Here is a 144,179-nt window from a genome sequence, read left to right as displayed (position 1 = left end):
TTTTACTGGTTAAATTAAAATTATGTTTAATTCTTTGAAATCATGTTCTGTTGAACAACAATTGATTAAAAGCTTAACAAAAATACATTTTTTAGGGCTCTATGAAATCCATTTTATTTTTTCCCAAATTCTGTTTTATCTTTGTGTGTTCTGTTTTTTATGGATTCCATTTTAATGGTTTAATTACATTTTAATAATCAAAAAGCATGTCTAATGAATTGCATTCATAAACTTTAAAAATTAAAAAAAAAAAAATTATTATTATTATTATTTTACAATAATAGGGACCTATGAAATCCGTTTTATTTTTTCCCAAGTTCCGTTTGATATTTTCACTGTGTTTTCCATTTAGATTTTTCTGGATTCTGTTTTAATGGTTTAAGTAAGCAATAAGGTACGAGAGGCTGTGCTGTATCATGAATAAGTCATGGCTGAAGAGCGTTGTTAGGCACGATGCGAAGCGGATGCCTTCAACCCCTTCGGCGGTGACTTATTCACGATAAAGCACTAACCTCGAGTACCTTATTGCTTTTATAAAACGGTTACCACACAATACAAATATTAAAGCCAAGAATATGTAATAATGCAACTTTCATGAAGTAAACTCTTACTAAAAGCCTTCCTTCCGCCAGAAAAAATAGTCCCTGACCATGAACAGCAACAGAAGTTACATTATTACACCATTAGATGGCGACAAAGACTGTCTATATGAGTGTGTCAGTCAGTAGTGAAGACTTTTACATTGAAAATGCTGAATTGTTGTGAAAACGGAACAAGACGCAACTGACAAATGCTTTGACTAGCGCTGTCAGTCACGGGAAAACCCCTTTAACTGTTAAAAGGACAGGATAATGCATCGGACATTTAAACAGATTTTTTCATTATTATAGGACTGACCTGAAGGAAAATGCTAAATCTGAATGCAGGTAATAAACTCACTCACTCAATCTCTTTCTCACAATACTCTTCTGCATAATACAGTAAGCTTCAATGAACAATATCAATGGAGAACAAACAGTTTACGTTGCTAAGAGTGTTGTGTAGTGATGCACAGAATCGTTGACTGAAGCGGTCATAGCCGTGTTTTATCGTGAATAAAACACAGCTATTGACCAATCAGAATCAAGGACAGGAACTAACCATTTTATAAATACATTTTAATAATCAAAAAGCATATCTAATGAATTGCATTCATAAAACTTTAAGAATTCAATAATTTATTTATATATATATTTTTTACAATAATAGGGCCCTATGAAATGTTATTTTTCATGCAGAACATGCAGACTTTATATTTCAATAGTAGTCTTTTTGAGCTTAATAATTCAATGACACTAATCCATACTGTGATTTGATTAAGTGTACAGTCCTACTTTTGATTTATTCATGCAAAATTTGCCAAATTCCATGACATTATACAGTAAATTTCATTTTTTATGACTGAATTGCGTTATTCTATCCACATTTTCCTAAGAGAGGGGTGGGAAAGGAATTGACATACAAACAATCATTCTCTGTAAGAGATTAGTTCTGTTCTGTTCGGTATAGTTCAGTTCTTTCCACTCTCCAAGCCAGATCCCTGCCGGTGGAAGGTGGGCTTTTTCCGTGTGGGAAGTATGTTTATGTTTTAAAAAGCTGCATGAACACAATGGCTACTGTTCGGTCTCTCCGTCCTGTGGGAATCTGCCTCCTTGGGCTCTTGTCTTCAGTATAATGCTGACAGGAAGTGATTTTGTGCATACAGGAAGCCTAAGACAACACAGGTTACATTTGGAATGGAATTCATGCATACTGCTTAATGCATACTGCACAGTATACTGTTTTTTTAAAAGTAGTATGTGAAACATTTCAGTACAATAGTGTGCTACATTCATTGCTGTCACATGATCTTGATCTTAATTGTGTGTAGTTATGATCTCAAAAATAAATGCATTTCTTTTGCATTTATAATTAATTTTGTATAATCCTAATTAAGCTTAAAGACAGATTTCGGAAGAAATTAGCACTTTTATTCAACAAGGACACATCAAAAGTGACAATATATTCTTTTTTGTTCCCAAAAAATACATTTTTGTGTGCATAAATGATAACACAATTTTCATTTGTGGGTAAAAATGAAGAAACACTTTTCCAGAGTTCCTGTATCTTTTCAGGTTCTGAATAGCACTTTCTCTTGTCTCCGCTAAAAGCGTGCTCTTCTCAAGCTGTCATGTTGTTCCAGCGAGACTATCAGCCCGTGTGAAACTAAAGCCGGTTCTTGTTTTCTCAGAGCGCTCTTTGCGTGTATCTGCCTGATATGCTCGCGTCTGAAAGCGGTGTTGTCTCGCGGTGACACGTCCCTGATGTTTCTCCAGCTCTGCTTTTGAGTTTCCCAGCAGCTCTTAAGAGGCTTAAACTGACACTGTCAGCAGTGAAGGGCTTTGAGAGGCGAGGATGGCACTCGCATCCTGACGGCGTTCAATAAACGCTGATGTCAGAGGGGACTGCCTTGAATTTACCCAAAAGCCACCATTCTTACAGTGCAAAACATCATATGCATGTTTTTGATGCACTGGCAGGATTTTAGGAGTAGTGGTTGGTTTATGTAGGCTGTCTGCTTTGAAGTCAACATAAAAAAATGATGCTGTTTTTTTCTTAATACACATTTACTTGTGCCTGTTAATTATTATATTTATGAAAATGCTATATGTATTTTTATTTTATTTTTTTCAAAGGGGGTGAGACCATGTTGGGCTGCTTTAGAGAAGAGGAAGAGTTGTTGTAGTAGAGTGTTGTTGTCATGTTGTCAAATGAGGGTCAATTCAACAAAAAAAGATGAACATGACGGCACATGCTAGTGGATGAGTTGAATCAACTCCACAGCAACTACATCAATTTATCCACTAACCATTCAGAAACGTCCAGTTGCATTCTAAAAGTTCCTGAGTCTCTCCATCAGTGTCGACTCCGGTTTGAACAATGTAAGGCTGAACACCGTTACTGACAATCCTCATTTTGGCTGCGTGAGATTCTCCAGCTTTGTTGTTGTTGAGCTGTTAAAGCTCCACCCTCTTCTGGAAAGGGGGCGGGAGCAGCAGCTCATTTGCATTTAAAGGGACACACAAAAACGGCGTGTTTTTGCTCACACCCAAATAGGAGCAAATTTAACAAGCTATGATAAATGATCTGTGGGTATTTTGAGCTGAAACTTCACAGACACATTCTGGGGACACCAGAGACTTATATTACATCTTGTGAAAGGGGCATTATAGGGACCTTTAAGAGTACACTAGCATAGATGACCTCAAAGCTATCAGATAAGGGCTAAAAGCCACAAAACCTATTTTAAATGAACACGCTTTCATTTGATCTGCTTGCTCAACACACTGTTATACTAATAGAATAAAATGCAAATCACCACATCTGTATCTGAACCTCTCAATGCCACAGTGATTCATTATCCTTTTTCTGAAATTGTTTAAAAATATTTCCATCCCTGTTTGCCTTCCTCTTCTATGGTGTGAATGACAGGGTTTTATTTCGCCTGTCTCTCAGTGAGTGTCTTGATTGTAAAAGTCTCTTTTCCAAGCCATTGGCGGGGAAACCTTTGCTCCGGCGTCCTCGTCCGACCGTCTGTGAAATTACAGCAGGTGTTTTTGGAGATAAGGAGTATTCCTCTGTCTGCATGACTCTGTCCTTCATTTATGATTCCTCTTTATTCACTCATCTGTTCTTTATTTGCTGTCCTGCACTTTCATGTATAAAGTGAAGATCTTCTGACTCTTGGTCTTCAAGCTGTTTGGTTTCTTTCAGTATATTGAGTAATATAGTAATAAAGTAACCACTACACCCCTGATATTAGGGGCCCTATAATACACCCGGCGCAATGCAATGCAAGGCGCAGCGCAAGTGTGTTTGCGTTTTCCCGTTCAGCGCCACGTCCTTAAATTAGTAAATGCATTTGCGCCAGTTAGCGCGCCCATGGGCGTGCTGGTCTAAAAAAGAGGCGTGTTCAGGCGCATTGCTATTTTAAAGAGCAAAAAATAGACTGCGCCATAGACCGACTCAAACCTGGTCTAAAGTCAATGGCGCAATATTTTTTTGTTAGAGCGCGTTGGTAGAAACTGCGCCTCTGGGCGCGTCCACAGTGCGTGTTGACTTTGCTTATTACACACAGGGATGCGCATCACACAAACATGCCAAATATTAAAAACAAAAGGATTACAGTGTAAAAGAATATTATTGTGTAGGCTACATAACTATAAAAATGTAATGATAAATAGTCATTGCGTGTATTAGAATTAGGCTACCTATTTTCAATTCAGCCTATTACTACTTATAATGATGAACGAAATTGGCTAATTAATTGAACAATCGTGCCAATACACACACATATATATTAACTGACTCATCGCGCCGAGTTATTTGAAAGCCTGCATTTGCAAGCCCGCTTTAACTTCGCGCACGAGCAGATCGGTTTCTTTGCTTGAAAAGCGTTCAGCTTTTCTGCCAACAAATTCCGCCATGTAAATAGCAATCCGCCATGGCGCGAGCGCATCTCGCTCTTAAAGGGAATGGGAGATGACACTCTGATTGGTTTATTGAACGTTACGCCCATTACTCATTAAGAGAATAGGGACAACCCATTTCAAAAATGCGCCCCGGCGCACGGACCGTTTTTCGTCGTTAAAAAAGCAAAAGTGGATTTGGACACCCCGAGTGCACCTGCGCCGTGCGCTTCACAGTTTGCGTTTAGATCGTTAAAATAGGGCCCTAGGGGTGTAACGGTACACAAACATGACGGTTCGGTACATACGTACGTCTTTAACTTCTAAATCTAATTATTACTCCAATTGACTTTTGAAATATACTTATTTACACAGTTACTGTCATAACTTGTTTTCCTGACATATTTATTTAAACATATTAAATAATTGAAGCAAAGACAAAGCAGAGCAAAGTAAACACAATGAATATATAAGCTAATGTAGTGCATATATTTAGTGAAATGCTCCACTCTGGAGTTAATTTCTCTAGTGAACTAACATGCTGTGGACACTGAATGATTTGCCTGAGGTAAATGTAATGCTACGTGAGATATTATTCTCAAGCTGTTTTATTGATGTTTTTCCGTGGTTGAAACACTGGTTGAGAGATTACACGCATATCTAGATCGTCTCTTCTTCTTCAGTGCTTTTTCCTGTTGTGGCGGTTTGCGAACAGTGCTGAATTACCCCTCGCGCCCCCTTCTGGATTGGAGTGTGGATCACCTGTGACTGACTGTATTTGTCGCCTGACTGTATGCACCGAACCGTGACGTCCGTACTGTACAGTTTGGGATGAATACATGCATGAATACATTTATTGGTTATTTTCTGAATTTATTTATTATATATAATTCATCTTCAACACCAAAGCAGTTTGAAAGTCAGGTGAAATACATGCTGTGATCTCTTGATGTCATATTTGGGCTGCTTTGATTTTCCCCAGCAGGATTTGGCTCCTGTTTGGATTCTCCTGCTTGGAGCTGTTGCCTTTTCTAGCTCTTATCCAATCATATCAGTTTCTCTGAGTGTTTGCTTGTGTCTAGCAGTGAGTTTGTGGTTATGTTTGTTTGTTTAACCTGTTGTAGTTATAAACTAGCTGAAGTATTAGCCATGCTCCTTTTTAGCTGGTGGTTACGTCTTCTCACAATGGAGGGAAATGACCTCATAGTTTATCACTGTGTCCTCAGGGCTTCGACTGGGGTGGTTGGACACAAACACACATACACACACACACACACACACAGAAGTGACATCACTCCCCATCCACCCATGTCCTCGGGAAGATTGTGTCCTCAAAATGCACCTCTGACAGAAAGAGACAGACATGTCTGAAATGATTGATGCTATGCTTTTGAGATTTTGACATTGTAAAATGTCCTTTTACATCAGTCCAAACCTCAAAACTGTGACCTACACATGTGAATGTTTATCTGGCCTCATTTCATGCATTTTCACCATTTCCTATAAGCTAGTTACTACCCTGTATATCTATAGTAACACTTTCTTGCGTCTTTCTCTGAGCTGAAATGACTTCCAGGGTCAGTCTTGTGAACCTTGACCTCCTGCCCACCCACTCTCTGCTCATCTTCTGACCCGGGGCTGAACGGCGAGGGCATGTAATGGCCTGTAATTTGGTTACAATAGTGTGAAGTGTGAGTCACAGAGAGAAAGAAAGAGAAGTGGATAAAACGCACTGCAAGATGGACTATGGCGAACAACGTCATGCATTGTGTGCAGAAATGTGACGCTGCTTTACTGCTCTGTAATGGCAGAGAGGAAGGTTTGGTGTCAAGTCCTGAATGCTGGAGTCGTTTATTATCAGAATGACACACATTTGAGTCACAGGCTGCAAACGTCCGTCTGTAAATACAGCACAGATACAGTAATTATAGCCTCTTTAGCAGCTCACAGGGACTCGTTCCAGTTGGCAAGATCACATCACATATGTACAGAAACATGGCTAGTTGTGCTCTGACTGAAGCGTCATACACTGTGTTACATGTCTACATTGTATTTTTAGTATTTTTGGCATGTTTGTCAAAGTTTTTTGTCTACTAATTTTTGCTTCATTTAGTACTCAAAGGGGCACTAGTTTTTTTTTTTTTTTCTCAAATATCTGTGTTGTAATATGTTATCATTCAGGTATGTTTCATTTCCTAAGTCAAGTTAGTTAGTTAGAGTATGTCTATATAGTATAGGGATGCAAAATATAGCGATTAACATATCGGTTATTTTTTAAAGACCTTTTCTCTGTATCAGTCTGTATTGAAATTTTATTATTTTTAAATATAGATTATTTTTACCATTCATATTTTATGTTTGCCATTATTTTTATGTTCAGTTTTATGTTCATTTTCTCGTTAAATCATAAATATATATTTGATTTTGCCAGGAAACTCAGTCTGGAAACCCGTACATTCATTTCTACTGCATCTGTTACACTTTTGCGGGAACCAATCACAGACTGGCTTATCCACCTTGCTCTCTATTGGCGGGTATAACACGGTGACGATAGAGAAGCGATGGCAAGCACGACCGTCAATCCAATTCCTTTTAACCTCTCGACGATGCTGAATGACTTCTTTGTGGGTGTAAATATCACTCACTTTCATGAGTTTTTTTTGCACAACCTCTGCAAAAATCGCTCAATGTCATTGTTGCTTCTGCAAACCGCTGATCAATGCTACAAACCAATAGAGGGTATGCACGTGACGTCACCGTCGACCATTTCAACTGCGGTCACACCCGCTAAATGACACAAAGACTGAGTGGCAGCATTGGTTTTCAGCGTGAATGCTGCGAAAAACACACAAAACACATCCAAAACGGGAAAGAGCTTTGTGATTGACTGAACAAATAGCTTTGACACAAAACCTGAGGTATATATTTAAAGATTGCCGAAAATTTGGCAGCAAATGTATAGCTGCAATTCACAGAAACAACTCGACTCCAGCAGAGAAACATTATCATATTAACAGTAATCATTTTGTGTCAAATTGTTGGATTTTGAGGTAAAATCATTCCATATATATTGTATTGTTATATATTATGTTGACAAATCATAAATTAAATATTTTCCATCTTATATTCTGCATCATTGGGTGTTTTTAAATAAACACTGACAAAAACTATACTATAAAACTATATATTTTAGGGCTGGACGATATATATAACATTGATATAAGTGATTACTCGGATTTAAACCTACCTATATTGTAGTTATATAAAATATTCACAATCAGATTTGCTTTATGTATTTCCCCAGCATCGTCAGGAAACACGACTCCAGGCTGCATGTCAATATCCATGGATTAGGTTTATTTGACAAGCTGTAAGAAACACTTTCGAGTCCAACCTTTAGTGTAATTCATTACATTTTACTCGCGTTTTCGCAGTTTCCCCTATTAAATCCAGTCACACAGCAGGTTCTTTTGCCACTCAGTCCAGCTGAGGGAGCGCGTTCCGATGGGAAAGTAATGTCGATGCATACCCTCAATACAAACTAAACCTGTCTGGAGTTTTTGCATCGCTCTGCAAAGTACGTCACCCGGATCGTTGATCTGATTGGTTGAAGGACTATCCAATTGCGTGAATAATGCTCGTTGATCATGCCTCTTGTGCAGTAGAAAATACATACAGACTCCCCAGACCAATGTTCAATTTTAAATTGAGCTTGGTCTGGTGATAGCCAGACAATAGATTACATTTTTTAAACCATATAGAAGAATTGATTTAAAAATGTTTAGTATATTATTTTTTTTTTATTTGATCTTTTTAATTAAATAAATCATTAATGTTCGGGATCGGGAAAGGTCCACGAGCTGGGACTCGAACTTGAGAGGCTCGAAGCGCAACTGCGCTATATGTTGGTGCGCTGCCCACTAGGCTATTGGCGCTGATGAGTGTATAATTTTAATATTTTGTTTAATTATTATTCTCCAGAATCACCAGAGTGAATTATTTGGCTGCTCTTCTTACTGTAGTGTGTCCGATCAGACACAGAAGGAACCGTCTGACCCCCCATAAACATTATTACCTCCACCACTAGTGGGCGCTGAAGGCCAGTGGATAACTGTCACGTGACAGGACTGACGCCATCAGAGATGTGTCGCTCACAAGGACAGTTAGGCTGCTTTCCCTAAACAAATAAGCTTCTTCTGCCTCTCTCACTCGTTTTCATGCATCTGGAGTCGTCTATCTTGAAGTGAAGGAGCTGATAGGAGGTTGAAAGTGTATGTCAGGAAGGTTAAGAATGAAAGAAGCCGTGTGTGTGTGTCAGTCAGTTAAGCGGCTTTGGGTCAGGAATTCTCAGCTCATTGCAGGTTTCATGAAAGAAATTCTGAGCTGTTTTGACGTTACATGAAAGAGGAGACGCTCGTACGACCTTGAGTACGTGAATCAGTCTTGTCTGTCTCACAAGACCTACCAAGGCCAAATCAGATAAATGACTGTCTGTGCCTGTCTGGGGTCTAAGAGAGAATCGAGGGAAACACGGCTCATTATAGTCATGCAGGCTAATGTTAATGAACAAGACATTATAGTGATGATAAAGCAGGTGAGGAATGTAGTTGTCCATCTTTTCCAAAGCCAAAATGAGTATTTCTTCTGTTTCTTTTCACCAAGTCCGTCTGATTCTACCATTACAACTGAATAATATTCTGAATCAGTTTCAAGAGCACCACAAATACAACCTATAAAAATAAGATCCATGAGTTTGGTTCCCTCTCCTGCAGGTTGTAGCAGCACATGGATTGAAAACAAATGTAAAACATCAGTACGCTCCCATTTCCCCCTCTTTCTCTCCGTCTGGGTGTCTTTTGATATTCTGACATCTGTCATCAAGATGAGCCTTTACTCAGATTAGATCCACTCACTGAAGACTCATCAAAACCATGTCGTACGAAAGTCATCAGGAGCAGAAACTGTGTTTCACAGCTGCTACGGGTGCTTTATCAGCTCCACAGGAAACTACTACATTCACGGCTCTGAACATCCTGCCTGCACTTTCGTTGTGAAGCAATTTAATCATCCGCTACCCTCGCCAACACAATTTGATCAGAATCTTTCAATCCACTGCAGAATGATTGATGTACAAGTACAACATATCAGCATTATCCAGCATTACTCATCCACGATAACAAGATAAAATATCATCTGACAGATTATGATATACTGTAATATGTCCAAATAGTTAATAACAGTCACCCCAGGGGCGACTGAAGAGATTTTCTGAAAATCATAAAGCAGATTGTGTTTTATCAAACTTTAACTGAAGACACTGTATGAACAAATAACATTAAACATACACTTATTTTTCTTTTAATTGTCATTTATTTTTCGCTGGAAATGTACTGCAAAAATGTATTTTTTATTATATATATTTTAAATAGACATGCAAAAATTATTATGCTTATCCAGTGAAATACATATTTTACATATTTAAAATTGTTTTATTTCAATTTAAAATTTAAAAAATTCATAAATTCCAGTAAAATTGAAATAAAAAAACAGTAAAAATTCATAATTTTATTTTGTATATATGTGACCCGTCACGGAAACCAGGGACACAAGTCGGCAGCACAACTTTCGAGCAAAATGAGAAAGAAGCATTTTTTTCAAAATTGGTGATTTTCGTTTTTTTGCAGAATCTGTTAGTTGAGATCATGAAGAAGCCTTTCCGTGTTTGAGATAGCAGTATTGGTATATTTAAAAGCGTACATTTTGAGGTTGAAATCGGCTTGTTTTTCAGAGATTCTAACACGCAGTAGGGGCGTGTCATGTCTGTGTGTATTTCCATACTGGGAAGCGTGGCTACTTATTATGCAGCGCTCTGGCCGGCTCTACCTGATATCAAAATTCAATGAAGAACCGTGGCCGTTACACCGAAAATGTTTTGAAGTACTTCTTCGACATGCCGGATGCTTATGAACAAGCGCTCACTGATTCTGAAGACGATCTGAGCGACGATGAAAGCGGCATAATAAGACATTACCTCTCTGGAGTCGGGTAACGCGCCGGCGCATTTTGCAGGATTTTTTTCACATTGCAGCAAAACAGACTTAAAATACTCCGTCATTTTTGGTCATAGAGACATAAGTAATATATCAATTGAAACTATAGAATGTCTTCTTTTATTTGTGTACACTCAGAGTAAAAACAAAATGTTGTGCTTTTTGTAAAATAAAGAAAACGAACATGATGCGTGATCTCTCGTCTCCCTCTGAACGAAGTCCAATCTGATAGTTCTCAGAAAATGAACCGAAACTTAGTGAATACTAATCATAAAAAAATTATACTTGTGTCTGAAAAAACGTTGAAATGTCAGGTTTAAAATCGTGTAAGTCAAATCGAAAACAAACATTCTGTGTTTATGTAATCTGTATGAAAAAGAGCCATGTCAGAAGTCTGTGATTCAGCTCATTATCCGCTAATGCGGCCACGCCCACGGAGGGAGCGCTATTCAGACGCAAATTCAGTCAATACATGCATTCATCGTCTCAATCGTGTATTTATTGTCTTGAAAAGTGTTTTGAATAGCCATAGTTAGCGATCTCTGGCCTCTGTTAGTCCAGTTAGTTCCTGGATTGCCTATTCTTCTTTAACAGGCTTCTCAGGTGAGAAAATTTCATTTCATGATTATAGTGACCAAAATGATCACGGTTATCACAGAATCCTGTTCAAAAAGTAAATTCACCAAGTTTCATGTGGAAAACCAGCAAATAACAAATAAAATTAGCATCAATATGTACTTTTTCTTTACATAAACATTAAAATAATAACATTAAAAATGATGGGCAGATTTTAAAGGAGTGTCTTACAACAATCTACAATGCACAAGTTCAAATAGAGTTTTGACAAAAAAGTCACATATTTCAGCCTCTAAATCATTTTTATAAAAGTCAAAAAAGATAAATTACTGACATTTATAATGCACATTAACCTTTACTATTAATAGTATGCGGTCCATGCAGCTTTACAGGGGGTATGGTTTATCTAAATGAGATGTAAATGAGCCCCATTGTCACTCCCAGCAGGTGAGAACAGGTGAGAACTGCAACTTTAGAGGCATTTTTCTCCCTATAGAGCTTTCTTGAGTGCCTACCTTCAAATGGCCACAACTTCTCCAAACATTATCAGATTTCCATGTGTCACACATCGTTGGAAAGCTTGGAGACTACACTTTCAGAATCTGTGAATGCCCCAGAACCGACTTGTGTCCCTACTTTCCGTGACTGGTCACATATGTGTCAACGTTAATGCGTTAACACATGCATTTAATTCAAAATTTGACGCATTTAACGCGAAAAAATAATTACTGAAGCATGAGAAATTGCATCATGCCGATTAAATTTGCATCACGCAGTTTGATGATCTTAAAGTCCATGCTGATTATATCAGAGATGGCAGAGAGAATTATTCATTCCAGTGTCTGTTTCACTATAAAACACAAACTCTCTGTCATATTGTGTCATTGTATCAGAAGAGCGCGCGCCCTCCCGCATCGTGCTGCTCCTGTCTGAATGGAACGTCGAAACATCCCACCGCTGTATGGCCAGATGATGTTTCTTGGCTGGATAAAGCAAACCAGCTTCTTGCTATGAAAGTTTTTATGGATGAGGATTGCAATCAAAGAAAAAGACGATTGCGGTGACATACAGAAGCATGCATGAATCTGTTATATTGATGTGCAAACAAATCATGTATGAACGGTCACGACGCACTGATCGCACATTGTATTTATGCACAGACACGTTTCAGTACATTCACGTTTTTTTCACACACATTCAGGATAATGTTTGGCTTTGTCCTGTGTATGTTGCTGTGTACTCAGGTCAAGGCGGTTGGTTTAGATTTTTTTGGCATCTCCATGTGGTCCTGTTCAGTATCGCAACTTGACTTGTCTAAAATGTAAACAAGCTCTTTGCTGTTGCACATATATACACTGTGAATTCTGAAATGTTTTTTTAAATTTTTTTTTTTATGTGATTTTTTAAAAAAAAATAAAAATTATGGGTGCTTTGGTGTAGCCTGCATAAATGTATGATTTATATGAAGTCATATCTTTTGGTTATTTGGTGTCCTTTTTTGGAAATACATCTAAATTTACCTTGAAAAAAGCTGAAAAATATATATATATTTTTTGAAAATCCCACTTCAATCTGATAGTTTACTTTGCTGGATATAGGCAATAATGGCAAAATGGACATGTTAAACAAGATAAATGGTGTATGCTTAATTTTCACAATAAGCCCACATATATATATATAAAATTAAATTTCATAATTTTTTGGGATAATTTAAAATGTAAAAAAAATCATAAATTCCAGTAAAATTAAAATTAGAAAAAACAGTTATATATCTTATTTATATACAATTATATATATATGATTTTTTAAATTATTTATTTTAGTGGAAATTTTTATGAATTCCAGTAAAATGTGTGTGTGTGTGTGTGTATATATATATATATATATATATATATATATATATATATATATATATATAATTACTAAATTATAATTTTTTTACTGATGTCAGTGACATTTAACCTGGTGCATGTAAAGATGCTGTTTTTGAACTAAACCCAAGTGCAAAATGTGTCTGTAAGGGTGTTTTTTTTTTTTAGTATTTTTTTGTCCTTTTTGAAGCTTGACTATTCAAATTCACCTGCTTTTGTTGGATTTCATTTTGGGTTTCAAGAAAGACGTACAATATGCAGAAAATCATGACAGATTTTTTGAGTCAACTGTCCCTTTAATGAACGAGCTTCAGAAAGTTCATGAAGCCCCCTGCGTTTGTGTGTGTGAAAGCGGAGAAAATTCACCACAGCGTTTCATCTGTAGCTGCAGTCTGCTTTGCTTTACTCTTTTTTTTTTTTTTTTTTTCTCCGTTGTCTCAGGGGATGGAGGGGGGTGGAGATGTGCTGATCTCACCGTTACCGTCGGTTACCAGATCTACGTTCCTCTCTCTCTCTCTTTCCCTCCCCCTCCAGCTCTCTCCTCTCATCTTTTCTCTTGAGCTCAGAGTGAGAGACAAAGACCCCCCCGCCCCCTCGGAGGCCGTCCGTACTGCACACGCTCAGACCGGCAACGCTCCTCTGCATGCACCATTGAGTTTTTCTTGCAGTGCTACTATGACTGTGTGCCGGACCACTGCATTTTTTACCTAGCGCGTATGTGTGTGTGTGTGTGTGTGTGTGTGAAAGTATATTTTACGGATACTACAAAACGCTGGTGGTGGATTAGGATTCCTCGTCTTTAATGGAAGGATTGTACCACGGTAAGAGATTTTCCTGCTGTTCAGTGCAGCCACATCTGAATGTGTGTGTGTGTGTGTGTGTGTGTGCAGGAGTGACAGAGAGAGAGGCTTCCGTTTCCACACACTGTAACGAGTTCTGCTCGTGCTTCAATGGGAAAATTGAATTTACAAAGATTTGTGTTTGAATATTTGCAGCAGAAGGAAAACAGTGCATGTTTAGACTGCAGTGTTACAATACTTTTACTAAAATACACACAGAGTTGATCATTTGAGCTCATCATGATGTACAGAATAGTGATAGAAACATGATGAGAAGTGCATATATGATATTTATGGTTATTAAACAGAAGTGCCATCTTATATGAATAGCCAATATTCATTTGCAATAAAAATGTTTTACTCAAAATGGCCTAATCAAACTGAAAGTGTCAAATTCATATTTCAGCCAATAATAATATGGGCACATGATGTATATTGTGGATCTCTAGTTGCTTTTGCTTATTTTGGGATGCACCGATATAGAAATGTTTCCTGGTGCAGATTATTGACCAATACCAATAACTAGTTTTTATTTATTTATTTATTTATTTATTTATTTATTTATTTATTTATTTTAATGGCTGATAACTGATGTGATTGCCAATATTATAAATCTATGCACTCTTGCATATTTGTATGTATTTATTTACTTAATTATTTACTTGGTGTTTAATTATTCTCACCTAAATCTGTTTTAAAATGATAAACACTTAAAGTTGACATTGAAACAATAAAATTTAAAGATGGATAATAATTTTGTAATCTAGCATAGAAAAAGAGTTTACTGTTTGAATTTGAAAAAAATATTATTTGCTTCTGATATCGGCCTTATTAAACTGGTACTGATGTGATCACTGATATATTATGCATCACTTATTATTGTCTGACTTTGATCATAAGCGTAAATTTAACTGTATGTAATGCAGAACCGCTAAGAGTTCTGCATGTCTGTATGTCATAGAAGAATAATATTACATTACATAAACAGCTCGATTATTAAAGCTAGTTGACATTTAACACTGGTTTAGGTATTTGCACCCTTCTGAAGTATTAATTCTTCTGTAAAATGATCTGTTGCGGTGTTATTTTACATCAGGAAGCCTGCATGAATGCACATGTTTGGGAACTGTAACAGCAAAATATAGGTTGGATATGCATATAATTAATGATAAGTATCTTTTGTAACTGTCTGGAGTTGTTGTGGTTGTTGGCATAGTGATATTAAGGTCAAATGCAGATTGATATTTGTGTGGCTATTGCTTTTATTCATGTGTGTTTGTACATGCGCTGAACTCCATGACCTGATATTTGGATTACTTTTGACTGAGTGCTTTCCTGTGCTTGGAAGTGTGCCGCGTGTGTGTGTGTGTGAGGTCATGAATGCTGGCCTGAGTGTGTTTGGCAGGTGTTACAGCCTGTAGGGTGTGTGTGTGTGTGTGTGTGTGCACACTTGTTTTGCCCTGGGCCCTTAAATGAGGCGTGTTCCTCTCACCCCTCACAGTGACCACACAATCACAGCGAGTTACAGGGAGGAAAGAGCTGTGTGTGTGTGTGTGTGTGTGTCCATCATTTGCAAACTCAGTTGAGTTAAGTTCACTCATGTGCAACAGTGAGACGCCACTATTATCTGTCCTTTTGTGTCCATCTGCAACTATGAAAGTCATAATACTGCTGAATTTACTATCATTTTACATCATTTAAGCTCTTTTCCGAAACCCAGTGAGCTGCCTTACTAGACAGCCTTATGAGCCATCATACATTCACTCTCGTTCCAAAAGGTTTCATAACCTCATTTAGCTCATTTTTATTAAGCAACACATGAATGCACTGAACAGTGACAAATTCCACTGAAACGATTTCAAGATGAGAGAAATGCTGATTCATAAAAAAAATTTCATTTAAAACATTGAAAAGTATGAATTTCAAATTAAATTAATAAAGAAAAACAAAAAACTATTTTCCAAATATTTCCCTGCATGTGCTAGTTTGTATTTATATATATATATATATTATTATTTCTTGATTATGTACGTCTCATTCTTTTTAGCACATTTCATGTAGTGTGATCCATTTTAGGATGAATGAGATGATACAATCCTTTTGACAGACTTGATTTTGGGAAATTAGTTGCCTGGAGTAAAATAATTATTATTTTAAATTATTTTTTGTACTTTTTTGATTTTGTTTTAATGTATTATTATTGTATTATTATTTTATTACTATTTTGTTTTTAATTATTTTTATTTAATTAATTAATTAATTTATTTAACATTTTTGTACTTTTCAATTTCATTAGTTTTATTTTTTGCCTGTGCAAAACCCACCACCACAGTTGATGTTAAATAATATATATATATATATATATATATATTATACTTTTTATTGTATTGTTATATAACTTTATTTTTTTATTTTATTTTATATTTTTATTTATTTGTTTATACATTTTACAAAACTCACCACCACAATTTGTGGTTATATAGATTGCATCAAATGTTGATTATTGTTATATATTGTTAAGAACATCATTAATAATAGTGTTCTTAATATTAATAAATAATTAATTATAACCCCCCCCCCCCCCCCCAGTACTATTAAAAAAATCCAATATTAAACTCCTGAAAAAAGTTAGGCAATTTTTCTGAAGTTTCTGCTCTGTCTCACTCTCTCTCCTTGACCTTGTATGATTTCTGCTGCATCAGCTCCTGGCTGCTCTCTGTCACGCTGAGGAGTATGGGAAAGCAACCCCCACTGGTGCCACAGTGCATTATGGGTAGAAAGAGCAGAGCTGGTTGGATGTCTGACCCTCAGAGCCCTTCACAGATATCATCTTAGATATGGTGCTTCAGTGCTTCCCACAGGTTTGAAATATACTTGCGGTTGTAGCCGGGTGAAAAATCCTCCTATTACCCACGCCACAAAAATGGTCTACTACATTTGACAAACAAATAATGTGTGATTTTTTTTTTTTTTTTTTTTTTTTTTTTACAGTATTTTTATTTACTGAAATTGTTTAATTACATAGCATACTATTACATTTATTTACATACTAATATTATGCATTATTATGCATTGTAAATTATGCAAAATTACAGCATTAAAATGGTTTTCCTTTTTCCTATGTTCTCCTTGTTGTCATATAGTGTCTCTCTCAGTGAATGGGACACAGATTTTACTAGTAAAATGTATAAAATGAATAATATATGTGTCAAATAATGTTCTTAGTCCTTTCTTCCTGTGGAGGAGACTACAATAATTTACTATGAATTAAATGGAAATCAAATTAAATACAATTTGCTTGTAGAACGCGGCACAGCGCCGCCTTGTGACTTTGCAAAATGCAGCGCCCGTGGGAATGTCAGCGGGAGTAAACAGTTTTGACACACACATAACGAGCGGGTACGAAACAACTAGTTAATCGATTGCGTATGGTTTCATTATCTTGCGTGGATATAAAAGTATAAGAGGATAAAAATAATAAAAGCAAAAATGTGTCTCCAAATATACTTGGGCGGTCGTTATTATACGTGGGCGGCCCGCCCAAGTAAAGTCTATGTGTGGGAAGCACTGTGCTTCATTTGAAGGATCATCTTCAAAGCTGAATGCATGTCCACCTAATGCTGAAGGACTTCGAGGTGATCTGTAATACAGGAAAGAGTAAATCAGGTGATTGTGAGTGAAATGAACCTAAAGCTTTCAGACAGTCGGGCGTCTTCAGGATTATTAGGGATTCAGAGTCCATCCACAACATTCACTGACCGTCAAGCTTGTTGCAGCAACATTAAATGAGCAGATTTTTGATAGTTATCGGTGGATTGTTGTGCATGTAAACTGATATGTCACCCAACATTTTGTCCTTGGTCAGCATACGTGCTCTGACCGCTTGGATACAGTACAGAGAGACGCACAGGTTTACTTTCACATTGCCGTGGATGACATCCTTCATCCTTCCATCTTCACTCCGTCATTCTGTCGCTCAGTAATTACGGCTGTGAGACAATGCCGTCGTCTGTCCTCTGTAGCAGAACCTCTCGCTGCGGTCGGGTTTGAAGGTAAATAAATCACAGCTGGGGCGGTTTCGCTATGTTAGGATACAGATGGTTGGGTATTATTTATAGATCCTCAAGGGTAAGTGCAGTTTAATAAGGTTCTACTGAGATTTGAATGCAGGATCTCATGTTTATTAGCCAGGTGCTTTTTCTAGTTTTTAAGTTTTGTGCTTATAATAAGTGAAAAGTACTTTTGATAAACCTCTTTAAAATGGTTTTGACCTAGAAAAGGCGTTTTATTCTGTGGAAATCAGTTATTTGTACATTGACGTTCAAAAGTTTGCAGTCGGCAAGATTTTTTAAAGGGGTCTTTGATTATGATTTCACTTTTTGAATTGTAGTTAGTGTGTAATGTTGCTGTTTGAGCATAAACAACATCTGTAAAGTTACAACGCTCAAAGTTCAATGCAAAGGAGATATTTTCTTTTACAGAAATCACTACAATAAGGACTACAACAAACAGCTGGTAGGGACTACAACAAGCTTCTTCCTGAGTTGGTGACATCACTAACCCTAAAATTTGCATAGACCCCGCCACCGAGAACACTCAACAAAGGGGGCGGGGCCATGTTGGGCTGCTTTAGAGAAGAGGAAGAGTTGTTGTAGTAGAGTGTTGTTGACATGCCGTCATTTTACTCCAGACTGCTTCACAAACGAGGGTCAATTCAACACAAAGATGAACATGACGGCACATGCTAGTGGATGAGTTGAATCAACTCCACAGCAACTACATCAATTTATCCACTAACCATTCAGAAACGTCTAAAAGTTGTAACTTCTTCCTGAGTCTCTCCATCAGTGTCGACTCCGGTTTGAACAATGTAAGGCTGAACACCGTTACTGACAATCCTCATTTTGGCTGCGTGAGATTCTCCAGCTTTGTTGTTGTTGAGCTGTTAAAGCTCCGCCCTCTTCTGGAAAGGGGGCGGGGAGCAGCAGCTCATTTGCATTTGAAGGGACACACACAAAAATGGCGTGTTTTTGCTCACACCCAAATAGGGGCAAATTTAACAAGCTATAATAAATGATCTGTGGGGGATTTTGAGCTGAAACTTCACAGACACATTCTGGAGACACCAGAGACTTATATTACTTCTTGTGAAAGGGGCACAATAGGACCCCTTTATTGTTTTTGTCTCTTATGCTCATCAAAAATAGTAAAAACAGTGACATATTATTACAATTTAAAATAATGTAATGTAAAATGTAATTTATTTCTGTGATCAAAGCTAAATTTTCCAGTCCTCAGTGTCACATGATCCTTCAGAAATCATTCTAATATGATGATTTCCTGCTCAAGAAACATTTCTGATACTTTAATGAATGGAAAATTCAAAAGAACTGCATTTATTTGAAATAGAAATCTTTTGTTTCATTATAAATGTCTTTAATGCTACTTTTGATCAATTTAATGCATCCTTGCTGAATAAAAGTATTCATTTCTGAATACTGACCCCAACCTTTTCAATGATAGTTTATGTTCAAATCAGATGCTAATCATCATTTGGTGCCATTTTGGCCAGGACTTTTGCGGTCACTGGAGCATTTTGCCAGCGGACAAGCATCGTTTAATGAAGTTCTGATCCGAATCGGACTGTGATAACGCTGCGGTTGGTTCAGTTTGTGCGTTGTCAGTGCAACTGAGCTGAAACACAGAGCCATTTGTGTTCACTCCTTTCTCACATAACCAGCCGAGCTCAAAGGCTAACAGCTTGATAAGCAGGTGTTTGGGTTTGCGTAGTCTTGCACGTCTTCATTAAGTTGACCTTTACATTGCGTCTTGGTTCGTAATGTGTGACATATGGAGCTGACAGCATCAAAACTTGTGCGTATGAAAGTGTGAACCGTCTATTAAAAATTGCCGGCTGTCTGACCAATGTATATGAAGTGTGGCAGAAGTGTGTTAAAATCACACAAATCCTTTCATCTCTGGACACACGGTCAATAGAGCAGCTACGGGATGCCATTCACATGTAGATTTGATTATCCACTAACAATATTGATTATTTGGAGTGTGTGTATAATTGCTGTCCGCAGAGAGTCATAGAGAAAGGACGCGAGGGAATCCACGAGGTTTGGCGTTTCCGTAGATGAGTCTGTCATCCATTAGGGTCCGATGTCAGAGCTAATAAAGGAGCGTGGAGGCCTGTTCTTGGTTGTTATAGTTCATCCACATCAAAGAAACCCCATAACGGTGGAGTTATTACTGCCAGGGTTTATGGGAGATGTTCAAGGAGCCCATCTGTGAATCTGGTGCCGTGACCCGGATCTCATTCTGGGCCAGCGTACAGCTGATGCCTGTCTCTCTGTCTCTCGTTTCCCTCCATCTGTTCACCTCATTCACACTCTTCATCAACAGCATCGTGACGACAACTTTACACTGAGAGTGTGTGACATCTCTGATGAGTGTAAGTGAGGGAAGGGATTCTCTGACACGTATAGTGGAAAAAAGGATCTGATGGTGTCTAATTAAGCCGTCATAATGAGGAAGTCTGATTGGGCTAATTAATGGGATTAAATTTATATATATATATATATATATATATATATATATATATATATATATATATATATATATATATATATATATACAGCTATGGAAAAAATTAAGAGTATAATATATAATAATGAGTATAATGTACAAGAGTATAATGTATAATATATATATACAGCTATGGAAAAAATTAAGACCACTTAGCATTGAGTTCTGACCTTGGAGTAGTCTCTTAATTTTTTCCATAGCTGTGTGTGTGTATATATATATATATATAATATATATATTATATGTGAAATGCATAAGTAAAATGATTTAAATTACATTATATAATAATAATAATAATATTGTGTGTGTGTGTAATATATATATATATATATATATATATATATATATATATATATATATATATATATATATATATATATATATATATATATATATATATATATATATAATGAGAGAGAGATTATCTCTAATCATACAAGATGTTTATTTTTAAATAAACATGCCTCTAATGCCTCTAAGTCTGTGTAGTTGTATTTTTGTTTGCTCTGTGTTTGATGTTGCGGTTTCTTTCCGCTCTGTGATTTCTCTCTCTCTCTCTCTCTCTCTCTCTCTCTCTGTGTGTGTGTGTGTGTGTGTGTGTGTCGGGTCTGTCCAGTCACACGAGTCAATTCACATGTGTGGTTGTTTGCGTGCGTCTCCAACAGATGTAAACGGTTATCAACTAATGTGGACAAACAGCCTTGTCTTGTGTTACGCTCTGGGAAAAAATGACCCAGTTTTGATGAACCCCCTATGCATCTTTGATTCTGAATCATTTACAGTACTTTTTTTAAGTTGTGCATTTCCTGCTCACTCATTCTATCAATATTTGTTTCATAATTCTTTTAGGGGAAATAAATGCAGAAAAATAACCCTGTTCCGATTCAGTTATATTGGTGTATTGCTATTATTTTTCTTAAAATATTGCATTAATACTTTTGATCCTCCTTACATCTTTTTAAAATGGATTTAAAATAGATCTTGTAGTATGTATTGTATTGAAATGTGACATTTTGCTGACGATGTGAATTAGTGCAGCACTAAAGCAGAACCTTTAACGCAAGATCAGAATTACAAAAAACATGTTGAGTTTATTACTCAGTGTTTATGAGAAACTAGTCATCTGGATGCAATATCTTTAAACAGCCACGGCCCACCACACACACACACACACGCACACACAAATCAGGAGGTGGTGAATCATCTCTGCTTATTGATCTGTTCATGCAGCTGACAGTTGATAAAGCCTTTCCTTGTAACTGAACTCCAGTAAATGGGTCGTTTCCTTCCTGCTCGTGTGTCTCGCTTCAATCTCAGCAGCTTCAGATGTCCTGTCTGTCCTCATGTCCTCACCATTCATCAGACACGTCCTCTTTTAGACATGCTTGTCTTGTATGCAATCAGTTTTATTGCCCCCCAGAAATCTCTTCAATATCTCAGTTATCAGTGTGATCGCATTGACAAATCTTCTGCTTCTCAAATGTTTCTCCTGAGAAAAAAGAACATTAATCTCGCATGTGACTCCTCTAGATTTGACACCAAAGATCTCAGTGTGAACTGATCGAATGATCTGAGCTGTTCCACATCTCTATACTCTTACGATATATTTTATCTCTCCTGAGGATCTTTAATAGAAACATCTGAGACAAAGTTGATTCATAAAGCAACAGAATTAAAAACCAGCTGAGCACATTTAGATTTTGTTTTCTCTCTTCATATTCTCAATGTGTTATGAATATGTGCTGGTTTCTCATGCATGTGTCTCATTTTGCTGGGGGTCTTGGCTGCAGTTTTGTCCCAGATAAGCAGTGTTCTGCACCGCAGACAGGTGGCGCTGTGGATCCTCTGTCCGTCCCCAGAGATTACAGCTGACCTATAAAACCACATGCTCTTCTCAATGTGCTGAGATGACAAAATGAAGTGACCTGACCTGATCTTCCTTCTCTCTTTCTTTCTTTCCACAGACATTTCCAGAATTTCATTTTACACAGGTGAGTGAATTATAATAAACTCTCTCTACATACTTTATTTCAAGCCAAGTAACACAGACTGAATCCTCTGAGATGCGTGAAGTCTACACCATGTGTCTTCAGATGAGGAGACGAGGGCGTTTTGTCTGTTCTGTTGAGCTCATTGTGGTTCATTGAGTCAGAAGAGTTCAAAAACATAATGAAATTAATGGCTATGAATATCTCTTACTGGCATTTTTTAAAATTAAATTTGTGTTGTTCACTGTAAATAATACTTTTCTGTTAACACTTTAACTTGTTAATGCACCACATTTTTATTAACTAACAATAACCTAAATTAATAAATGCTGCAAAATGTATTGCTCATTGTTACTCATCAAGTTACTCATTTTCTTTATCAGTATTTTATTTATTTCTATTTATTTTTTTGTAATTTATACAAATTATAAATATCTAAAAATCCTTAAAACATGATGGCTTCTCTTGACAAGCAAAATTGAATTTAATTTAATTTAACTTTTTTTTTATTATTAAATTTGAATTCAATTTTTTTGTTATACATGTTTATTTTTTACTCTATTGGGAATTAAGCATGATTTTTTTATTTGTTTTCTATAATATATATTTATTGTATTTATTTATTTATTTATGTGCTTTTTTAATGCATGTGAGTGTGTGTATGCGCCCATTGGCATGCACTTGTCTGTGTGTTTCATATTTGGTGTGGCGTTGAGGTTTGGATTCATTAGTTTGGGGTCTCGCTGAGGTTCGTTTGACGTGGTAACGAGAGGAAATGAACCGATGAGTCATTAACGCTTCCTCAGTGTCTCAGCAGCCGGCCGACATTAATATTCATCACTGCGTTCTTCACTGTCCTGCGGGCGCCGTGCGGGACAGACCCGGCCGTCTGGGGCTCTCGGTCTCCGCTGCCATAGAAACGGCAGATTCACATTCACATCACTGACGGAGGCCAGTTCATGCTGCGTCCCCAAATGAACAGTCTCTGTTGTTTTTGACAGTGTTTCACTGCGGGAATCTACTGGATATGGAATATAATTGACGCATGAAGCAGAATGTGTTTAATATGAGGGGCGTAATTGAGTTAAGAGGTCTGGCCTGAGATATTATGTGAGGAATGTTCAGGCTCATATGAAATCTGTTCTCTTGGAAAGTCAAAGCATGTTTTTGGTTAATTTTACTGCATTTTAATCAAGCTTTACTACACTTTACATTTCAAAATCCATTCTGCAGATTTTCAGATGTCAGAGATGAGCATTATTAATTTAGCAGACGTTATGAATACTACAGCACAAGCGATTAATCATAAGCGATCAAAAGTGTTAGACGTGCTGTAATACAGACAGAGTTTGAGAGTTGGCCAGAAAGGATCAATCCAGTACAGAACTGCAAGATTAAATGGTATAGAATTAACGATTGATTTTTGTTGAAGCGAGAGTCTCTGTTAGCATGGCAGAAATGCAGAAGAAGTTTTGTGCTGCTGCAGTATTGATGACGTACAGCACCTGATTTACCAGCAGGTGTCACATTAAAGATGCAATTGTTACAGCCGTTCCTCATTTATGAACATGCTGCGTTTAATTACTCCACAGATGTGCTTTAACGCGTCTGTAGTCTACACAGTGTCTGTGTTGGGAATGCAGTACTAGTGTACTGTTTACTGCATACTGCACACTACTATTATATTTTATTAAAATTTATATTTATTTATTTTTATTTTACACACACACACACACACACACACACACACATGTTTGTTTTTGTGAATTGTGGGGACTTTCCATAGACTTCAATGCATTTTACACTGAACAAACTGTACATTCTATCCCCCTACCCTGCCCCTACCCCTAAACCTAACCCTCACAGGAAACTGTGCAAACTTTTACTTTTTCACAAAAACTCATTCTATATGATTTATAAACCCATTTACATTGTGGGGACCGCTGGCTGGTCCCCACGATGTAGGTGAACTCAGGTTTATATTACATCATGGGGACATTTGGTCCCCACAATGTAATATAAACAAAAGCACACACACACACACACACACACACACACACACACACACACACACGTAATATAAATATATTATGAATTTATTCAATTTTTAGATAACATTTTATATATTTTTTCTAAATTATATATTAGTATAAAATATTTAAATTGTATTTGTTATTTTTTTAATTTAATTGTATTATATTTTATGTAATTAATATATTTATGTATTTTTTATTTTTTCTCTATACATTATATTTTATATAAATTAAATATTAATATAAAAGTAAATAAATATTAATATAAATATATTATAATTTATTTTAGATTTTATATATTATATTTAATATAAACTAAATATATTCATTTAAATATTGCCATTTATTTTTATGTAAATTATATATATATATATATATATATATATATATATATATATATATATATATATATATATATATATATATATATATATATATATATGCAATATATTAAGACTATTTTATATATATATATAATTTTTTAATTTTATTTTTATAAATATATTATATATTATAGTTTTTGTTTATTTTAATTTTTTTTGTTTAATTGTATTATGTAATTGATATATTTATGTATTTTTATTTTATATATATATATATATATATATATATTTATATATATATATATAATATTTTATATAAATTAACTAATATAAATTAAATATTAATATAAATATATTATAATTGTATTTTAGATTTTATGTTTTATATAAATTATATATTAATATAAACATTGTCTAATATATATATATATATATATATATATATAATTTTTATGTAAATTATATATATATATAAAATACAATATATGAAGACTATTTATTTTTTATATAACATTTTAAATTTTTATATATAATGAATTATATATTAGTATAAAATATTTAAATTATATTTGTTTATTTTTCTTATTGTATTATATATATATATACACACACACACACACACACAATTAATTTTCTTATGTTTTATTTATTTATTTATTTATTTAATATAAATTATTAAAATAATATATAGTTAGTATAGTAGTATATATTATTTTTTATTTTTATCATAACAGATGGGAATACCATGGTACTTTTTTCTAAGTGGTGCATCTATACTCTGATGTTTTGTAATCTCTCTTGATAATATATTGTCTGCTTAAGTTTGATTTCTTTGGGATTTTCAGTCACAAAGGAAACACTCAGTGTCCTTTTGTCCCGACCCCTCCTCAGTCCCATACCGGGCATCACACACATATTTCTGCGCTGTGGTCATGTGTGAGTGAAGCGTGCGTCCGAGCGTGGAGTGTGTCTCAGTGCGGCGCTGCGTCCTGCTGGGGGAGTCAGAGCCGGTTTGTAAAGGCTTTTGTCAGGAGCAGCGGGCCGGATGTGAAGGGTTTGTATAGGAAGAGCACCGCACCCCCTCCCTTCCCAGCAGCCCCTTTGTCTAACTCTCTCTCTATTTGGGTTTTTTAAGTAGGGGGTGTAGATCCACAGCACATGTTAGTGCCTGCATGAACGACCGTCACTGGATCAGATTGTGTGTCTTGTCACGGTTAGTGCTGGGTCATTGAACCACCCGTGTGTCTTTTTTGATGTGACATCCAGTTATCATCTTTGAATGACAACACTTCTTTTGCCTTTTTAATCTAGTTTTGTTTAAAAAAATGTCTGAAAATGTTCAGATGTTTTTAGGAAAACTGGATTAAAAGTGGCAGTCGGATTAAATAATGATTGAAATAAGATTGTGGCCGGGATATATGATATGCTTTGTATATACTGCACATTTTAACTTTACTGAGCTTTATAGTTATATTTATACTATTCTTAGTGTACAAACTACAGATGATTGATTGATTAATATAAAATATATAATAGTTTATGTATTTGTTTTTATTTTATTTTTTATAATATATGAATGGTTTATATATATATATATATATATATATATATATATATATATATATATATATATATATATATATATATATATATATATATATATATATATATATATATATAATTAAATATTAATATATACATATAATTAAATATTAATATATTTGTAATAATTTTAATATTTTTATTTTAGATTTTATATATAATATTTTATATGAATATAAAAATATTGTCATTTTATTTTTATGTATAAAATGACAATATATGTATATTAATATTTTTTATTTATGTAAATTATATATAATATACAGTATATTATGACTTTATTTTTTATTCTATATATATTTTATGAATAATATATTAGTATAAAATATTTAAATTTTATTATTTTGTTTAGGTTTTATTTAATTTTATTATATTTTATGTAATATATTTGTGTATGTATTAGTATATTTATGTATTATATAATGTTATTTAATAATATATTATGAATTATATTTTAAATACATTTTAATATAATTAGAAATATATTATAATTTTACTTATTCATGTTTATATTTTAAATTACATTTTATAGATTATCATTAGTATTTAAATACTATTTACTATTCATTTACTGCATACTATTCATAGTGTACATACTACAGAAATAGTGAAGTAGTATGGTAGTAACCAAGGAAAAGGGAACTTATTTTCAAATGTAAACCTTGTCAGATGTCCCGTTTCTAGACACTCCAGTGTGTTTGTTTTAATAACAGTTGTTCTAAGTGGATTCTGGACTGTGAATGCAATCATCCTGGTATTTCCTCTCGTAGCGGACCGCTCCTGTCAGATCCTCAGAGATCTTCTGTTCATGCCCAGGACAATCTGACTTTCAGGGATTTGGGTTGAAAAAGCTGTTTGGGTCCATCTGTGAGGATCCTGATTGACCGAGAGTTTGAGAGATCTCCTGCTGATAAAGACAATGATTGGCTTAACACACCCACACACACACGCACGCACACACACACACACACACACCTATACACACACACACACACACCTCTATCTATCTTATCTATCTATCTATCTATCTATCTATCTATCTATCTATCTATCTATCTATCTATCTATCTATCTATCTATCTATCTATCTATCTATCTATCTATCTATCTATCTATCTATCTATCTATCTATCTATCTAATCACCTCTAGTTGGCTGTTAGTGTGGGTATTGTGGCTCTGTGCTGCTGGTAATTGATTGATTTTGCCCGACTGCCTCAGGCTGAGGTAACAGAAGTGTTTAACTGCCTCTGTTCCTTCATTGTGCCTCTGAGGAGCAGCAGTAGCTGCAGGGCATCACTTCTCTACAGAGACCCGAGACATCAGATCTGCTCCAAAACCTAGTGAGCTGCCTACACATAGACGACATCTTTATATATAAGTGCGTTCATGAAGGCTGCTCCAAAAGGCAAGATATTTGGTTTGGATCAAAGACTAAGACAGCATCCAGCTTATAAAATCAATCCCAGAATGCATTGCAATAAGCTCAGATGGTGGATGAAGTAATAAAAATGTTGCTTATAATTGTATTTTATTCAATAGCAAATAGTATTGATTGTAGTAATATCAATATGTTTAATATCAATGGTAATATTATTAATATTAATGTTATTAATAGCATTAATATCAGTACTCATTTAATTATTATTATTATTAATATAAATATTATTTTAGCTGCAACCAATGCTATCATTTTAAATGTACCTTTTCAATATTTTATTCCCTTTTTGTATTAGTCTATTAATCAGATTGTCCTGGAGTTTTAAAAAGGTGCTATATAAATAATAATAATAATAATAATACTGTATATTTGTATATTAATTTTAAAATTAATTTAGCATTTTATTATTATTATTATTCCCAAAGGTATTTTTTATAATAAATAAATAAATAATACTTATAATAATAATAATAATAATTATTATTATTATTATTATTATTATTATAAATGCAAATTAATGTTATTATTATTATAAGTATTATTTATTTATTCGGTAACACTTTATTTTACAGTGTCCTTATTACATATGTTACATGTACTTACCATAGTAAATATGCATAATTACATGTAAATAACCCTCAACCAAACCCTAATCCTACCCTAACCCTATAGTAAGTACATGTTGTTAATGAATATTACTCAATACTTAAATATATTATTACACTGTAACAATGACACCTTAAAATAAAGTGTAACCATTTATTCTTATAATAAAAGCAACTCTCTGTGTAATAATAAAAATACGGTGCAGTAGAAAACAAGAACTGTGTGAACGGCCCCTTAGAAGGCAGCTGCCTATGTAGGCAGTAAACAGCAGGGCAGCTCACTAGGTTTTGTTACAGAGCTATAATGTAAAGAAAACAATGAGTGTGCATGCTGGGAAACAAAAATGGGCGTTTTGGCAGAGGCGACGCAGGTCAGCAATGATTTGCAGTCGTGGTTGACTTGGTAAACAGCCACTGTCGAAGGAAATGAGTCTTGGATTTGCATATTAATTAGGTTGCAGTGGCTCCTCCCCCTCTAGCCTCTGCACTGGCCTTTCCGGACTCAATCGGCTCAGTCGCCTCGGTGAGGCAGAGCGACACAGGCACCATCTGTCTCCTCCCAGATAACTTCAGCCTTTTCCTGTGAACCGCCAGCATCAGGACGGGATTTGTATTCCCATTGAGGGCGTCTTCTGACCTCTGTGTGGAGTGGATTGATCCGAACGGATCTGTGTGTCAGGACGTGGATTATCCAGTGCATACGGTCGTGTCGTGTGTCTTGAAGGAGGCCGGTGTCTGGGTGTGTGGCAGGACGTTGCGCAGGTTCCCATGAGGGTGTTTGAGAGCGGTGGGTGCTGGCTGACCCTCACCACGGGCTCGGACAGACAGTCAGCCGCTTACATGGAGAAAAGACGCTGCAGTCCTTTCCCCTTATGCTGGGCCGCAGGTACATGTCCGTCTGTTTACTGATGTCTAATGCTTGATAGTGTTGGTCAGTGTTGGTGTTTGTTTGGTTGATTGTGCGGATAAGATTGTAGTGCCATGGAACCAGTCATGCTTTGGTAGTTGAAAGCATTTTGACATAGGCATTAGTGTTTATTTAATTTAATTTAATTTAATTTTTTTTACATAATTTTATTGTATTTTATTTTTTGTTTGAACTTATTTTATTATTTTTATCATTTTATTTTATATCTTATTGTTTTGTTTTATTTTATTTTTATTTTATTCTTTGTTTTATCTTATTTTATTATTTTATTTAATTTTATTTTATTTTTTACATGCCATACATGACACTGTGATGTAAATGCACACTAAAAATGCATTCTTAAAAACATAAAACATTAATTTTACATTAATGTTTATCCAATGCTTTTCTTGTTTTGCAAAAAAAGGATTCATACAGAATTAATAATTAATCATAAAGCAATTCATTATGATTTTTTTCATTTTTTTGTTGTTGTTTATTTTCTCTCTCTCTCTCTCTCTCTCTCTCTCTCTCTCTCTCTCTCTCTCTCTCTCTCTCTATCTCATTCTTTCTCTCTGTGTGTGTGTGTGTGTGTGTGTGTTCAGCACCTGCTCTTGATGCTGTCCATCAGTCAAACTCATTCAGTCTTAATCTTATTGACTCTTGTGTGACTGACGGGACAAACCGTCTCAATGACTGCGTGTGTGTGTCTTCAGTGTTTCAGTGTGTGTGTTCATCCAAGTAATCATAAAGAGAGAAAATTTGATTTGAAAATGAAAAATATGCCACTTAATTTGAATTGGTTGATTGAATTTACCTGCTTCAGTTCCTGGTTAAATTAATTGTAAGCCAACATTTCATCACTCAGTGTTGATTCTTCTGCCGCGCCTCATTGCAGCGAACAGATCAAATGATCCTGTAGCAGATATGCTCATTATGTTCAAACTATTCATTCATTTTGAGTTTATTCATGCTTCAGTTCTCTGTTTCAGAGACAACTTAAAAGAGAAAGCTTAGTATCGGGGCATCAGAGGCCAAGGGGAAATATTGCTGAGTTGATACTAAGTGCCTCAAACACACACAAAAACGTCCTTGTCAGCTCCAGTGACGAGTTCTTCCTCAGAAGTGTTGTTGTAAACAATGTTTTAAACACTGAAATCAGATCAGCATGCTGTTTTGAGAGAGATCTTTCAGTTTTTGTGTGCAGTACGCATCAGACTGTCAGTCAGCCATGCTTTAGTAAGATTAAACCAGCAGTTTCTGGGAAATATATCCATAGATGGACTAGCATGAAATCTAGAATGCACAAAAACACACATTGTAGCTCAAACATACGGATAATCTGTGACCCTTGAAGAGCAGGTTACGTGCTTCAGACACACTAATGGCAGATCTAATGCTGGAGTCACCGAGGGTTCAGCAGATATAGTGTGGTTTAATGTGTTTGGCTCATGTTGTGTTTCTCTGGATGGATGTTGTGTTTTCAGACTGATTTGTGTTCCTGCTGTATCTTCAGTCCTGTAACAGGAGACGTTCTGAGCTGGTGTTGGTCTGATCTCTTCCACTCAATTTAAATACATTTGCATGTGCGATGCATGTTAACATGCGGGTGATGAGAGCAGCTGTGTTCAGAGGTCATGTGGACACTCCCCTTCTTCTCGTCTTGTCTCTTCCTGTCTCTTCACTTCTTGCTTCTTCTTGTCTCATCTTTTCTCTTCTTGTCTCCTATCTTCTCATCTCATCTCTTCTCGTCTCTTATCTTCTTGTCTCATATCTTCTTTTCTAGTCTAATTTCTTCTCATCTCTTCTTGTATAGTCTCTTCTCATATCTTCCTGTCTTGTCTCATCTTGTCTCTTCCTGTCTCGTCTTTTCTTGTCTCTTCTCTTCTTGCTTCTTCTTGTCTCTTCTCCTCTCTTCTCGTCTCGTCTCTTTTCGTCTCATCTCTTCTCGTCTCATCTCTTCTCATCTCTTATCTTCTTGTCTCATATCTTCTTTTCTAGTCTAATTTCTTCTCATCTCTTCTTGTATAGTCTCTTCTCATATCTTCCTGTCTTGTCTCATCTTGTCTCTTCCTGTCTCGTCTTTTCTTGTCTCTTCTCTTCTTGCTTCTTCTTGTCTCTTCTCCTCTCTTCTCGTCTCGTCTCTTTTCGTCTCATCTCTTCTCGTCTCATCTCTTCTCATCTCTTATCTTCTTGTCTCATATTTTCTTTTCTAGTCTCGTTTCTTTTCATCTCTTCTTGTCTCGTCTCTTCCCTTCTCATCTCTTCTTGTGTAGTCTCTCCTCGTATCTTCCTGTCCTGTCTTGTCTCGTCTCTTCTTGTCTCGTACCTTCTCTTTTTGTTTTCCTCCTGTCTCGTCTCTTCCTGTCTCGTCTCTCTTCTTGTCTCGTACCTTCTCTTTTTGTTCTCCTCCTGTCTCGTCTCTTCTTGTCTAGTCTCTTCTCATATCTTCCTGTCTTGTCTCGTCTTGTCTCTTCCTGTCTCGCCTCTTCTCGTCTCTTCCTGTCTTGTCACCTCTCTTCTTGTCTCTTCTCTACTCGCTTCTTCTGGTCTAGTCTCGTTTCTTCTCATCTCTTCTGGTCTCTTATCTTCTTGTCTAGTCTCATTTCTTCTCATCTCCTCTTGTCTCGTTTTTTCTTGTCTAGTCTCTTCTTGTATCTTCCTGTCTTGTCTCGTCTCTTCTTGTCTCTTCTCCTCTCGCTTCTTCTGGTCTAGTCTCGTTTCTTCTCATCTCTTCTTGTCTAGTCATGTCTCGTCTCTTCCTGTCTCGCCTCTTCTCGTATCTTCCTGTCTTGTCTCGCCTCTTCTCGTATCTTCCTGTCTTGTCTCGCCTCTTCTCGTCTCTTCCTGTCTCGCTTCTTCTCATCTCTTCCTGTCTCGCCTCTTCTCGTATCTTCCTGTCTTGTCTCGTCTCTTCTCGTTTCTTCCTGTCTCGCCTCTTCTCGTATCTTCCTGTCTTGTCTCGTCTCTTCTCGTTTCTTCCTGTCTCGCCTCTTCTCGTATCTTCCTGTCTTGTCTCGCCTCTTCTCGTCTCTTCCTGTCTCGTCTCTTCCCTTCTCATCTCTTCTTGTGTAGTCTCTTCTCGTATCTTCCTGTCCTGTCTTTTCTCATCTCTTCTTGTCTCGTACCTTCTCATTTTGTTCTCCTCCTGTCTCTTCTCTACTTGCTTCTTCCTGTCTCATCTCTTCTCCTCTTGTCTTGTCTCTTCATGTCTTCTTGTCTTGTCTTTTCTTGTCTCGTCTCTTCCTGTCTCTTCTTGTCTCGTCTCTTCTTCTCTAGTCTCATCTCATCTCTTCTAGTCTCTTCTTTTACCGTCTATTCTCTTCTCTTGTCTCATCTCTTCTTTTCTCTTCTCTTCTCGTCTCATCTCTTCTTAACTTGTCTCGTTTCTTCTCATCTCTTCTCATCTCTTCTTCTCTAGTCTCATCTACTCTCATCTAGTCTTATCTCTTCTATTCTCTTCTTTTCTCACTTCTTGTCTTGTTTCTTCTCTCTTATTTTTTCTTTTGCTGTGTTTTTTTGCTCTCAACTCTTCCAGTCCTGAGTCTTTTGTTCTGCTCTCATCTCTTTTCTTCTTCATTGCCTTCATCTCTTCTTTGTTGTCTTGCAGTCTAGTCTCATCTCGTCTCCTTTGCGCTCATCACACCTCCTGTACTCTCTTCTCTTGCTGTCATCTGGTCTCTCCTCTCCTCAATTTTGAGTCACTGTGTCCCTGAACATGAAGTCAACTCCATTGGTGTTCACTGCGGGTGCATGCTGGGATATCTGTGGGTCATTATGAGTGACAGCATGACGTGATCCTATCATCTCTGTTCCGCTGGATGGTTTCTGCTTGTTAACGGACAGTTCCTCATGTTGTCCTACTGCAAACTCAGCATTTTCTTCTGCTCAGACTGGTCTCATGCTGTCAGGAATGACTCATTACTCGTAGATGATGGAAATTCAGTGAAATCTTCATGCAATCGCCTGAAATGACTCATTTTCACAGGACAGACAGTGTTGATGTGGTCTTTGGCTGCAGAGACGAACCATGACATTTAACATTGTGAAGTCATTAGAGATGCTATATTCAGATTCGGCTGCGGTTACTGCAGTCAGATTTGCTCGCAATGTGAAGAGATTTCCTTCAGCGTTGCCCATTTTATTCACAATGACATGGCTATTTCTGTGCTGCCTTTTATTTTATTATTTTTATTATGGGAAATTAGTCCATACTTGCTCTGCAGCAGCAGGGTAGCAGATCTAGTATTTTTTATTTTTTTTTTTAGCATTTTGTGCAATACTAGGGGTGTGACAAGACCGACGAGATACGCGTTCGCGTTTTACTTTCGCTTTCGCGGATCACACATACTCTTGTGAATTGGGGCTGGCAGTGCTGAGCACGAATTTTACAAGATAAGACATTTGTCAGACACTTAGGCTCTGTTGTGCAACGAATCTTCTGCCATGGTCTTGTCAGTGGTCTGTTGTTGCCTATGTAGAGCGTTCCAAATCACGCAGAAGGTTCCATTCCAAGAGGCTAAGAAGGGAGCTGCAGATGTAGACAGTATGCAACAAGCCGTGCACTAGGTTTTGAAGCAGAGCTTGTACAGCATGTCTCTTTGTCCTGAATGAGCCATTCAGTATTAGTGTTCATTGTTTAAATGGATGTAGGTGTGTCCCCATCTCAAGCCACGCCCCGGCACACCTGGATCCAGGTGAGTGTGAGGGAAATGAGACATCAGTGGTGAACAGGTAAACATGACTCACACGCGTCCGTGACGGGAGCCATGACGCTGTATGTGAGAGGAAAGAGGCTTGCCCCATGTGTGTGTGGCGGTAGAGCGTGTCGTGTCAGATACTCAACGCAGCCGTTACAGGCACAGACGTGTGCCGGGGATTTCTGTACACCACAAGACTCCCCTCATGTTCCCCGACAGAGATGGATGTTTGTCGCATGACTTTGCTGTACCGTGTGTTTGTTGGCCGTTTCTACTCGCAGGTAGGATTGTCATGTCTATGACCGCTTTGTAATTTGTCTTTAGCGAGATGTCTGTTTTCACTTCCTTCAAAAACATTCAAAATCTTAGTTTTGAAACCTATATAAATGTCTATAGTGTATATATGTTTTTTATATTAAATTAGGTTTGCTGTAAGTCAGTCATTTGTTCGTTTGACTACTGTACGGAAGAGGATTAGGGCCAAGCAATAATAAAAAAAAAATAACAACGATTAAACTCGTTAAATTTCGAGAAAAAAGTCGAGATAAAAATTGAGAACAAACTCGTAAAATTAAGAGAAAAAACTCGTTAAATGTCAAGAAAAAGGTCGAAATAAAATGTTGAGAATAAACTTGTTAAATTATGAGAAAAAACTTAAAAAAAAGTTGAGATAAAATGTTGAGAATAGTCATTAAATTTCGAGAAAAAAGTTGAGATAAAATGTTGAATAGTCGTTAAATTACGAGAAAAAACGTGTTAAATTTCATGAACAAATTTGTTAAATTATGAGAAAAATGTCGTTAAATTTCGAGAAAAAAGTCGAGATAAAATGTTGAATAAAGTAATTAAATTATGAGAAAAAACTTGTTAAATTTCGAGAAAAAAGTCAAGATAAAATGTTGAGAATAGTCGTTAAATTATGAGAAAAAACTTGTTAAATTTCGAGAAAAATTACGAGAAAAATTACGAGATAAAATGTTGAGAATAAAGTAATTAAATTATGAGAAAAAAGTCGTTAAATTACGAGAACAAATTCGTTAAATTATGACTTTTTTCTCGTAATTTAATGACTTTATTCTCAACATTTTATCTCAACTTTTTTCTCGAAATTTAACGAGTTTTTTCTTGAAATTTAACAACTTTAATCTCGAGATGGTTTTATTTTTTTATTATTGCTTGGCCCTAATCCTCTTCCGTACTACTGAGTCTAACACTGTGACATTTTTAATACATTGATCTATCGGTTTCAACTTGTAGTAAGAGTTTAGTAAATTACTTTGGCTTCTAAACGTATCTTCTGAATGTGTGTGATGTTTTGGTGTTTGTTGATGATGTATGAAGCAGACAGTCTGCGTGTTTTTGAATGTGTCAGTGTCTGCAGCTGTGTGTGTGTGTGTGTGTGTGTGTGTGTGTGTGTGTGTGTGTGTGTGTGTGTGTGTGTGTGTGTGTGTGTGTGTGTGTGTGTTTCAGATCTCTGTGCCATACGTGACTCTGAGGGTGTAACTGCTCATTCACTGACACTTTGATGTGTGTGTGTGTGTGTGTGTGTGTGTGTGTGTGTGTGTGTGTGCCTTCCAAGAACATGTCTGGCTCATATTTCACTCCAAAACTAAAAGAAACCCATGGTATTAAGGAAATAAAGCCAATAATAGGAGCCTCCTTTCATCAGCAGAGTGAATCTCATGACAGCCGTTATGATTTTATTGCATTGTGACGTTATTTTCATGACAGTTCTCATTACTGTAATGTGTCCAGATGGTTTGTGATTCTTGTTAGTTTCTCACTGATGCTTGTCATTAGTTTATCATTAAATAAATCACACAGTGTTTGTTCATCTAGGTCAGAGGAGAACTGAGCCTGGTTTCTCTATAGAATAGAATATAACTGTAGACATAATGGTGACCAGACTTGACTACTGATCATCATCTTGTTCAGCCATAAGGAATTTTTTTTTGTAAAAATCAGCTTAAAAATATAAATGCATTTCCAAATGATATCCGTAATGCTCTGTTTACGTGGAACAGGAATTACATCTATAACAGACGGTTTAGGCCCTTTAAAAGCACGTTTTACTCAATAATTCAAGGCTTTGGCAACATTTGTGCTCTTAAACCATCCTGTTTGCTCACTTCCATTGTAAATGCTTTACTGTAAATGTGTTTGAAGAACTGAAGGATGAATATGTATTATTTCCTATGGTAAATTACAGCAATTACCAGTATTAGAAGGTTTACCTGCAGGACTTGGAGTTTATCAGTTTTTGTTATTACTTTTCATGTTCAGCTAATGACACACATCGTCTTGCGTAACTGTCCCGATGTGTGTGTATTTGTTCTTGCACGTTTGTTTATCTTTATCGTGGGTGTGTGTTTCATATTTGTAATGGTGATAAGCGGCAGATAAGCGGACGTCTGGGACTGTTGGAATGCTGCTGTTGGGAATGTGCTGTGATCTACTGAAATATCATATCAGTCCTTCCCAGCATCCCTCTGTCTTGCCTGTGTCATTGAGTTTAATGTATGGATAGATTTTCAGCAGCTTTAACCAGCTAGAAAGATGTTTATTCCTTAGCCTGATGTGTGAAAGCATGAATGAGCTTCGTCTGTTAACCCTGATGTAACCATGAGTAGATAAATGGAAAGTGATTTGCTCTCCATCTGCGAGGTGTCTGGCGATTCATCTGCTCCTGTATTACGCCTCTTCATTTCATGAGTAATTTTATCATGTAGTTCACGCTTCACCGTATTTCGCTGTCTGGCTTTCTAAATCTGTTTCACACACAGAGATAGGATGAGAAACGTCCTCGGATTAAATTAGTGGTGTGAGGAACGATGAGATGCTGTTAGAAAGTTCGACTCTAGTGTGTTTTATCACGAAAACTATGTCCGTTTTCATTGTCTGTGTAATTAGTAGAAGGACAAAGTAGTATTGTGATTTAAAATGCATTTTTTTTCAGGTTTGCGGTGCTTTTTTGTAACAGTGTTAAGCTATTATTAAGATACTTTTATATATAATATATATATACATATATATGTTTTTGTTTTATTTTAATATGTCCATATAGTTGTTATTAATTTTTATTTCATTTTTAGATGTAGTTTTAGTGCATCGAGTTGAACTAAATGAAAATAAGAAAATGAAAATTGAAAATGTTACTTGAAGCGTTGATTTTAGTTTTACTTAACTATAATAAACCCTGGTTTGTAGGGCAGCTCAGTTTGGCTAAAATTGTGTGATAAGATAAAATAAAATATTATCATTACATATAAATATTAAAAACTAAAAAATATATCTAACATTGCCAATATTCAATAATAATAAGTATTTCAGAAAAAAAGCCTTGTGATTTGATAATCACACTAAGCCAAGATGCATTTTTGAGTTGATTTTAATGACAAAATGACCCTAACCGGTTCTTCCTCCCTCTTGTTTCTGTACAGAATATGACAGACACTTAGCGCACAGCAAAGGCATGGCGACGGCATACCTGGAGCCCAACCTGAACTACACCCTGGGCGGCGTGGCCAAGGCCCGTCTGAGTGCGGGGACGGAGCGGGCCCCTGGGGCCCCTGACAGGGTCTTGAAGGTCTTCCATCACTTTGAGAACAACAGCGAGCACAGCACCTGGTCCAGCAACATTCGACATGGAGACGCTACTGACGTCAGGGTAAGAAAAAGGTCACAAGGTCACACAAGTTCTGTTTAGTGTCTTGCTTTTGTCTATCAGTATCTATAGATTTTAGAACCAGTTTCTGAGGGTTCACATGGTTTCTAGGTGGTCCAGGCTGGCCATCTGGTCTGAGCAGGTCTAGATAGTTGTTTGGCTGATTCTCATTTATGATTTTAGTTACTTTCTCATTACTGTAACAATGCAATAAGAATCACTTATTTTTCAGAATTGCAAAATTTACATTCAAAATTGTGAGTTATAAAGTCAGAATTGCAAGATATAAACTCACAATTCTGACTCTTTTTTTTTCTCAGAATTGTTTATATCTCACAACTTTATAATTCACAATTCTGACTTTATATCTCATAATTCTGACTTTATAACTCACAATTCTTACTTTATATCTCACAATTCTGACTTTATATCTCATAATTCTGACTTTATATCACTCAATTCTGACTTTATATCTCACAATTCTGACTTTATATCATGCAATTCTGACTTTATAATTCACAATTCTGACTTTATAACTCACAATTCTTACTGTTTACCTCCCAATTCTGACTTTATATCATCCAATTCTGACTTTATATCATGCAATTCTGACTTTATAACTCGCAATTCTGACTTTATATCACTCAATTCTGACTTTATATCTCACAATTCTGACTTTATATCATGCAATTTTGACTTTATAATTCACAATTCTGACTATAACTCACAATTCTGACTTTATAACTCACAATTCTTACTGTATACCTCCCAATTCTGACTTTATATCACCCAATTCTGACTTTAATTTAACTAAAAATTTTGACTTTATAACTCGCAATTCTATTTTATATTATATAATATTATTATAATTTTGGTAGCTGTAAAAACCTCTATAGCTGTTAGAATCTGTTTTTCATACTAACAAATCCAGATAAAACTGGTTCCTGTGGTTTCCAGATGGTTTGAGTTGGTCATTTTAGTCATTAGCTGGTCTGAGCAGGTCTTGATGATTGTTTGGTTGAACTTTTGTTTGGTTTTAATCAGTTTGATCAGCTCGGTCAAGGATTTTAGAGCAAGTAGGCCACCTCAAACCAGCAACAAACTTGCTACCATGTGATTTTTTTTATTTTATTTATAAGTGCAGGATGGGTTTGGTGACAAACAAAAGAAGCTTCAAAGTTTACAAATGTCAGACTTCCATCACCATGCGTCTCCTCAGGAAATATACAAGCCCTTCTGAAGCTCAGCTTTCACTGAAAGGCTTAATTTCCCTCCTGTAACTGAATTAATTACTGACTCAGAGGGAAAACAGTCGAGACGGACGGCTCTGTTAGAGATGCAGCAGTTGTATTGATCAGTGTCTGTGTTAAGCGGATATTTGTGTTCAAATCCACAGGAAGATTAAACATGCTGGTCCTCTTGATTGGATGGTCTCTGGTGACCTCTCATGTTTCTCACTGACCCGCTCTGTCTGGTCACAAACTGAATGTTTGAGCATTTAAAGTCAACAAGAAGACAATAACATCAGTGCATACTACAGACAAAACTGGTAATACAAAACATTTGTCTTGATGTACTGTAATTAATCAACTGGGCAAGTTTTTTTACTGTGCATCTGTGATGTCTTGCCTTAATCTGAAGAACAAAGTGTTTGTCTTCTGATCACTGAGAGCATGTGGAGGTCTGGCCGAGGTCCAGATTAAACAAGCCTGAAGCTGAGAAACTCTTTCTGTGGTTTAATCAGGCATTTCTAACGCAGGGCTCTTACAGGCTCCGGGTCAGTTGTGTCTCTTATCTTTTCAAGCTTTACCACAGATGTTCAGATTTCCAGCAGCAGGGATTTTATTTCTCCTGAGGAATATTTTGTGGCACGAGGAAAGCGGTTAATTCAAATGACAGTGGAAGAACTATTTAATAAAAATTGTGCAAACATGTAATTTCTGCTGAAAATGACTTGTTTATTTCAGAGAAGGAAAACTTTTTGCATGTTTTGTATTAGCATTCATTATTTGTCAGTCGCTTTGGGCATCTGCTTAATAAATAAATGAATATGTAAATTGAATGCATTGGTATTCACACCTAAATATAAAATAACAAAGCAGAATCTGAATGGCAACTTCTAATTGACAATTTACATGCAAATTATTTGTGATGCTAATGATTCAGAGCAACAAATGACATTTTAAACCATTGCTAATAACTGAAATTAAATGAAGAAATTTGTTTTATAAATGAATAGAATGTCATTTTAGAGAACATTTTTTGCATATACAGATATCGCAGATGTTTTTTGGCAATGTTTATGATTTATAATGCATGTGAATTCATTCAATTATTTCATAATTGTTTTAATTATGCTAAGAAATACAATGCAGTGTTTTAAAATCTTTTATTTCAGCTGAAATGCTGAATTCAGATGGATTTATCCATTTTATAATTAATGTTTAAGTCAGTTTTTAGCTGTAAAGCATGTTTGCATATCATATAGTTGAACTTTTACAGGTTAATTTGAGATGCAGTGATTATCTCATTAAACTCTTCTAAATGAAACACTTTAATTATTCTAATGATAGATTTGCTGTTGTTTCACTCTTGGATTAACCAGCCCATAGCAACAAGCTTGTCCTCCATTTTACTCACGTCTTTTATATATTCGAGGGGTCAACTAGTCAATTACAAAATGGATGTTTGTTTATAATTCACGTGCATTGTTTTTGAGATATGCGATATGCATTAATAAATAGTTTGATGCTACATTTTCAAATTGTATTTTGATATTTTTTTACCATTAGCAATTAGATCTGAGATTTTTTTTTTGGGTTGATGAGTCTGTTTTCCTGGTACATGGTTTATTTTAAAGGCTAAGATGTTACAGAAAGTGCATGTTAAAGCCGGAAAAGCACTCCCAGTGCCAGTATGCAGTGGGAAATCCAGCTCTGTTATTCCCGCACACACAGCACAGGTCTGCCAAACCCACAGTCGTAATGTGAAGGCCACGTGTAGACGGCCGTTCCAGCTGGCCTGTGCGCTGTTTATATGCTGGTCAAACCCAGCAATCTCTCCTTCCTATCAGGCCTGAATCTGGGTCACCTGAGCGTGCCATCATAAATATGCAGTGTTTTGCCTGGAGTGTCAGCAGGAGTTTTTAGGCCTGATGAAACACATGAAGAGCTTTGTAGTGTCTTTACTGTATGTCTGTCAGATCACCGTCTGATGCAGAGAGAGATGTGAGACGCCGTCTGGGTGCCTTACTGTTTCGTCTGGCTTTTTTTTTTTTTTAAGGTTATTTAGTCTGTGTAGAGACACCAGAAGTTGAAATTAAATTTAAATACACACACACACATATATATATATATACAGTATATAATATGACTCAAGATTGGGCATTTATTTAGAATTAATCTGATGTCACAAGTCTGTGTATATTGGTCAAAGCTGTGCATTTTATCATTTTAGTTTTACTTATCTTTCGACTATAATGCTGTGACATTTTAATTTATTTTGCCACCATCCAAGTTCTAAATGATAATTAAAAACAAATAATCAAATGAGATTTAAATTTTTAGATTAAAAGTTTATTTTGTGAAGTATTTCAATTATTTAAGTATTAATTATATACGATTATAGTATTTATTAATGTTTTGAAATATCTTGTCCTTTTTTATATTTTCAGATTTTATTTTAATTTTAGTTTGTTTTTAAAATGTATTTTGTAAAGTATTTCAATTATTTTAGTAATATATATGATTATAGTACTTATTCATGTTTTGAAATAGCTTTTTTTATACTTTCAGATTTTATTTTAATTTTAGTTTGTTTTAAAAAATTATTTTGTAAAGTATTTCAATTATTTTAGTATTAATTATATACGATTATAGTATTAATTCATATTTTGAAATAGCTTTTTTTATATTTTCAGATTTTATTTTAATTTTAGTAATTTTGTGCTTTTATTAGTGTTTTTTTTTTTTTTTCAATTCTATAGCTTAAATTTATTTTTCTTTATTTTTAGTTTTAGTAATATGAAATTTCAGTAATTCAGCTTTAACTTTTTTTTTCCAGTTAGTTTCTAAGGCAACGATTCAAATTTTCCCCAATTTTTTTGTGTGTTTTTTATGTTAAATTTGTATTTGTACTACATGATTCCCTTCATCATTATTTCAGTTACCGACAACTATTTTAGTTTCAGTGAACAGTAACAACACTGATTTCAGTCATTTGGTTATTGAAAATTTTACATTTTCAATAAAATTCAATTTAATTTTCAGTTACATTTATTTATATTTTATTTATTGTATTTATTAATTTATTTTTGTATACATTTATAGTAAATAAAAAATAACTATACCATTACCATATAAAATTAAAAGAATATTATCATGAAATTTTCTGTGAAAATTACTCATAACCAATATGAGAGTTGTTATAGTTGGAGAAGAGTTGTTGTGTTGTACATTAGGCTGCTATTAGATCTTATTTATTTAACTGCATTGCATCTGATTTTATCATTAATTTAGCATCAGCAGTAAAACACCTCCCAGAATCAGTACATTATTCTGCTCTTCTGTGATTATGTAATCCATTAAGTGTGTAACCTGAATGAGTCACAGAAACACAGTGTGTGTGTGTGTCCTCAGAGCCCTTGGCAGCTTCGTAATCCAATCACAGAGGACCACGACGGTGCCATGGCAACCTCCCAGCTTCCGTGACAACCGTATCACTTTCACATCCTGTTTATTAGATTATGGCCGCATTACCCCAGCGGCAGTGATGTCATCTGGGCCCATGTCATGTGTGGGACAGTGATGCTTGATTTTACTTTATTCAAAAATACATTAAATATGCATTTCCTCTATGATGAAAACTGATAATCTCTTTTTTGTTCTGATATATTTGTGGGGTACAAAATAAAAAATATGAGCAGTTCTGATTTAAATATTAGTATATGCTTGTCAATAAAATCAAGTCATGTGACAGGAATACAAGAGGTTACATCATTAAAAATCAAATGCCGCGCTGCAGTTATAGTGTGTGACGGGAATATTTGGTCTCATGAAGGTTGAGGTGGATTTACACATCAGGATCGGGGTCGGCTCCATTATGCTCTCTAATCATCTAATAACAGCCGCAGGATTTTTACGCTTCCATAAATCAGTTTATGTATCGCAGTATGCCGTGTATTATGGGATTTTTATGACCGTGAACCGTGTGTTTTGTGTCTGCAGGGAATCATACAGAAGATCGTGGACAACCATAAAGTCAAACACGTGGCTTGTTTCGGGCTGCGGCTCACTCACGTCCCGTCGGGCGACATCCACTGGCTCCACCCCGATATGGGCGTGTCCCACGTGAGGGAGAAGTACGAACAGAACCGCCCACAGGACGAATGGAGGTAAACATTAAGAGATCTTTATTAGTATTACATCGATTTCAGCTTTGATCCCCGCTGAAAAAACATTATAGATGGATCTGAGCTGGTTTGCTGGTCATCAAGCCTGGTCAGGTTGATCTAATTTTAATCGGGTTTTGGGGACTTTTCAGCTGTTCAGGTTGTTAAAACAGCTAAGGAACCAGATTGTTTACATCTACCATTGTTTTTGAGTGTGTTTATCAGGCTGTTTTTTGAGGCGTGTGTGTGTGTGGTTTGAGGGCCGGTCTTTGCCATGGTGATGCTCATGTGATTGTCATTGCGGCAGGAGGAGTGTTTGAATTCATCGACCTCTAAATTTGTGTGCCTGCTGCTGCACTTTTCTTTCTTTGTGTCCGTGTGTGTCTGTTTTATTTTATCAGGGGCTTTGAGATGTGAGTTATTCCCTCACAGATGGTATTTTTATGTCACCTCGTCTCTACCCACAATGCAGCAGTGGACCCGTCAGGCTCTTGTGCCCCATGAAGCAGCTGCGTCGTCCATTCACCGGCCTCTAATTCACTCCGACCTGCTTTTGTTCTGTCACTCAGCAGAGAAAAGAGTGTCGGTGATTTAAAATCCCGCCTTTCTCCTGCCCCGTATGCAAGCTGCTGTTTGTGGAGGTTGTTATTGTCGTTTTTACGTTTGAAACGCTTGATTATGTCAACTGTTATAGGTTTTGAGGGATCTGAGCAGCTTATGGAAGAGATTGTTTGTGCTTTTGATGGTGATCTAGACTACTGTAAAACCTGCTTAATGAATTCAGTCCAGGTCTTGACAGATATAGACTACCCTTACCCTTATAGACTAAAAAGAAGATTATTCAAGTGTGCTATTAGTATAATTCTTTTAAACTAAAAATAAGAAAGTATTCTTTTTATGTACTTCTCAGAAATATACTTAAAATTGCACTTAAGTATATTTGACTTATTGACAGAAAAGTCTGTTTGGACTATACTTGTACTCAATCTTTTGATCGAGATATACTTAAAAGTATAAATAAGTATTCTAAGTATACTTGTAGTTGTAGTGTTTAGTCTTTTGATTGAGTTGCCTATTAAATATACTTTTGTCACATAGTTTTATGTGACATTCATAGATATATGTTCACTTTACAAGTATACTTGCAGTAGTTTACTGAGAGTACACTTGTAGTACATTGTACTTTCACAAACTAAAAAATGTACTACTAGAATTAAAATAATAAACTACTAATATACTTATAAGTTCACTTGTAGTACAAATGCAGTGAAAATATACTTCTATATACTAAAAAGTGGGCTAATTTAGTCCCAAGCAGTATTGAAATAGTACACTTACAAGTTCACTATTAGTACATTTATATTAGTATATACTTGAACATGACTTAAGTATAAAGTATACTTATTTTTTCGTAAGGGTAGTCTCATATATGAAATCTGGTTTACTTTGCAGCTTGTTCTGGTCAAGATCGACTCAATGTGAAAAATGAAAGGTTTAGGGTCAGGTTCATGTAAAACCAGTTTCTGCAAACTTTTGTACAACAACAATTTGCATAAAGTATGTGAAAATTTCAGAGATTTCTCTAATATTTCACAATTTTGCTGTTTTTACTGTATTTTTGATCAAATAAATGCAGAATTGGGCTGGATTAGCAGATAAGAGACTTCTTTCAAAAACAATTAAAAAAATCTTCAATCCTGAATAATCAAATTTTCTACTTACACTAATTTCTTCCCTCAGTATCTTTATTTTCTCTTTTCAGAGCCTGTATGAATGGGTGGGAAATCCCAGGCAGATTCCGTATTGCATTCCTTTCCAACAATTTACTCCCATTTTGACATGTTACAGAGAGTTATGTCTGTTCTTGATCCTCTGATGTGAGTGTGGTCTTCATATGTCACTCCCAGACTGACTTCTGTGCGTTTTTGTAAATCTCAGAAGCTGTAATCAGATAAGGGAGATGATGCTGTCACACGGTGCTCTGGATGAAGCGTCAGGCAGCGCTGATGTCATCCTGCGCCTACACGGCTGTCAGTGTTGTTTTGATGTTACGGGGGTGGTGACGGATCTCTCGGTCATCGTTTGCGCTGTGAGGCAGATGAGCTCATGTTAGGATGGAGCTGGAAGAGGATCTAGTTCTTTGGCTCTGGGCAGACGACTCTCAACGCTTTGATTTCCTCAACAGAGTAACACGAGCGATCACGTACTCGGCTACAACCAATCATCTGCACACAAAATGACCTCATTATTAGGCCCGCGGAAAGCCTCGCAGGATTGGAATACCCATCATTCCCAAAGTGCTACACATTTCGTATACAGTAAAATATATATATAATTATTATTAAAAAATGTGTGTGTGTGTATATATAATTACTTTTTTTAGATATATTTTTACAAATATTTTAAAATGTGTGTATACATATATACAGCTCTGGGAAAAAATTAAGAGACCACTCCAAGTTCAGAAATCAATGTTAAGTGGTCTCTTCATTTTTTTCCAGAGCTGTATATATATATGTATGTGTGTGTGTGTGTGTATCTCATATAGATGTTAAAATTCAGTTTTGGCATATAATTTCATCTTAAAAAATGGTATATATAATATTTAAATTAACATATTATAAAAATATAAATATGTGTGTATAGGTAAATTTCCTAATATATTAATATAATATATTATATTATTAATATACATTAAAATGTATATTATATTATTATTTTTTATTAGTTATTTATTAGTTATTTGTTTATATCATCTAAAATAAATTTTGCATGGATTTTAAGATTGAAAATGTGTTTTCTTGCTCCTTGATGTACATTTTCTAATATAATGTGGTTTAATTTGAGATTTAAACAATATTTTTAAGGCAAAATGTCTTATTTTATATTGGGAAAACATGTTGCATTAATTTTTCAACATATTTAGCATATATTTTGGTCAGACAAAAGCAAAGTTTTTTGCCATATATGTTTCCAACCTTTGTTTATTTAATTTTATGATCCTAAAAGCCAAGAACAAATTTTACGGTTTAACACCAGAGAAACCGCCTCTCCCAGCAGACGTGATTTTTAGTGTGTGAATTGCGACTGAGCTCCTGCTTTCTCCACTTCTCAGGAACTGAGATTCGATCATTTCCTGAGCAAGTTCCAGGAAGTCATGAAAAGCCATGAAGGATAATTTCCTCTGGAGTGGTACAGCAGGGAACTCTTCAAATGAAGCCATGCTGTAAAAGACTGTGGAAAAGATCAGAGTCGATGCTGGAAAGAACAATAACGATTTGACTGCTGCGCTTGACAGTGATTTATGTATTGTGCTCATGATGGGTTTTTCATGGCTCATATCAGTATTGAGTGTTTCATTCTGCTGCAGTGATCAGCTGCACGTTTCCAATGATAAATCCTCCAGTATTGATTGTTTTGAGTGTTTAGATCATGCAGGGATCACGTGTGTGCCGTGAGCGGGAGGTCTGCATTGTCTTTTTAATGTGTGTTGTTTCCTGTTTTCAGGCTTTCGTTGTGTTATCCTTCAATAACTGTGTTGGTAATGTGTTTGCTGCATACAGTGTGTGTGTGTGTGTGTGTGTTTTAGGTACATGGTGACTCCTGTCATGACACTTTTATTTACCGTGTTTTTCCCTCTCTTCCTCAGGTATGAACTGCGGATCCGTTACCTGCCCAAGGGCTTCCTTAATCAGTTTGCTGAAGACAAGCCGACATTGAACTACTTTTATCAGCAGGTGGGTGAAGGTGCCCTCGCAGCATCTCAACATCCGCCCGTCCCGCTGGTGTCTGAACGGCTTCATCAGATGGAGTCAGTGTGTGTGTGTGTGTGTGTGTGTGTGGTCAAAGTAGGTCAGCGAGTTTGTGGCGCGTGTCTTTTCCGTTCGCCATCATTCAAGAAGCCTCGGTAGTTAACAACACCAAAGCATTGACCGCGATATCCCGCAATCCTACTGCAGCGTTCCCGCTGACAGGAAGAATCATGGATGAGTATTATTAAGGCTGTTTATCATCTGGACAATAGAAGGACGTTACGGCAGATTCTGTAAAGGCCTTCTGTGATGAAGTCGTATTATTTTGCGGGCCGTGATGAGTGATTTAGTGTTTGTGTTTGGAGCAGGACACCTGCTGCGGCGTCACTGTATAAAACAGCTTGAGCTCTCAGAGACGTCATCAATCACCGATACAGTCTCACACTCCCGCACTCTGCTACAGTAATGACATAAAATACCAGAACAAGAACAAATAATAATAATCTAATATTTATAATTTGAAAAGTACATAGTATTTTATGTTTATATTTATTATATTTAGGGTTGTCAAAAGTACCGCCTTTGGTCTATACTGAAATGTATAAGTCATAGACGCCTGCTTTCAAATGTTCCCGTGTGTATTTGTGTAAGCGATCGGCGAGGTTGTATGTCTAAAAATGTCTATTTACAACATGTTTTTGAAGCGTTGATCATTGTAGCCAATCACAGATGTATCTGTTGAGCATATGAACTCAATAGCCAATCAGAGGTGTTTAAGAATCCACTTAAATAGCTAGGGGGACACGCTGGTATCGTCAGATTTTTAAAAATTTCAGAACCGACTTGGTACTTTTGACAGCCCTAATTATTTATTTATTCATGTTTATATTAAATACTTTATAATTTAATATACAAATAATATTTTAATATAAATTTTCAAAGATTTATTATACAAAATTCTATTATATTTTGACATATTGTCAGGAACTTCATATTATGATGTATTTCTATAGAAAAAGTAGTTAATATATTTATTATTTTTATTCATGTTTATATTAAATTCATAATTTAATATAAAACTAAAAAGTTTAATATAAAAATTACATCAAAATAAAAAATTGCATCTAAAAATTATAACTCATTGATATTATAAATTAATTAATCATATTCTATAAAATGTAGTTTTTGAAAGAAAAATACATTGTATATTTATTATATCATATTAATTAATTTTTATACTTATATCAAGTATAATAATATTTTAATGTAAAATTATATCTAAAATTATTATATAAATGTATTATATGTATATAATGTATATAAATTATATTTAAATATAATGATTATGATACTATATATTGATCGGTTAAAAACACTGCTTATTGAAAATAAGTTTTAGTTTAATTCTTTCTTTAATTTACATATATATGTATTTATTTAACAGACACTTTTATCCAAAGCAACTTACAAAATCCATCCATCCATCCATCCATCATTGTCTCCTCTTCCTGTTTCCATCCATGCTTCTATCCATCCAAAATGCGAAAGCACTCTATAGTCAAATATCCTGTGTGAAGTACAGCATTTTTCTGGGATGAATGTTTGTGTAAAATCTCAGTAGAACATATTTTTGTCCACAGGTGAAGAATGACTACATGCTGGAGATGGCAGATCAGGTGGAGCAGGAAATTGCCCTGAAGCTGGGATGTCTTGAGATCAGGTCCGTTCCTCCTCCGGTCAGACTCTGAGTTGCAGCAGAATTTTGAAAAGCGCATGTTGATTTGATTTGTGCTTTTCTCTTTTCCAGGAGATTCTACAGAGAGATGAGAGGAAACGCTCTGGATAAAAAATCCAACTATGAACTCTTAGAGTAAGTGTTGTCATCTAATCGATATGAGTTTCATGATGCTGAATATCATATCTAGTAGAGTCTAATGGCCAAAATGGCACAGTTAGTGACCAATATGATCTCAAGATGCCAAAATAAATAAAAATCTGAAAAGTTGACATGGTAACTTGATGAAATAAGATACTTTTTAAATATTTTATCTTATTTCAGTTAATGTTTATATTATTTCAAATAATAAATTTGTTAACTACAATTACACTGCTACACACGCACAGTCACTCTTCCACCTCAGCGAGACTGACACACACACACGCACGTGTGCATTAGTTCCGGGTCATTCCGTCTGATCGCCCGCAGTCACACAGCAGTGTTCTGGCCCCTCAGGGGGCGGGACAGGGCAGAGAGTGCACACCAATCACAGCGCCAGTCTGATTTGAGTGACAGCTGCTCTGACAGCAGCTGGAGAGAAGGAAGTCATCACCTGGTTAACCTCTGAACCACTGTTATTTTACTGTGAAGAAAAAGTCCATACTTTTGAGTATGCAGCAGAAGAGCAGACAAATAGGTTAGTAGGTTAAAATCTCCCACATTTAGTTGTTAATTTAATTTCCTATCATATCAGAGAGAAATGTAGTAGCATGTTAATCTGCCAGTTGTCGGTCTTTCATGTGGAGACTCTCCTCATGTATTTGCAATGATGCTTTTAAAAGTTAATAACCAAAAGTATTTTTAAAAAGGTTAACAACGTTGTTGCAGATGAAATATAATGTGGATAACATTAGATATTGATTATTAATCACTCAAACCCTTTACCTGAACCTACTTAACTGTCGTACTCGCACATCCGCCGTGTTTGTAGTTTTTTAACACTTTTCATTCGTGTTTGTAGTTCTAATCGAATCCTCGCCCAGCGCACAATGGGTTCTGGGCAAATATTAGAGTGTCCATGGATCTGCACTTCGGATTCTAAGCGGTGTGTTGAGAAATCGAGTCCCCCCAGGAATCGGGTCTCCTTTAGGACCCCAAGTAATCCAAAGCAACTTACAAAATCTGTCCATCCATCTATCCCCCAATTACATTTTTCAAATTAATGATGTTTTTGTGTGTACTTAGCATGACAATTAATTTATTAAAAATGTATAATAGTAATATTATATACAACCACATTGCTATTATTGTTTGAAATGTATCGTGTAAAATGCATTGTGTAAAATAGTATGTTGCAACAATCCTTATCCTTAGAAAAAAATCTTTAGGCATGGTTGTGTTTCCAGTTTGTTTTATTATGCAATGCATAGGCATTCATTTTATATTTCAAGCAAATTGTTTGTGCACTTAATTTAATAAACATACAATAGATTATAATTAGTAAAGACATCACGATAACAACTTTTGATCTGGCGTTACCGCCTGGTTCCTAAAGTAAAGTCCACGGGGGGACTCAAATTCTCATGACACTGGAAAAAGTAGACCATCCGGGTATCTTTGGGATGTTCATTTCAACATACTATGATTTGGGACACACTAATTCTAATTTCGAAAACTATTTAGGACCGGTAGAATGCGAATTGGGACGCAGCATGTGTGTTGGATTAGTATAACATCCTTCCCATACTTACATTCGTGTTACTCTAAAATGTGTGAGTTGGTCATGATAACGCGTGAGGAGGTGTGTCCTGTCTGGCAAAGCGTGTGCCGTTAACCTCTCTGGACTAAAAGTTTAGCACAGCAGTTTAAAGTATCGACTGATGTGTCGCTCTCGAGGCCCATAAACATGGGTGAGTTGTTTTTGGCGAGGCGCCATGCGGTTAAAGCTGAGCAAAGCTGAACCAGAGCGCTTTTCATTTAGATTAAACGATGAAACAATCATCAGGGACTGTTGGGTTTTATTGGGCTTTAAATCCACCGGATCGCTCACTCACAGAGCCTGAGAGAAAACACCCTGGTTCTGTCCGCTGAAAGATACTGGTCAGGTGACTTCTCCAGTCTGATAGGGTCCAAAAAGTACACTTTTAACACAATATAAACTTTCTATCTATTATATTGGATACAATAATGCCAAATCAAATTTTTGTTTCTACAATTTCAAGTTTAGTTGATCACAAAATTGTGGTAAACATGCTCCTACTGATGTATGATTGTGATGATGAAGGTTTGGATGAATTGTTCATTACTTTAAAATAAAAAAATATGATGTAACAGGTTGATGCATAACCTGGAGACCCAACCTCAAGACTTTTAATTTTTATAAATGGTGTCAGATAAAATCTAAAAAATATTTATAGGAAGACTAAAGACAAAATGCTAGCTTTTACTTAACTTCCATATATTTTGTTTACATCAAAACATGCATAATTAGTTCATGCAGGAACGAGATGTTGGAAGTACAGACCAAAAATGCATTACAATGACAAATGGAGGAAAAGGTTAAATTCATATGTTTTTGGGTTTAAAGCATGTCTATAAAAACATATTAGACGTTGACATGAGATTTTCATTGTTGTAATAATTTTTACACATGTATATGAGGGCAACAAACGACTCCCATTTTGTAGAGTGATGCTTGTGTTTTCAAAGATGTTTTCATGATGTTTGGAAAAACTGCTTCACGAATTCCACACGTCATTCAGCCCGTTCAAGAGCTTCATCGTGATGTTTTTAGCTCTTTACTTGTTGGTGGAGAGCTTGAGTGAGATCAGTTCACCAGATGAGCGAAGATGTCTATATTAAAAAACACTTGGCAGTCTTTGAGACTGCGATGACATCATTGCATCTGTGTTGAGATTTCTGGTCTGTTTTACAGAAAGGACGTTGGACTCAGACGCTTCTTCCCCAAAAGTTTATTGGAGTCGGTTAAGGTGAGCGGACACAAACATATTGGTTATAGAGTTTTACATTTTCATGCATTAGTGTGCAGTATGTTTCTGGCTTGAGTTGAGTACTTGCTGTTGCATGCTATGCATGTTATTTTTGCACAGATGAATCATTCCCTATATATATATATTAGAGGTGTAATGGTTCAAATTATTCATGGTTTTTTCATCACAGTTTTATGGTCATGGTTTCGGTACGGTCCGTTATGTGCTATGTTCAGGGGAAAAAAATACTACTGTCAAATAAAAATAAAGAAAAAAGAACAAATAATCAAACTACAAGCAACAGCACAAATAAATAGAGCTTAAGAGAGAAATAAAATAAACGATTCTTTTCAGGTTTTTCGGGTACAGAATTTGAATAAAGTAGCTAATCAAATGTAAAACAACATTGCCAATAATCTTCATTGTATAAATTAAATAAAAAATAATCATAATTAAAGTTACAAAAGCTATTCAGTCAAGAGTGATTTCCTTTTGTTGTTTGATGAACATTAAAGACACAGACAGCAGGTTTATTAGGCAGCTGTCACTTTAAGACATAATGCCCTGATCCTGAACACATGCATTGTCTTTATTGACCGTTTATGTTCTCTTACGTTTGCTAGGATATTCACCAAGATGGCCATATTGACAAATTTTGTGTGAATTTGTCCGTTCAAGTGCAAGACTTGAAAGAGAACTCAATATTTGCGAGTTCTCTTTTGCGTATTCTTCCTCTTGAATGTTTAAGTTGGCAAGGCTTAAATGAGTTTAGTTTAAACACAGTGTGATGTTCAGGTCTCACCTGCGCTCGCGCGCTATCAACACCTGGCTGATGACGGGGTAAATGACTGCTCATATTGGAGCATACGGCACTCGTATTGAACTAAGTTAACAACTACGTTTTTTTTTTTTTTTTGGATCATCACGTCATTGTAATGTATTGGGAATCCAGAATGTGTGTCCATCGACAGAAACATACACTCTGCTCAGATTACATATGGTCCCTCTACTTAGTGTTAAAGTAACACTGAAGTAGAGTTAAAGTTAATGAGATAATTAAGTGATCAGTTAAGTTATGATTGAGCAGTAGTGATGAACACCTGCTGTTAACAAGCAGAATCACTGAAGAGAAACACAAGAACTACAACTGACTTCAGCCACAGCCTTAGATGAAATCAACTGAAGATAAAAGACATAAAATCTCTCATGATCTGATTAAACAACTCCACAAACAGCATGATATCTCTTTAACTTTAACTCTGCTTCAGTGTTATTTTAACTCTATGCAGAGAGGGACCATATGTTCTCTGAGCAGAGTTGATTTAACTCTGGAGATTTTGCTGTGTGCATTAGCCTAACTCTGTCTGTCTGTTTTATTTATTTTCAACAAACTATATTATAGATGCGTATGCGTTGTCAGATATGAGATGAACCGCGGTGCAAGTGTGTGCCGAACCGTGGGTGGAAAACGATACGGTTTGATAAAATAATATGCATCGGCCTACATTCGGTTTACTAAAATCCAGTCAACAGCCAACAGATAAAATCAAGTCCCATCTCAACATTTTTTTCTTCCGTTTGAGTGCTGTATGTAGGTTTGCTTATCAAAGTTTAATAAAAACCTAAATTAAATCTGTTCATCACATAAAGCGATCATGTCTCTTAAACTACTCAATTCATAAGGATTTCTTTTACAATCTCTTTATGAACACTTGAAACGTCAGACCGAAATCTCTCAGATTTCATTAAAAATATCTTCATTTGTGTTCTGAAGATGAACCAGAATTCTTATGGGTTTGGAAAAATATGAGAGTGAGTAATTGAAGACAGTATTTTTATTTTTGTGTGACCTGTCCCTTTAATGAGGGAAACTGATGACATGGAAAACCACATGGGTGTTTTAAACTGGATGGTGTCGGTGTGTGCAGCTGGCGTAAGAATAGTGTTGACTGACCGCTGTTATTGAGACAGTCCCACACACCCCTGCAGACAGATGCTCTGTAAAATAGTGGGGTTGTCCTCTGACCCTGGGGTCACCATTAAATGCGTGCACACGCGCGTGCGTGTGTGTTTGCACGTAGTCAGGACAAAGGTGTAATTTCACTGTCCCAGATATTAACCCATCCTCCACTGCCTCTCAAACTGTTCCCATCTGCTGTGTGTTCATGATGTTTGAGAGCTGTTCATTTAGGCGGATTATAACGTTTAATCAGTTTGCTTCCTAGAAAACGTCGTTGTAAAGAGTTTCCAGTGTCAGTGTGTAGAGCAAACCTCATTTGATCCTGTTAGAAATGGGGTTCATTTATCAGCGCAGCCATCTGTCACCCTGACCGCATAAATCAAATTCAGCCACTGAGTTGAGCTCCCGTGTCATTTTTTTAATAAAGCTTTTGTTTGCTTTTCACTGGGCTTATTAAAGGGATAGTGAAAATCCTGTCATCATTTACTCATCTTTATGTCACTCCAAACCTCTATGACTTTCTGTTTTCGCTGTGGAGAGTAAAAGGAAATGTTTTGATGAGCTGCTGTTTTCCTTACAGTGAATGAGGAAAAAGCAACATATAAAAGCAGTCCATATGATCACTGTATCAAACGTTTGAGGCCTGGAAGATTTGATAGAAGGCTCATTAAAGCTGCATTTATTTGATAAAAAAAATACAGTAATAATGTGAAATATGATTATTATTGTTATTTTTGTCATTTTCTTCGAGCTCAGCCTCCATCTGCTATGCAGTTTCATTGTTCGAAAAAGAGAATTGTGGATTTTCCTGAAAATTTCTCCATGTTTCATGGGTTTGGAATGACATTATAGCAAGAAAATGATGGCAGAAATATTCCTTAAAGACCAATGAGGAGAAACCTGAATAGATAATAGATGACAGAGATTAATATTCAGACTTTTTTGAAGTGTTGTGCAGTATTAGTTATTTATTATGAATCATTATTCACATTTATTTCTTTATGATTATTATTTTATCTTTTTTAATCAGTTTCCTTTTAACTTCAAAGCAGTGTCTGTCTGAATTTAAATCTTTATTACTTTAATAATATTCATTATTAACTATATTCTCATAGATTTCATTCTCATGTATGATTTTTGTATTGTCGGTATTCTCATGGATTGTGGATTGGAGACTCATTTCTGTCACTTTCAAACATAAAATAAATATTTGAAATGGCGTGTCATGATAAAAGATTAGAGGAGGCACATTTCTTAGGCCCAAGATGAAGAAATCCTGCATTCCACCCTCTTGTTTGGTCCGTCGGATCTTTCCAATAATTCCTCCAGAGATGTAAGACCAGATACCAGGCCGGACGTCTCTCAGGAAGGGTGGACCGTCCTTCTGAAGTGACTGCGCACATGTTTGTCTGATATGATCTGTGTCTTCGTGTTGTTAAGATACCCATAATGCCTTTCTGAGCTCTGATGATCTCTAATAGCAGATTAGATCCATTCAGTTGCACATGTAGCTGAATTTAAACGTATCGACTTGAATGTGGCAGAGAAGATGACCAAAAATGAGATGGAGTGTGTTTTTTGGTTTTGTGTATTATGAGTGTTTTATTAGATTGACAGCTGCATTTGATGGTTGTTATGAACTTGATTCTGGGTAACTCTGTTATGTTATATAGGCATGATTTTACTTTAGCATACAATATTTATTGTGTTTACTAATAGCTCAGTGCTTAGTGATTTGCACAACCTCCTAAACCTAAATAATAAACTTTGATGCATAACTCATTCTTCAGAACATGTCAAAATATAGTTTATTTATAATTTCTGAATTAAAATACAGGTTTGAAGAGATTTCAGATTCTGCACTTTATCACAATATAATTCAATATGATGTTATTGGAGTGATTTCTAAGCTAGTACTGGTTGTGTGGGACTAATGTTCTGTTTTCAATCAGTTTTTTAATGTTTTCATTCAGCGGGTGAGGTGTAACGCTGATCTTTCTGTCTGTGTTTCAGGCCAAAACGCTGAGGAAACAGATCCAGCAAACATTTAAGCAGTTCGCCAACCTGAACGACGAGCAGAGCATGCTGAAGTTTTTTGAGATCCTGGCACCCGTCTACAGATTTGACAAAGAGTGCTTTCGCTGTGCTCTGGGGGTACGTCAGGTCATGTGTGAAATACTGGCCTTCAGTGCCTCCTAGTGGTCATTGGAGGAGTTATATTTGCTGACACTGTGTCCAAAATGAACCTTTTCTATATATGTGTATATATAATCCAAACCACTAGCAAATTATTTGAGAAAAATTACCAGACAAAAATATTTATTACTGGTTATTTAAATGTATTTTCCATTATACTACATACTTACTGTACATTAATGTTCAAAAGATTGGGTCAGTGAGATTTTTTTTTTTAATAAATTAACTTTTAAGGATGCATTAACTGGATCAAAAGTGACAGTAAAGACATTTATAATGTTACAAAAGATTCTATTTCAAATAAATGTTGTTCTTTTGAACTTTATATTCATCAAAGAATCTTGAAAAATCAAAAGTATTACAGTTTCCACAGAAATCTGAAACTGTTTTCAACACTGATAATAATAATAAATGTTTCTTGAGTATCAAATCATCATATTAGAATGATTTCTGAAGGATCATGTGACACTGAAGACTGAGGTAATGCATTTACTATATATTCACATAGAAAACTGCTATTTTAAATTGTAATATTTCACTGTTTTCAAATAAATGCAGCTTTGGTGAGCAGAAGAGACTCTAAAACACAAAAATATTCTTGCCAACCCCAAACTTTTGAACAGTAGTGTATATTATACTATATTGCCATATGATTATATATTATATCACAGTTTGTTTTCATTTTGGTGGATTCATGTGAGGAATACATCTAGAGGAAAAAAATAGCAGTTCCTTATAAAATTATATATCCAGCATTTAGTTTACTCACCAATTTGTGCTTGCCAAGTGACACTTAATGATCTGATTAAATGATCTTAATTAATTCTTAATGTATGCAACATTCTTGTAAAATGTCTCTCTTTCTGTCTCTCTCAGTCGAGTTGGGTCATATCAGTGGATCTTGCTATCGGTCCGGAGGAGGGAATCAGTTACCTGACAGACAAGGGTTCCACGGTAACACATATTAACATCACTATAGCAACAAGCAATGAGTTCCATCTGTTCTATGTTAATTTGAGTTCTTTTTGTCAGTTGTTTGGTTCTATTTATGAGTAGCTCCGCCCACAGTGAAATGTCATTGGTTCAGAATCCTGTTCTGATTGGCTGATATTGTTAGAGTTTGCAGCATTGTCCTTTCCAGTGGCAAAAACATTATTTGTCCAGTTCATACAAAGTACAGAGTTAATGAAGGGATGTTAATCAGATATTCTGCTGATTAATCATCTGTGGTATGTGGACGCAGGATTTTATCTGGAGGCAAAGTTGATGGAAAGTTCAGTGAATGTGCATGAAACATCATAACTCATGACATGAGCATTTCCTTATTTCGAAGCATATTTGTCTCGTTACAAGTCTGTAAATCATCATCACCTGTGTCTGTTTTTCTTTCAGCCGACACATCTGGCCAACTTCACCCAGGTGCAGAGCATCCATTACTCCTGCGTGGAGGAGAAGGAGAGGAAGGGCGTCTTACAGCTGGACGTGGCAGGAGCCGCCGAGGTAAACGACAGCAGGCTGGAGCAGAAACTGTCCTTCAGATAAACCTGTATGTGTTTTTGAAGTGTGAAGGAGTTTCAGCTCAAAAGCAAATGAGATGAAGTTGATGATTTGATTGTAGGATCTTCTGTTGGAAGTGTTTAGATTGAGATCTGTGACTCAGAAGGGTGTAAATCCAGCTCAACCCTGCTCATTTTAGACCGTCACTGTTATTTTGGTTTCTTTGTCTGCACTTTTCCTCAGTCTGTTTCTCTCTTTCTGGCTGTCTGTCATTTGGACAGTATTTTTACACAGATTTAGACACTGTGGTGGATTCGTTAGACTGATTTAAACTGGTATTGTTATTGTTAACTAAACTAAAATTCATTTTTGGCAATTGAAATATAGCTGAAGTATAACAAAATATAAATATTACATTAATAATTCTTGCAACTTTTTGCTTTAGTAACTAACTGAAAAGTTTGAGTTGAAACTTCTGAAGCTTCTGCTTCATCCCGCTCCTTTTCAGACATATTATTATTTATAACACTTTATAGATATTTTTTTCCTTTGGTATGTTGCAACACACTTATTGTATTTTTTTTTTTTTTTTTCAAAATAAAAAAGAAAGAAAGAAACACTAAATTTAGTAAAACTAAAATGAAAGCTAAATAGAATTATAAAAAATAATAAAAATGACAAAGCACAAAGTACTAAAATAACTAAAGCTAAAATTAAAATAAAATAAACCAAAGCTAAACAGAAATACAAAAAATATATAATAATAAAAATGAAAAAATCACAACAAAATTATTAAAATATTGAAAAAAGTCATTCTAATTCAAAATATCAATAAATACTTTAATATTATATGAATAAACTTATAAGTTTGTAAGCCTTTTTACAAATTCATTCATTCAATCAGCTCATAAGAGTCATTTGTTTATGTATTGGACTATACTACACTTTTTTCTGTGTGTGCAGAAAGCAAAGACAACAAAATATAAAGGCGTGTTGTGTATTTGTTGTCTGTTATTATCGTTATCATTATTATTATATTATCACATTCAATTTCCACAGCAGAATCACAGTAAAAACAAACACTGTTGTGGGCGTGTCTGAGATCATTTGTGGGTGCGTCTTCAGCCGTGTGTGTGCTTTTGGTCGCTGCAGCTGGTCTCTGCTGTAGCTTGACGTCATCATGTGTCTGGTGTTGTTGATAATGGCTCATTGTGAGTCTCTTCTTTCTCGTAGCCTCTCACGATCAGCACGCCATCCTTCGCCACTGCTGAGAACATGGCCGACCTCATCGACGGCTACTGTCGACTGCTCAATGCCGTCAGCCAGTCCTTCATCGTCAGACCTCAGAAAGGTACGTCTGCACTGTGGGATGTTTGTAGTATAGAGGCAGTAAACTATGAATGGGATGTATTGAGTGGAAAATCACAGCTATCCATTTCATTTTTAAGATCTGCACGACACAAATAAAAAGGTATAAATAGAAAATAAGTCCAAAGAACACTTGTAGTAAACTGTGATTTGTGTTTGGGTGGGTCTAGTTCTTCTGTTTGATTCATCAGCTGATGTTGTGTGTTTTTCTGTCCTGCAGAGGGTGAGAGAGCGCTTCCATCCATTCCAAAGTAAGTCATAAATTCACTTCAGTGCCGTTCCTGAGCTGTTTAATAAACTGACGTCAGTCAGGATTATTTATTTAGTTTGACACCAAGTTAAAGCTTAAACACCACCAAACCAAGACAAAACTAAAGATTGAGAATTGTGTATATTATATTATCACAATATATTTGTGATAATTTGGGTAAAACGTCAAGATGATTTTAATAATTTAAATATATTTACATTTATATTTATGTTGAATCATGTTAACAGTGTGTTAAAACATGTGCTAAATCATGTTAAATCATACGAACAACATAAGTTGCGTCTGAAATCGCGTACTGTTGAGTAGGTACTACATTTGAATTTAAATTTACTTCATGACCGTTGAAAAATATGTATATATTTTAGGTTTTTCCAATGAAACACAAATTATGTTATTATTTATAAAAATTAAAAACAAAACAAAAAAAATGCTTGTAATAACGAGTGAAACATCTTGCACCATTAGGTTTTACTTAGGCCTTTTAAGAATAAAATAGATTAAAATTTCCTCAGTGTTGTTTTAGACCACATAAAGCCAAAATGACTATTTTAGGGGCCACCCACACATTTGAAACGAATTTTAAAGCATAAACTAATTTAAGTTAAACCCATAAACCATAAACCAAAAATACAAAAAAATACAAAAAAACAAACAAACCCTGAAGCAGCACAAACGAGCACAAACAAAAGAGACTATTTTGGGTGAATTTGGAGCATGTGGGGGGCTGAGTGACGTCATTGCCTATAATTCAAAATCTAATATTTTAAAATCGAAAGCAGCACAAACAAAACTTTTACCAGCACAAACGAAGCACAAACGTTTGAGACTATTTTCGGTGAATTTGGAACATGTCCCCCACATGAGTGACCTCAGAATGACCTATAAATATTCTTTTAATACCTAAAAAACCAAAGCAGCACAAACGAAAATTTTTACAGCACAAACGATTGAGACTATTTTGCAGACGTTTTGCGCTGGGTGGGGGGCCAACTTCACGCAGGTTCATTACTGCCGTATCCAGACTGTAATCTGGATCACGAACAGTTTACTTGTATATCCTTGTGTAGCATGTTTTTAGCACAGTCTCTGTTTTGTATTGTCTCTTTGTATTGATATTCGTTCACAAAGCAGTCCGGTGTGAAATGATTCACGCAGACATAAACGAATTTCGGCAGAACTGAAGGAGAATTTTCCTGGAAAACCAAGTTAATCCACCTCGTTTTCAGCAGCTCAGATTTAGGGGGTAAATGGAGAGAGATGTGTGGATTAATCCATCCAGCTACAGAACACCTAAAACGCTTGGGAGACGTTCTCGTCAGTGCAGCAATGGTGGACCCGCTGTAAACAACGCGCTCAGGGCGGGTCTATTTCCAAACTTAAGTGTCAGTCAACACTGTGGGCGGGGCCTGTTGCTTTTGTGACGTCACACTGCCAGGGATCTGGAAACAGCTTGTTCAGAGACACTGCTTATGATTTATGGGGATTAAAAAAAAGGAGTGGGTGGATTTTTATCATTATAGGGTGGTTGTGTACACACACTGCCAACACACATTTATGTCCAAACACCATACAAAAGTGAATTTTGCATAATAGGTCCCCTTTAAAAAGCATTTCAATGTTATTTGGATTAAGCATGCATATTTTCACCTGGTACAAAATAACGCTCACGTGAACCCCTGAATGTCATCATTTGGATGGATAAATGTGTTTTGTTATATTGTTTATTAATGATATTGTTTCTCCACAGACTTGCCAACAATGAGAAGCGGCTCGAGGGGATTCGGGCAGGAGTTCGTGCCATCTCTGTTTCAGGTAAGACACACCTCCCATTTATTTGATTCATTGGGTATATTGGATTAATGTCCTGCTGAGTGTTCTGGGTACTAACTCTCCAAAGAAGAGTTCACAGATAGATCACATCTTCTAGACAACAATACAGTATGTTCATATCAAAATTTGCATTCAGTGGACGTCTGTGGGATTTTCACCTGTTTTATTGTCCATCAAATCACAAAAGCGTTTCTCAGATATCTGATGTCTTCAAGATGTTGGGCTTGTTTCTAAAACATCTGCACACAATTAAAGATCTTCATCACTCGTGTTCCAGATGTTTGGTATCTTTAGCTCATGAATGTGTCTGCTGTTTATAAGCTGTTTACATGGGAGATTTTCAGCATAATCGAGCCTAAAGTCGCTCTCTAAAGGCACCTTGCATATTTATGTAGTGAATGAAGTCATTCTCATTCTTTTTAATTAAAAAACATGCTTCACTTTTGTTTTTGCACTGTGCAAATTATATTCAGCACTAATTTCTGGGTGTAGTGAAAGTCAGACTGAAATGTTGAGCGTTTTGTCACGGAGCTGGAAGATAAATATGTTTGTTCTGTCTCCATTCTTCCCTCCATATTCTCTCGCTTTGCTTCACTCTCTTTCTCTCTCCATCTGTCGTTCTTCACTGAAGACTCGGTGGTTCAGACGCCCACCAAAGCTGCTAAAGCTCGACGCTTTCTCCTTCCGTTTGTCCTCTGTTCCCATGATTCTCCTCCTAAGGGTACATGCTGTTCCTGTGTGTGTTTTTACACTAACCCTCAACTGCTCTCTACCCTAAACACATATTCTGGAATATCACGTCAATCTTTTTTTTCAAATATTCATACCACTGATTCTTAATTCAACCAATCATTGTCATCTTGTGGAAAATATAGATCTTTTTCAATTTCCATATTGATTAAAGGATTCAAAGGTTTCATGTCTTTTACAAGAATGTAGTTTCTACCTCCCTGACCAATCAAATCACCTTCTGCCTCACGTGTGATTGATTACTGGCCACTTCTCCTCCGTGACTCCACCCCCAGCACACATGGTTTGCAGATCTTCTGTGAACTGCACAAAATGTTTATTTATTTTAATGTTCATATCAGATGCTGAGGCGTCAATCTGCTTCAGTCTCTTTTGTCTGACTTTGATTAAAGTATTAATCACATGAAGAAACATGCAGGCCACATTTCACCTCCAAATCCCCAAAATAAACAATTATATTTTGCATTAACAAAATTAAGCCTTTATGTCATTGTTGCTTATTTTTCTTTTTGAAATTATTGTCTTCAGTAAAGCACATTACCTGTAAATTATCTTTAATGTGAAACTTCATTGTCATTAGTGTAAAAAAGTAACAAAATCTTCTTGTCCAAATTATGTTTATTTAAATTAATTTAATATATTTATTTATATGAATTACCATGAAGTGAATTAACATGATTTTTTTACCATTTATTTTTAAATTTAATAATAAGTTGCATTCATTTGAATATATATTATGCGTATTATATATCATGCATATATATATATATATATATATATATATATATATATATATATATATATATATATATATATATATATATATATATATATATATATACATATATATATATATATAATATATAATATAAAATGTAATTTTATCGCTAATAAATGCTAATATAAGCCAATAAGTGCTTATCTGCCACTACTGGTTATAGTGATATTTTTTGTGTTTTTTTTTTTTTTATTTATATATAATATATAATTATTTTTAATAAAAGTGTTTGTTTTCCATCAAATGTTGGATTTCCTTCATATTAAAACTTTCAGTTTTACAAATAGGGACAATCTCTGAAGGATGAATAATGTTTTTTGTCATCATACTCAAAATAAAATTTGAAGTGCTGGAATGTCCAATTATATTTACATTTACATTGTGTTTCTTATTCAAATGTTCCCAATATCTTCAAGTCTAAATAGTAATCAATAAAACTGGTTCATTGGTAAATAAGGTAATTGTGACAACTGCATTAAAATATAAACGCCACATTTACTTGAGCCTTATTGATGGAGTTGTGGGGGTACTTGAGGCTAAAAAGGTTGGGAACCACTGGTTTAGATTATGTAATCTGTAAGTACTAAATAAACGTATGTATATAATAGAAAAAAATAATGAATAAAATCAACCCTTTATGCAGGGTAAATAAATAACCCTATTTGCTGAGTAAAATGAGCCCAACCTGTGTTCTGTCCTATGTTTACTCAGCCCTTGGGCTAAAAACAACCCAAAATATACACATGTATGTGAAAGGAGAATGTAAGTGTGTGTGTGAGTAGAAATGTGTGTGTGTATGTAAAAAGGTGAATGCAAGTGCCAGAATGAATTATGGCTTGTACGGCCCCTCATATCATTTTTGTAAAATTATATAGGGTCCATTTTCTTTATGCAAAAAAATATAATATCTTTTTTTGTTTGTTTTGTAATGTGTGGTTTTTTTATTTTGAGAAATCATACAGAACATGTTGCAATGAAATATTCTATTACCCCCATAACTTCCTCTTCCGTCACGCAACCAATTACGCTAGTAAAATATAATTTCTTTGGTTTTCTTTCTCTTTTATTTTTGTTTAGTGATGAAATGCCAGCAATGTGAAAGTCACTCAATTTTGCCAATAATGTTAAAATGTGTAAACCTGCCTCCAACTAATACTATTTATTACATAAATAAAGTATATAAATACAAATATGTACAAAACATATTTTTTTTTACCATGAACTGCCCTGAATTAGACCCGCAGCAGAACAATACAGGCAGAAGTGTGTCCACGTCCCAATTGAATCTCATCCCACACATTCCTGCAGCACGTCTAACCCAATATAACCGCACTAATGACTCCCAGAACAGCATGAACAAAACACATTTACTGCAGGAGCTGCTCACACAAACCAGCGAGGACTTCAAATTCATGATGAATGTGTGTTTTCATGCCTGCTGATGAATTAACCTTTCTCCTCTCTGATCCTCTCCGTTCTTTGCATGCTCTCCTCGGACCTGCAGAAGATGGTAGTGGAGATGGTAATGTTTTCTTTCCTGTGATCTCTAACTAACTCTGTGTGCATTTGGAAAGTTACTTAGACACTCTTCCATAGGTTTTAGTTTAGATGCGAGTTTTTATTGCAATCTCCTTCACTTGAAGCGCATACTTGCTCTTTTGCTCCCTGCATTCCTCATGAGACAGACTTTAAAGGTGTAATTATTTAGAGAAGCGAGTGACCTCTCCCAAAAACAAAAACGCTGGACTAAATCTGTTTTGCATGAAGACGAAAGAGTCACTTCCTTCCCCTCGTTTTCTCAAGCACAACCACAGAGCTGCTCTCCGATTGGCCGGTTGGACAGACAGAGCTGCTCTCTGATTGGCCGGTTGGACAGACAGACACTCAGAGCCACACAGATTGAGTTCAGAGGGTTTAAAAGAGAGAAGTGCACTTGAGTTTGAGTGTATGTGCCTTCATGGAGGAGTTTCTTGGCTTGTTTTCGGCCGGCTCTAGTTTCTGTAGTGGAAGGTTACGTGTGTTTCGGGTAGTGTAGTGACCGAGTGGGCGTTATTTTGGCCAGTATGAGTGTGTGTGTGTGTGTGTGTGTTTGAGATACTGACCACTGCTTCTTTCTCCCTGCAGAAACAGACGACTACGCAGAGATCATAGATGAGGAAGACACCTACACCATGCCCTCTAGTAAGTACCCTCACTCATGCTGTCTGTGAAGTGTGTATAACTGCTGTCTCCTGGGATCCAGATGTTTCTGTCCAGATCCGTAGAGTTTCTGAGCCAAATCCTGACCTTTTTTTTCCCCCCTTGTCTGGCTCTTTGGTTTGTTGATGTGGCGGCAAATGCAATTTAAAGTATCCAGCTCTGACATTCCAGAAAATTCTCTCTGAAAACTCATGCAGGATTCATTCGAGGGTTTGTGTCGAGATTTATTAGATTTGATTAATCAAGTCTGAAATTAATGCAGGGCATAATTCAGATGAATCTCTACAAGAGAATATTAAGAGTGTATGTGTTTGGGTTGGGCTAAATCGGACACAATTCGCTTCAGGGACAACTATTTTCTTATTAATCTACTGTAAAAAAGTTATGCAAGTCCCAAAAGGGGATTTTGTCAGCAGTGCCATAGAAGAACAATTTTTGGTTCCCAAAAGAACCGTTCAGTGATCAGTTCCTAAAATAGCTCTTTTTCTTAGTGTGACAAACAATTTAAAAAATCTAAAGAACATTTTTTCCACTATAAATTCCATTTTGTGGAATGGAAAGGTTCTGTGGATGTTAAAGGTTCTTCATGGAATCATCAATGCCAATAAAGAAGCTTTATTTGTAAGAGTGTAGAAGTCAGTGATGAGTCATTGACTGCAGACTGCATGCACACTAACATCCACGAGTGTGTGACTTTACATGCGACCTGTACAATCACAGGATTCTGAACACATGCCGACTGAATGTGTGTTATGAGTGTCTTAAAGTACAATGAATGAAAAATTGCCATGAAAAATTTGGTGAAACAATTTTCACTCAGAAATTGCTAGTAAGTTTCACAAATAATGAAAGAATTAAATGTGAAAATTTGAAGTAGAAAGACTGAAATAGGATTTTCTTGTAAAACATACTCCAATAATCTGTTTTATCCTTCAAAACTTTGAAAAATCTTTTTTTTTTTTTACAGTGCACCATCATGCCATCGCTAACCTGCATGATTTCTACCGTTCAACACAAAAGCAGATGTTTAGCAGAGTGTTCATGCTGCTCTGTTGCATAAAGTGAAAGTCAAAGTTTTTCATGGGCTGTCGAGAAAGGACATAAGAAGCATCATAAATGTAGTACATATGACTTTTGCACAGTATTCCAAGAGCTCTGATGCGAAATAGTTTACACTTCAAGGGGACGTACCATGAAAATATGACTTTTTACATGTTTAAAGGGTTAGTTCACCCAAAAATGAAAATTATGTCATTAATGACTCACCTTCATGTCGTTCCACACCAGTAAGACCTCCGTTCATCTTTGGAACACAGTTTAAGATATTTTAGATTTAGCTTTCTGTGCCTCCATTGAAAATGTATATACGGTATACTGTCCATGTCCAGAAAGGTAATAAAAACATCATCAAAGTAGTCCATGTGACATCAGTGGGTCAGTTAGAATTTGTTGAAGCATTGAAAATACATTTTGGTCCAAAAATAACAAAAACTACGACTTTATTCAGCATTGTATTCTCTTCCAGATTCCTTTCCATTGAATTGATTCCATTGAATCCTTTCATTTGTCGGCGTTGGTAATGCACTTTTACATCACCGTGGTTGTTTTTGGCGATTAGGACATCCGTGACATTTTGAAGCATCGAAAATACATTTTGGTCCAAAAATAACAAAAACTATGACTTTATTCAGCATTGTCTTCTCTCCCGGGTCTGTTGTCAATCTGCGTTCACGACTCTGCTTCTTCTTCTTCTTTCCTGTTTTACGGCGGTTGGCATCCAGCTTATTTCATGACTCCGCAGTGAAGCTGCTGATGTGTTATCTGGTGCGCCCGAGCTTCGTTTACAGTCTGAGGGAGATGCACGCCTAAGCTATTCTACATTGTTTGTATTTTGGTATTGCTATATTTTTAAAATGGTGCATAAGTGTGCATGTCGCGTATGTCCTAATCGCCAAAAACAACCATGGTGACGTAAAAGTGCATTACCAACACGACAGATGAAAGGATTCAATGGAATCAATTCAATGGAAAGGATTCCGGAAGAGAATACAATGCTGAATAAAGTCGTAGTTTTTGTTATTTTTGGACCAAAATGTATTTTCGATGCTTCAAAAACTTCTAACTAGCCCACTGATGTCACATGGACTACTTTGATGATGTTTTTATTACCTTTCTGGACATGGACAGTATACCGTACATACACTTTCAATGGAGAGACAGAAAGCTCTCGGACTAAATCTAAAATATCTTAAACTGTGTTCTGAAGATGAACGAAGGTCTTACGGGTGTAGAACGGCATAAGGGTGAGTCCTTAATGACATCATTTTCATTTTTGGGTGATCTAACCCTTTAAGTGCTATAATCTGGTCCCGGTGCATCTACTAAAACAGAAAATGTGAAAAAGGACAACCATGTAACTTTGTTTTGGTAAGCCTTTCTCTGCAAGCATGTGAAGAAACGAGCTGCTCAGATTTCGCTCCCCTTGTGACGTAGAAAGAGGATCTTATTATAATATTACCGCCCCATAATCTGCACATTTCCATCCATAGCGCCGTCAAAGCATGCTAACCGTTCTGTCGTTGGCTGCACAGACGAGCCCTGAACACTATTTAGAGACTTGTTAGCTTGGATGATCTGCAAGTTGACTCTGGCAAGCTTGATTGCTAAAAAAAAGAGTGTTTCTGTCTGAGCGATATTTTGGAAAAAATATTAGACCATTCACAGCATTTGATAGCAGTCATAAATGTTAGCCTGGTGTATACACAGGTACACTGTATAGTGGGCGTCCATACGGGTTTTGAACAAAAGATGAACATGACGGCACATGCTAGTGGATGAGTTGAATCAACTCCACAGCAACTACATCAATTTATCCACTAACCATTCAGAAACGTCCATTTTCATTCTAAAAGTTGTAACTTCTTCCTGAGTCTCTCCATCAGTGTCGACTCCGGTTTGAACAATGTAAGACTGAACACCGTTACTGACAATCCTCATTTTGGCTGCGTGAGATTCTCCAGCTTTGTTGTTGTTGTTGAGCTGTTAAAGCTCCGCCCTCTTCTGGAAAGGGGGCGGGGAGCAGCAGCTCATTTACATTTAAAGGGACACACACAAAAATTGCGTGTTTTTGCTCACACCAAAATAGGGGCAAATTTGACAAGCTATAATAAATGATGTCACAGACACATTCTGGAGACACCAGACATCTTGTAAAGGGGTATAATAGCTGCTCCTTAAAGTTTCTCATCACTTAGTGCTAATAGTTGGCCTCAGAAGGCTGCATTATTTGTATGTACTACTTTTATGGTGCTTTTGCTCCTTCACTTTGTTGTTTAAAAATATCTAAACATTCTTAAATAAAGATACATTTAATTGGTATGCAAAATAATATGAGAAATGTATCAATTTTAAGTGAGTTTATTCTTAAAACAAGAAAAGCATCTAACCCTAATGAGACCTGCTGTTAACAGAAGTTTGACTGTTCAGTTTTACTGAAATTGTTTTTAATTTATTGCTCATTTTCCAAGTAATTGTTATGTTGTCTTATAGTTCATTTTTATAATATGCTGAATACAATCACGCACACATCAGTCTGACGATTTATAACGGCTCTTTCCTGAGTGTTTGACATGTCTATCATCTCATCCCTCTGTTTCTCTCTTTCATCCTGAGCTTTAATTCTGATCTAAACACCCAATCTCTCACTCTTCTCTTTAACAACCAGCCGAATGCTATGGATTAGACGCAGGTAACGCCATCCCTCTGTCTGTGTGTTTCCTCTTTCTTTTCCGTTTCTCTCTCTGTCTCAGTTTTGCCGTGTACTTGTTCTTGTTTTTGTTTTAGTAGCAGGTTCCTTCTTCTATCATTGGCTAATGCAGGTTTTCATAGAATGTGTAAAATTGTGTCTTATGGGATTTGAACCCTTGACCTTATGATCTAACAGTCAGTCTGGGATAGAAAGAAGTAAACCTTGTCACACAGCATCATTAAGGCTTTATATAATTATTATTAAGCATCTTTATGTTGTTATTATTATTAATAATAAAAATCAAAACAATATGATTATTAATAACCCATTTATATATTTAAGATTTAAAAAATATATATATAACCGAAAACCTGCAGTAGTCATTGATATCTAGACAATGAATAGATTTGTTTTTGTTTTGTAAATTTTTATTTCTTTGTTTTTTTTTTAGAATGACTATGATTTCATTTGTTTTGTTATTCAGCATTAAATTGATCAAAAATCACAGTAAAGACATTTATAATGTTACAAAAGATTTATTTATGCATTTATATGTTTTTTTATTCTGCTTTATCATGATTTTTACAGAACATTTAAGACATTTTGGATATTTATTTTAATATTGGTTATGTACATTAGTAAGGGTGAACTCCATATTTAATATGACAAATGAAAATGTCTACCAAATTTGTGCGGTTTGCTTAGTATTTCATCTTAATATTCATCATCTTTCATCTTAATATAATTTTCATAAGAAATGTTTTCATCTAGATTTTTTTTTTTTTTTTGGAAACATAACAATACAGTGCATTAAATGCATGTCTTTCTATCCCTCACAGCCTCATCCTCATTTGTGTATTACTAAATATGGTGTCCACCCTGACTAAAGTCTTTTGTTCATGACCTCAGTGTTTCTAAAGTTAGATGAATCGCTGAGCACTGCCTTCAGTAAATATTGTGCCTAAAGTTAGTTGCGCCCCGTCAGAGCTGCTCATATGCAGCATGTCGTTCCTCTGAACATACGTGACATCAGGGTTTGTTTTGTGATGTTTGGTTCCTCTGATGTTGAGCTTCAGGTTTGTGACGTTTGGTTCCTTGTGTCTTTTACCCATAGCTCAGGACTATGAGATCCAGCGGGACAGAATCGAGCTGGGACGGTGTATCGGCGAAGGACAGTTCGGTGACGTCCACCAAGGGGTTTACATCAGTCCGGTAAACTGCATATTCATCATCCACACAGTCCGAACAACAGTCCATGCTAAACAAACACTGTCAGAACCCGGAAGACTAATTCACTAGTGTTTCCTTTGAGATTTGAATATGGGTTTTTATAAAGGGGTTTTTATGTAGGAGTAATTTATGAGTAAAATAAGGCCAGGGATAAAACACAACTTGAAAAATACTTTGATGTTTACAACATAAACTGCACACACCCATACTGAAAATGTAAATCTTAAAGCATTTATGATTATTTTTTAAAATGTATGTTTTTAATAAGTAACTACACTCTAAAAAATGCTCGGTTAAAAACAACCCAATTTGGGTTAAATATGGACAAACCTAGTGGATTGTTAAAATGAACCCAAAATAGGTTGGACATTAAAAATTAGACACATAATTATTATAGGCAAAAATAATAATGAAAAGGTGAACATTTATTAATAAACAATTTAATAAATGTTTATTATTTAATTATTATTAAACATATTAATAAATGTTCATTTCCAACCTATTTTGGGTTCAGTTTATGCAAGCAATACAGTCCTTTTTAACCAAGTCTCTTGGTTTGTCCATTGTGCGGTTTACATTGTTGGACAAAACTTCAACTTATCGCCAAGTTATGTTTACCACAGGCTTTATTTTACTCATAAATTGAAAAACCCCATTATAAAACCCACAGGAAAATCTCGAAGGAACCACTGGCGCTCTGACGTCCTCCCTGCACCGCTCTATTCATGCCAAAAATGTTGTTTTTGTTGAGAATTGTTAGAAATGTTAGATGAACTATTATTTAGCATTCAAAAGTAGCTAGTTTTTTTTAATTTTATTTACTTATAAGAATTGTTTATTTTATTGTTTATTTTTTGTTATTGTTTTAAACTGTATTTATATTTATTATACAATTTTTCATAATGTCCCAAATAGATTTTATAACCTGTTTCTTTTGTCACCTGCTCTTCACTGTGTTCTGAAAAGTAACTAAAATGTCACTGTTTGTTTAAATACTGTTTCAATGTGCTTTTATTTTGTAATAGTCACACGGTTTTTGAGTTGCATATGTTCATCATCATTATGTGCTCTACCTGACAGGAGAATCCATCATTATCGGTGGCCATTAAGACGTGTAAGAACTGCACCTCTGACAGCGTGCGTGAGAAGTTCCTACAGGAAGCTCGTGAGTATTTTAACTAAGGCTTCACACCTTGTCACCTACATTTCTGAATTAATTTGAGCTGATACAGTTCTTTGAGAAGTTTCTATTTTCACCATGCTTATTCCATCTGAACACATGATGCATAGTAGAGTCATTTAAAAGTATTTAATTTGAAGTTGAATATGAGGAAGTCACTACTACCACATTTGTACATTTTCAGAGAAGTCTGAATCCCACAAAACCACAGTGTGATTGTGAAGTGTTTTGCATGAGAATGTTTTTTTATGTTTGACAGTGACAATGCGGCAGTTCGACCATCCGCACATTGTGAAGTTGATTGGAATAATAACTGAAAATCCCGTCTGGATCATCATGGAGTTGTGCACACTTGGAGAGGTGAGACTTGCTGTCATTTTAAAGTGCCCCTATTATGCTACTTTAAGGTTCCTAATTCTGTTAAGTCTCCTACAAGTGTTTTTTCTCGTAATACACATTGCAGTATCGGCTCTTTTCTCACTGTGTCTGAAACAATTCAATAAAGGATTCAGCCTTTCTGAGAGCCTGCTCTGCTCTGATTGGTCAGACGGCCCAGTCTGTTGTAATGGTCGACTGCTTACAGTGCGTGTCAGAAACCAAACGTCCATTAGCATATCTGAATTTCATCTCTTTTTCAGCACTTGATACACAGTGATAAGAACAGTAATGATGGCATTGGGTTTACATTATCAATTCCAAGTCTCTTTACAAGTGCAGCAAAGTGGATTTGTTTTCGCAGCGCAGAAAACTGCAGAAAACAGTGTTTGAGGGTCAAAGTAGACATTATTCATGAGCAGTCAATGAAGACCATTGGCTGGCATTGTGCAGATTTGTTACAAACCTCGTTTGAGGCAGTCGTTAGGATCGCTTCCTTCTTTATGAGACAATAACTCAATTTATTGTGTATTTTGATCTATGAAGCTTTGCAGACCTTTTATATTGACAAACAGCTTTATTACACACTACATGAAAGCTCATATCTGACAATAATAGGGGCATTTTAAACTCCTCTTTTGGTTGACCAGGATTTAGACTCACCGGAAAACCATCTGGTAATCACCATTGTGTTTATTTTTAGTTGAGGTCGTTCTTGCAAGTAAGGAAGTACAACCTGGACCTGTCCACGCTGATTCTGTTCGCCTACCAGCTGAGCACAGCGCTGGCATACCTGGAGAGCAAACGCTTCGTGCACCGGTGAGCATCACCATCACCACTGCAGTCTGAAGATCCTCACAAGCACAAAACTCTGATCGTAATGCACTAAGATAAATGTGTGTTTTCCACAGGGACATTGCTGCCAGGAACGTGCTGGTGTCTTCCACGGATTGTGTGAAACTTGGTGACTTTGGTCTCTCCAGGTACATGGAGGACAGTTCCTATTACAAAGGTAAGTCAGACTACCTTTTAACACGTAATTAACCACAACACATGATGTACTTCATATGTATGTGCAATAAACACTACAACAAGTCAGAGAAGTTTTCATTAAACCAGGTGAGGATTCAAAGGTACAACAGCTGCAGGTCAAAAATAAAACATATTTAAAAAAAAATATATATGTATTTTAAAGTTATAATTAATGCAAGTAATAAGCGTCCTACTGAAATGTGCCCAGAATAAGGAAATAGCGGCCTCTGGTGGATAGTGAAGGCATATATGTTTTTTATAGTCCGTAAAGAACTTGTCTGTAAAACATGTTTTTGGTCTGCCCCATTGTTAATGTCATGCGACATTTTGTAAGATGGACTCAAAGTACATTTAGATAGAGAATAGAAATAGAAAATGTTATATTTAGTATATAGTTTGTTGAGTCTGTATCTGCAATAGCTTGATATGGCAAAACATGTAAGTAAAGTCTGTAAACAGTAGTGTGTGTTTTCCAGCTTCTAAAGGGAAACTGCCGATTAAATGGATGGCTCCAGAATCCATAAACTTCCGTCGGTTTACCTCAGCCAGTGATGTCTGGATGTTTGGTAAGTTCTATTCTGAGAAATATGAAAATTAATATTTCATTACACAGTTTCTTACAGTTTGACTGTTCTTGAACACCATTTTTCTGTTATTAATGCAATAGAGTAATTTATACAGTTTTGAAATATTATTAATTATTAATTTGGTCATTTTACTCTTAATAATGAAGTATAAAATATTTTAGATTTTTATTGTGGAAAATATATGTAATTTAAACCCACACACTACTAAAAACTGCATCATCACAAAAAAAGTGCCACTTAAATCTGAGAAAAGTTGATTCATGGAAAAGTTATGTGATAATGCAAGTTTGAGCAGTGTGCAGGATTTATGTATTTTTTGTAAATTTGTAAATATATATTTTTTTAAATATTTATGAATGTTTATATATATATATATATATATATATATATATATATATATATATATATATATATATATATATATATATATATATAATTTTAATATTAGAATATTATATTGGACTTTTATCCTATGCATCTATGAGTGATTCAGGTGTGCGAAGCACTATATTTTCAATTTCAGTTTTTATTTTATCCATATTTTGCCTCTATTCAGATATGACAGTAATTAGACAAGTTCTCAACTCTGATAAAAAAAAAAAAAAATATATATATATATATATATATATATATATATATATATATATATATATATATATATATATATATATTGAAAATAATATCAGTTTAATTGTTCTGTATTAGTTGTTTTATTGTATTTTTATTTCACCAAATACAGTCTTTTTTAGTCTCTTTGTGATCATGAGGCAGATTTCTGACCCGTGTCTCTCCTCTCAGGTGTGTGTATGTGGGAAATCCTCATGTTCGGCATTAAGCCCTTCCAGGGGGTGAAGAATAATGACGTCATCGGGCGGATAGAGAACGGCGAGAGGTTAGCAATGCCCCCGAACTGCCCCCCGACCCTCTACAGCCTGATGACCAAATGCTGGGCGTACGACCCCAGCAAACGCCCACGGTTCACTGAACTCAAGACACAGCTCAGGTCAGTGTGTGTGTGGACCGCTGTACTCATAAGGCTATTTATCGTGATGACTTGAAGGGTTAGTTCACCCAAAAATGAAAATAATGTCATTTATTACTTACCCTCATGCCGTTCCACACCCGTAAGACCTTCGTTAATCTTCTAAACACAAATTAAGATATTTTAGTTGAAATCCGATGGCTCCGTGAGGCTTTCATAGGGAGCAATGACATTTCCTCTCTCAAGATCCATAAAGCTACTAAAAACATATTTAAATCAGTTCATGTGAGTACAGTGGTTCAATATTAATATTATAAAGTGACGAGAATATTTTTGGTGCGCCAAAAAAACAAAAAAATGACTTTTATAGTGATGGCCGATTTCAAAACACTGCTTCATGAAGCTTCGGAGCATAATGAATCAGTGTATCAAATCATCAGTTCAGAGCGCTAAAGTCATGTGATTTCATCAGTTTGGCAGTTTGACACGCAATCTGAATCATGATTCGATACACTGATTCATCTGTGCTCCGAAGCTTCATGAAGCAGTGTTTTGAAATCGGCCATCACTAAATAAGTCGTTATTTTGTTTTTTTTGGCACTCCAAAAATATTCTTGTCGCTTTATAATATTAATATTGAACCACTGTAGTCACATGAACTGATTTAAATATGTTTTTAGTAGCTTTATGGATCTTGAGAGAGGAAATGTCATTGCTGGCTATGCAGGCCTCACTGAGCCAACGGATTTCAACAAAAATATCTTAATTTGTGTTCCGAAGATGAACAAAGGTCTTACGGGTGTGGAACGACATGAGGGTGAGTAATAAATGACAGAATTTTAATTTTTGGGTGAACCAACCCTTTAATGCACATGTAGTGGTCGTAGTAAAGCAGCTGTTTTGCAGCATTTGCACAGATAATCTGATGATTTTACGCTTTTCTTGGGTTCTGACACTAGAGGTCTCTGTTGAACTAGAATATTACAGTCACTCCAGAATGATCAACAATATAATGTACGTTTTATTGTTTTGTTGAGCACTAATGTGCAACAAATTAATCATTTATCATTTAAAATGATTCATTATTAACAAATAACTAATTAGTTGTTATAAGCCAACTCTGTGAATTTAGTGGTACAATTCAGTTTGTAGTAATTTTGTATGCCTTTGATAAAGAAGAACAATGAAGTTCAATCTAATCACAGCTCTAGCTAAATAAATGTAAAGAATGGCCAAAAATAAAATGCTTGTTTTTGCTCTCTCCCTGCAGCACTATCCTGGATGAGGAGAAGGCCCAACAGGAGGAGCGTTTCCGTATGGAGATGAGGAGACAGGTCACCGTGTCCTGGGACGCTGGCAATTCAGACGAGGCGCCTCCTAAGGTGAATCCCCTCAACCCAGCATGCTCATGTACAGTGACACATACAAATATCAGAGATCTGTAATACCCTGATCAGATCTACAGTAAGTGTGTGTGTATTCATTAGTTTGAGTACTGGCTCTGTTTTAATCAGTGGTTTTGGTTTTCACAGCCCAGTCGACCTGGTTACCCGAGTCCTCGATCCAGTGACGGATATTTCCCCAGTCCACAACATGCCGGTCAGCACAATCATTACCAGGTAACATTACTGCCGCCCACATCTGCATCTTCATGCAAACATGTTTAATAAATAATTAACCAAAAAATATGAATGCACACCAAAATGTTGAGTTGAGTTGCGTTTTTTTGTCCTGCTGCTCACATATTGTCACTGCATTGTAAAGCCTGTTATTCATTAACCTGTTGCCGATTATAACTTGAGAAAGGCCAAAACGTTTGTTCAGTAAATAATAAAGCTAAGAATGTGAGTTGTGTAGTTATACTTTTTTAACACTTAACAGATATCCAAAATGTCTCCAAATACCGTATAATACTCACCAATCGTCTAGCAATTTGATTACTGTAGCCAAACACTCAATAAATACCCAAAAACATCCCAACAGAAATATTCAACAAATACCCAATCATACTTCAGATAGCACAGCACTTCCCTCTACCCAAACACCCTCATTTACTTTAGTGTTTAGTGTACGCAGACTGATTTAAAACACCATGTGATTCGCTGGCTTTCAGCTCGATCATCTGCAGCTGAAGTTATTTCACAGCAGCTCCTCCGTGAGCGTCTCTGACAGCAGGCATTTCCTGTGGGTTCTTTAAAGACGCCTGCTATTGTTGACTCCAGATACATTCCATCACACACACACATCACGCTGTTATCAGCGCTCTGTTTTCATGCCTTAAAAGGCTTCTGTGCTCAATCTGCTGGTTGTTTTTGTATCAGAGTGATTATTAGCCGTTCTGAGAGGGAGTGAGAGGATCCGAGACGCTCCGGGGGTCTGAAAGACAACCTTAAACTGCTTTCGTAACATGCTTTAGTTATGTAATGCGACATTTATGAGCGTAACAGGATTTTTAAACAAGGATGTAAATACCGTGGTACAGTATCAAATGATAATATGGAAAAATGCTACCAGTTTTTAATCGTCATCTAAAACCAAATCTATTTTTAAAATTTCTACTAAAAAAATGTTTATTTAAAACAAAGCTGAAATAAAATATAAATATTCAATGAAAAACTAACTAAAATCACTAGTAATTAATGGAAATAATAAAAAAGTAAAACTGAAATAAAAAATAAATTAAAACTAAATAGAAATTTCTACTAGAAATAACAAAAGGACATAACAAAATTACTTAAAATTAATACAAAATTAAAATGAAAACGGAAAATATAAAAATAAATCTAATTCAAATATAAAATAAAAAGTAATATTAGATGAAAAACTAACTGAAATAATTTTAAGTTGTAATAAAGTACTAAAATTACTAACTGAACTACAAAATAAAACTAAATTAAAAATAAATTAAAACTAAATAGAAATATAAAACTAATAAAAATGACAAAAGCACAACAAAATTCATAAAAAGAAATAAGCTAAAATTAAAATATACTGAAAATGTAAAAATAAACGTATTTCAAAGCTGAAATAAAATAAGTATTAAAAAATAACTGAAATAAGTTTTAGTTATAAGTACTAAAGTTACTAACTGAAAATATAAAAAAACTAAAAGTGAAATGAAAATAAATTATAACTGAAACTTATAAAAATGACAAGAGCACATAGCAAACAAAATTATTAAAAATTAAGCTAAAATTAAAATTAAAAAATGAAAGCTAATTTAAAATATTTATAAAAACTACAATAGTATGTAAATAGTGCTTAAAATTACATTGAATGCTGCAGTAATATTTTGAGTATTTTTGAAAACTTTTTATTTTTTTTTATAAATAAATGTAAACGTAATTATGCGTGAAATCAAATGTCTTTAGGGTTCTGGATATCCCAGTGGACACGTGCCCGGAGCGGGATTCCCGCCGCAAGCCTCCGTCCTAGACCCACATGAGACGTGGAACCATCACAGACAGGAAGTTCCTGTGTGGTCTCCGAACATGGAGGTGAGTGTGCAGAAGAGGGCGCTTGTCCTGTGAATGTTAATTCAGTGCAATGCTGTCATAAACCCTGCTGTGTTTCCTGTGTGTTAGGATGGGGGCGCTCTAGGGCGGAGTCAGGCGATGCCCACTGCCCACCTGATGGAGGAAACGCTGATGAAGCAGCAGCAGCAGATGGAGGAAGACCAGCGATGGCTGGAGCAGGAGGAGAGTTTCTTGGTACTGAAGTCTATTTGTGACATCTGTCTCTCTCATACACCTGACTGTTCAGGGCTGTCAAATTAAAGTTTGAATTTCAGATTTGTCAAAATTAAAAATGAAACAGACAATTAATTTAATCTTTAAAAAGTCATGGAAATTGATTATAGTAAGCGTTAAATATTTAATTATAGTAATTAAATGTAAAACAATAGTTCTAAATATTTATAAAATATTACAGATATTCAGAATAATATGCATAATCGTGATTATCGTGTACAAAATAAGAGTCTGTGTTTATGTAATGTATATGTGTGTTTGTTTTGTGTATAATTATTATGTATATATAAATACACACACATACATGTATATATTTAAGAAAAATATCTTATATTTCTATAAAAATATGTACATTTATATATAATTTAAATATCTAAAAATATAAATATATTTATATACTTATACATACATGCATATATACTTAAATATACATATGTGTGTGTATTTATATATACATAATAATTATACACAAAACAAACACACATTTATTACATAAACACAGACTCTTATTTTGTACACGATAATCATGATTATCATTGAACAGCCCTAATGCATAATAAAACAGATATTATTATTACTATTATTATTATTATGAATTATACCTTGAAATTTAATTTATTTTCAATCCTGAAAAAAAAGGTTATTTAATTGTTCTCTAAAATTATGTCCTTAAAATTTTAATATAATATTTGATTATTAGTATCCTTTTAGTAAAATGAAAAAAAATCCAACTTAATTTTTCCAAACCCTTTTGACAGTTCTAAATATTCTATTGAATATTTATATAAAATTGTATTTTCCTCTGTAGTCCATTTATAATTTTAGAAAATTTACATATGATAAATAATATAATAAATATAATAATAAACAATAATTATTAATAATAATAAACTAAATAAAAGTCTGAATATATAAATTCATATTAAATGTTAAATATAATATTAATTATATTATAAAATAATATAATATAATATTAAATATAAATAATAATAAATGTTTACAGCACCACAGTCATAGTTTAGTTTATGGTTATTTTCAAACCTTTTTGCTATTGTACCTTTAAGACTGCTGCATGTAAATGAGCTCTGTTATGATTGGCTAATCTCTGCGTATAGATGTTTACATCATTCATCATTGCTGAATACTGAACAGGTGTCTTCATATGTAAATGTGAGCGGTCATATGTTAATGGGCTTGAATATGTCACGTTTGCAGTTTAGTATCCTAAACGGTCTTGATGGACTGGAAAGGGGGTTTTGCGTTTGGAAAGTCAGTGTCTAATAATCACATCAAATAAGTAGGAAAAATGCTGTTTTTCATGAAATGACTCATAGCGGATCAGCTGTTCTCCTTTACGTCCTGCATTTTCTTTGGCTTGTTGGTCAGTTTGAGTGAGTTTGTGGTTGTTATTACTCGGAGAAAGAGATGGAACAAAATGAAGATGTCCTGTCCTGAAAACAAAGCTGTAAATCTGTGCGCACCTGCAAATGAAACTGTCTTCCCTTCGCCAGAGACCTGCAGCACAGAGGAAGACAGCCATGAAACGATTTCATCACATCTTCATCCCTGCCAAACACTGGATGTGCCCCTCAGATGTGTCGTTCTCAAGCTGTTTGTCTCCAGATGATATTTTCAGTAGTCTTTTGTGGGGGCTTGGGTTGCTGAGAGCAGATTCCCTTGTGCTGAGAGAGGCGTTTAATTGGCAGTTTCCAGATTTGACACACAAATGATTTTCACCACAGGATGAAACTTTAGACTTGATGATTGTTGTCAGGAGAGGTTTAACTGTAATATCGCTCTCCGTCCAGTGGAAACTTGGGCGGCAGCATCACGCGTGTCATGAGTGATCGTTTCATTTGGCAGCAGAGGATTGTGGTGAATCGGTGGAAACCCATGTGGTTCGTGCCTTCCTGAGAATCGTAAAGCTCTCATCTGAGCGCTGGCATCTTCTCATTCTTTAACTTTTCTCATAAGGAAAGAATCAGAGAGTGTCTGGAATGAACTCTAGTGCACTGCATACTGCGAGGTATATACTGTATACTTCCTGCTAATATTTAAAATGGTGTGATGTTACTAAAATCTCATGATTAATAATTCCATATTACAATACAATATAATTATTTTTACTGGTTATTTAATTAAAATATATATACAGGTGCTGGTCATATAATTAGAATATCATCAAAAAGTTGATTTATTTCACTAATTCCATTCAAAAAGTGAAACTTGTTTATTATATTCATTCATTACACACAGACTGATATATTTCAAATGTTTATTTCTTTTAATTTTGATGATTATAACTGACAACTAAGGAAAATCCCAAATTCAGTATCTCAGAAAATTAGAATATTACTTAAAACCAATACAAAGAAAGGATTTTTAGAAATCTTGGCCAACTGAAAAGTATGAGCATGTACAGCACTCAATACTTAGTTGGGGCTCCTTTTGCCTGAATTACTGCAGCAATGCGGTGTGGCATGGAGTCGATCAGTCTGTGGCACTGCTCAGGTGTTATGAGAGCCCAGGTTGCTCTGATAGTGGCCTTCAGCTCTTCTGCATTGTTGGGTCTGGCATATCGCATCTTCCTCTTCACAATTCCCCATAGATGTGGTTAAGGTCAGGCGAGTTTGCTGGCCAATTAAGAACAGGGATACCATGGTCCTTAAACCAGGTACTGGTAGCTTTGGCACTGTGTACAGGTGCCAAGTCCTGTTGGAAAATGAAATCTGCATCTCCATAAAGTTGGTCAGCAGCAGGAAGCATGAAGTGCTCTAAAACTTCCTGGTATACGGCTGCGTTGACCTTGGACCTTAGAAAACACAGTGGACCAACACCAGCAGATGACACGGCACTCCAAACCAATCACTGACTGTAGAAACTTTACACTGGACCTCAAGCAACATGGATTGTGTGCCTCTCCTGTCTTCCTCCAGACTCTGGGACCCTGATTTCCAAAGGAAATACAAAATTTACTTTCATCAGAGAACATAACTTTGTGGCTTGACACAAGGAATGCGACAGCTGAAACCCATGTCTTGCATACGTCTGTGCGTAGTGGTTCTTGAAGCACTGACTCCAGCTGCAGTCCACTCTTTGTGAATCTCCCCCACATTTTTGAATGGGTTTTGTTTCACAATCCTCTCCAGGGTGTGGTTATCCCTATTGCTTGTACACTTTTTTTCTACCACATCTTTTCCTTCCCTTCGCCTTTCTATTAATGTGCTTGGACACAGAGCTCTGTGAACAGCCAGCCTCTTTTGCAATGACCTTTTGTGTCTTGCCCTCCTTGTGCAAGGTGTCAATGGTCGTCTTTTGAACAACTGTCAAGTCGGCATGATTGTGTAGCCTACAGAACTAGACTGAGAGACCATTTAAAGGCCTTTGCGGGTGTTAATTAGCTGATTAGAGTGTGGCACCAGGTGTCTTCAATATTGAACCTTTTCACAATATTCTAATTTTCTGAGATACTGAATTTGGGATTTTCCTTAGTTGTCAGTTATAATCATCAAAATTAAAAGAAATAAACATTTGAAATATATCAGTCTGTGTGTAATGAATGAATATAATATACAAGTTTCACTTTTTGAATGGAATTAGTGCTAATGCCTATTTTTGATAGTACAAGTTTATGTATATAGAGCTTTTTACAATACAAATTGCTTCAAAACAGCTTTGCAGTATTAAAGAGAAAAACAGCAAATTGATCAGTCACAAATCCTGAATCCCAATCCAAATTCAGTAATTTCTGTTATAATTTCAGTGATTATATGGTTATATGGTGGCATTAAGTCTATTCTGTTCAATTATTCTGTGACCTTATTTGATAATATCAAGTACAGCTGAATCAATACATTTTACTGAATATGAATGTCTTTAATCCTCCAGTTGTCAATGAAATACTGTCCAGATGAAAGGTGCTTCATCTCATTTGATTATTTCCTCTTTAACTGGGAACTTGATGGACGCAAATCAAAATATCAGATGATTCATAACAAATGAATGAATCTTTCTAAAATCAGTGAAAGTTCAAAACAATATAATTCATATTTTAAAACAGTTCAGACTCTAAAGTCACATATGAAGCTGTTTCAAAGTAGTTGATATTATCCACCTCATGCAAGTTCATCCCTGTTTTGAGTTGTTTGGAAAGTAAGTTAATGTCGAATTATCATCTGAGGAAATAAAAAAGTAAAATACAGTGCATTTTTAATCAAATTTTGCATGAAAAGTCCTATCCTCCTCCCCAGCAGCCTGATTAAATAACAGCAAAAGAAAGTAAAAAGCCAGAAGCAAAAACAAAGTGTGCCTGATAGTATTCATGGTTCATTCACGGTTCATTCACTGCACCAGAAATGGAAAGTCTAGCCAAGCGCAATGCACTGTGGGATACAGTATTCAATGCAGTTCGAAGGTCATCTGGGTTTTCCATCCATACACATTTACATACTGCATATTACTTTCATTTAAAAATAGTCATTGAGATCAGACCCTCGGTCGAGTGTTTATCAGTATTCAGCAGCACATACCTCAAGCTTTTTCTGTTTGTGTAAAAGCAGTGGGGGGAAAGGAAAGCGTGGGATGTGAAAGAGAGGACAGAGCGAGAGGAAAAGACGTGTGTCTGAGAGAGAAAAAATAGAAAGAGAGAAAGAGAGCAGAGAGTTTTGTGCAGTCAGTCCTCAGCAGGAAACTGAAGTCATCTCACATGGAAACGCACACGAAGCGCTCTTTCCTTGCCGTAGCGCACTCACGATCCCTTGGACGCTCCGCTCAGAGGATGCATCTCTTCAAGTTCTGTTTCGGAAAGCCGGTAACTAAACTTCCATAGGGAGGGATGTTGTTGGGTTGAGAGGTTCTTTGTGTTCTTCCAGCTGTTGAGCTTTTCTAGACGGAGCAGAAACTCGCTGCATCATTTGGTGAAATCTTTAGTTTGTGCTTTAACCAGTTGTGAAGTTTGTTGTTCTTTTGAGATCTGCCAGAACTGAAAGTGGAAAATCAGGAAAATTTAAAATTGTGACCTTTAAGCCTGGAAAAGTCATGCAGATTTACATATTCTTAAAAAGGTAATGGGCATTTCTAAAATTAAAATAAGAAATAAGTTTTTAAATTAAGAACATTATTTAAAAATAGAATTAAATATTTATAAAATACTACAGATGTAAATTATTAAAATGTTTTTTTATTTTATTTTTATTATTAGTACTGGCTGTAGTAGTATGAATGTGTTTATGTATTTTATGTTTGAGATTTCAGGGAATTTAAAAATGTGATTTTCCAAGCATGGAAAAGTCATGCAAATAAATATAATCTTAAAAATGTTTGTACATTTCCAAAGTGAAAATAAGAAAAAGTTTTAAATTAAATTAAATTAAATTTAACATTATATATTTAAACGTAATATTTAAATAGTTTAAAAAAATGTTAGATATTTAATTATAAAATATTACAGATATATAAATATCAAAATGTTTATTATTATGATATATTTATGTATTTTCATGTTTTTCAAAACCTTTTTTAATTTTAAAATTGTGATTTCTAAACCTGGAAAAGTCATGGAAATTAATATAATCTTAATACAAGCATGTTAGTAAGAAATAAAGTGACCTTATTAAATATTTTTATTTATTTATTTTACTTTTTTTAAATAAAAAATAATGTAAATAATTGTCAATTAATTTTAAAACTATGCTGTCAAATCAAATAATTGTGATTAATTTAATCTAACAAATGTTTGTGTGTGTGTGTATATATATATATATATATATGCACAAATATATTTACAAACTTTGATGTTAGAAGCAATTAATCGCAATTAATTTTGACAGCACTTTTCTCAATTGTATTTTAATTGTTGTTATTATTCTTTTATGTATGATTTTAAATTTAATAATCACAAATGACTGGAAAAGTCACAAAAATTCATCAGTCATGTGATGTGGGCACCTGATGATGACATAATCAGATGGAAGTTTATCTCATGAATGCTTGATAAATTCTTTTCTTGAGTGTGAAGAATGATTTTCCATGTCTTTGAATAATGGATTGTGTTTGTCTAGAAGCCGGAGTCAAGGAACTCGAGGGGCAGTATCGACCGGGAGGATGGTGCTCTCCAGACCCCGGTGAGTTCCCATAATTCCCTGCTTGTTTTTGTTTCTTCCCAGAGGGAGATTTACCGTGGCGTAGCGAGGACACAATCTGTTTCTCACTTCCTGTTAAGAGTTGCAGCCAGTAATACCGATCACACTCAGCCAAAATCTTCCAAACAGATGAAAAGTGCAATTCCTGAACTCGTTCCTGAACACATTTGAAGGAATTAATTTACCAAGGAGCTGAAACAGAGGAATCTGAAACCCTGGGAGGAGAAATAACAGAAGGAGGGTAAATTAAAGGGGCATCATGGGTGCTTTTCTGTGGTCACAGGCGGGAATCCCAGTGCCATCATCATCTCTGACATTTAATGAGTGAAAAACAGGCATCATCTCGTAAGAGCGCCACAAAGAAGCCTCGTTTATTGCCCATAATTACAGAAGATCCGAACAGATGCAGACGAAAGCCTGGGGAGACGATGTGTTTGCTCAGATTAGTTGGGTGAAACTCATTTTTGGATTTGGCCTCTAAGGTCCTGAAATATGTCTGGCTTTCCCACAAACTACCCACAATTCCACAGGGCCCCGGTGGGCAGCAGGAAAACCAATGTGCGTTTTTAAACGCTTGTCTGTGATTGTGTTTTCTTGCAGATGGGGAAGCAACACGTTTACCAGCCGGTTGGTAAAGCAGGTATGAACACAGCCAATGAAATTCCCCTTTTAGATTTAGAGTCCCAGAGACAATTCTAGGATTTCAATTTTAGGGGTGCTCAGCCCCCAATGAGGGTATGATTTAAAAAAAATAATAATTTAATATTGTTTGTATACTAGGGTAGGCATGAACAACACAGTAGGTTTTACACTATCTAGTAAAACCCTGAATATTGAAATAATTTTAAATAACCAGCTAATATTAATTAAGAATATAGACAAACTTTATATTACTGTAATTGTCTAGAATGGAAATATGTAGGTAAAATATATTTTTTTAAATATTTTTTTCAACACGTAATGTTTTCAACACTATTATTTTAAGTACATTTGTGCAGTAAAATTAACTTTAAAGAAGATCTACATTTATCATTTTCATTCTTGGAGATAACATGGCAAATGTATCATACTTTAGTGGAGGATTTCTGTCACCTGGTGGAAAACAAACACTTTTAACATGAAAATTACAGGAAATTACACTATAACCAGTAGATGGCAGCAGAGGACCACTCATAAGCTCATTTGCTATTTCCATAAATATATTATAAATATAAATAATAATGTAAAAATATATTTTTATTATTATTCATTTTTATTTTTTAAACTAATAATCATAATCATAATAATAATATTATTATTTTTATAATTTTTTTTTATTATTTTTATATATTTTTATTACATTATAATGGAAATTTTGTAGCACAGTTTGCAAAAGGTACTTTTTACACTCAATGGTAATGTTTTTGTGGTATCAATTTAATATTTATGTAAATTTGATACATTTAAAACGTGTAAGATAAAGCAAACAAACTTTAACAGAGTAATTAAAATCACAGTACTTACATTTAGGTATTTGTTTACGGTGTCTGTTAATGTCGAAATAAAAAAACGCTAAAACTGTCCTGAAAGAAAGCAATTGTCTCTTTTAAGACTTTTCATTTAAATTTTTTATTAAATTTCCATAATTATTTTTAATGAGTCTATAGAATTATAGTTCTTAAGAGGTTTGCAGTTGTCAGGCAACATTTTATTTAGCTGCATTAATACTGAATGGTGTGTATTCATCATCAGCTTTGATCGTGTCTCATCCAATCAGAATTGTTTTATAATGACTAATATGCAAATTTTAGCCCAGAATATTATTTGAATATTATAACACTGATCGCTTGTGTCCAACAGATCATGTGGCTCCTCCAAAGAAACCGCCCCGTCCCGGTGCTCCGAGTCACCTGACCAACCTGAACCCAGTGGACAGTTACAATGAGGGCGTCAAGGTACTTCCTACAGAGTTTGAACTTAAATTAACCAGGCATGATATTGCATTAACATCTATCAGAGGTGAATGCTGAGATGTGTGCGGCATGCTGATTGGCTGTTGTGTTTTGCATGTCGCTCTCACGAACATTAAACTCCACGAACGCTTGAGTTTCCCGGACAGACACCCACACGGAGTTCGCATACAGTTGATCTGCGTCAGCAGAACACGGTCGAGTGGATCTGAGCTGCAAAATGTAGATGATATTACAGCCAAACCTCAAAGAAAAAGGCACAAACATTCACTCCGTAGTGCAGCAGAAGTTCAGCGAATAAAACCATCACTTGTGGGAAAATCCACATCCATCCTGTTTTCTGACCCTCTCCTGCATGTCACAGCTGGCTTCATTTAGTATTATATATATACTAATATAGTTTTATTTTTATATTTTCTGTTTTCATTTTAATTTTAGTTAAAGTTTTTGGTTCATCAAGTTTAACTAAATGATAATATATTTTTAACATTTATCCACACTCTCTCTCTATCTCACACACACACATACACACACACTCAATTGCGGCAAGAATTTTTTGGGTAACGTGTTTATTTTTTTCGTGGCTCTTATATAAGAGGTCAACTTTGCCTGCTTCTATTTTTTGGTTTTCCTGTTTTCTTAAGCTTCCAGTGGATTCTCAGGAGAAGCCTTTGAATATTCAGCTGGGTTAAATGTTCCAGAAAACACGGAAGAATTCATTTTTCAGATAATCAAGAGAGAAGATCATTTAGTGTGTTTCACACACCTGTCTGCAAATCTTTGCTGAACAGATTAAATATTTTAAGTTGGATGTGAAGTATTCCTAGGTGAAATCAACTGTCAATCATGATGTGTTCTAAGAATGTTTTGCTAATGTTTCCATTCTAAACGTTCAAAACGTCCAGTTTATTAAACTTTTTTAAATATGTTTTGGCTATGTGAACATTAAAGGAACATTCCATTTTGCGAGAACCTTGCAAAAACATTTGCTAAAGTGCGTTCCCTGCTAGCTGGGATTTTTTAGGGGGGGATATCCATGTTTATTTTTTCAAAGAAGTACTTTTTTTCTCTTTTTTTTTTTTGTGCTTTTTTTCTTTGAGGCAGATTCTTGTGCGAATCCTAACACTTTGAAAATTCAACAGTATCAAAATCCACAGAGAAGCTGAACTAACAAATCCCGAGACCTCCGTTCATGTTTCTTTTGGATGTAATTTAACATTGGAAACATCTGTAGTCAAACAGCCATTTCCCATCACACACCTCAGTCGTGACACCTCCTCTGTACTTGTAGCTGCATGACTTTATTTGTTTTGGTTTGTTTGTTTGTTTTATATTAACAATGATTTGTTCTGTTTTCCTGCATCCCGCTTCCTCCCCCCACACCCGCTCACCTGCTTTATGATGCACTGTTGCATGTAGCCCTGGAGGGTAAGACCTGTGTGTGTGTGTGTGTGTGTGTCTCGTCAGTGTGTGTAACTGAGTTTCATTTCAGAGGCTGTGTCCTCCGGAGGTCGCATTTGAAGGCTGCATGTGTCATCGAGGCAGTCTCATTTAAGGAAAGTAACTGTTAGATTGCAAAGTAAGAAAGAAATGACAGTATTTCACACCTCACAAAGAATAACAGTCAGTTTTATTCTAGTTACTTTTCTTAAATAAGACACCCTTGATGACGTATGCAGCCTTCAAATGTGACCTCGGGAGGACGCAGCCTCTGAAATGAGATGCAGCATGTGTGTTCGTTATTCACTGTATGACCACTAGCGGCCGCTGTTCTCACAATCATCTGTTTAATGTCAACAGTGGTTGTTTTTTATTTACAGTGATGTGCACAGATCAATCATGGACAATAAATACATTAAGAGAGTTTTGACTTTAAAGGATTAGTTCACTTTCAAATAAACTTTTCCTGATAATTTACTCACCCCCATGTCATCCAAGATGTTCATGTCCTTCTTTCTTCAGCTGAAAAGAAATGAAGGTTTTTCAGGAAAACAATCCAGGATTTTTCACCATATAGTGGACTTCAATGGCCCCCAAACGGTTGAAGGTCAAAATGACAGTTTCAGTGCAGCTTCAAAGGGCTTTAAACGATACCAGACGAGGAATAAGAGTCTTATCTAGAGAAACCATCGGTCATTTTCGAAAAAAAAAAAAAAAAGTAAATGTATATGCTTTAAATAAACAAATAATCGCCTTCCAAGTGCTTCCGCCAAAACCACACTTTTGTATTCTCCAAAAAGCTTACGCTGTATTTCCCACACCTTCCTTATTATACTTACAGACAAAAATGCAACTTGCACTGCGTTCATTCTGTAAGTTGAATAGGGAAGGTGAAGAAAGAAAGAAAGACATGAACATATTGGATGACATGGGGGTGAGTAAATTATCAGGAAAAATTATTTTGAAAGTGAACTAATCCTTTTAAAGAGTTACATATAAAGAAAAATACATTCCTGTATTCCAGGAACATATATACACATATTTCTGTTGAAAAATCTATTTGAATTGTACACAGTGTTAATGATATATTTATTAATTATATAATTGACCATCTTCATAAAATTCCAATTTTATTTTGATAATTTCATTTATAAATCACATTGACTGTGTAAAATCTAAAATCTTGGAGAAAATCTTGAAAAAGTCAAGGAAATTCACTGGTCTAAAAGTGTGGGAAACCAGAGCTGTGTTCGAAATCGCCCTCATTCATAGTTTGTGCTTGCTGTTTAATAATCATTTGAAACTGGCAGCTCCAGCAGTAATGAAAAGATTTATCTTGAACTCTGTCATGGATAAACCTTAATTGAAACATTTAATAATCAATTCAAAAGGAATTCGTACCTGTATAATATTACGCTGAACACACATTTGGAAAATGTATGGATGGATGATTTGGCTGAAGAGGGAATTCATTCACGACCCTCACAGTGCATTATGGGCTATCTCTAGCTGTTGAGTGTACTTCAGTTGTACACTCGTTATTGTGGTGCTTTGAGTGCACTCGAAAACATCCACTATGGCCACTACAAATGGCCGTCTCCTCAAATACTACCCTATTTAAGGGCAATTTCGGACACAGCCCATGTTTCTTCTGTGGTTCAGTAGATCATGTCGAGCAGCTACTGCCCCCTGCTGTTTAAATCTAGTACTGCAGCACAGACACTGATGTTCATGTCATATTTATTCTCAGATCCAGCCTCAGGAGATCAGTCCACCTCCCACAGCAAACCTGGACCGCTCCAACGATAAAGTGTACGAGAACGTGACGGGACTGGTGAAAGCCGTCATTGAGATGTCCAGTCGGATCCAGCCGGCCCCTCCGGAGGAGTACGTCCCTATGGTGAAGGTCAGGAACCTGGGAATGCTGGGATAATCACATGACTGCCGTCACTATCTGACGTGTGTTTGATGAGTTCCTCTGGTGTTTCCTCACAGGATGTTGGACTGGCCCTCAGGACGCTACTAGCGACGGTGGACGAGACGATCCCAGTGTTACCGGCCAGCACACACCGAGAGGTGAGACCGCATCATCACGGACTCTCAGCACATTGCTTCACATAACCTCTCTTGATTGGCCAGCTTTTGTTTTAATCACGCTGGTTGATCATACAGTGTTTTTATTATTATATATTCTAATAAATAATTTTACAGAATAGTGTTTTACTATACTAATAGGGCAAACTATAATTAATTTATTTTTGCTTCAATAACCATTGAATTATTTGCTTTCCAATAATCAGCTGAAAATTGTCATTATTCTATTATAAAAAATATTCATTGTTTGCAGCAATACATGCTATTCATACTGTTTTGCAGTATTTATTGTGAATTATCAATTATAATAATGATTCCAATTTTATTCTGATAATTTCATTTATATAGCACTTATAATTATATTACTTATAGTTAATTAAATCATAAAAATGTCAATTAAATTTTTTTATAAATTTAAAATAAAAATCTAAACAAATATTTACTAAAAAAACATTTTAACATGCTATTTAAAATATTAATAATAATAAATAAAATTTGTTTAAATCGAATTATATATATATATATATATATATATATATATATATTATAATAATAATAATTTTTATTATTATTATTATTATTATACTTATTACTAAATGCAAATATTAAGAAAAATAAGAAATATTACTATTGTTAAATAATACTACTATTTCACTGTAAAACTGAGTGTTTAGTAGTAGTAATAATAGTTATTTAGAAAAATATAATAGTAATATTAATAGTTTTATTTTACAGTACAAATTTAATTTAATTTGTTCATTTTCAAACATTAAACCACAAAGCTTTTATTTTGGCAGAAAGCCACAGAGAGCCCTTAAAGGATTAGTCCACTTTTAAATAAACTTTTCCTGATAATTTACTCACCCCCATGTCATTCAAGATGTTCATGTCCTTCTTTCTTCAGTCGAAAAGAAATTTAAGTTTTTGATGAAAACATTCCAGGATTTTTCTCCTTATAGTAGACGAAGGTTGAAGGTCAAAATTAGTTTCACTGCAGCTTCAAATTGTTCAACGCGATCACAGATGAGAAATAAGGGTCTTATCTAGAAAAATTATATAAGTTTTAACCATAAATGCTCATCTTGAACTAGCTCTCTTCTTCTCCTCTATTAGAATTCCAGCAGTATAGACACTGCTAAGTGTATTACTGCCCTCCACAGGTCAGAGTTTGACCTAAATTTTATATGCAATATGCTAGTTCAATAGTATATAACAATTAGATCAAACTTTGACCTGTGGAGGGCAGTAATACACTTAGCAGTGTCTACACTGCTGGAATTCAAATAGAGAAGAAGAAGAAGAAGAAGAGAGCTATTTCAAGATGAGCATTTAAGGTTAAAACTATAATTTTCAATTTTTTTCAGAAAATGAGCGATAGTTTCACTAGATAAGACCCTTATTTCTCATCTGGGATCATGTAGAACAATTTGAAGCTGCAGTGAAACTAATTTTAACCTTCAACTGTTTGGTGCCCATTGAAGTCTACTATAAGGACAATAATCCTGGAATCAAAAATCTTCATTTCTTTTCGACTGAAGAAAGACATGAACATCTTGGATGACATGGGGGTGAGTAAATTATCAGGAAATTTTAATTTGAAAGTGAACTAATCCTTTAAAGAGGTTGATTAGGAGTAGTTTCATCAGAGCACTGATATGAAGCACTGTTACTGCACTGAACACTGCTCTCTCTGTCCTGTCAGATCGAGATGGCTCAGAAGCTGCTGAACTCTGACCTGGCAGAGCTCATCAGTAAGATGCGTCTGGCGCAGCAGTACATGTTGACCAGCCTGCAGCAGGACTACAAGAAGCAGATGCTGACCGCGGCACACGCGCTCGCCGTCGACGCCAAGAACCTGCTGGACGTCATCGACCAGGCGCGGCTGAAGATGCTGGCTCACAACCGGCCGCACTAGTTCCTCCAGGATGGCTGGATCATTACCGAGGGACGCGTCGCCACAGGAGGCCAAAAACACCTTTAAACGTTACAAAACAGATGCTACATAAACATTTTTAATAGAGATTCTTCACCAGGAGAGGATATTGCAAACATATTTTTGTTTTATAACCGTTAGAAGCGTCATGTTCGTTTTATTTTGTATCCAGAAATGAAGTTCGTCTTTGTCGTCTTACTCAAACCTGCAACTGGAACCCGTTGAACTCTGAGCCGAGTCGCGCTCGAGCTTCTCCAATAATCCAAAGGCTTATCAACATGTGATTTTGTATTGTGGATATGCTGATCTCAGACTTCAGTGATCGAGGTACATCGAGGGCTTGTGCTTCAACAACATCCTCTGAGAAACTCAGGGGTTCGACGTCTGAAACGCTCTCATGTGCAGAACTCGCCACGACTCTAAAGCCAAACCACAGATTTAACAGATTTTTAAAGGAATCACAGCTATTATATAGAACTGCTTGACAAAGAGGGAAAATCAAGTCGCCCTGACGTGAGCATAATATTACGCCAGGGGCCGAAGCGAATATAGTCACATATCAGTCACTTGAAGCACATATTGGTAAAAATGATATAATCAAAGCTGCCTTCTGATTTCATTTCAAGAAACTTTTATTCTGTAAAATCATGTTGTTGTTTTTTACCACACACTAGGGTTGAATCGACCCCTTTGAGTTTGAGCTAGAGTTACTTTTGTGTACAGAACAATCGTGAAATCCATTTTGTCATTGATATAAATTATTCTCAGGAAGAAGCAACTGTACAGATCTTTTAACTAATAAAATGTTATCATTATCTTTAGCTGCATGTGTCTTCGTCTTATTTCTGCTGAATTCTGATTATTTGTTTTACTTTTTTGGGTTCGTAATAAAAGGTTGAGCTAGTAATGATTGGATTTTTAAAAATCAGGTTATTTTAGTTCGTAGTTGTTTCATTTACTAAATGAGAAAATGAAATTCTATTTGGGTGTGAGCAAAAACATGGTGTTTTTGTGTGTGCCCCTTTAAATGCAAATGAGCATTCCAGAAGAGGGCGGAGCTTTAACAGCTCAACAACAACAAAGCTGGAGAATCTCACGCAGCCAAAATGAGGATTGTGAGTAACGGTGTTCAGCCTTACATTGTTCAAACCGGAGTCGACACTGATGGAGAGACTCAGGAAGAAGTTACAACTTTTAGACGTTTCTGAATGGTTAGTGGATAAATTGATGTAGTTGCTGTGGAGTTGATTCAACTCATCCACTAGCATGTGCCGTCATGTTCATCTTTTGTGTTGAATTGACCCTCGTTTGTGAAGCAGTCCGGCGTAAAATGGCGGCATGTCAACAACACTCTACTACAACAACTCTTCCTCTTCTCTAAAGCAGCCCAACATGGCCCCGCCCCCTTTGTTGCGTGTTCTTGGGGGCGGGGTTTATGTAAATTTTAGGGTTTGTAGTTGCATTGCATTTGCATTGTGTAAGAAGAATGGTAAGGCTGTGTTGGACACTGTAATCATAATTAGTCTCTTGATTTCTGTCTTTAGAAAAGTAGGAGTAATGAATAAATGACTGGGGGGGTTTTGTCGCCTTGTTTCACTGAAACCTTATGATTACTTTAAATTCATACATTTTTTCTAAGCACTGTTAGTTATTTCAGGTGGCGTTACATATCTAAGCCATCAAAATGTAAAAAAAGATACTGAATGTTGCACAATCATATGGATGTTAAAACTTTTAGACTTTAGGCTAAGCACCTTATAAAGTACATCATACAAAAACAAAGCATATTCCCCACATTAAAAGAAAAGGCGACAGGAACTGAAGACTTTCCTCCATGTAAAGCAAGAGCTGTAACGCAGGAAAATATGGTAAAATATAAAAGTGATAAGATTCTATTAGCTCACATTAATTCAGCTCAGGTTAAATATTAAGATACCACTCACTTTAATAATGCATTACTAAATGTTGAACACCAAGATTAATGCTTTTAAGTATTTTTGATTCATTCATGTTAACTTACGTACTTAGAGTGCAGGCATTTTTTGGGTAATGCCTTCACTCTATATTAAAAACAGCACTTACTATATCAGCTTTTACTGTTACAAGAACTATCAGGAACAAAATTAATCCTCAGCTTAAGCTATCCCAGACTAAAATGCATGTTTGAGCCATTTTAATTGAAAGCATTGTTTTGTCTCAAGATGCACACTAGTATTGTTTTCCTTCTAGTTTGTTTATAAAAGCTACTTCAATATCCTAATTGAACCAAGACCAAATCCTGGCTCTGTGAAACCGGGCCTGAGTGACTTAAATTAGCGAATAAAGCAGCAGCCCAGCAATGACAAACAGCATTGACAGTTTCAATTTTTTTATTAAAAGAACTGATTTAGTCGAAAAGACCGAAGCCCATGTCGTCATCAGACTCCTCGGACTCTTCTTTCTTCTCCTCTTTCTTCTCTTCCTCCTTGGCTGTAATGCAAACAGAAGACGAAGTGAGAGTCTGAATAAAATCAAACCTGTGTTGAAGCATCTGAACAAGCGCGTGTCGTTACCTGGAGCGTCTCCACCTGCAGGAGCAGCAGCAGCGGAAGCGGCAGCCGGAGCAGCTCCACCACCAGCACCAACGTTACAGATCAGACTGCCGATGTCAATGCTGGACAGAGCCTGAGCACAGGAAATGACATCAGACACTCTAACAGTGCAGTACTTAAACCTTAACACTCAGAATCAAGATGCAATACTTGAATTAAAGGGTTAGTTCACCCTAAAATGAGAATAAAGCCATTAATTACTCATCCTCATGTCGTTCTACACCCGTAAGACCTTCGTTCATCGTCAGTAATTTGTGTTCTGACGATGAACGAAGGTCTTACGGGTGTGGAATGGCATGAGGGCGAGTAATAAATGACATTTTCATTTTTGGATGAACTAACCCTTTAAGACACTAAGGTCTTCTGTACTTGATTTGACTTCTACATAATTGTAGGAACAATGTTTCCCAAACATCCACATGTAACAGTTTCCATCACCATCATGAAGGATCTTAGGGATGCAACGGCTGGGAAATAACCCACCTTAGCGAAGAGACCAGGCCAGAAGGGCTCGATGGTCACACCAGCAGCCTTGATCAAAGCGTTGAGCTTGTCCTCCTGCAAAACAACCAGAAAACATGAACACATCAGTTCAGTTTGATTTGGATGCATTAATATGGTACCTCAGATGCTCATAACATGGTACTGTCAAAATGCTAAACACATGGTAGTACCAGGGTAATGTAAGATGATGTGATACAAAGGTATTCTTCCTCGAGTAAGGTGTAAATATCATGATATAAATATAGTAATGACTAAGTATTTGATCAATAGTCATCATACCATTTACTATAGTAATGCAGTGATTAGCATGGTAAGGTATAGTAATCATATCAAGGAGGTAATACTCTATTGTACGATTACCAATTGCAGATTTTAAGAGTGAAGCACTTAAGTTTCACTAAATAACAGTGTTAAAAAGTGGTAAATATTAAAACAGAAAACGCGCGCGCGTCTCTACTACTTTCCCACAACGCGTTCAAACTGTCGTTTTCAAACATTGTTTAGGTTTTAATAACACATTGAACATGTACAGAAACAAACTAGCCTACATATTAGTGTAAATCTCTTAAAATCACTGACATTTATGAGCGTTATATGTACACACACAGCGTCAGTGTCCCGGATGTTCATGTCGCGCGCCGGCTCGAGCCCTCACACTCACCGTGACTGTAACTTCATCATCATGGAGGATGAGAGCGGAGTAAATACAGGCCAGCTCGGACACAGATGCCATTGTTCTTTCAGCAGGTTACTGTTTCAGACGTGGATGCCTAAATTTGACGGTGCTAGTCGCCGGATTCAAAGGCCTTAGCTTCGAGCGAAGAACCGAGCACCTCAAACACAGCGATGACAGTGAACGGAAAGGGCCGAAAAAGGGCGGGGCGAAACTTTATATAGCATTATGCGTCACTTCAGTGGGCGGAGACAAGCGCAGGGAACAGAATGTGATTGGCCTGTTTGTTCTGTCAGTTATTTTTGACATCCGCGTTGTATTTATTAGTTATAAAATTAAAGTATAAATATAACAGGAAAAATATAAAAAGTGAAACATTAAATAGTTTTTTTTTATTATTTACATGTAAATAAAATGTACATGGTACTTCAAAGTGTACCATCTAGAAAGACAATACTTATTTTTAATGCATCTCTTTATATTTATAAACAAACCTAATTATATTTATAAATAAACATAATATATAAAATAAAAAATATATATTACATTAAATGTATTAATATATTTATATTTATAAACATGGTACTTCAACGTTTACCATCTAGAAAGACATAATACTTTTTCGTTATTTTATTAATGTCTCTTTATATTTATAAATAAACCTAATTATATTCATAAATATATAATATATTAAATAAAAAATATATATTACATTAAATGTATTAATATTTTTATAAACATGGTACTTCAACGTTTACCATCTAGAAAGACATAATACTTTTTTGTTATTTTTTTAATGTATCTCTTTATATTTATAAATAAACCTAATTATATTCAGAATTATATTTATAAATAAACATAATATATTAAAAAATATATATTACATTAAATGTATTGATATATTTATATTAATACACATTGTACTTTAACATTTACCATCTAGAAACACATAATACTTTTTCGTTTTTTTTAATGTATCTCTATAAATAAACCTACTTATTTTCATAAAAATATATATAACATACTAAATAAAAATAGAAATATTTAAATAAATATTTCTGAAACTTAATATTATAAACACATGGTACTTCAAAGTATACATCTAGAAACATTGTAAAATCATGGTACTTTTTTGTAAATGTCATGTATCTGTTTATATTTATAAATAAACCTAATTTTATAAACATATCCCTGGTGGTTCAGTAGGTAATAATAGGTCAGTAACTAATGCACTCTCAAAAATTAGCATAAAAAAATGACATGCAAGTATAAAGACAGTGGAAAGCATTAAACGTTTAATAAAGTCTCTGTAATTAAACAGTTTTAACCACAGAAACACTTTTAATGGAATGCAACACAAATCAAACATACATCATTCTCTCTCAACACACAGATAACAGTCATGTTACTAAAATTAATTCATATTCAGAACAAAACAGATAATTAATCTGAAACTCTGGTCTTTTGGCACCCTTGTGATATGGTCTTAATTTCAAAACACTATTTGAGACTGAATTAAAGGTCCCATCAAAATACATTCTGTAAAATTACACCAAGCTTTTCATAGTTTTTCTTCTTAACCTATAACTCAACAAGATATAGCAACCATTTGATTTCTGACAGATGCTCTGACAGTGAGTAGCTGCACAAAATCCTCTGTTTAGCGGAGCAAAACTGAGCCCAAATAGACAAGTGTTGTCCTCTGTTTCTGAATCCGATGGCTGATCTCATGACAGTGCTGAGCTGTTCTGTCCTGTCGATGTCAATCTTTATGGGATTTTCCTTTGGGCTTTTCATCGTAAGACACGCCGTACTCGTTCACTCTGGTTTTGTCCACTGGATAGAGCCTGAAAAACATCAACATCGAGTTTAAAATCAGTTCAACATCAACGTCAGACTGAGGAAGAGGGTCCTCACCATCTCTGATACAGGTATACGAGGAACACCACGTCATCTCTGAAACACGCCAGCCGGTGTGACGTGGGCATGGTGATGATGAACGCAAACACGTCGTCGATAAACGTATTGAAAGCCTGGTGAGAAAAACAAGTGTCAGAATTAAAAGGAAACTAGGCCTCAATTAATCAGACAAGCAATGATCTTCAATTTTTAGTCAATATTACTCAATTAATGCATTTAAATTGTTTTATTAAATTGATAGATTTTATCTGAAACTGAACTGTATATATTATATACACACACACACACATATATATATAAAATATGAGGACAATTTAACCACTTAAATTTAAATTTCACAAGATAACAGAAGAACTCAGTATCATAAATTATGATAAATTAAGAAAAACATTGCATTTTGTTCAGCCATTATTATGTCATTTTATTAAAAAAATATTCTTTAAAATATTTAAAATAATGTACAATAATATAAAAATATGGAGAATTTTTACACAGAAAACAACAGGTATTATTTTCTGGCAGTTTTCATACCAGCAGTTTTTATACTGGTTGCATAGAAAAAGAGTTTATAGTTAAAAATGAAAAATAATTAAAAGAACAAATGAAATAAATATTTTATATACATAAAAAAAATATATACATATATTATATACACACATATATATATATATATATATATTATATACACATATATATATATATATATATATATATATATATATATATATATATATATATATATTATATACACATATATATATATATATATATAAAATTTTATATCTGCCAAAACAAATATTGCCTCTGATATATCATGCATTATTAATGCAAACGGCATCATAAAACTATGAATGATTGTCTCACCTTGTACATAAAGGCTTTCCAGGGCAGATGAGCGACTGATTTAAGCTGTGAAAACAAATGCATTGAATTACAATCTCAAACATGCATCAAGCATCATATCATGATTCTGAATACTCAACAAACCTTGTAATTTACAAAGAGTTGAGGCAGCATGAAGAGGAATCCAAAGGCGTACACTCCTGAATGACAACAACGACATCAATTCATGTTTCTAAATGATTAAATCAGTCAGATAAAAATACAAAATGACACTTACCGTTGACTAAACTGTTAATAATCCATGAGTACCAGCTGTGGAAACACATCAATTATTAATCATTTGTGCATGTGAAACACCTCAAATATGTTTTTCAGCAAATCAGGCCATGAACATGTTCATGTGACTCTTCACCTTTTGTACTTGACAAACACGAGAGCGTAAACCGCCCCGCCGACACACAGAGGATACAGCAGATAGGACAGATACTTCATCGCCTGCTCGGAGAAACAACATTGAAAAATAACATCTGCGATATCAAAACATAATCATACGGTTGAGTCCTGGATGAAGCTTGTTCTCACCAGTGTGTCATAATGTTCTGTTCGCTTCTCAGATTCATCCAATTTCCCAAACTGAAGGATAGATCGGGAACAATTCACAGTTAGAGAATAATCAGTGTTAACTTTGATTCAGAGCACGAAAGAAAAGAAACAATAAAGGTTTACCAGGAATGTGGGAGTCAAGCCTCTCCATATGACGTGGATTTTAAAAGCCTTTTTCACTTTCCACACCTGAAATAAAACAAGTACAAAGACCTTAAAATATACAAACACAAGAGCTGTAAGTGTATGCCCATTATGTCCGGAAAGAAATCTGCACAGAAAGAACAAAAAACACGAGTGAGATCTGACTGTACCTCTATCAGAGAGCCGATTCCAGCGGGAATCAGAACCAGGAGACTCGTCTGCTCATCCAGCAGATACAGGAAGATCACGATGGTGCTGAAACATCTCCACAGCACTGAGACACACACAAACACACACATCAACACAAACTCACACTAAACCACATCCAACTATATGATATATGCAAACAAACTGATCAGGTGATGAGTGATGCAAACCATGTCTGATTATCATACACATTTATAAATAAAAATAAAATGGAACAATTAAAAAAAAATTATGAAACTGTATATACTCTGAGGACAATTTAATACATATTATTATATTAATAAAATAATAGAAATATTACATAATGTTTGTATTTTATAAATATCATATAATTATATAATATTTATATATTTATGTGTATGTGTATATTATATATATATATATATAATTTATTTACAGTTATTATGTATAATATACATACTTCAGGACAATTTAACCACTTAAATTTATATTTCACAATAACAGAGATATTAAAAAATTATGAAGCTGGATAAACTTTGAGGATAAACATTACATTATTTTATACTATATAATAATATTTTAATACATATTTATATTTTTGAAAAATATGTAATTTTATATACAATTATATATTACAATTATAAAAAAATTAATTAATCTATATCTGAAACTATATACTTTGAGGACAATTTAATACATATTATTATATTAATAAAATAATAGAAATATTACATAATGTTTGTATTGTATAAATACTAATATAAATTTATAATATTTATATATTTACGTGTATGTGTGTATGCATGTATTATATATATAAAATGTATACAATTTATTAAGTTATTATGTATAAAATACATACTTCAGGACAATTTAACCACTTAAATTTATATTTCACAATAACAGAGATATAAAAGAATTTTGTACTCAGTATTATATAAATTAAAATATATTGTAAAATGTTATTGCATTTTGTTTCATTTATGAAAAGGTCACTCATTTGAACATATTTGCAATACCATAAAACCTTTCACTTCCTCAACAATACTTTGCATGTATTACAGACATGTAAATCAGTGTTGTGAAGGAGGGTTATTGTTCACAGACCTGCTTTGCTCGACATCCCAACCATGCTCTTCTTGTGTTTCCAGAAACTGATGTCATTTTTGAATGCCAGAAAGTCAAACAAAAGCTGGACAAAAACACAGCAATGTTTGAATGCGGTGAAACGTAAACCCGCTCAGAGTCAGCAGTATGAACATGATTAACAACATGATGCATCTCAGTGTAAAACACATGAACTTACATGGAAGGCGGCCACGAAGAAGGTGAGGGCGAGGAAATACAGGTTGGTGTCCACAAATATTCCCTTGATTTCATCCGCATCCTTTTCAGTGAAGCCTAAAGTGCAAAGAAATATATCCCTGTGACTTTTATTTTCAATATTAAGTGTTTATCAGTCAGATAAATAAACTATATGACTTGATGGACATATCATTTATCTAAATGAATAATAATTAATACTTTTAAGGCCATGCAATCAATCAGGTAATATTTTTTATTTTTATGTTTGAAAACATCTATTAAAATCATTGAGGCCCTCATTTTCACATCAAAACCATTTAATCATGATAAATTCGCTTTAACACAGCCTCACATGGTTTATTGCATTAATTACCCACAAGTCAGCAGATTCTTACCAAACTGCTGCAGTGAATAAACGGCGTCCTGCATATGGATCCAGAAGCGCAGTTTCCCCAGAGCGATGGAGTCGTACGAGATGGTCAGGGGCAGTTCAGTGGTGCTGCTGTTGATTTCCTGCAGTAAACACATCAACACTCAGTGTGCACCTTCACTACAGGCTAGAAATCAGAGAATTAAAAGGTGCAGTACCATTAAATCCTTCACTCGGTTACTGAGCTCATCTACAAACAGCAGCGGCAGGTAAATCATCTTCTTGCCATTCTGATATCTGCAGACAAAAAGGTCATTGTGAATTAGAGGCAAACCAAATTCTTATATCACATTTTAAGATAGCTGTCATCGTCTGAAAAACTGTATTATCGCACAGTTCTGTATACAAAGTTCGATATATCCACATACATACAGTGCACTTTAATTTAACAATATACTATACAGCAAATCTCAAATGCATGGTTTTTTTTTTTTATTTGGTCGCTATAATATCACCCAGCTCTCTAGTGTTGAATACATTATAGTATGTCCAACTTTACTCACATAAATACAGTATATTACTGTTATAGAGTGCAATATACCATATAAAATTTGCTTGTATCGGCGCAAAATTTAACTATATAACCCAGCTCTAATCTGCGACTATAAGGCATGAAGGTATTAGGATATTATCAACATTGACATCATGACAGTTTTGGAAGAATGTGTATTGTAAAAAGCACTATACCAATAAATTTGACTTGACATTAATCACTTTATATGTTTTTAATGTGATTTTACAGTGAAAATAGCGATAGATTCTATTTACACTATGCAAAAATAGCAGTTTTTCTTTGCAATAAGTGTAAACAGCAGATATGTTATTTATACTTATAAGTAGTGGCAGATACTTTTTGCAGGTATGCAATAATAACAGAGTGTAAATGATTATATTTATTAGATTATTAAATGGATGCCACCTTATTGGGACAATAAAGTCCTCCCTACACCTACCCCTAACCAATAAACACTATTATTAAACACACATTAGACACTTTATTTCCACTTTTCAAATATTTTCTTTATTTATATTGAAAATAAATGCCTTTCTGATCTGATATGTGATGGAAAAAGGGAGTAGAGCTTATTCGAACTTGGGTCGATTTGCGTCAAAACATTCTGTCATGCGCCTTACCCCCTACACTATTGCTACTGTTGGTAATCCAGGATCTTCTGTAATTTTGTCTGGGCCAACCAGACGTCAGTGGGCGGAGTTAGTGTAAATAGCCTCTGCACTTAGTGTAAATGGACACTCTAATTGTTTTATCTTTAAAAGTGCAGCTGGGTGTGGAGTGTATAATACGAAGGACCCTGACAGACTCACACTCTCATGTAGCGGTGCACGTCTCCAGGCAGGGCCTCTCTGTCAAACTGGAAGTTCTCGGACACCACGTTCAGGGTCAGACGGGAACGCCAGTGAGAAACGGGGCGGTCCAGCTCGGAGTCGCTGCTCTGCTTTTGCTGATCCAGTTTCTGTATAGCATTCGGATTCATTTATATAATGTAAATAGACGCATGGAAACACAACTCGGGTGCAGGAAGTGGGCGTCAGCTCACCTGCGGGTCGTCCTGTCCCGTGATCAGGCTGATCTCCGGAGGTTTCGGCAACATGTATGTGGTCAGTTGCGTGACTAAATGCACCTGGTGCGGATCCTGCCATGGCGTGACTCCAGCCTGGTGCAGGAACACCATAGCGTACAGCGTCCCATTCTTGCGTGTCTTCTTGGGCAAAGACACGTTAATTAACCTTAAAAAGACAGAAGTACAACTGTGAGTATGCAGTAGTATATGGACAAGAATGCAGAGTAACAGTGATATGATGAGTTATTATGTCTACTAGATCATGTCGTCTTTACCTCTCAAACCGGGTGTTCACATCAAACTCTTCCTCTCTGTGGATCAGACTGTGTCCTCCATCAGCGTTCGGTCTCAATGCAGTGTAGATGCTGAGCTGATGAAACACGTCCAGAATATCACTGTTATTGCACGTGTTATATGTGTAAAAATATATTCTGTACTGTATAATGTTGATTATATATGTCTGCTAACTGAGGTCCGGGACATGTTTAGAGAAAAAACATTTATAAAATATAAAGCTAATAAAAATAATACTGAGGGAATTATTTTTTTTTTAAATATAAAAAAGAAAAAAAGAAAATAAATAATTGTATTTTTATTTTAGTTAATGTATTTTTAATGTATTATATATATATATATATATATATATATATATATATATATATATATAAGTAATTAAATAATTTAAAAGTAAATGAATAAATAAGTAAAAATAAAGTAAAAAAATTATGAAAAATAAAAAATAAGAAAAAATAAAAAATAAATCATTAAAAATAAAGAAAGAATTAAAAATGTATGATGTTATGTTATATATTATGTGTTGTTATGACAGTTATTACATTTTGGAAAAATTTTTTAAATAGGGTTAAAATAAAATAAATAAGAATTTTAAGAATAAGAATAAGAAAGATTAAAATAAATAGATAAACAAATAAAAATTGTTTTAAAATAAAATAAATATATAAATAAAAAATATATAAGTTTAGATGAATAAAAATAATGAAATATATAAATAAACATAAATAAGTACAAATTAAATAAATATATTAATTAATAAAAAAGTAAATAAAAATGAGATGAAAAGAAATAGATACATCAAATAAAAATTGCATTAAAATAAAATAAAAAATAGATTCAAATGTAAAAAAATAGATTAATTAAAATTACATTAAAATATATAAATAATATATTGATTATTGAAATTAATAATAAATAATCAAACGAACATCTAACATTGCTGTGCTACAATGAGCAGAAAATATGAAATAAGTAACTTAATAGAAACTAAATATTTTCCAATTAATATTTTTGACATATTTATAATATTCATTTTTCGCAGTATAAATTTAGTCTATAATAAAATTATACTTTATAAACTATATAAATTAAATTCTTAAAATGAAGATGATCATATTTGGGGGTCTGTGTGGCATCTAAAAGATTGAAAACCCCTTTATATATATATATATATATATATATATATATATATATATATATATATATATATATATATATATATAAACATTTAATATTATTTATATTAATTATTAATAATCATCCTTTTCATGTGGCATTGTGTCCATCCATAAAGACCTGCTTAGGCCTAGTTTAACATGAATTGTTTAAAAGATAACTTGTGAACACTCAGATATGACAGCAGCACATGACAGTCTCACCTGCAGTCGAGGTTTTCCGGCCAGGTAAGGGGAGATACAGTTGTCGGTTTTGGGTTTTTCACAAGGTTTCGTGTAAACTATCCCATACATGACCCAACATGTGTGCAGCACATACAGGAGGAAGACCCCCACGATGAGGCTCGTGAACGAGGTTTTAGGAAACATCATGAGCGCATCAATGACAGTCGAGAGCGAATGCTGCCGATCAACATGCTGTTTGATGCGGAAAATAAAGATGAAGAGCAGGATGAGATCAGCTGTCAATCAGTCCTGATGCACAGCCATTAACACACGTCACTCTAAATCCACACATTAACATCGTTTATAACATCTGCAGCGTGTTATCCTGAAGTTTGATCCGGTTTTCACTCCAGCATCCTCAGAAATCCCGTGTAAACTCATCGGTGATTCCTCATGATAAAGCGCGCGCGTTTAATTTCTTTGATTTATCCCTCGATACACTTTTGACGTGATGTTTCAATGAGCGCTCACTTCCGGGATTCACTTCCTGTTACAGGGTTGCCAGATTTGTTCAATTCAATTTTTGAATATTAAGGGGCGGTTTCCCGGACAGGGTTTAAATTAAGACAGGATAGGCCTTAATCTAGAATAGTTAATCATGACTTTCGGAAACACAGATTAAGTACAGATTAATAAAACCTGGACTATGGAGTCCTGAATTAAAATAAACTAGATTTAAAACCAATTGTGCTAATCTGATAGCATGAGAGAGGTTTCCTGTAAAACATGGAATGAACCAAGAAAAGCTTAAAATTGCATGGAATGCAGAAGCAAATACAAGGAAAACAATGGCAGCAGTAAAATGGTGCGTTCAAGTCATGTCGGAAAGATCGTATTTACGAGCAGAACCGACATGAACGCCACCATAATGTCGTAAATACCAGTGGGAAGCTCGTAATTTTCTTTAAGCTCCGATCTGTACGAGTTGGGGGCGTGTCAGTCAGAAACATAGCGAAATACCACAATACCTGCAGGTATTTAGCAGTGACATTGTCAGGCTTTTCTATTTACAACGAAGTAAGCTGATTCCCAGCTAAAAATATGATAGCATCACAGTATAAAAATGTAATATGTAACAATAAAGTTTACAATGGCTTCATAAATGAATTAAAAAACATAAAAAGCAACATACAACTAATGCACACAAGTGTTATTTTGTGTAATTCATTTAGAGAAGGCACACCGCCATTATACTCCGAGGAAAGTGACTTGAACGCACCTACCGTCGTACACACGACTTCCCACCTCGTAAATACGAACTTCCCAAGAGGACTTGAACGCACCAAAAGACTGCAATCCAAAAATAATGACTTATATAGTGATGGCTAAATAACGACTTATAGTGATGGCTGATTTCAAAACACTGCTTCAGGAAGCTTCAGAGCATAATGAATCAGCGTATCGAATCAGCTGTTCGGAGCGCCAGAGTCACGTGATTTCAGCCGTTTGGCGGTTTGACACACGATCTGAATCATGATTCGACACAGAAGAATCATAACACTCCGAATCTTCATGAAGCAGTGTTTTGAAATCGGCCATCACTATATAAGTCAATGTTTTGTTTTTATGGTGCACCAAAAATATTCTCGTCGCTTTATAATATTAATATTGAACCACTGTACTCACATGAACCGATTTAAATATGTTTTTAGTACATTAATGGATCTTGAGAGAGGAAATGTCATTGCTTCCTATGCAGGCCTCACTGAGCCATCGGATTTCATCAAAAATATCTTAATTTGTGTTCTGAAGATTAACGAAGGTCTTACGGGTGTGGAACGGCATGAGGGTGATTAATAAATGACAGAATTTTTGGGTGAACTAACCCTTTAAATTGAAGCAATCACATTTGAACCAAAAACAATGGTGTTAAATCAAAATAAATTATTTAAATAAAGTGAACTGCATCAAAAGAAATTTTTTTTATATATATATATAAAAACACACACAGTGTATTTCAATATCTATATACATCCAAGTAATATATGTGTCTTCTTTGAAACACAATGTTAATCTGAAGTTAAATTTAATTTAAGCCTGAGTTTAGCTCTAGTCTTCCTCCAGGAAATCAGCTTATTAAACTCTGGACTACACTAAGTCTAGGACTATTTTAAACCATGACAGAGAAAGCAGATTTCTGTTAATCTGGTTTAAAGGGCCATTTTATTCTAGGACGAGGTCTAATCTCTGTCCGGGAAACCGCCCCTAAATGTTTTGGCCAAATTAATAAAAGCAAGTTTAAAAGCTGTTTATTGTGACGCGTACTCATAGGCCCATAATCTAGCCGTTCATATAAAGACTTTTAAGTGTATTATTAAAAATAAAAAATATATAATAAACACAGTTTAACTTAATGTTATTCACATATTTTTTTATTTAAGATTAAAGATACATATAATTAAATATTTTATATGTATCTTCTATTATGTGAATGATTTTGGGTGTGTAGTTTTTTAATTTTTTTTTTTTTTATTGAATATTAACAAGAACAAGATGTAGTTTACAAACAAGAGTACATATAACCATACATGTCAGGGGTAACATAAAACAGAAAATAAAAAACAAAAAAAGAATAAAAATGGCATTTTACATGAAAAAAATTGTATCTATTTATGTATTGCTTTCAAGTTTTTGCTTTTGGATATTGTATCTAAATATATTTTAATATCTATTTTAAATTCTTCAAAATTTGGCATTTTTTTTAGTCCAATTGACTTTATGACTATAGTAACAGGCAATTATAATAATGAAATCAAATATAAACAGAATACTTCTATCACCATCAAATGAAAAACATTTTAGCATAACATCAATTTCTTCAAAGTTAACAAGCATCATGGTTTTTCTTTGTAAGAGTTGGGACACTCCCAAAATAAATGATTTTTTTCGGTGTGTAGTGGCAACACTTGCGTCGATGATTCTGCTTCCGTTTCGCACAGGAAGTGATTCCACTCATCATAGCTCCAGTGGCGTCCGACGCTTTTCTGTCGTTTTGCGCTACAATTTTTTCTCACTTTGGTGGAGGATTTACTCTCAAAGTCCACCGCCAGCATGAAACTCGTCAGGTAATAAACATCTATAGGTCTCATATAATCAATATGCATAAAGTATCTGCTGCGACATGTGATGTAATTTAATGGATGGAGTCAGATTTGATGTAGCTGTTGGTTAGCTGTTAGCATCAACGGGCGGGAATGAATGAATGTGTGTTTGTTTGTTTGAGTTTCTGTCTCATTACTGCCGTGTTTTAAACACAACGGTGTGTTTAATTAATAGTTCGTGGGATTATCCTTAGATTTATGAAATTATGCATTTGGAAGATTAGTTTGTAGATGCTGGGCCTTAAAATCTAACAAATGCAGGAACAGAAACATCCACTTTTAAATGCAGTATGCAATATGCAAAATACATATTTGCTATTAGGCAAATATTATATAATTAAGACAAAGTGGAGAGGTTTAAAGTACAATTTCTCATTTCTATTTTGGTTTCTAGCAATCAAATTCACTACAACAAAAATGAGTCTGAAAATGCTTTAAATGTGATCTGTACTGCTGTTTGTTGTTGTGATGAGTATTTTAGTCATTGTTTCTGATTGTGATCCTGCAGGTTTTTGATGAAACTGAGCCATGAAACAGTCACCATTGAGCTGAAGAATGGCACACAGGTCCATGGCACCATTACAGGTAATTATGATTCAAAATAATGCTAATAAGTGAGAGAAATAAGAATTTTTACACCAGTGTCAAGGTATTTACTTCAAGTTTGTTTTTATGGGGAATTCTTAAAGGGATAGTTCACCCAAAAATTAACATTATTCCATAATTTACCCACCCTCAAGCTATCCTAGGTGCATATGACTACTTCATTCAGCCAAACACAAACAGTTGTATTAAAAAAAATCCTGGCTCTTCAAGGCTTTATGGCAATGAATAGTTTTTGAAAACTCAAAAAGCAAGTCCTTTCATCATAAAAATGATCCATATGTCTCTAGGGGTTAATAAAAGCCTTCTGAAGCGATGCATTGTTGTAAGAAAAATATTCATATTGAAACCTTATAAACAATAACCACTGGCTTCCAAGAACTGCTGTACGCGAGTCAAGTTCTGGCGGAAGAGTGAACTCCGAACCGACGTAGGCCAGAGGTCTCCAAACTCGGCCCTTGGAGGGCTGCTGTCCTGCAAAGTTTAGCTCCAACCCCAATTAAGCACACCTGAACCAGCTGATCAACGTCTCACCTGGCATGTAAGAAACATTCAAACAGGTGTGTTGGAGCTAAACTCTGCAGGAAAATTGCCTTCCAGAACTGAGTTTGGAGACCTCTGATGTAGGCATAGCATGAGCTTGTGTGAGAATTGATGAATATGGAAACACAGAGGATAGAGCAAAACAAAACAGGTCAAGAATTGGAAGTCTAAAATGAGAAGTTTTAAAGAAAAATTGAGGATTTCAATATAGGAGAAGAGGAGCTACGTCAGGTCAGAGGTCACTCTTCCGCCGAATCTTGACTCTTTTCAAGCCGGATTTACACTGCACATGTCTGCAGTATGTTACGGCACCGACGCTGCCACTATACACGTCAATGCTTGTTTACACCATGGCACGTTTCAGAAGCTTGCCACGCCACTTCGCTAAAGATAGGCGCCAAGTCCAAGCCGTGCAGTTCAAACACAAAGTCGAAATAATCACCCTGTGTAGACTCGCACTCATATTTCGCATCACTAGGAGGCCAGAAATTGAAAAGGTTATTCGAAGTTGAAAAACTTAAATCTATCATCCTTGTCATCATAACAGGACTTTTAAGTGTATTAACTTCGTCTATAGGCTACAGCAAAACAAAGTAGGGCATATTAATAAACACAATTAAACTGGACAAAATATAACAATTAGCCATTAAAAACACAAAAAATCAAGGAAAACAACTTAGGAAAGGCAAATCTCATGGTCTCACGAATCTAGCGGCTTCACTTCTGAAATGCTCCTAGTTTGAGTTGAAGCCGCGTAGAGGACGCAACAAAACCTCGCCGGAGCCATAATGTGCCGCAGACATATGCAGTGTAAACAAGGTGTAACTCCTGAAGTCATATTGATTACTTTTATGATGGATGGATGGATGGATGGATGACCTTCTTGGAGCTTCAGAATCTCAGGCACTATTCAGTGCCATTACAAAGCTGGGTCGAGTCACCTTTATTTATATAGTGCTTTTCACAATGCAGATTGTGTCAAAGCAGCTTTACGGTGATAACTGGTAAATAATTTTGGCTGCACAGCAGCAGAAGAGCGAGAATATTATTTAATATAACTGATTGTGTTCGTCTGAAAGAAGATAGTAATATACACCTAGGATGGCTTGAGGGTGAGTAAATCATGGGATAATTTAGATTTTTGTGTGAACTATCTCCAAGTTGAACGATGGCTTTATACTTTCTCTTTGAATCCTATGAACAGGTGTGGACGTCAGTATGAACACTCACCTCAAAGCTGTGAAGATGACCCTCAAAAACAGAGAACCCACTCAGCTGGAGTCTCTCAGTATCCGTGGAAACAACATCCGCTATTTCATCCTGCCCGACAGTCTTCCTCTGGACACGCTGCTGGTCGACATCGAGCCTAAAGTCAAGTCAAAGAAGAGAGAGGCTGGTGAGTTACGGAAATATCTTTGAAACTCAGGCATTTATTGATTGTCTATGAAAAACAATTACACATTTTCCTTGCCTTTCTTGCAGTTGCTGGCCGCGGTCGAGGAAGAGGACGGGGTCGTGGCAGAGGAAGAGGACGTGGCCGCGGCGGGCCGAGGAGATGAATCTCTTAAGTACATTAGTGGGCTTTGTACAGCATTTTTTTGTTCTTTATTTTGAGAATATTTTGATTCTGACTTGTTTGCGTTTTGTACATTAAATTCATTTCTTTTGAAAGCTGTTTTGAGTCTTTTGTTCAAGTGCTGCTGAACTGTTATAAGGCAGTGATGTTTCTGGTTATTTTTCTACATATCAATAAACTGCTCTATTGAACTTTATTTGTGTGCTGAAGAAAGTTGTTTTACTTAAAAAAAATAATAAAATAGCCAGCGTTGGTCTTTATTATTATAATAATAATATCAAAAGTGAGTTTAAACAATGCCTAAATGAGTTGTCTGTTTAGTTTATACTGTGTATTTACTAAAGTTGCTGCTGAAAATCTCTCTGCTCACCACCACATATCTTGAGTTTGCTGTTCATGGGAAATCTGGAAATACAATGGTATTTTAATAATATAATTTCTATGGCTAAGACTTTTCTGGCTATCCAAAAACGAGATACTTTTGAATGCAGGCTTATATATTATTGATGCGCAAAAATATTAATTCAGGGATCCAAAATGACTGGAAATGTCCTGAAGCTTTGTTTTAATAAAAATTTGTGTGAACTGTGTAAGCAAAAGCGGGACTTTTATTTTGAATATTGTGGTCGTGACGCCGCAGGGGTCAGTTCTGGATAGGAAATCTCATTTTAACGAGTCGAGGTCCATTCAGATTTTTTTTGTGTGGTGTTCAAAATGCTAATCATTTGTTAATTATTAATTTGTATTTTTTTTCTTTAAAATATTGTGAATTAAATCGTTCCCACCTCACAGTTTTCTTCTTGTGAAATCTGCCGAGTCATTCATTCTAAAGAGTCGACTCACGAGAACCATTTCCAGAGCGAAGGTTAAAAAACCCTCAGGGTTTGTTTTTTAAAGCGCTTCTGTGATTCGACCTGTCGCGTTTTCTTGGTGAAGATGTCATCCAGAGGTTGTTTTCTGTATTTTGCTTATGGCAGTAATTTACTGAAAGAGAGACTGCAACTGAAAAACCCATCAGCTGTCTTTCACTCCGTCGGCAGGATACAGGTAAACAAACACAATATTTGATGAAAAATAACCATCATATTCAGTTAATGAACGGACATAAGCACATAGAACGACAAACTTATAGACGTTAGAAGTCTAGTACCATGTTACTAGTGAGTTAACTGCGGTAAAATGTGTGGAGAAACTGCATTGCCACCACTGTCATAAAAATAACTAAAATTAAATAGAAATGTTTTGTAAGAAAAGGGCATTCTGAAACAATCTTTACCATGGTAAATTTGTGTGCCTTTATATATATATATATATATATATATATATATATATGAAAAAATTAAGAGACCACTTAACATTGATTTCTGATTCTGAACTTGGAGTGGTCTCTTAATTTTTTTCCAGAGCTGTATATATATATATATATATATATATATATATATATATATATATATAAGTTATGTCTAAATTATATTATTTGTAAATTATGTAAATTATTTAGTTTCTATTATACCAATTAAATGTTTCTATCCGTCATAGCACTTCACGAGTAGATATTTATTTACATCTTGTTTTTTTATTTATTTTAATCTATTTTTAATTTTAATAATTTTTATTTTAAGTAGTTTTCTGTTTAAAACAAATGGCTCTTTAAACATTCTGTAAATAATGTGTGTTGTACTCACAAACAAAAAAAGTATCATAATACATCATGACGTTTGAAGTACCTTGAAATACATTGTACACATAACCATAGAACGCAAATATGTTACTCATACAGTATTGTGGTATATATCACAGTCTTGTAAGGGTTGTACTGTATCTCAGGACTACAGGCTGAATTTCGGTCTTTGGGGCGACTGCACTGACTGCGCTTGGCACGGTGGAGTCGCCACAATAGAGGAGAGTGAAGGAGACGAGGTGTGGGGGGTCGTGTGGAGGATAGACAACCAAAACCTGCACAGTTTAGACCGGTGAGATCACCTGGGAAAACACTCTTTCATCTTTAAAGATCATAACCTTTTGTATTATGGTCAGTATTGTATTGGATGCTGCACCATTTCCACAGGACAAAAAAAAAAACACAAAAAATCAACTCAAATCAGTATTTCATGTCCATTTATTTTTTTTGTAAGCAGCTGTGCATCATGCTTGTTTACTGTACATTATCTCCTATATACATATAGTAGAAAAGATAACTGTTTATTACTTTTGTTATAATTAAATACTATACTGGTTAAAAAAAAGAAAAGATATCTGCTTCCTCGTCTGCTTAATCAGATGAACACATACAGGCAAATGCAGATATAGTAACCAATATATTGTGCATCACTATTACACACTGTACAAAGCATGTATATATGTTGGATGTTTTACACAGGAACTAAAATATCTGCATTTAGGCATGTATTTTGTATCTTCATGTTTCAGACAGGAACAGGTTCATGAAGGTGTGTACAGCCCATTAGAGGTCAAAGTGGAAACAAAAGAGGAGCCGCTTCTCTGCCGGACGTACAAGATGAACAATTTCAGACCATGTCCACCTTCACCACAGTATAAAAAGGTACATTTTATTGCCCATCGTGAGCCTGAATGACCAAACCAAAGCATACAGTTTATTTCAAGCGCACAAAGTGAACAACCCACATCTCTGATCAAATATTAAAGTGTTTCAGATGTTCTCAATATAGTTTTCTTTTAATTTATGAGTGACTAGTTGCAATCTGTAACTATCATGAAAAGTGTCAATGAAGAGTGTCATTCATATTGACTGTTTATCTCATTTCATTCTTCATCTAGGTTGTGTGTTTAGGGGCTCAACAGAACAGCTTGCCTCAAAACTACATACAGAAGCTTCTGGCTGTGGAGACAAACAACTACAGCGGCACTTCCATATTGGATCAGATTACAGACATCGAGAAATGACCTGAAGGAAATTGTGTATTTTTACCTTACTTAAGTTAATTAATAATAAATACACATTTTAACCTTTGTGTTAGGTTGAAATCTTTTGTAATATGGTTTAAACAGAAGATAAACAGATTGTTACAAACTATATTATTATGTAAAATGTGGTACCATTACAAATGTCAAAAGAAACAAAAGGTTTGTTAGTTTGACTTTGGATCAAGGATTGGATCATTATAGAAAGTTACACAAACACATCCATGTGTGTCTGTTGTTTGTGATGTGGTTAGGGTTAGGTGGCTCTTTATTCACCAACAGCTGATCCAGAGAAGGTCAGACTAACATCTAATACCTGTAGGTAAAACAAAACCAGTCATATGTGTGTGAAATTACTGCATCATCCACTTTAGAACAATTAAAACAAACTATATGCACTATTAGAGATAATAACCCTGTGATATATGGTGTCATCTACAGTAGATAGATCTCAAAAAAGCCATTTTAACCATTCAGGATTTGATCTTTGACCTTTGAATCTGACACATGTATACTCTTTGTGTGAGACTGTTTTTTTAATGATAACAAAAGTGCCAAGTGGTGATGCGTATTTATCTTTATATAGTAGTAAAAAGAACAAAAGCAGAATTCTCCTAATATACATCACTTTGGGAGAAAGGGGTAGGGAATTATTATATTGTTTTTTTTTTTAAATAAAATTAAACATTTGGCACATCAATAATGCACTGATGGGTTAAAACTCAAAAATGTGACCATTTTTAATCATCCCTACTCACAGAAACGTCTTCAGTTCATAATGTGGATCACCCTGCAGGTCAGATAGCCGATTCACTCCTGATGCTCCTAGTTTATTCCATGACAGATTCAGATGTCTCAGGTGTGAGGGGTTTGATCTCAGAGCTGAAGCCAGAGCTGCACAACCTCCATTTGTGACACCACAATCAGTCAACCTGTAGAGAACAATGACACTCTGGATGGACAGAGAAATGCTATTCAGTCATATCTAGACTACTCATCTCTGATGGCCAATAACCAGGAACCATGTTCAACAGCAAACTCACAAACCACACATGTTTTTTTAAAACAGCTTATAAGCTTGACAACATCTCTAAAAAATAAAGAGACTCACATGTGTTGTGTGTGAGTCATTTTTGTTACAGAGATTTTTCTCTCCATTTATACTTGGTACATTTCCTGACTTGGATAAAACTTTACAGATGATCCTACATCTATGTCAGAACTGCTACAACTATAAACTATTTCTGAATATTACTTTGTGAGTATCTCTGTGTGTGTGTGAGACTCTCAGAGAGATGATTTACCACAGTATCTCCAGTTTACAGTGAGGATCCTTGAGTCCATCAGAGAGCAGATTCACTCCTAACACTCCTAGTTTATTCAGTGACAGATCCAGTTCTCTCAGGTGTGAGGGGTTTGATCTCAGATCTGAAGCCAGAGCAGCACAACCTTCATCTGTGACTCCACAATCCCTCAATCTGTGGAGAACAATGACACTCTTCAGTCTCTCAGTTCAGGATCTACAGCTCAGATAAACATGAACCTCACAATCAAAAAAAAGAGAGACTTAATCCACGGCACAATTAACAGGTCCAGTTTAAGGTGAGAATCGCTTCTGCATGGTGCTTCAGGGTGTTCATTTTAATATCTTTAAAAAATTTTAATCTTTAGATTTTTCATGTGAGTTACACAAAATCTAAAGGAGAAAAAAACTGAAAAGCTTTTGCAAGATATGAATCAGAAAATATTGTACATGTTAATAATTCATTGTATCTGGAATGGTCTGGAATTGATGAACCATGTTCAACAGCAAACCACATTTTTGCAAAACGGCTTATTATCACCTTCACAACATCTCAAAGGAATAATGAGACTCGCCTGTACTGTGTGTGTGTGAGGTGTTTTTATTACAGTGATTTGTTTCTCCTTTTTGCACATGGTAAATTTCCTGACAAGTCGATAAAACTCTACAGATGATCCTACATCCATGTCAGAACTGCGATAACTATAAACTATCTGTGAATACTTCTGTGGCGAGGGGGCATGGTAATGTGAAGTCTGCAGTGGGAGAACGGGTGTGGAGATGAGTGGGGATAAGGAGGACAAGTACATGAAAACTAACATCTGTTTGTGTCAGCTCCAATAGCCTCGTGGGCAGTGTGCCAACAAATAGCGCCGTCGCACTTCAGGCCACCTGAGTTCGAGTCCTGGCTCGTGGACTTTACCTGATCCAACCCCCTTCTCTCTCTCTCCAACTTTTCTTACTGTTTTTTAAAAAAAATAACACCTGTCTGTTTATAGTGATTGGAGGAGAGATGGGATATAAGCACCCCCACAGATCTGGGACAGGAAGAGAGAGATGCCTGACATCTTCATCCTTCTTTGATTGATTTTCTTTGTGAGTACAAGTGTGTGTGTGTGACTTTCAGAGAGATGATTTACCTCAGTATCTCCAGTTTACAGTGAGGATCCTTTAGTCCATCAGAGAGCAGATTCACTCCTGATGCTCCTAGTTCATTCCATGACAGATCCAGTTCTCTCAGTTGTGAGTCGTTTGATCTCAGAGCTGAAGCCAGAGCAGCACAACCTTCATCTGTGACACCACAATCCCTCAACCTGTATAGAAAAATTATGCCCTTCAGTCTCTCAGTTCAGGATCTACAGCTCAGATAAGCAGATACTTCTCAATCAGAAAGAGAGATTTAATCCATGGCATGATTAACAGGTCCAGTTTATGGTGAGACCCACTTCTGCATGGTGCTTCAGGGGGTTCATTTCAATATCATTAAAACAATTTAATATTTAGAATTTTATGCAAGTTCCACAAAATCTTCAACACATCTGAATGAGAAAAATACTGAAAAAAACATACTGAAAAACTTTGGTAAGATATAAATCAGAAAATATTGTACATGTTAATAATTCATTGTATTTGTTGACAATTGACCCACAGATTTTCTATATAGCCATGCTAGTTTTATCTCATATTTCTTCTCATTTAATAAGATATTCCAGTAAGATCATTTTATTGCAATTTGAGATTTGATTTTGTCATATTTCTACCACATTTTGTGTAGTCCATCAATTAGCTAGCAGTTTCCTTTTGAATATTAATGAGCCTTTCACTGTCCTGCTATGAAGTTTGGAAAAAGTGCATTCCTCAAAAAGTACTGAATATGTGTATGTATTGTATAGTACAGTGGTTCCCAAATCTGTCCTGGAGGACCCCTGGCCCTGCACATTTTGTATGTCTCCCTATTTCTGACACACCCATTTCAGGTCTTGCTGTCTCTACTAATGAGCACATGAGTTGAATCAGGTGTGATAGATGAGGGAGACATACAAAATGTGCAGGGCTGGGGGTCCTCCAGGACATGTTTGGGAACCACTGGTATAGTGTATAGTGTATCTGTAATATTGCTTTCAGAGCAGGAATTGATTAATAGAATCAATAGTACTCTGAAGTAAAAGCACTTCTGAAAATAATGAGCATCCACATTGGTCTTACATTTTCAGTCTGCCTTTTTAAGGGTAAACACAACACATATGTGAACTGGCAGAAATTGGGTTTGACACTCCTGATTTATTTGATAAGCAGACGTGTAACAATTTACAGTCAGGCTCCACTTTTCCATATTAGGTTGCAAATGACACACAAACGTATTTTTCATATAAACCACAGGTGATATCTGGATGGACATAAAAATGTTATTCAGCCATATCTAGACTCCTTGTCTCTGAAGGGCAACAACCATCTGAAACTGAGGAACCACGTTCAACAGCAAACTCACAAACCACATGTGTTTGTAAAACAGCTTATTATCACCTTCATAATATCTATAAGGAAGAATGAGACTTGCCTGTGTTGTGTGTGAGTCTTTTTTGTAACAGTGATTTATCTCTCCTTTGTGCACTTGGTAAATTTCCTGACTTGTGGATAAAACTCTACAGAGGATCCTACATCCATATCAGAACTGCCACAACTATAAACTATTTATGAATATTTATTTTTGAGTACAAGTGTGTGTGACTCAGAGAGATGATTTACCTCAGTATCTCCAGTTCACAGTGATGATCCTTCAGTCCTTTAGAGAGCAGATTCACTCCTGATGCTCCTAGTTTATTCCATGACAGATCTAGTTTTTTCAGGTGTGAGGGGTTTGATCTCAGAGCTGAAGCCAGAGCAGCACAACCTTCATCTGTGACACCACAATACCTCAACCTGTACAAAATAACGGCACTCTTCAGTCTCTCAGTTCAAGATCTACAGCTCAGATAAGCAGGAACTTCACAACTGGAAAGAAAGACTTAATCAACAACATAATTAACAGGTCCAGTCTAAGGTGAGACCAGCTTCTACATGGTGCTGGAAGAGGTTCATTTTATTATTATTCACAATAAATGTAAGATTTTTTAGTAAGCCAAATTCATCAACAAAACAAAACATTCAAATCAATGTTTCATGTCCATTTATTTTTTGTTTGGTAAGTAGCAGTGTAATAATTGGGATGATGTCCACTTTTATGCAGATGATACACAGTAATATTTTCTTAGATACTTAGAGATACTTAATATCTGAAATGACAGACAGAGAAATGCTATTCAGCCATATTTAGAATCCTCATCACTGAAGGCTAATAACCATCTGGAACTGAGGAACCATGTTCAACAGCAAATTCATAAACCACATGTTTTTGCAAAACAGCTTATGATCACCTTTTACAATATCTCTAAAGAATAACAGGACTCATCTGTGTTATGTTTGGCAACAGGGATTTGTCTCTCCTTTTTATACTTCCTTTGTATATTTCCTGACATGTAGATAAACCTCTACAGACAGATCTTATATCCATGTCAGAACTGCTACAACTATAAACGGTTTGTGAATATTTCTTTGTGAGTACAAATGTGTGCATGACTCTCAGAGAGATGTTTTACCTCAATATCTCCAGTTTACACTGAGGATCCTTCAGTCCATCAGAGAGCAGATTCACTCCTGATGCTCCTAGTTTATTCCATGATAGATCCAGTTCTTTCAGGTGTGAGGGGTTTGATCTCAGAGCTGAAGCCAGAGCAGCACGGCCTTCATCTCTGACACCACAGTCACTCAACCTATAGAGAACAATGACACTCTTCAGTCTCTCAGTTCAGCACTGTAAAAATCCTTTAATTTTAACAGAATAAACTGTCACCTGCAGTTGCCAGAATAATTCTGTTGAGATACAGTAACAATTTACAGAAACTGTAAATATGTGCCTTTTTTTTTATTGTAATTTTAAAAAAGGCACTGCTACTAAATTCTGTTTTGTACCTTTAACATGTATTGACAAGCACAATAATAGCACTCAGGTGAAGAAAAAATGTATCACATATGATGAATCAAAGTTCATCACAAGTAGCTTTTCCATTAGTTGAGAAAAATTCTAATATACTGTATATATAGTAGGTGCACTGTGTCATGAACACAAATACAAATCATGGTAACTAAGACAGTAAAATAATGCAATAAACATTAATTAAACAACATAAAATGTAACATAAAACCCTAATGTAGATAACTGATATGACTAAGATGAAACAGTATTAAAATAAAAAAAAACATCAATGTGAAGAATCACACAGGGAATTCTGGAAATGTCAGTTAATGGCTTTTCACTGTAAATTATAAGATGGTTTATCATTTTTACTTCCAAAAACATAACATTTAACAGTATTTAACTGTAAAATTGCATGAAATGTAAGGTTAAATCTATTACAGTTTTCCTTGTATATAGTAAGGGAAATTACTGTTAACCAATTAATAGGTTTAACAGTAGCATTTTTACAGTTTCATCTTTTACAGTTAAAATTACAATCATTATTTACAGTTCAGGGTCTGATTGACAGGTGCATTTTTAAGTGAAAACACAGCACTGATGTGAACCAGTAGAAATTCGGTTTGAAACTTCTGATTTATTTGATAAGCAGCTGTGTAACAATCAGGATAATCTACAGTAAGACTCCACTTTTCCACATACGTTTGCAAGTGATCCACAAATCGATTTTTCAATTAAAATACAGATATTTGATATCTGGATGGACAGAGAAATGCTATTCAGCCATATCTAGACTTCTCTGAAGGCTAGTAACCATCTGGAACTAAGGAATAGGGTGACCATCTTATTATTGTTTTGTTGCAGGACAGCAGATGGGATTTTGAGACAAATTTCAGTGGAAAAGAGAAATTTACTATTATTAGACTATGTAAATATTGATTTACATTAGATGGAAAGACATTGAAAATTAAATAAAAATGTAAACATTTCTGAGGGTCTAGTCTTTCCACCTGTTTGTTTCAGGTTTTTAATCAGGTCTCCTCTGATGGAGTATAATTATCTAGGTGAAAAACAGGGTGCTAGAAATGTGGACCTAGAATTGCAGCCTCCACTACTGCAGAATTATATTATTGGCTTAAGGAGGTTAATTTAAAAGTAAACCACAATAAATGTCAGAATCTTTTACATCATGTACCAGTGTGTGACTTCCAGAGTAATGATTTACCTCAGTCTCTCCAGTTTACAGTGAGGATTTTTCAGTCCATTAGAGAGAAGCTTCACTCCTGAGTCTCCTAGTTTATTTCCAGACAGATCCAGTTCTCTCAGGTGTGAAGAGTTTGATCTCAGAGCTGAAGCCAGAGCAGTACAACCTTCATCTGTGACACCACAATCACTCAACCTGTAGAGAACAATGACACTCTTCAGTCTCTTATTTGAGGATATACAGCTCAGATAAGCAGAAACTTCATAATCAGAAATAGAGACTTAATGCACAGCACTCGATTAACAGTTCCAGTCTAAGGTGAGACAGGCTTCTACATGGTGCTTGAGGAGTTTCATTTCAATATAATTAAAATATCAGAAAGTGACACATCTGTATATGAAAACATACAGAGAAAAAACATGTACTGAAAAACTTCTGTAAGACATGATTCAGCATTTTTGTATATTGTAAATTTTGATTCACATTGGAATATTTTATATTTTCTATTCACTGTTGATCCAGACTAAAGATTTCCCACATAGATGTGCTAGACTTAGTTCACCCTAAAAAGTTCAAAGGACACCCTGTTGAATTTCATGGTTTTCCTTATCAGGACATAACAAAAAAATCATCAAGTGCTTGGCAGGTCTTAAAATTGGGAAAATAAAACCTTAAATGAACAACAACACATGACATATCACAAAATGTCATCATTTATTTAGAAAAAATAAAGCCAAGATGGAAAAACCATGGATGACAAAGTCAGATTCAAATGCCTGTAGATCCACCTTTAGCAGCAATAACTTGAAGTAATCATTTTCTGTATGACTTTATCAGTCTGGCCACTTGAGAGTACATGAACAAAACAGGAAGTGTGCGGGAAGACTGTCCCAGGTCTGAAAAAATGGCAAAGCTCAGTGCTCATAATGCACACTAAGCGCCTTGTCATACACCCAGCTCAATGCAAAACCAGGTGCGAATTTCAGCTGACACAGTTATCATTTTCACGTCCAGTGCCATGTTGTTTAAATAGCTAATGCATTTGTGCTCATCTGTTCGCCTATGGGCATGCTGGTCTGAAAACGAGGTGTTTTCAGGTGCATTGCTGGCACGTTGCTATTTTGAGGCAACTGAAAATGACTGCACCCCTATCTGAGTGAGTCACTCTGCTTGTTACACTCACAGGGATGCACAGCAGCACACTAGGGCTGGTCTGAATAACATTTTTTTGAGCTTTGAAGCTTCGGTAGTAATCCACACAGAATATTCAAAGCTTTGGAGGGAGGGGGCTGAACATATTCTTCTCTCTAATAAAGGCAGTGCAACTAGTAGAAATATGGTGTGGCCTCTTTAAGACTTGAGTGATCCCGGTTGAACTGTCTGCATTGTATGTGTGACTTGAGCACTGTGTGTATGTTGGCTATTTCTGTTTTTCTGTTGTTATTTTATTTATTAAGTAATGCTGTGGATAGCATAAAATTTGCGACGGACAGTTACATGAGTTTCATGGGGAATAAAGTGCCAGTTGTGAAATGTCAATTCCCTTTATGAAATAAACTAGCTGAAAGCAGCGCCTCACGCGGACAGGGCTTATATGTTGCGAGAACGGACACTGCACTAGTGATACAAAACACAGGTCTGTTAAGAGCAATACTGTTAATAAGGTAGCCTAACATTTTTCTGGCAAACAAATCACTCCCAAATCAGAAATTAGCAGCACAGTAATTACTGTCACAGTTAAGAGTAGGCTATTTAAATAAAAGAAGAATGAATAATAAATGAACAAACTGTAATAAATAAAGAACACGCCGTCACAGTAAAATCTCACATTTGAGTTTTAACAAGCTCCTATATTTCGCAGTAGATTCATTTAGATTGATACTAAAGAGTAAAAAGGCTAATACATTTTGTTTCTATTATACTATTTTCCACAATGCAAAGCAACGCAGCTTAATCCAAAATACAAGCTCATGCAGTTGTGCGCTTCAGATAGAGAATACTCCAGTTGCAGTGAACAAATTAGTAGGATAAGAAGGCAAATATATTTAAGTATAACAAGGTTGGGTTCCTTCAACTGTCCATCCTATTAAAAATGGCTAGGCTATATAGAGAGGCTAAAGATAATTGTAAAAAAGAGTATTGTATTCACCAGATTTTATAGTGTAATATTCAGGCGTGAATGAGAATCATTTTGTGAAGGGGTGCCAGTTGTGCAGGAAAAACAAAAACAAAAACAAATATTCAAATCCCACAATTGAAAATCGAATACCAACCCACCAAACGAATATTCGATTATTCATATATTCCAGCCCTACAGCACACAAACATTTTTAAATATTAAAATTAAAATTAAAAGTATTTAAATTAATTAAAAGCTTGCAAATTCCATCATGTAAATAGCAAATCCGCTATGATGCAAGTGCAATTGGCTTTTAAAGGCAACTGGAGATGAGACTCTGCTTGGTTTATTGCATGTTACGCCCAAAACACACCCATGACACATTAAGAGACTAGGTACAACCCTTTTGGACCATTTTCCCCATTGTTAAACTAGCAAAAGAGGATTCGGACATACCCTAAGTGCACCTGCACCATACACTTCAAACCATATGCTTAGATCGTTAAAATAGGGCCCTAGATCCACAATGACTCTAATACTGCTTCAGTGCAGTATTTGTAGCTAAGCATATCTCATCATTACATTCAGGAACTCACATGGCCTGTTAAAAAAAAAAAAGACCTTCCAGGGGCTTTATTGGCACAGGGGCCTTTGCCAGTGATAATCTGCCCCTGTTGCCAGTAATGGAAATTGGTGAAAATATCCCCCTTTTGTTAAATTAGAAAACACATGCTAAAATCATAAATGCGATTGAGTTTTGTCAGTGTAGTGATTGTTGTCAGTGAAACTTACTGAAGTGATTTGGATTCTTTAACCACAGGCAGCAGCTTCTGAAGAACTTCATCTGCTGTATTTTGGGCTCCAATAAACTTTTTTAGATGAAAATCATCTATCCCCTTTTCTGGTGTCAGCAACACATAAACCAGAGCTGACCACTGTGAAGAGGAGAGTTTGGTTTTTCCTATTTTTCCAGATTTCATATAATCTTGGATCTCCTGCATCAGTGATTCATCACCCAGTTCATTCAGACAGTGGAACAGATTGATGGATCTCCCTGGAGAGGGATTCTCCCTGATCTTCCGTTTGATGTACTCAACTGTTTCATCTTTGCTGTAGGAACAGCTTTCTGTCTGTGTCAGTAGTTCTTGTAAAAGAGTCTGATTGGACTCCAATGAGAGACCCAGAAGGAAACGCAGGAAAAGATCTAGATGTCCATTCTTACTCTGTAAAGCCTCATCCACAGCTCTCTGATGCAGGCCAGATAATGGATTAAATGACACCCAGTACACATTTATGCAGTTGTTTGTAAGGGAGAGGTGTGTGTATAGAGCTGCTAGATGTTCCTGGATGCTCAGATGAACAAAGCAAAAGACTTTCCACTGATACAAGCCAAACTCCTCTCTGAAGATCTGAGTGCACAATCCTGAGTACACTGATGCTTCTGACACATTAATGCCACACTCTCTCAGGTCTTCTTCATAGAAGATCAGGTTGCCTTTTACAAGCTGCTTAAAAGCCAGTTTCCCCAGTTTGAGAATCATGTCTTCATCCTTCACTGTCTTCTCATAGTCCTTCTCACGTTTGATATTGGTCTGAATGATCAGGAAGTGTGTGTACATTTGAGTGAGAGTCTTGGGAATCTCTCCACTCTCTGCTTCACTGAACATCTTCTCTAGAACAGTGGCTGAGATCCAGCAGAACACTGGGATGTGGCACATGATGTAGAGGCTCCTTGATGACTTCAGGTGTGTGATGATTGTATTGGCTAGACTCTGATCACTGATTCTCTTCCTGAAGTATTCCTCCTTCTGTGGCTCGTTGAAGCCTCTTACCTCTGTCACTCGATGGAGACACTCAGAGGGGATGAGATCAGCTGCTGCTGGTCTGGAGGTGATCCAGATGAGAGCAGAGGGAAGCAGATTCCCTGCAATGAGATTCGTCAGCAGCACATCTACTGAGGCTGATTCAGATATATTACACAGTTTCACATTAAAATTCAGAGATAGACGACACTCATCCAGACCATCAAAGATGAACAAGACTTTATGTTCATTACTGGATATTTCCATTTCTTTGATTTTAGGGAAAAAGACAGAAAGAAGATCTGAAAGACTGAGCGTTTTGTCCTTCACCAAGTTGAGCTCTCGGAATGGAAGTGGAAATATGAGATGGATGTCCTGATTCTCTTTCCCTTCAGCCCAGTCCACAACGAACTTCTGCACAGAGACTGTTTTTCCAATGCCAGCAACTCCCTTTGTCAGAACAGTTCTGATGGATTTGCCTTGTTCAGGTAAAGGTCTAAAGATGTCATTGCATTTGATTGGTGTGTCCTCTGTTGCTGCTCTCCTGGATTGTGATTCAATCTGTCTCACCTCATGCTCTTTATTGATCTCTCCACTTTCACTTTCTGTGATGTAGAGCTCTGTGTAGATCTCATTCAGGAGTGTTGGGTTTCCCTGCTTTGCTGTTCCTTCATACAGACACTGAAACTTCTTCAGAAGATTTGATTTCAATCTACTTTTGATCAGTTGAGTGACAAATGAAAGATTAAAACAACAAATTACAACAAATTAAAGTGGTTTGTGATAAAATACATAAACAATATCACACTTCAATCATGCTGTTGCTTGGAATATTAGCATGGCAGTGATTCATTTCCATGAGCTGTGCTGATATTCAGACCTACAGAATTATATAATGAGAGTGTGATGTCGCTTTTATACAAAAGTTAAATAAACAACAAATGATTGAACCTCATTCACATTCAGAAATTGAGTGAGTCTGTCTAGACTGAAAAGTTGTACCTGAGATCATCTGGCTTTTCCATAGACCAGTCTCTCTTCATGGACACACAGCTGGACTCCGGTCGGTTTGATCTCTGCCTGTGGAATTTAATTTAATTGTAAGGAGATTTTTAAAATATATTTTATTTATTTACCTGTGGATAAACCTCAAACAGAGAATCAATCCATGTCTTTATTTTTTTACCATTGATCTTTAATCTGCTAAACAACGTGGCCACTCTACGTGAAAATGAAACTGCATCAGGCTGAAACTAGCAAAAAACACTTGTGTTGTGCCTGCCGTTGCATTGGGTCTGGATGTATGATTGGGCCCTTTCTATTGCAAGACTTTATAATAGTACAAGTCAGGGTTACTGAATTTTTTAAATGGCCATTTCAGTATTTTGATAACTGGATATTTGCCAAATTCAGCCCTGCATGCATTTTGTCTTTCTGTCTAACAAAGATTTTGTACCTCAGATAAGTGGATGTGTGTCTTCCCTCAAATTTTAGTGGCAGTTTTAGAGAGTTTTCACTCTTCACGGACAAACAGCTGGGCTCTGGTGAGTTTGATCTCTGACTGTGACTTTTTATTGAATAGAATAGAGACAACAAAATAGAGACAAGAATTCATATATTATATTTTACATGTACATAACCCTAACATAGAGACTATATCTGTCTGTTGTACCTCAGATCAGTCAATGTGCATGTTTCCTTAAATCTTTCTGGCTCTTTTATAGATGTATCACTCTTCATGGACACACAGCTGGGCTCCAGTGGTTTCGATCTCTGACTGGGAAATTTAGTTCAATACAATAGAGACAAGAATTCATTCCATGCACAGTATAATGAATTTTACATGTAGATGGAGAAGAGCTTCAGAAATGTTGATCACACTGCACAAGAATCATGTCACCCATCTGTCCATTTATTTAGTGATAGATCTGGGCTCTTTTAGATAGTGTATAATATAAGGTAGTGCAAATAGAGCTAATGTAAAACACTCAAGGTCTAAATTATATCTCAGCACCAGAATATGTGTGACAACAACTCACATTTCCTTATTAAGACTTTGACATACCTGCATCCTGGAGAAAAATCTCCATTGCTGAATGTTTGTGTGGTCTCCATTATTTATTCAGTCTTTATGGAGCTGCACGGGTAAGTCTGATGAGTCAGAAACACTGATTCAGTTACGTCCTGAGACGTATTGTGTACTGTATATGTGTTTTGCTCTTCCTGTCTCGCTCTCTTTCTTTCTCTCTCTTTCTCTTTCTCTTTTTCTCTTGTTTTTTCTTTCATAGGATTGGATTCTACCAAAGTGATCTTTGGATCTGATTGGTGCTAATGGGACCAGGGAGCAGCAATAAAAGGATCTGAAAGGCCTGAAGAGGGAGCCCTGCTCAATTTATTTCCTGTTGTTTAATTGCACATGTGTGTTTGCTGCAGCGTGTTGTTGCTGTTAAGCCGAGTTCAGACTGCACGATTTTAGCCCCGATTTTGTGCGAAAAATTTTAGCCCCTGCAGTGTGAAAAGTGTTCTGACTGAAAACTACATCGGCGATGACCAACAGCCAATGAGAGAGCAAGATACAGAGCAGCTGGGAGTTCGGGGAGGAGTTATAGACCACAATATCAGCAAGCATGGCTTTGTTTCAGATAAACATTACAATTCTATCAAACAGAAACAAAGCACAAACATTTGCTTGACCATCCGCAACAGCAGCACATTGAAAAGTTATTTATTTACCTCCAACTCTCGTTGCAGAACACACAATCCACAGTCTCCCCAACCATTTCCTCCATATTCTTCTTTTCTTTTTCTTGTTTTCGCTGCAAATCAGCACACAGGCAATTCGTATTGCAAGCTTCTTGCGGGCTACCGTTTTTAATAATAATAATAATAATAACTCTTATTCTTGCACGCGTGATATTGCGTTGTTTCCTTGTCACATCTCGCGTGTGTTTGGTTGTGAAACGTAGTTTGTGTGCCAGACAGAGTTGTCGGCGATGCTTCCTATTGTAAAGTCATGCAGTGTGAAACCTTCTATCGCCAATCCATCGTGCAGTATGAACACAGCAGCGACTAAATACTGGCCAAGATAGTCATGCAGTGTGAAAAGAACAGTGACCCGACTACTATTTTTGGGTTTGAGTTAATAAGTTGTTGTCAATCTCATTTCCCTTGAGAGTTAGGGTAATTTATTGTATTTTCTTTTCTTTTCTTTTCTTTTTTTTTGTTAGGGAACTAAGGTTTTTCTGTTAGGAGTTTTTGGATTGTTTGTTGTTTTGGCCTTTGCTCACCCCTGAAGTTGTGTTTTCACTTGTGGTTTTGTAAATGAATGTGTACAAAGGATCTTTGATTTCAATTGCAGTTTGTTGCGGCCTCACCCTAGACGAGGTCGTAACACAATTTACTTGAATATTTTCCCAACTTGTTTGCTGGTTAATAAAAGAAAAGAAAATTATTTGCTAAACCTTTTATTTAAATGTTTAATCAAAATGCTTAAAATTAAATTAAATGTGAAATGTTTTTTTTCTTATAAGTGATTTTCTGAAATCATATTTCTGTAAATATGATAAATAAATCAAATAAACATATGTACAAAATTAAAACTCTTTTTTTTTGTTTGTTTTTGGTTTCTAGTAGTAGTAGTAGTAATAGCTTATTGTCATTCCATAACATGCAGTGCATGAAAGTATCCTGACGTGTGTACCGGACAATGTCTATATAATTATATGAATGAATATAAATATATAATTAAAACAAAAATTGCATAATTTGTATAATTTGAGACATGAGGCAAAAAAGAAAATTAAAAATATAATAATAATAATAATAAATAAAAATAACAAAACCTTCCCAGACTTTAAAGTAAAAAATATTACAACACATTTGTGATCTAAATATGTAAACTTTTTGTTTGTTTCATATTATATTCATTTTTAGTTGTGGTTTTTAGAATATTGTGGCAATTAAAAGGGTCTTACTGAAACAATTATTAAAATTGAAATTTATGCATAGACGTAAAGAACGTGTCCAACAAAAAGATATAAGATCAATAAATGTATTTTTTTAAGTACTTCATGTTTAGTTATTTTACTTACTTTAAGAAAGTATATAATAGTTACCTAAGTTAATGAGGAAGTCACTCAAATGCGGCTCACCTGACTAATGCTCACTCACCTGACTAATGCTCACTCACCTTGATCAAAATGTTACTGTAGTTTACAACAGATTCCCAACATGTTCATGGTTTCCCATTGTTTTTCACCATCCAATTCCTGCATCGGCAGCTAGAAAGATTCTATAATATGTACTATAAAAAACCTTAATTTTTGTTATTATTATTTAAAGAATCTTATTACATCCTGGTGTAAAATGGCACAAAATCAAACTCTGAAAATGTTTTCACTTCTGCTAGCAAAGTTGCCAAACTCGTTTGAAGACAAATAGCCAGCACATCCAGTTAATCAACAGTTCAGTAATGAGAGCAAAAGATGTCACGCTTTGCTAAGTGTGGTGTATGAAAAAGCGCAAAGAGAACTATTTAGGCAACTGCTGAAAACATTAACTAATTAAATTAGTAACCATGGTAACAAATTAATGAAGTAACTCAGGTAGGGTGCTGGTGAAAACAGAAAACAAAGTCCAAACACAATGAACTGTTACAAGAGACTAGTACAAATGAATTTTTATTAAAGAACATGCCTAATCAGAATATTGAATCGTCTGGAGTCACAATGTGAATTGTGGTTAAATATATCCCAGTTTCTGTTACTAAAAAGTTTGAAAACAAGCAGCATTTTCATAATTACAGCAAAAGTACAATGTTGTTAAACAATGGGCGGCCCTCAAGTCAAAAAGGTTGAGAACCACTAGTGTAATTTTAATTCATATAGATGGATTTACTCTAGAGTACTCCATTGTCCATTATTTTGTTTGTCAGTTGTGTCTCATATACAGTATACACAGCAGAACATTGGGAGAAAAAATTACACCACCTGTCAGAATGATCAGGAAAAACACCCTGTCAATAAACAAATAACCAGAGCTGTGTCTCTTTTAAATGCCATTTTAAAAAGTTTATAGAAAATAGCACTTTTTCCATGTTCTTCTTTTTGCTAACACTTTCAGTGATCTTTTTTATGTATGTATGTCTTTCCTATAAACCAAAACATTTCCTGTTGGAAATCCTGATGTCCAATGTCCTGTTGGAGAAAATGTGTTCCATCTTGTGGAAGCTAGCCATAGGGGTTTGTGCTGAAGACCATCAGCTAATCCAGAGAAGTCAGACTAACGTCTAAAACCTGAAAGTAAAACAGATAGTCAAATGTGTGCAACTTTAAATGATGTTTTATTCACAAAATTCGGGAGGAGCAGGTGCAGATTATTAGACTAATTATCACAGGTGGAAAGCATTCAGCTAATCAACCAATGGAGGTATATATACGGCAGAATTACCTCTGTTCGATTGACAGTTTATCAGCATTTCGGTTCGCCCTTCTGCTATTATGTCACAAGTTAATGTCTCTCCGTCTAACGACAAAGCCAGCTTTCCGGAGGATCCTGCGCCTCCACCTGCCGGCCCCTCGACAACTTCTCCTCCACATGACACTGCACCCGAGCCCCAGGCTTCCAGGCACAACTACACACTCGCCTAGACAGCGAGCTCAGCCCTCGCCTCCACCGGCGAGACCTCAATATACCTCCCTGGTGTCTTCCTATCCTACAGATGCCTCCGCCGTAAGACCTAGTCTGCCTCTCGCTGAAGCCCAGCATTTCTACTCGGCTCCTCTCGCCGCAACACCGTATGCGGCCGGGCCAACAGGCCTCCCCTCAGCCTCTCAGCCTTTCCTTGCCGTCCACAACCCTCCCTATTATCAGTGGCCTCCAGCTCCCTTCGCAGACACTAGCGTGAGGATGCTGGCAACTCAGGCTCAGGGCTTTCACCAGTTCCCTCCGAACGTCTCTAACCCCGCCCCTTCTCAATGGCAGGCAGCACAAGCGAGGGCGCCTACGCCTTCAGCTCAAGATTTTAGAGCTCACCTCCATGCTCCATTAAATCTTCCTTTTCAAGCCCCAGAGGCTGACCCAAACATGAGGCCACCGCTGCTAACAAACACAGCCGCAGCCACTGCTTGCAATCCACTCCTGCAAAACAAATCACCATACTCTCTCTTTACAGCATCAGCAATGCCCGTCCGAAACATCCGAGCGCAGATCCTGGCAGGTGCGGACGTAGATTTATCATCTCTTCTCTCTCTAATACCGGCTCCAGATTCTAACCGTCAAATAGACTGTGGCGATTTCTCAGTCACCCTAAAAAACTCAAATCCACATTCATCTCGTCTGCTTTCTTTTTCTGAGTTTTCTATTGCTTTTTCCCATTTTACTGAAATAATCTGTTCAGCTTTCCCCCATAGGCGGCGCAAACTAAATGATTATCTGGCAATCATAGCTGAGCTGGCGCTGTCCTATGGGGGCGGGCACTTCTACACCTACCACAAACTGTTTTCTGCTAAATGTGCCGTGCGAGTCGCCCAGTGGAATCAGTGCCCTTACTGGGGTGCACTCGATGCCGATCTCCACAGCAGGATGCAGAAACATTTTGTGTGCCATATCCCGGTCAGTGGCACATTCTACCATGACGTGGTACCCGTCTACCCTTCCATTCCCCCCTGCCCGGATTCAACCCAGGTCAAATCCACCAGCTACGTGCCAAGACCAGCAACCTTCGCTAACGAAGATGTGAGAAGAGCCCCACCTCTCACAAACAGCAGGCAGCCCTGTAACAGTTTCAACACTGCGGGCTGCTTCAGACAGCACTGCAGATATTTACATATCTGCAACTTTTGCGGCGGCGCTCATGCCCGTCACGTATGTCCGGTGTCTAAATCACTTAATAAAAAACAGAAAAATTATTTATCGACTCCTGTGAACATTTTTTGTCTTTCTATCGAATTGCCTCACCACCCGGATGCCGAATTTACTAATTATCTGCTGTCTGGTCTCGAACACGGCTTTAAACCCGGCGTGGAATGCCCGCTCACTCAGTCTACCATTTGTAATAATCTTCAATCCGCACGCGCAGAACCAGAAGTAGTAAATGATCTGATCTAAAAAGAAGTCGAGTCAGGTTTCATGATCGGCCTGTTCGACAACCCCCCTTTCGAAATATTTAGAATCAGCCCCATTGGAGTGGCTACGAGGAAATTCTCCGGTAAAAAGCGTCTTATAATCGATCTATCAGCCCCGCACAATTCCTCGTTACAAAGCATCAATAGCTTGATCCCTCTCAAAGAATTTTCTGCATCAAGTGACTCTCAGAGTCTCAGAGTCTCTCATGTTGTCATATAGTCAGATGGAAAAAACACTGTGCTTCAGTATGTGTAGTAAATGTATTTGAGTGCCTGCACCATTAATTTACACAGAGACATGCAGAACATGCAGGATTAATTCAGGATTCCAATAGTCTTCTTGTGATTTAATATTCACAGACACTTATCCATATTGCGATTTGATTTAAGTGTACCCACCTACTTTGTCACTACGTGACTGTGCGTTATACAATAAATTACGTTTTTAAGAATGGATTCCGCAATTCCGTCCATGTTTTCTGCATCGTGGTTATCATAGGGTTCTAAACATGGTAAAGATATTTCGCTTTTATTTCTTTGGTTCAGACAGACAGCAAATCATAAATTCACATAAGTGCCTTCTGACTTTCTAATGCATGGCCCTTTTACAAACAGGCCTTTGTAGTGCCATGTTAATCTATATTCTATGTGAATCTCAGGACATGCCGCGGTCTCCGTAGTGTTGTGATACTTCCTATTCAAGTAGCAGCAGTGGTGATGAGAGAACGTGCTAGAGAAACAGTTTAGAGAAGAGAAATCAATCTACATATAAAAGATTGTCACAAAGAAATTGTTGGTCACTTTCTAAATAATAAAAGTATAGCTATTAATCTACTAATGATTATATATAAATAAATATTTTTTTACCGGTGCAAATATGTTAGAAATGATGCATCATGATACAAATGCCAACTTGTATCAGATGCACACTTTTTTTAAATTGATGCATCTCATTATTAACTTTTATGAAGACAAGCCGATGCGAATCTATAAATCTTGCCATCCCTAACATGGAGTGAACTAAACCTGTAAAAGCCCTTTTAACCATTCAGGGTTTGACCATTGATTCTTATCCATTTTCATGATACAAAAGTGGTGATACCCGTTTATCTTTATCTTCTGTTAAAAATGGCAAATGCAGAATTCTCTTAAAAGCATTATTTAAGGAGAAAAAAGATTAGGAATTATTATATTCTTGTTTTGACATAAAATTAAAAAATATATATTTTCCCCTCCTTTTTTTTCACATTAATAATTAATACACCATTAGTATCAACCAATTCAAATACAACAATTTTAATCATTACTCACAGAAGCATCTCCAGTTTATAATGTGCATCATCATTCAGATTAGAGAGCAGCTTCACATCTGAGTATCTTAGATTATTTCCAGACAGATTTAGTTCTCTCAGGTGTGAGGGGTTTGATCTCAGAGCTGAAGCCAGAGAAGCGCAACTTTCCTCTGTGACTCCACAATAACTCAACCTGTAGAGAAAAATGACACTCTTCAGTCTCTTAGTTCAAGATCTACAGCTAAGATAAGCAGGGACTTCACAATTAGAAAGAGAGACTCAATCCATGGTACGATTTACAGAAATGACAGAGAAACTCTATTCAGCCATATCTAGACTCCTTGTCTCTGAAGGCCAATAACCACAACCTGGAACTGAGGAAACATGTTCAACAGCAGACTCACAATCCACATGTGTTTGCAAAACAGCTTTTTATCATCTTCACAACACCTCTAAGGAATAACAAGACTCACCTGTATTGTGTTTTGTAACAAGGATTCGTCTCTACATTATAAAGTAGATACATTTCATGATATGTAGATAAAACTCTACAGATGGTCCTACATCCATGTCAGAACTGCTGTAATTATAAATTCACAAGTTCACCTGCCCATTCAGTCTTAGTCATTAATGGTAAACAAACTTGGCTTGCTGTTCTCCCAGGAGGCTTGAACCCAAGGCTTGGCTAGGCTCGATCTCCAAGCTAAACCCACCTAAATCAACCAGTACTATGCAGAGGGAGAATAAGAGAAATATAGTTGGAGGTAGGGAGGAGGAGGGATGCTGGAAGAATTGTTGCTGGGATGACGCAGTGACTGCTGCTTACATACATTCGTAATTAAGATTGATAGGACTGAATTTTTAGGCTCTTCCCAAACATACGTTTGGAGCTACATTTATTTGTGAATATTTTTGTGAGTATTAGTGTGTTTGTGACTTTCAGAGAGATGATTTACCTCAGTATTTCCAATTTACAGTGATGATCCTTCAGTCCAACAGACAGCAGATTCACTCCTGAAGCTCTTAATTTATTTCTAGACAGATCCATTTGTCTCAGGTGTGAGGGGTTTGATCTCAAAGCTGAAGCCAGAGCAGAACAACCTTCATCTGTGACACCACAATTAAACAACCTGTAGAGAACAATGACACTTTCCAGAAAAATCCAGAAAATTTCAGTTGTGGTTGCCAGAATAATTATCTAAAGACAAGTAGCTTTTCCACAAGTTGAGATAAATATATAGACACATATAGAAGGTGCACAGTGTCATGCACACAAATACAAAACACCATCATGGCAACTATATGATACTAAAATAATGGAATAATCATTAATTTAGTTAATTAATTAATTAAATTAATTCAATAACTTATGTTTAATTTAGTTATTAATTTAGGGTTAGGGTTAGACATGAATAAGTTTTAAATGTATTTTTATTTATTTATATATATATATATATATATATATATTATTTTTTTTGTACAGTTAAAACTAAAATTTTTTAACCCTTTCGCACGTAAGTTTCAAATATTCTGTCTGACCCCCCAGCGTGAGTTTTTTAAGGCGACCTTTATTTAGAACGTATCGCTTTATGGTTTCCATGGTGACGCGTCATTGCTTGTTACGTGACACACCGCAGCACTGTATGAATGATGATCTGCTTTCATTTAATTTTTCCTTTTTTATTCAAAATATTCACAAATTTGTTAACTATAGCATGAAATATCTAATATTCCGATTGCCAAATATGTGAAAGTGGATGTGTTTTGCTGTTTAAACACCTTTATAACGTTCGCGTTAGTTGAGCCATATGAGCGATGGGCGCCGTCATGTTACTTTGCACCGCGCAGAGAATCGGATCTGTTGGATTTACAAACCGTGAATTTATCCACTTCTCCCGAAATACATGAAAGTAAGTGTGCCGGTGAACTGGGGAAGAATAGAGTAAGCTTTTAAGTTACTTTCACAATGTATATCTGATATGAATTAAACATGTTGTCAAGTTATAATGGAAAGGGTTGTTATTTCCACTCCTATAGACATCACTGTGTATTTTACAAACTCTAAATATATTGTTTTGTTAGTACTCATGTGCATTTAAATATCTGAAACCTGAAATGAACATTATTTGGTTGAAAACACTGTATGTGATATGAAAAGCGCTGCGCGCGTCCGTCTCTGGTTTAGCGCCAGTTAAAGTGCGCACGCACATTTGAATTTGGCAGTTGATCAAGTAATGCACTGAACGTTCTAATCACACCGGTGTGATCGTACGCTCCTGGGGCCAGTCAAGACTGATCACACCGGTGTGATCGTTCGCCTTAAAGGGTTAAAGTTAATATGTGTATTAATGAGCATTGTACCATCCTCCTATGTTTGGAAAATGTGCATCCTGCAAAAAGAATTGAATATATGTATATATTGTAAAATGTGTAGTATATCTGTAATATTGCTTTCAGAGCAGAAATGTATTAATAAAATCAGTAGTAGTCTAAAATAGAGGCACTGCTGAAAATAACGACCAATGAAATTGTTGATACATTTTCAGTCAGCCTGTGTAAACACAGCACTAATGTGGACCAGCAGAAATTGGGTGTGATACTCATTTATTTGATGAGCAGCCATGTAACAAGCAGGATACACTTTGGTTTGCAAATGATGCACAACTCTAATTTTTAGATAAAACAGAGATAATGCTATTCACTCATATCAAGACTTCTCATCTCTGAGGGTCAGTAACCATCTGGAACTGAGGAACCATGTTCAACAGCAAACTCACAAACCACATGTGTTTGCAAAACAGCTTATGATCACCTTCACAAGATCTTTAAGGAATAACGACACTCACTTGTGTTGTGTTTTGTAACAGGGTTTTGTTCTCCTTTTTACACTTGATTCATTTGCTGACATGTGGATAAATCTCTACAGTTTATCCGAAATCCATGTCAGAACTGCAATAACTATTTGTGAATATTTATTTGTGATGACCATTGTGTGTGTGACTCTCAGAGAGAAGATTTACCACAGTATCTCCAGTTTACAGTGGGGATCCTTCAGTCCATCAGAGAGCAGATCCACTCCTGAGTCTCCTAGTTTATTGTCAGTCAGATTCAGTTCTTTCAGGTGTGAGGGGTTTGATCTCAGAGCTGAAGCCAGAGCAGCACAACCCTCATCTCTGACACCACAATCACTCAACCTGTAGAGAACAATGACACTTCAGTGTCTCAGTTCAGAATCTACAGCACAGATAAGCAGGAACTTCACAATCAGAAAGAGAGACTTAATCCACGGCATAATTAACAGGTCCAGTCTAAGGTGAGCCCCACTTCTACATGGTGTGTGAGGGGCTTCATTTCAGTATAATTAAAAAAAAAAATGTAATACTTTAATATTTTTATGAGTACTGCAAAATTCTGAGAAAACCTGAGAATTAAAGGTGGAATAGGTGACTCTACAAAAATATTTTTTGTTATACTGGTAGAAAGTCTCTTCATATCCTGATAGCAATCACTATGTTAAACGGTCTAAATGTACTTTTTATAAATAAATATCATATGTGGAAGGCATAGACCCTAAAATTGAAAAAAACAATCATTATTTTTGCTGCCTCTTGTGATGCTTTGCCAAGAGCAGCTGTGTGTGTGTGTGTGTGTGTGTGCGTGTGTGTGTGTGTGCGTGTGTGTGTGTGTGTGTGTGTGTGTGTGTGTGTGTGTGTGATCCTGTGTTTTAGAGGAGGCGAGGCTTTGAACAGCAATTTGCAGGGAGGGTGGGATCATATGTGTTCAATGCTAGCAGGCTAACGTTAACATTTCCCAGATCACCTACTGCACCTTTAATGTCCCCCTTTTGAACGAAACATGTACATATATTAGTGCTGTTAATTGACTTAAAAAAAATCACACATTGTTCACATAGTTAATCACGAATAATTGCAAAAAAAACTTTTAATTATTTTTATATTGTAATAATTTCACAGATACTCTTCTAATTAATGTTGAAACAACTTAAAGACAGTTTATTTTAAATATTTTTTTAATGGCATTTGTTTAATGGCTTTTTAAAAATAAAGGCCAGTATCACTGATTTGCTGGTATTGATGTCTCTATGAAATAGATTTTTTAAACATTAATTATTGAAATTCAACATTACAGTATAACTGAAAGCTAATGTACTCAAGTCTTAGTCTTGAGACCGGTATTAAGACCATTTTTTTGAAGATCTTGGTGTTGTCTTGGTCTCGGCCACATTTGGTCTCGGTCTTGTCTTGGTCTCAGTGTCAGGTATGGAAGGACGAGGACTCAAATGCAGGGAAGAGGGCTTTTATTTATAATAAAAAATAAAACAAAAACACAACAAAAACAACCCCGTGGGGGAAAACAGACTTGACTTGACTTGACTTGACAAAAGGAAACACCAGGAAAAATATGACATTCAATGACAACGAACCAGCACAGGACTGCAAACACAAGGAGAATAAATAGGAGAGCAAACAAGGCAGGTAACAAGGGAGGACAGGTGGGGCAAATCAACCAATAATGAGGTAACAAGGTGGGCGGGGTCAAGACAATAGACGTGAGAGCACATGGCACAAAGAAACACATGACAAGCCATGTGCTCACACCAAAACAAAACAAAGACACAAGCACATGGCCAATGAAGACAAATCACAAGCCATGTGCTTACACAAGACGAGACATGAACACGTGACTATGAAAACTCATAAGCCACGTGTTCACACAAAACAAGACAACATGAGAGCACGCAGCCCGTGAAACACCGACTGCGTGCTGCACAAGACAACACCACAACATGAAAGCACGCGGCAGGTGGAAATCACCGCGTGCTACACAAAACATGAGACAAGAGCGCACGGCAAGTGAACATACACAAACCGTGCGCTCACAATAAAGACAGGACTGGGAGCGCGAGTGTCCGAATCCCGACACGAAACCGAAACCAAACTAGACACGAGTGCCGGGATCCGAACGCCACGCTCCCAACATGAAACAAGGCACGCAGACAAGAGAGCGCACAGCCCCGAGAACCCTCGAGACCGTACGCTCACACAAAAACCCGACAAGAACGGGAGTGTCAGAGCTCTGTCACAAAACCAAGAAATAAACAAGACTGAAGTGACAGAACCCTGACACTACCCCCCCTCTAAAGGGACGCCACCTGGCGTCCCTACGAGGGACACAAGACAAACATGACAACATACACGACACAAGACAAAAAACACCAACAAGACAACATGACAGAACATCAGAATACAAAGACAAAGAGGGGAGGGAGGGAGGGGAGCCAAGTCAGCCAGCAAAACAAAAACAGAATGTCTTAAGGAAACCAGGGAGGGACGGGAGGGTTGAGCCAGGGAGGCTCAGGCAGGTCTGGGGTCCCAGCTGAGGGCCAGGGAGGAGCTGGAGGGACAGACCAGGGCGGGACCGGCGGGACAGACCAGGGCGGGACCGGCGGGACAGACCAGGGCGGGACCGGCGGGACAGACCAGGGCGGGACCGGCGGGACAGACCAGGGCGGGACCGGCGGGACCGGCGGGACAGACCAGGGGGGCTTCAGCTGGTCTGGGGTCCTGGCTAAGGACCAGGGCGGTACTGGAGGGACCATCCAGGCAGGCTCCAGCAGGGCAGACAGCTTGGCAGGCGCTGGCAGGGCAGACAGCTTGGCAGGCGGCGGCAGGGCAAGGCGCTCGAGTGGCGCTGGCAGGGCAGACCGCTTAGCTGGCGCCGGCAGGGCAGACCGCTGGGGTGGCGCCGGCAGGGCAAGGCGCTCGGGTGGCGCCGACAGGGCAGACAGCTGGGGTGGCGCCGGCAGGGCAAGGCGCTCGGGTGGCGCCGGCAGGGCAGACAGCTGGGGTGGCGCCGGCAGGGCAAGGCGCTCGGGTGGCGCCGGCGGTGGCGCCGGCAGGACAGACAGCTGGGGTGGCGCCGGCAGGGCAAGGCGCTCGGGTGGCGCCGGCAGGGCAAGGCGCTCGGGTGGCGCCGGCAGGGCAAGGCGCTCGGGTGGCGCCGGCAGGGCAAGGCGCTCGGGTGGCGCCGGCAGGGCAAGGCGCTTTGGCGGCACAAGAATGGCCTCTGGGGTTGGAGCGGGCTCACGGGTTGGACCGGGCTCTGGAGCGGGCTCTGGAGCGGACTCACGGGCTGGAGCGGGCTCTGGAGTGGCCTCCGGGCCATGAGGGACGGAGGAAGCCTTCCTCCTCCTCTTCCTCCTCTTGTGAGGGTGAGGCAGTGGCACTGTGCCTACCTCCTCTGTGGGTGCTGCAGTTTCTTCGGTCAGCTCTGGGGTGGCCTCCGGGCCTGCAGCGGACTCTGGGGAGGTTTCTGGGCCTACAGCAAGCACTGGGGTGGCCTCCGGGCCTACAGCGGGCTCTGGGATCACCAGAATTTCCGAGTCAGAGGAAGCCTTCCTTCTCCTCCTCCGCTTATGTCGGTGAGGCACTGGTGTGGAGATAGCTGCCTCTGAGGAAATAGCAGCATTAACGAACGCCTCTGGGGAGACTGCAGCATTCTTTCCTGGGCAAACAAGAAACTCCACAAAAGCCTCAAAGGTCAGGTGGTCCAGCCCTCTCATCCTCCACCAGTTGAGGGGCTCGTCAAGGGCATAATTAAATAGGTCCTTGAGAGCCGCGTCATTAAATCCCAGTCCCTCTGCAACACTGTGGAATTCCTGTGCAAACCTCCTCAAGTCATTCCCCCGTTGACGGAGGGAGCTCAAAGCTTTGAACTGGAGAATGTTGTCATAAAGAGGGCTGGAGAGGGTGGAAGTTGGTGGATGACACAAGTCCTTCTTCCGCTGAGTCCTCATTTGGCTGGTTCGTTCTGTCAGGTATGGAAGGACGAGGACTCAAATGCAGGGAAGAGGGCTTTTATTTATAATAAAAAATAAAACAAAAACACAACAAAAACAACCCCGTGGGGGAAAACAGACTTGACTTGACTTGACTTGACTTGACAAAAGGAAACACCAGGAAAAATATGACATTCAATGACAACGAACCAGCACAGGACTGCAAACACAAGGAGAATAAATAGGAGAGCAAACAAGGCAGGTAACAAGGGAGGACAGGTGGGGCAAATCAACCAATAATGAGGTAACAAGGTGGGCGGGGTCAAGACAATAGACGTGAGAGCACATGGCACAAAGAAACACATGACAAGCCATGTGCTCACACCAAAACAAAACAAAGACACAAGCACATGGCCAATGAAGACAAATCACAAGCCATGTGCTTACACAAGACGAGACATGAACACGTGACTATGAAAACTCATAAGCCACGTGTTCACACAAAACAAGACAACATGAGAGCACGCAGCCCGTGAAACACCGACTGCGTGCTGCACAAGACAACACCACAACATGAAAGCACGCGGCAGGTGGAAATCACCGCGTGCTACACAAAACATGAGACAAGAGCGCACGGCAAGTGAACATACACAAACCGTGCGCTCACAATAAAGACAGGACTGGGAGCGCGAGTGTCCGAATCCCGACACGAAACCGAAACCAAACTAGACACGAGTGCCGGGATCCGAACGCCACGCTCCCAACATGAAACAAGGCACGCAGACAAGAGAGCGCACAGCCCCGAGAACCCTCGAGACCATACGCTCACACAAAAACCCGACAAGAACGGGAGTGTCAGAGCTCTGTCACAAAACCAAGAAATAAACAAGACTGAAGTGACAGAACCCTGACACTCAGACTAAAAGGACTCGGGATTTTATTTCAAGACCAGTCCAGACCACAACTGCGGGGATATCCCTAAATTACTGTTGCATTGTCTGATTTATTTGTTAACATCAATAATTTGATTGGATGTAAAACTTACTGCTTCAAAAAATGAAATCAATAACTTATTTCTAATTTTATCTATTTTGTTACTGTTGTGCTGGGTCAGAAATCAAAAAGGGACTGTGTCAAAAATGTCACCAAAATTCATACAAATTCCCACAAAATTCAAGATACGATTGCAAAAAAGTATTGTATAAGATCTATAGTATATGATATTCATATTATAACATATGATATAATTAAGCAATATGGCAAGAAAAAAGGTTGTTTTCACAAATATGAGCACAATTGCAAACGTGATATTGATTTTTTACAAATCTTCAATAAACAAAATTTTATTTATGCATTTGTAATTATACCAATTCAGATCTCTGCAGTGTAAAGATAAATTAGTCATTTTAATTGAATGGTAACAGCTCTATATAGTGTCTTATTATTTTAATTGTAATTATTGATTAAAAATAAGACATTTCTCAGGCATCTCTCAGATGAATTTGAGGAGTGCTTGTATGGTCTTGGTCTTGACTCGGTCTCGACTTGCATTGGTCTTGGTCTCGTCTTGGTCTCGACAAACACTGGGCTTGGTCTCAGTTTAGGTGGTCTTAAAGAGTTGTGTGTGTGTGACATACAGACATAACATTCACAGACAGCTTTTTGTGTGTTTTATGGCACTTGAATGGTTTAAAAGCATTTGTGTGAATAAGAGCATGATAATACAATATAATGCTAGCCAAATTATGATGGATAAAATGGACACTGTGTTAATTGCATTAAATATTTTAGTGTGTTAAACTGAAAAAAATAATCATATTAGTTAACACATTAAGTTTGACAGCCCTAATATATATATATATATATATATATATATATATATATAACAATCAAAAGTGTTTCTACATCAGACTACAATTGATTTTAATAATTATATACAATTACCATCCACTTTATTATATCTCTCAGAACTGCCTTAATTCTTCATGACAGAGATTCAACAAGATGCTGGAAACATTCCTCAGAGTTTTTGGTCCATACTGACATGATAGTATCACGCAGTCACTGTAGCTTTATCGGCTGTATATCCATTATACAAATCTCCTGTTCCACCTCATTCCAAAGCTGTAGGCCATTTGAGTTCAGTGAACTCATCATCATGTTCAAGAAACCAGTTTGAGATGATTTGAGCTTTGTGACATGGAACGTTATCTTACATCAGAAGATGGTACATTGTGGTCATAAAGGCATGGACATGGTCACCAACAATACTCAGGTAGGCTGAGGCTTTTAAACGATGCTTAATTGGTACTAAAGGGCCAAAGTGTGCCAAGAAAATATCCCTCACACCATTACACTACCAGCAGTAGCCCAAACTATTAATACAATGCAGGATGGATCTATGCTTTCATGTGGCTTACGCCAAATTCTGACCCATTTGAATATCACAGCAGAAATTGAGACTCATCCGACCAGTAAACATTTTTCCAATCTTCTATTGTCCAATCTTGGTGAGCCAGTGTGAATTGTAGCCTCAATTTCCTGTTCTTAGCTGATAGGAGAGGCACCGGTGTATCTTCTACTGCTGTAGCCCATCTGCTTCAAGGTTCTACGTTTTGTGCATTTAGAGATGCTCTTCTGCAGACCTCTGTTGTAACGAGTGGTTACTGAGTTACAGTTGCCTTTCTATTATCTGAAACCAGTCTTTGCATTCTCTTCTAAACTCTGGCATCAACAAGGCATTTTCATAAAGAGAACTGCTGCTTACTGGACCATTCTCTGTAAACATTAGAGATGGTTTGCATGAAAATCAGAGTAGAAATACCAGCCCGTCTGGCACCAACAACCATGCCACGGTCAAAGTCACTTAAATCACCTATCTTTGCCCTTCTGATGCTCAGTTTGAACTTTAGCAGATCATCTTGACTATGTCTACATGCTGCCATGTGATTGGCTGATTAGCTATTTGCATTAACAAGCAGTTGAACAGGTGTACCTAATAAAGTTGCCAGTGTGTGTATATAATTATTCAAATCAATAGTAGTCTCAAGTATACACACTTTTGAAAGTAATGACCAACAAAATTGGTCTCAAATTTTAAGTCGGCCTGTGTAAACAGCACTGATGTGAACTCGCAGAAATTGAGTGTGAGACTCCCAGATATATTTGATAAGCAGCTGTGTAACAAGCAGGATAATGAACAGTCAGTCTCCACTTTTCCACATTGGTTTGCAAATGTTACATAATGATATATTTTTCAGATAAGATAAATATAACTGATATCTGGAGAGAAATGCAATTCAGAAATGCAGTTCAACCATATTTAGACTCCTCGTCTCTAAAAGCCAATAACCAACTGGAACTAACAAACTCACAAACCACATGCATTTGTAAAACAGCTTATCACCTTCATAACATCTCTAAGGCATAATCACTTGTGTTGTGCTTTGTAACAGGGTTTTGTCTCTCCTTTTTACACTTGGTGCATTCCTGATACATAGATAAAACTCTACATATGATCCTACATCCATGTCAGAACAGCTATAATTATGAATTATTAGTATTTCTTTGTGAGTACCAGTGTGCAAGACTTTCAGAGAGATGATTTACCTCAGTATCTCCAGTTTCCAGTGAGGATCCTTCAGCCCATCAGAAAGCAGATTCACTCCTGAGTCTCCTAGTTGATTTCCAGACAGATCCAGCTCTCTCAGGTGTGAGGGGTTTGATCTCAGAGCTGAAGCCAGAGCAAAACAACATTCATCTGTGACTCCACAATCACTCAATCTGTAGAGAACAATGACACTCTTCAGTCTCTCAATTCAGAAGCTCAGATAAGCACAAACTTCATTATCAGAAAGAAAGACTTAATCCACTGCATGATTAACAGGTCCAGTCTAATGTGCAGACCAACTTCTACATGGTGCTTGAGGGCCTTTATTTCGATATAATTAAAATATCAAAATCAACATTTTTTTATTTGACTGTACAAAAAATCCTTAGCACATCTGTTTATGAAAACAAAGACTGAAAAAACAAATACTGAAAAACTTCTGTGAGATATGAATCAGAAAATATTGTACATTAAGTGTTATTTGAAAATTAACATTTATTGCTGATATTATTGGATATTCAAGTGAGATTCTCAATTAATTCATTTAATGTAAGCCCAAATGCTCAGTGACTGAGGTTAACAATTATTGTATTTAATTGTACAACACAATCATAACAATGTACAGTACAAACAATATCTTAATTTCATAATGTCGTTAAACTTAATATTGTTAACCACAAAGTCACAAGAGAATGCGTACAACGTGATGGTACGATGTGATGCTGCTCATCTGGTGTGCCTTAAGAATGCAATGGTTGGTAATTTTAACCCACTCTAGCTAGAACATGTTGGGTGCACAAATTTATTAAATGCCAATCACAGTTGTTTTATTATATTCTTATTGTGGTACTGTTATTTCAGGGAAGGAATAATGACAAAACTGAAAGCCAGGACACTGCTTACATCTTGCAGGACATCAAAATACCTTATTTTTGAATGCAGAGATGAACTATTTTGAAGAGATATTGGCCTATAGTTTTTTTTGTTTTGTTTTTTTAAGAAATGCTGGGTTTAGAGTGGATTTCATAAGCAGTGGGGGTATCAAAGCCTGCTTAAATGCTGTGGGAAAGGTACTTATGTGTAGAGATGTGCTGATGATGTGAGTGAGTTCAGGTACAACTGAAGAAGAAATGGCTCGAAGAAGATGAGTAGGGATAGGATCAAGCAGACAGATAGTAGGCTGATTGGAAAGGAAGAGTTTGTGACTCTGCCTCTGAGAGAAAGGAGAAGGAGGAGAGAGTGTGTGTGTGTTTGCTGTTGGCATATGTTTGTCAGTTTGTGGTGTGGAGAACTGGCCACTGATGGTTGTTGTTTTATGAAGAATGTGGCAAAGTCATCAGCTATAGAGTTGATAAAGGAGAGGGAGGAGAACACAGGAGAGAGGAAAACGTTTCAAAAAGCATGCAAGAGTCAGAAGAATTGTTAATTTAGTTGTGGCAGCATGTCATTTTAGCAGTGAAGGCATTAGCAGAGAAAGAAGAGAGGAGTGACTGATACAATCTAAGGTCAGTAGGGTCTTTAGATTTGTGCCACACCCTCTCTGTAGCCCTGAGTTTTGAACAATGCTCATGGAGAACATCAGATAGCCAGGGGGCAGAGGGGGTAGCACAGGCTGGCCCAGGCTGATCTGGATGAGAGGAGGGCAAATTCAAGTTTAAAATGGCCATGAGCCCTCTTACATTTAATGAAAAGATAATAAAATTTAATCATTTCTGAGGGCCTAGTTTTTTCACCTTTGTGTTTCAGGTTTTAATCAGTCTCTTCTGGTAGAAGGTTTTCTAGATGGTGCTATCACAAACTATAGCTCTAGAAATGTGGTCTTAGAACTGCAGCCTCTGGTACTGCAGGAATATATTATTGGCTTGAGGGTGTTCAATATTATTCAATATCATTTTATTATTAATTGTAAATTGTAAATAAATTGTATAATATATACTTTATCTGTAATATTGCTTTCTCTCTATAGATGGATAAAACTAATGATGAATCCTACATCCATGTTAGAACAGCTACAACTATAAACTATTTGTGAATATTTCTTTGTGAGCTACAGTGTTTGTGACTCTCAGAGAGATAATTTACCTCAGTATCTCCAGTTTACAGTGAGCATCCTTCAGTCCATCAGAAAGCAGATTCATTCTGGTGTCTCCTAGATTATTTAATGACAGATCCAGTTCTCTCAGGTGTGAAGGGTTTGATCTAAGAGCTGAAGCCAGACCAGCACAACCTTCATCTGTCACACCGCAATTAATCAATCTGCAGAGAAAAATGACACTCTTCAGTCTCTCAGTTCAGGATCTACAGCTCAGATAAGCAGGAACTTACAATCTGAAAGAGAGACAATCCATGACATGATTAACAGGTCCAGTCTATGGTGAAACCTGCTTCTACATGGTGCTTGAGGAGGTTAATTTCAATGTAATTAAAATATCAGAATTTTCTTCTTCTTTTTTTTTTTTTTTTTTTTTTTTTTGTGAGTACCCCAAAAATCTTCAAGACATCTGTATATAAAAAAATACAGGAAAAAGACATGATTCAACATATATTGTAAATGTTGGTTAGTATTTGTATATTATTAATATATATATTTTTTATTGATAGATGATCCAGGCTACAGATTTCCCACATAGCTGTGCTAAATTTATTGGTAATGCTTTACAATAAGGTTTCATTAGTTAACATTAGTTAACTACTTTAGTTAACATGAACTAAGAATGAACAATACTACAGCATTTATTAATCTTCATTAAAGTTAATTTCAACATTTAATAATTATTATCAAAAGATTAAAATCAAAAGATGTATTTGGTAACATTAGTTCATGCACTGAACTAATAAGAACAAACAATGAACAACTGTATTTTTATTTACTAACATTAACA

The 144,179-nt window shown here is 36.1% G+C and overlaps 7 protein-coding genes and 1 long non-coding RNA gene across 17 annotated transcripts in view; 4 read left to right on the top strand and 4 right to left on the bottom strand.

The window, feature by feature from the left end:
- The window catches only part of LOC137037506 (uncharacterized), a 30,179-nt gene extending 3,855 nt beyond the window's left edge, over positions 1-26,324 (top strand). Inside the window, exons 2-3 of one of the 2 annotated variants that reach the window (XR_010897286.1) lie at positions 22,379-22,405; positions 25,650-26,324. This is a non-coding gene — a long non-coding RNA (uncharacterized lncRNA). Of the gene's footprint in view, positions 1-22,378; positions 22,406-25,603 lie in introns of both variants that reach the window. The other variant, XR_010897285.1, reaches the window with a different exon arrangement.
- Positions 26,325-28,337: 2,013 nt separating this feature from the next.
- ptk2aa (protein tyrosine kinase 2aa) lies at positions 28,338-91,632 on the top strand. Of its 7 annotated transcripts, none has more exons than XM_067411533.1 (34): positions 28,338-29,290; positions 37,452-37,678; positions 42,901-43,067; positions 46,714-46,801; positions 48,457-48,536; positions 48,624-48,686; positions 51,469-51,523; positions 55,497-55,637; positions 56,556-56,633; positions 57,072-57,179; positions 58,410-58,527; positions 58,765-58,795; positions 60,563-60,627; positions 61,277-61,366; positions 63,678-63,695; positions 64,298-64,354; positions 68,097-68,120; positions 69,235-69,332; positions 70,431-70,515; positions 70,790-70,890; positions 71,609-71,724; positions 71,817-71,917; positions 72,414-72,503; positions 73,323-73,527; positions 74,777-74,888; positions 75,039-75,125; positions 76,878-77,003; positions 77,091-77,216; positions 83,318-83,377; positions 83,996-84,035; positions 85,235-85,329; positions 88,535-88,690; positions 88,780-88,860; positions 90,581-91,632. In XM_067411533.1, exons 1-34 carry the CDS (start codon positions 29,173-29,175, stop codon positions 90,791-90,793), a joined length of 3,420 nt encoding a protein of 1,139 aa, XP_067267634.1. In that variant the 5' UTR covers positions 28,338-29,172; the 3' UTR covers positions 90,794-91,632. The 7 variants fall into 7 exon arrangements, with proteins under 7 accessions (XP_067267634.1, XP_067267632.1, XP_067267635.1 ...); XM_067411531.1 differs by having other exon boundaries at positions 83,315-83,377; XM_067411534.1 differs by lacking the exon at positions 68,097-68,120 and having other exon boundaries at positions 83,315-83,377.
- A 1,530-nt stretch (positions 91,633-93,162) lies between these two features.
- rplp1 (ribosomal protein lateral stalk subunit P1) lies at positions 93,163-94,760 on the bottom strand. The gene is made up of 4 exons (XM_067412101.1): positions 94,568-94,760; positions 93,886-93,960; positions 93,364-93,475; positions 93,163-93,280 (listed from the first exon to the last, which is right to left on the bottom strand). Exons 1-4 carry the CDS (start codon positions 94,637-94,639, stop codon positions 93,198-93,200), a joined length of 342 nt encoding a protein of 113 aa, XP_067268202.1. The 5' UTR covers positions 94,640-94,760; the 3' UTR covers positions 93,163-93,197.
- A 1,104-nt stretch (positions 94,761-95,864) lies between these two features.
- Positions 95,865-103,729, bottom strand: clptm1l (CLPTM1 like). Its single transcript, XM_067411431.1, has 17 exons — positions 103,246-103,729; positions 101,848-101,942; positions 101,549-101,738; positions 101,316-101,464; positions 100,151-100,229; positions 99,958-100,075; positions 99,564-99,658; positions 99,365-99,449; positions 98,260-98,363; positions 98,069-98,134; positions 97,925-97,975; positions 97,755-97,837; positions 97,620-97,654; positions 97,487-97,542; positions 97,364-97,408; positions 96,497-96,612; positions 95,865-96,426 (listed from the first exon to the last, which is right to left on the bottom strand). The coding sequence occupies exons 1-17, from the start codon at positions 103,411-103,413 to the stop codon at positions 96,342-96,344; spliced, it is 1,620 nt and encodes a 539-aa protein (XP_067267532.1). The 5' UTR covers positions 103,414-103,729; the 3' UTR covers positions 95,865-96,341.
- A 2,471-nt stretch (positions 103,730-106,200) lies between these two features.
- Positions 106,201-109,184, top strand: snrpd1 (small nuclear ribonucleoprotein D1 polypeptide). The gene is made up of 4 exons (XM_067412121.1): positions 106,201-106,331; positions 106,876-106,952; positions 108,718-108,909; positions 108,996-109,184. Exons 1-4 carry the CDS (start codon positions 106,318-106,320, stop codon positions 109,070-109,072), a joined length of 360 nt encoding a protein of 119 aa, XP_067268222.1. The 5' UTR covers positions 106,201-106,317; the 3' UTR covers positions 109,073-109,184.
- A 553-nt stretch (positions 109,185-109,737) lies between these two features.
- Positions 109,738-112,171, top strand: ggcta (gamma-glutamylcyclotransferase a). Of its 3 annotated transcripts, none has more exons than XM_067411590.1 (4): positions 109,738-110,136; positions 110,890-111,062; positions 111,520-111,652; positions 111,889-112,171. In XM_067411590.1, exons 1-4 carry the CDS (start codon positions 110,026-110,028, stop codon positions 112,012-112,014), a joined length of 543 nt encoding a protein of 180 aa, XP_067267691.1. In that variant the 5' UTR covers positions 109,738-110,025; the 3' UTR covers positions 112,015-112,171. The 3 variants fall into 3 exon arrangements, with proteins under 3 accessions (XP_067267691.1, XP_067267692.1, XP_067267693.1); XM_067411591.1 differs by having other exon boundaries at positions 110,899-111,062; positions 111,889-112,170; XM_067411592.1 differs by having other exon boundaries at positions 110,917-111,062; positions 111,889-112,167.
- A 586-nt stretch (positions 112,172-112,757) lies between these two features.
- On the bottom strand, positions 112,758-124,587 carry LOC137037144 (NACHT, LRR and PYD domains-containing protein 12-like). Its single transcript, XM_067410965.1, has 9 exons — positions 124,538-124,587; positions 123,475-123,552; positions 121,463-123,211; positions 118,573-118,746; positions 116,971-117,144; positions 116,081-116,254; positions 114,475-114,648; positions 113,337-113,510; positions 112,758-112,964 (listed from the first exon to the last, which is right to left on the bottom strand). Exons 1-9 carry the CDS (start codon positions 124,585-124,587, stop codon positions 112,787-112,789), a joined length of 2,925 nt encoding a protein of 974 aa, XP_067267066.1. The 3' UTR covers positions 112,758-112,786.
- Positions 124,588-130,903: 6,316 nt separating this feature from the next.
- LOC137037541 (NACHT, LRR and PYD domains-containing protein 3-like) overlaps positions 130,904-144,179 on the bottom strand; it is a 19,312-nt gene continuing 6,036 nt past the window's right edge. Inside the window, exons 5-8 of the mRNA XM_067411589.1 lie at positions 143,380-143,553; positions 133,909-134,082; positions 131,845-132,018; positions 130,904-131,081 (exon numbers count right to left, since the gene is read on the bottom strand). Coding sequence (XP_067267690.1) covers positions 130,904-131,081; positions 131,845-132,018; positions 133,909-134,082; positions 143,380-143,553 — 700 coding nt within the window. The remainder of the gene's footprint in view (positions 131,082-131,844; positions 132,019-133,908; positions 134,083-143,379; positions 143,554-144,179) is intronic.

The sequence above is a fragment of the Chanodichthys erythropterus genome, chromosome 15 (genome assembly GCF_024489055.1).
Source record: "Chanodichthys erythropterus isolate Z2021 chromosome 15, ASM2448905v1, whole genome shotgun sequence".
In the NCBI taxonomy this organism is placed as follows: Eukaryota; Metazoa; Chordata; class Actinopteri; order Cypriniformes; family Xenocyprididae; genus Chanodichthys; species Chanodichthys erythropterus.
The sequence above is the reverse complement of the archived record's forward strand: the minus strand, read 5'-3'. Positions and strand labels throughout refer to the sequence as shown.

What these genes read in the sequence shown, in the direction of transcription:
- LOC137037144 (XM_067410965.1), bottom strand. Translation starts at nt 124,587, where the DNA reads ATGGAGACCACACAAACATTCAGCAATGGAGATTTTTCTCCAGGATGC. An exon ending in GATTTTTCTCCAGGATGCAG is followed by an intron (nt 123,553 to 124,537) that starts GTATGTCAAAGT and finishes TAAATTCCACAG; the next exon opens with GCAGAGATCAAACCGACCGG. An exon ending in GAAAAGCCAGATGATCTCAG is followed by an intron (nt 123,212 to 123,474) that starts GTACAACTTTTC and finishes TTTTAATCTTTC; the next exon opens with ATTTGTCACTCAACTGATCA.
- ggcta (XM_067411590.1), top strand. Translation starts at nt 110,026, where the DNA reads ATGTCATCCAGAGGTTGTTTTCTGTATTTTGCTTATGGCAGTAATTTA. An exon ending in ACTCCGTCGGCAGGATACAG is followed by an intron (nt 110,137 to 110,889) that starts GTAAACAAACAC and finishes TATATATCACAG; the next exon opens with TCTTGTAAGGGTTGTACTGT. An exon ending in AACCTGCACAGTTTAGACCG is followed by an intron (nt 111,063 to 111,519) that starts GTGAGATCACCT and finishes TTCATGTTTCAG; the next exon opens with ACAGGAACAGGTTCATGAAG.
- ptk2aa (XM_067411531.1), top strand. Translation starts at nt 29,173, where the DNA reads ATGAGGGTGTTTGAGAGCGGTGGGTGCTGGCTGACCCTCACCACGGGC. An exon ending in CAGTGATGTCTGGATGTTTG is followed by an intron (nt 72,504 to 73,322) that starts GTAAGTTCTATT and finishes CTCTCCTCTCAG; the next exon opens with GTGTGTGTATGTGGGAAATC. An exon ending in AGTACGTCCCTATGGTGAAG is followed by an intron (nt 88,691 to 88,779) that starts GTCAGGAACCTG and finishes GTTTCCTCACAG; the next exon opens with GATGTTGGACTGGCCCTCAG.
- rplp1 (XM_067412101.1), bottom strand. Translation starts at nt 94,639, where the DNA reads ATGGCATCTGTGTCCGAGCTGGCCTGTATTTACTCCGCTCTCATCCTC. An exon ending in GGCCTGGTCTCTTCGCTAAG is followed by an intron (nt 93,476 to 93,885) that starts GTGGGTTATTTC and finishes TCCTGTGCTCAG; the next exon opens with GCTCTGTCCAGCATTGACAT. An exon ending in TGCAGGTGGAGACGCTCCAG is followed by an intron (nt 93,281 to 93,363) that starts GTAACGACACGC and finishes TTTGCATTACAG; the next exon opens with CCAAGGAGGAAGAGAAGAAA.
- clptm1l (XM_067411431.1), bottom strand. Translation starts at nt 103,413, where the DNA reads ATGATGTTTCCTAAAACCTCGTTCACGAGCCTCATCGTGGGGGTCTTC. An exon ending in ACCGAGTGAAGGATTTAATG is followed by an intron (nt 100,076 to 100,150) that starts GTACTGCACCTT and finishes TGTTTACTGCAG; the next exon opens with GAAATCAACAGCAGCACCAC. An exon ending in TATTAACAGTTTAGTCAACG is followed by an intron (nt 97,543 to 97,619) that starts GTAAGTGTCATT and finishes GTTGTCATTCAG; the next exon opens with GAGTGTACGCCTTTGGATTC.
- snrpd1 (XM_067412121.1), top strand. An exon ending in GGTCCATGGCACCATTACAG is followed by an intron (nt 106,953 to 108,717) that starts GTAATTATGATT and finishes TCCTATGAACAG; the next exon opens with GTGTGGACGTCAGTATGAAC. An exon ending in GTCAAAGAAGAGAGAGGCTG is followed by an intron (nt 108,910 to 108,995) that starts GTGAGTTACGGA and finishes CCTTTCTTGCAG; the next exon opens with TTGCTGGCCGCGGTCGAGGA.